This window comes from Dermochelys coriacea, chromosome 24 (genome assembly GCF_009764565.3).
Source record: "Dermochelys coriacea isolate rDerCor1 chromosome 24, rDerCor1.pri.v4, whole genome shotgun sequence".
NCBI lineage: Eukaryota > Metazoa > Chordata > Testudines > Dermochelyidae > Dermochelys > Dermochelys coriacea.
This window is the reverse complement of record NC_050091.1, coordinates 2,812,599-2,921,791: the sequence shown is the minus strand read 5'-3', so window position 1 is coordinate 2,921,791 and position 109,193 is coordinate 2,812,599. Positions and strand designations below refer to the sequence as shown.

The 109,193-nt window shown below is 49.8% G+C and overlaps 4 protein-coding genes across 11 annotated transcripts; 1 reads left to right on the top strand and 3 right to left on the bottom strand.

Moving 5' to 3' along the window:
• Positions 1-19,489: 19,489 nt before the first annotated feature.
• NHLH1 (nescient helix-loop-helix 1) lies at positions 19,490-25,527 on the bottom strand. Of its 2 annotated transcripts, XM_043502067.1 has the most exons (3): positions 25,207-25,527; positions 22,740-22,860; positions 19,490-20,788 (listed from the first exon to the last, which is right to left on the bottom strand). In XM_043502067.1, exon 3 carries the CDS (start codon positions 20,240-20,242, stop codon positions 19,832-19,834), a length of 411 nt encoding a protein of 136 aa, XP_043358002.1. In that variant the 5' UTR covers positions 20,243-20,788; positions 22,740-22,860; positions 25,207-25,527; the 3' UTR covers positions 19,490-19,831. The 2 variants fall into 2 exon arrangements, with proteins under 2 accessions (XP_043358002.1, XP_043358003.1); XM_043502068.1 differs by lacking the exons at positions 22,740-22,860; positions 25,207-25,527 and adding an exon at positions 22,252-22,729.
• Positions 25,528-40,049: 14,522 nt separating this feature from the next.
• NCSTN (nicastrin) lies at positions 40,050-69,770 on the bottom strand. Of its 6 annotated transcripts, none has more exons than XM_043502178.1 (18): positions 69,463-69,666; positions 67,644-67,682; positions 67,267-67,371; positions 64,790-64,913; positions 63,763-63,881; positions 62,474-62,619; positions 61,106-61,256; positions 59,852-59,961; positions 58,209-58,361; positions 56,017-56,121; positions 55,683-55,760; positions 54,574-54,743; positions 52,395-52,497; positions 52,054-52,149; positions 50,748-50,835; positions 50,456-50,610; positions 49,381-49,593; positions 40,050-43,544 (listed from the first exon to the last, which is right to left on the bottom strand). In XM_043502178.1, the coding sequence occupies exons 1-18, from the start codon at positions 69,635-69,637 to the stop codon at positions 43,422-43,424; spliced, it is 2,253 nt and encodes a 750-aa protein (XP_043358113.1). In that variant the 5' UTR covers positions 69,638-69,666; the 3' UTR covers positions 40,050-43,421. The 6 variants fall into 6 exon arrangements, with proteins under 6 accessions (XP_043358113.1, XP_043358115.1, XP_038238659.2 ...); XM_043502180.1 differs by having other exon boundaries at positions 59,852-59,958; XM_038382731.2 differs by lacking the exon at positions 67,644-67,682 and having other exon boundaries at positions 69,463-69,770.
• On the top strand, positions 69,690-102,311 carry COPA (COPI coat complex subunit alpha). The gene is made up of 33 exons (XM_038382718.2): positions 69,690-69,822; positions 70,668-70,781; positions 71,305-71,378; positions 71,757-71,837; positions 72,672-72,748; positions 74,093-74,202; positions 78,900-79,009; positions 79,841-79,940; positions 80,626-80,761; positions 82,729-82,811; positions 84,326-84,476; positions 85,022-85,088; positions 85,439-85,514; positions 87,597-87,679; positions 88,783-88,922; positions 90,087-90,172; positions 90,443-90,581; positions 91,489-91,651; positions 91,753-91,899; positions 92,774-92,963; positions 93,222-93,317; positions 94,138-94,226; positions 94,464-94,587; positions 96,158-96,247; positions 96,343-96,452; positions 97,137-97,214; positions 97,470-97,538; positions 98,088-98,224; positions 98,979-99,165; positions 99,258-99,368; positions 99,767-99,928; positions 100,284-100,478; positions 101,684-102,311. The coding sequence occupies exons 1-33, from the start codon at positions 69,783-69,785 to the stop codon at positions 101,741-101,743; spliced, it is 3,675 nt and encodes a 1,224-aa protein (XP_038238646.1). The 5' UTR covers positions 69,690-69,782; the 3' UTR covers positions 101,744-102,311.
• A 2,279-nt stretch (positions 102,312-104,590) lies between these two features.
• On the bottom strand, positions 104,591-108,720 carry S100A11 (S100 calcium binding protein A11). Of its 2 annotated transcripts, none has more exons than XM_038382890.2 (3): positions 108,557-108,720; positions 105,463-105,618; positions 104,591-104,918 (listed from the first exon to the last, which is right to left on the bottom strand). In XM_038382890.2, exons 1-3 carry the CDS (start codon positions 108,557-108,559, stop codon positions 104,745-104,747), a joined length of 333 nt encoding a protein of 110 aa, XP_038238818.1. In that variant the 5' UTR covers positions 108,560-108,720; the 3' UTR covers positions 104,591-104,744. The 2 variants fall into 2 exon arrangements, with proteins under 2 accessions (XP_038238818.1, XP_043357981.1); XM_043502046.1 differs by lacking the exon at positions 108,557-108,720 and adding an exon at positions 105,846-105,861 and having other exon boundaries at positions 105,463-105,674.
• Between the last annotated feature and the right edge of the window lie 473 nt (positions 108,721-109,193).

The window sequence follows — 109,193 nt, the reverse complement described above, 5'->3', positions numbered from 1 at the left end:
ATGGAGGGGCTTCTCAGCCTGGGCATAGAGTCCGGGTGGATGGGGCTGGGCTTGCAGGACAAATGAGGAGATGCCACAGGCTTCCCCCCTCCTCTCCAGGTGCCTCCTGTCCAACCCCGTCCATATCCATTGCTCTGTGTCATTTGTATCAGACAGTCCTTGATACAAAGAGTGGACAGCGTAACAGACAAGGCAGGATCACTATCCCCAGCCAGGGGGAAACTGAGGCACAAAGAAACAGCGAGCTGGGAGCAGAGTCACAAGAAAGCTCAGTGTGTTGGGTGGGCATAGTGCCTTGGAGGATTGGGCCCTTGCTACCCAACAGCCCTTTGGAGATTGTCTGGGGAGCCGGACGTGGCTTCCCACAACCAGCTGCCCTGTCCCATCCGCTCGCTCGGGAGGCCGAGGTGATTAATGGGCCTGTCAGGAGAACTTCCAGCCAGCTGGGATCCTCAGCAGCGGCTCCGCCATCTGGGAAGGGCTCGTTGTTCCGCCCCATGATTTAGACAGATCCCCCCACGTCTCCCAGCAGCACGGACCCCCCAGGGTCGGGGAGTGCTCCTGCAGGCAGCTGGGCCCAACTCCATCCCCAGGGCATGGGCTCAGCCCCTTCTCCTGAGCAGGGGCAAGGAGCAGGCAGCTGTGCAGGGTCACGGGGAGGCTTATATGTCCTATTCCTCCATCTCCCAGGGACAGAGCGCCAAGGATGAGCTCCTGTCTTCACTTGTTCCTGGGCCCTTGGGCTGGGTGCTGTCGGGGCCACCCCGCTAATTTTCCCTCAAACTGGTGTTTTGACCCTGACATCTCCAGCTTTTCTCCTTCCCCCATCACTTCATCTCCTCTATACATCCAGGGAAACTGAGGCACAGAGCGGGGACGAGAGATCACACAGGAAACCTTCTGCAGAGTAGGGGAAAGAACCCAGGATCCTGCTCACAGTCCCCTGACCGAACCCTTCCCTCAAATAGCCAAGGTTGGAGCCCATGAATCCTGCTCTAAACCATTAGACCTCACAACTTCCCAGACCTGGGAGCAGAACCCAGGAATCCCCCCACTCCCTGTTCCAACCCCATGCCCCTCACAGAGCTGCAAATCTTTTCTCCATTCACAGCTCCTCTCTCTTCTCCAATCAGTCATTAAAAAACCCACAAAAAGAAAAGGAGTACTTGTGGCACCTTAGAGACTAACAAATTTATTAGAGCATAAGCTTTCATGAGCTACAGCTCACTTCATCGGATGCATTTGGTGGAAAAAACAGAGGGGTTAGTGAGCTGTAGCTCACGAAAGCTTATGCTCTAATAAATTTGTTAGTCTCTAAGGTGCCACGGGTACTCCTTTTCTTTTTGCGAATACAGACTAACACAGCTGCTACTCTAAAAAACCCACAATGATTTTCAAAAATGACTTGGGGCAGGGGAGAGGAAAAAGTGAAACTTATAAAGGTCTCAGGGATACATGCTGAAAAAGACTATGGAGAAATGACATCCAAAAATTGACAGTTTTGGGGGAGAAAATGTTTGATTTTGAGCAAAGGCCCTTTTTAAAAAAATGGTGTACTACTAATGATGCAGCAGATCCTCAGAGTTACGAACACCTTAGAGCAGAGGCTGTTCCTAACTCTGGACTGTTCGTAACTCTGAACAAAATGTTCTGGTGGTTTTTTCAAAAGTTTACAGCCGAACATTGACTGAATACAGCTTTGAAACTTTATTGTGCAGAAGAAAAGTGCTGCATTTAATCACCTTAATTTAAATGAAACAAGCACAGAAACAGTTTCCTCACCTTGTCAAATATTTTTTTTTAACTTTCCCTTTTTTTAACACAGTACTGTACGGTATTTGCTTTCTTTTTGTCTCTGCTGCTGCCTGATTGCATCCTTCCGGTTCCAAATGAGGTGTGTGGTTGACTGGTCAGTTCGTAATTCTGAGGTTCTACTATACTTTCCGTCAATCAGTTTCTACCAGCTCCAGTGAGTTGTCATCTCACATCCCCACCTTGAATTCAGCCCAAGTGGCTAACAAGCCCTGGCTCTTCGGTAGTTCTTTCCACCCATACATCTCAACGCGCTTTGCCGAGGAGCTTGGGTGTCATTATCCCCATTTTACTGATGGGGAAACTGAGGCGCAAAGCAGTGACGTGACTTGTCCCAGGTGATTCAGCAGGCTGGGACTAGAACCTAGATCGCCTGAGCCCTTGGTCTACCCACTAGGTCATACTGCTTCCCAAAAGAGATGTGGTGGCCTTTGCCACATGAAACAGCTGGTGGCTCCCAGCCCGGCTCCTGAGTCTCAGCAGAGAGGGGGCAAGTCTTGGCTGAGGCCCAGAGACTGAAGCCCAGATCCTCACAGGTATTTAGGCCCATGGAAATTAGGGGCCTAAGGAACTTTGAGGGTCTGAGTTACTAATGGGGGGTGTCTCTCCAGGGCCAGGTGAGAGCACGGTCAGAGGCCCTGCTTTTGCGGATGGAGACTGGATTCCAGCTGCCAGCCTGGCCCATCCACCCCCGGCGCCATTGAAATATCCCGCCGGCTCCCTCCAGGGCAGCAGAGATCAGTGGGGCCAGCGGGGCGGGAATCCCTCTCGGAAGAGCGAGCTCAGCCCCAGGGTCACAGCTCAGGTTAGAAACAGCAGCAATGGCCGAGCCCTGCCCAGCTTGCAGACCGGGCCGACCCATAGTGCTGGCGACCGGTTCTCTCTTGTGGCCGAGAAGGAGAATTGCTATTCGGGCAGATGTACAGGTGTGGGAGTTTATCCAGGCTGGCCAGAATCTGTCCCTTCAGCCTGTCCGTTAGCACTGCTGCCCGGTTTCCCAGAAGGCTCCTGATAGCGGAAGGACGCAGGAGATCTGGATTCAATTCCTAGCTCTGCGACAGACTCCCCCTGGGAATCATTTAACATCCCTTTGCTTCTCTTCCCAGCCATGGGATCACGGAACCCCCTTCGTCTATTTAGAGAGTAAATATCCCCATCCACTCTGGCGCAGGGACCATGTCTTATCGTGTGTCTGTGCAGCACCCAGTGCAAAGGGGCCCTGATCTGTACTGAGGGCTCTGGGCTCTGCCATGCTAGAAATAATCATAATTTAAAATGGTGGATCATGGAAGGAGCTTTCGGTGGCCAAAGGGCAGTCAGGCTCCGACTGGAATTGGAAACAGAGGGTCTGAGCCAGGAATTGAACTATGAATTCCCCCCACCCAGCACTGAAATTCAAAGGGATCGGGAATAGAATTTTTTGCCCCCTCCCTTCCCCCCCAAATGTCGATTCAGCCACACCAAACTCTTTGCAAAACAGGGTCTGTTTTGATGAATCTCCTGCCTGGAAGTTTTTTGGGGAAAAAAGTTTAGAAATTGTTGAAAGGTCCCGGTTTGTCATTTGGGGAATGAAAAGCTTTGGCTTTTCGAGTCAAAATGACTTCTTATTTTGAAATTTTAGAAAATTTAGACTTAAAAAAAAAAGAAGTCAACACTGAAATGAGATGTTTTGAAATGATCCAAATGAGACGTTTCAATTGTCCAGATGGGAACAATTTTTGGTTTGTCAGTTTGCAGAAATCTGAAGATTTGACTTTTTTTGTCCCAATATGGGATGGGGAAAAATTCTGAAATCTCAAACCTTTTTCATGGGCTGGGAAACTGTTTCTTGCCCAGCCCAGGGCATCAGGCACCTCCAGCAGAGAAGAGCTAAGTCCCTGGATCATCTAGTCTGACCCCGAGGGTTCCTGCCATGGAGGATTAATTCTTTCCTACTGTGCACTTGACACTATAGAGCCCCATAGCTAGTGGCTGAACTAACGTGTTACTATTTAGACCAGGAGTCTCCACTAGGGGCAGGGGGCAGATTTCCGGGGGTCCTGATCACCCCACTTAGCTGTGCAGAGTTTGTAAAGAAAGAGGGACTGGGGGGTTATTTTGCAGAACGTGCCCTCTGCCCCCGTGACCTCACACGCATGGTGGACAGAAGAGGTGCCATAAAAAGAGATGCTTGGGCTAAGCTCCGGCTTACATGGGATGGGGTCACGACATTTAAGCTCAATTTAGAGTCTCTATCACATTTCTTGGGGAGCTGATCCAATGGTTAATTACCCTCCCTGAAGCGGTACGTCTTGGGGGTCCTTTTTTCCTTGTGCTCCCCATGTTGGCTGCAAGCATCTTTTGGTTGTAATCTTGTTGTAAGTTCCTTGAGGAAGAGCCCATCTCTATATTGGTACAACACCTAGCACAGTGCTATATAAGTCATCAGTGGGGCAACGCCAGGGGGCTCAGGACTCCTGGGTTCTTTCCCCGGCTCTGCCGCTGCCCTGCTGTGCGATCCTGGGCAAGTCTCTGTGCAGCTGTCACATAATGATGGTAGGCTGAGCGACCCTCGGAAAATGCTTTGACCTCTAGGGCTGAGAGAGATGGTGAAAGGTGTCCTATCTGTCCTATCTCGGGGGTCTCTCCTTCTGCCCCTCCACCTCCACGAACATGATACAGTTCTGTGGTGACCTAGAATCCTATTTTCGACGTCTCTGACTCAAGAAATATTTCCAACACACCTCTGAACAACATACTAACCCACAGAGACCTTCCTACCAAGACTACAAAAAGAAGGATTCTGGGTGGACTCCTCCTGAAGGTCGAAACAACAGACTGGACTCCTACATAAAGTGCTTCCGCCAATGTGCACGGGCTGAAATTGTGGAAAAGCAGCTTCACTTGCCCCATAACCTCAGCCATGCAGACCACAATGCCATCCACAGCCTCAGAAACAACTCTCAGAGTAGCAGCCGTGTTAGTCTGTATTCGCAAAAAGAAAAGGAGTACTTGTGGCACCTTAGAGACTAACAAATTTATTAGAGCATAAGCTTTCGTGAGCTACAGCTCACTTCATCCGATGAAGTGAGCTGTAGCTCACGAAAGCTTATGCTCTAATAAATTTGTTAGTTTCTAAGGTGCCACAAGAAACAACTCTGACATCATAATCAAAAAGGCTGACAAAGGAGGTGCTGTCGTCATCATGAATAGGTCAGAATATGAACAAGAGGCTGCTAGGCAGCTCTCCAACACCACTTCTACAAGCCATTACCCTCTGATCCCAATGAGGGTTACCAAAAAAACCTATACCATTTGCTCAAGAAACTCCCTGAAAAAGCACAAGAACAAATCCGCACAGACACACCCCTGGAGCCCTGACCTGGGGTATTCTATCTGCTACCCAAGATCCATAAACCTGGAAATCCTGGACGCCCCATCATCTCAGGCATTGGCACCCTGACAGCAGGATTGTTTGGCTATGTAGACTCCCTCCTCAGGCCCTTCGTTACCAGCACTCCCAGCTATCTTCGAGACACCACTGACTTCCTGAGGAAACTACAATCCATCGGTGATCTTCCTAAAAACACCATCCTAGCCACTATGGATGTAGAAGCCTCTACACCAACATTCCACACAAAGATGGACTACAAGCCGTCAGGAACAGTATCCCCGATACTGTCACGGCTAACCTGGTGGCTGAACTTTGTGACTTTGTCCTCACCCATAACTATTTCACATTTGGGGACAATGTATACCTTCAAATCAGCGGCACTGCGATGGGTACCCGCCTGGCCCCACAGAATGCCAACATTTTTATGGCTGACTTAGAACAACCTTCCTCAGCTCTCGTCTCCTAATGCCCCTACTCTACTTGCGCTACATTGATGACATCTTCATCATCTGGACCCATGGAAAAGAAGCCCTTGAGGAATTCCACCAGGATTTCAGCAATTTCCATCCCACCATCAACCTCAGCCTGGACCAGTCCACACAAGAGATCCACTTCCTGGACACTATGGTGCTAATAAGAAATGGTCACATAAACACCACCCTATATCGGAAACCTACTGACCGCTATTCCTACCTACATGCCTCCAGCTTTCACCCAGACCACACCACACGATCCATTGTCTACAGCCAAGCTCTACAATACAACCGCATTTGCTCCAACCCCTCAGACAGAGACAAACACCTACAAGATCTCTATCATGCATTCCTACAACTACAGTACCCACCTGCTGAAGTGAAGAAACAGATTGACAGAGCCAGAAGAATACCCAGAAGTCACCTACTACAGGACAGACCCAACAAAGAAAACAACAGAACGCCACTAGCCATCACCTTCAGCCCCCAACTAAAACCTCTCCAACGCATCATCAAGGATCTGCAACCTATCCTGAAGGACGACCCATCACTCTCACAGATCTTGGGAGACAGGCCAGTCCTTGCTTACAGACAGCCCCCCAATCTGAAGCAAATAGTCACCAGCAACCACACACCACACAACAGCACCACTAACCCAGGAACCTATCCTTGCAACAAAGCCCGTTGCCAACTCTGTCCACATATCTATTCAGGGGACACCATCATAGGGCCTAATCACATCAGCCACACTATCAGAGGCTCGTTCACCTGCGCATCTACCAATGTGATATATGCCATCATGTGCCAGCAATGCCCCTCTGCCATGTACATTGGCCAAACTGGACAGTCTCTACGTAAAAGAATAAATGGACACAAATCAGATGTCAAGAATTATAACATTCAAAAACCAGTCAGAGAACACTTCAATCTCTCTGGTCACTCGATTACAGACCTAAAAGTTGCAATTCTTCAACAAAAAAACTTCAAAAACAGACTCCAACGAGAAACTGCTGAATTGGAATTAATTTGCAAACTGGACACAATTAACTTAGGCTTGAATAGAGACTGGGAGTGGATGGGTCATTACACAAAGTAAAACTATTTCCCCATGTTTATTCCCCCCCACTGTTCCTCAGACGTTCTTGTCCACTGCTGGAAATGGCCCACCTTGATTATCACCACAAAAGGGCCCCCCCCCCGGCTCTCCTGCTGGTAATAGCTCACCTTACCTGATCACTCTCGTTACAGTGTGTATGGTAACACCCATTGTTTCATGTTCTCTGTGTATATAAATCCCCCCACTGTATTTTCCACTGAATGCATCCGATGAAGTGAGCTGTAGCTCACGAAAGCTTATGCTCAAATAAATTTGTTAGTCTCTAAGGTGCCACAAGTCCTCCTTTTCTTTTTGCGAATACAGACTAACAGGGCTGCTACTCTGAAAGGTGTCTGGTCTGCGAGCCCAGCAGAGGGCACTGCAGACTCAGAGCAGAGAGTCAGCCCCCCTAGGAGTACTAGCCACACCTGCTAACCAAGGACACTGGAGAGTCACTGCAGAGGTCCATAGGGATGCAGCAGTGGCTGCTGAGACTCAAGCCAGGGCTGTCAGAAACAGGGAAGATGGGGGGGGGGGGAGGAGGAATGTGCTTTGGGCTAGACTGGAGGAGGGGTCCCCTTCCTCCCCCAAAAAACAAATAGATGAGGTAAGGTCAGATCCTGCCCAAATTGATGCCCCATTGGCCTCAATGGGGTGTGCAGGGGCATGTGTCAGCACAGGATCAGTGCGTGTGTAATTCCATTGTGTGTATGTGTATGTGTCTGTTGCCATCTCCAGCTAATCCTTCTCCCTCCCCTGCAGGGACGGAGGCAGGGAGATGTGCAGACAATGCCGCTCGATGAAGGCATTTGGTTTTCACCAGAATTTCCCCTGAAAATGTATTTTCTTCAAAAAAGTCTTTTTTTTTAAATAAAGAAACCACCTGTTTTTAGTAAAAAAAAAACCAAAAACCCCAAAACAACTGGCTTATAGCAAAACCCCGTTCAGTTTCTGAAAATAAAAAAATAAGGTCCATAAATGTTCTTGTTTTCTGGATTTTAGTAAAAAAAAAAATGCACCCCAAAACCCCTCTGCAAATTTGGTGGGCAAACTTGCATTTTTCTGCAGAACTCTTCTTTGGGGAGAAAAAGTCATTTTGCATAAAACTCACTTTTCACTACAAAACTCTCAGCTGGCTCTCGACAGGAGGGGTCCAGCTCAGCCCTCCCTCATTACCCAATGCGTTAACCAATTTGCACAATCCTTGTCACAAGGGAGCCCAGTCTCGGCCCAGCTCCTCCTGGGGCTGGGGGGGGGGGGGGAAGTGGGGCGTGGCAGCGGGCGAGGGGACTATACCAAGGAAGACACTGATCGTGCTCCCTTCCCACCACCAAGATGGGAAGAGGCACTTTTGCTGTCCACCCTGGCTCTCCTGATTCAGCACAAAGACAAATCTGCTCCGTGCTGGCCCCAGATCCTGGACAGAGTTCCTGGTTGCAGGGAAACTGAGGCAGAGCTTCAGGGTGAAGAGCATGGTCCTGGATGTTTAGTAAGACACACCCCAACTGTTGCCATGCAGCACCCCATGGCCTATGTCAGGCGATAAGCACTGGGGAGATCATAAAGTGGATGTCCTTGGAAGCAGCACACAAAATGCCAAACCTCCATCCCCAGGGCACAGCCCACTGCACCCAGAGCCCAGTGCAGGAGGGTGGAGGAGACAGGGCTTCCTCTCTGAGCTCCTATCCCCTCTTCCCGGTCCTGTCTGTGCTGGGTGGGAACCTGGTCGACTTGCACCTTTCATTCTCGGCTGGGGTGGGGGGGGGCCCGGATCCCGACGGCACTGCGACTGGCTGGGAGGATGAAGTGTGCAAACAATCCTGTGCATGCACCGGCTTCTCCTGGGGAGGCTGCACATTCACACACATGGTGTTCTGAGTCCCCGCACGAGGGGCAAGGGCCTCTTCTAGATGCGGTGGAGGGATATGGAGGGGGAGCAACCACAAGGATGTCCCCTCATCTCAGACTGTGATGTGCCAACCAGCAAGCCAATGCACAGATGCGCACGCTGTTGCAAACACATACGTGTGGGGACACGTGCATGGATGTAAGATAGACCTGCAAGCGCACGCGCACACACACACACTTCAGAATGCTTATGGACTAGGGCTGGGCAGGAATTTTTCCAGCAAATTGCCAGCAAAGAATGCCGCTTTGTCAAATCCGAGACTTTGCGAACACAGAAAAATGTCAGTTTGGTCTCTTGTTTCCTTAGGTCCAGGATGGAATTTCTGGTCAAAATGAGAATGAGAGAGCCCTCTCCCCTCCCCACTCCTGTTCAACGTAGACTAGTCAAGAGCCTAGTGGTCAGGGCATGCTCTTGAGACATCATCAGGTTCAAGTCCCTGCTCTGGCTACTAGGACTCTCCTGTTGGAGGTTGTCCTTCTGCCACCTACTTGGTTTGCTGTTGTCTCGGTTTCCCTTTCTTGGGCTTGCCAGTAACTTCACCATAGGCTTTCACAGGTTGTGTTACAGCCTTTCTTGGATGCTGGGTTATTAACTAAGCTCACTAGGAAACACCAGAACTTCCTCCTAGCTGCACCTGTGCCTGGGGGAGTCTCTCTGTATAGGGCAGCTCGTGCACCCTTCCAGCTCCGTTAAGCCTCTGCCCACTCCCTGTCCAGCAGCAACTCCCAACACATCTTCCTTTGCTCTCCACAGGCCCTGCTTTATCTTCACCCCAGAGGCCTGATTTTAGCCAGGTGTCCAGCCTGTCCTGGGACTTTGCTCATTGTCTCCACCTGGGGAGGTGAGCTAAGTGGGTCACAGGTGGGGCCAGGCCTATTGCTCCCTAAAAGGCTAGTTCCCCTGTGCCAGAGATGTTCCCCTTCATGTAAATAATGAAATATTTGGGTCAGCGAAAGAATGAGAGACTCCATAGCCCAGCGGTTCAAGCATGACTGGGGGAGACCCAGGTTTGAGTCCCGGCTTGGAGCAGAGGCTTGAGCCTGGGTTTCCACATCCCTGCTGATGGCACTACTCACAGCGCTGTCAGCTACCCTGGGGTGCTCTTGTTTTCATGCTTTTACCCAGAAAATGCCAAGAGGTCTCCGCTGTCTGCTCCGTTCTGGACCAACATGAAAACAAACATCAAACATTCAATAAGAAAAGGAGTACTTGTGGCACCTTAGAGACATACAGTGTGTACGGTAATACCCATTGTTTCATGTTCTCTGTGTGTGTATATAAATCTCCCCACTGTATTTTCCACTGAATGCATCTGATGAAGTGAGCTGTAGCTCACAAAAGCTTATGCTCAAATAAATTTGTTAGTCTCTAAGGTGTCACAAGTCCTCCTTTTCTTTTTGCGAAAACAGACTAACATGGCTGCTATTTTCAAACACTCAATGTTTTTCATGAAGCAGAATTCTGGTTTTCCAGCCAGTCCTCAACTAGACACAGAAATATGTGTATGTACACACCCTCCTGCAGACATCCACACGCCCAGAAGCACACTTCCCACCTATATATATATGCAAGTCCAGCCATGCTCTCAAGGATCCACAAGCCATAGGACAAGAGTGTGTGGACTGCAGGGAAAATCCTGTGTGTGATCTGAAAAGGTGACAACATCTCCCATCTCTCCAGCATTGTAGGATACAGCCCAGAGGACCCCCGTTAACGATTCTGGCCCAAGGATCCACACTGCGGTGTGCAAGCAGTGTGAGCTAATGGGTACTGCAGGGGACTCGGCGTCAGGAGCTCTGGGTTTTGCCAGTGACTTACAGGGTGATTTTTGCATAAGTCATTTCCCCCTCCCAGCCCTGGTCTGCCTTGTCTCTTTGGGACAGGGGACTGTTTCTCACTATGTGTATGTATAGCACCTAGTACAATGGGGACCTGGTCTCAGCAGAGGCCTTGGGGTGCTAATGTAATTTGGATAATAATAGCACAGGGCAATCCCGGTTTATGGACAGAATTACCAGCAGATTTTCATTCCATGTGTGAATAGTGGAGAGCCCAGAATTGACCTGCCTTTTGGGTGGTGGAAAACCAAGAGGGGAGCTGACTTTTGGAAGGAGTTGAATTTGTCCGATGTGCTTTATATACTATGAAATGAGCTGGCATCAGGCAATTCTTAGGTACTACAGTGACGGGTGCTAGAGACAACCTTCAATTACACACACTGAGACACTGTCGGTGGGAGGAGAAATGCTACCCAGAGGTAGTCAATAGGTGGACCGTGCTTTTGAATGCTGGACCCCAAAATCTTTTTATTTACTTATTAATTATTACTATTATTATTATTTTCTCTGGAGTCTGGACCTTGACTATACTGTGACCAAGAAATTTTGACCTTGACAAAAAGTAATTGACCACCCCTGTGCTAGACTGACATACTAGAGAGGGGAGGAAGGAGACAGACTGTGGATGGACATATAGATAAAAAACAGATAGGTTATAACAGATAGATAATAACCTTACAAATCAGATAGATACATACTTAGATAACCATTTTAAAGATCAGATAGACAGACAGCCCCTTATGATACTAGATAGATAGATAGATAGATAGATAGAGGGGGTGTATGTAGATAGATAGATAATCCCCGTCTGATATTTGACAGACAGACAGACAATCCTCTTGTGGTGACAGATAGATGGACAGACCCCTCCTTACGATAGTCGAGCAAGAGAAATTGATTTGAGGCCAGTGCAAAACTTTCTAAGTATACTGAAAAGTGAACAAGAAGCAAAATTGTCTTTTTTTCCCATTGGCAAACGAACACTTAAGTGAGGGCCATTGCCCCAGTCTGTGGGAGGAGACATCAAGGCCAGAGCCAATGTCTAAATTAGCATGAAGTGTTTCCATTGTGCGCTGCACAATGCGGACCATATGTCAGGGACTTGGCTGGCAGGGCGGGTAACAATGGGCACCACAGCCGGTTGGGAAATAGCGACAGAATGTTCACACTTTTGTAACGTGATTAATCTGTCGGTTCTCACGTCGGGCTGCCCCAGGAAAGGGCCTGCTCTCTCCTGCGCAGCCCAGGAGGGGTTGGGAACGGAGACAGAACCCGCCGCCCCTTGGCCCAGTTAATTGAGAGGCCTTGGGACAGAGAGACAGAGTTTAAGTCCGGGGCAGGCTCCCAGGGAAAGGCTGGAGGCAGATCGGAGAACCTCGCCTGAGTCTGTGCCAGGATGAGGGAGGTCCGGAGTCGGAGCCAGCGCTGGAACACGGGCTTAGAAAGGGGAAGTGACGTGCCCCAGGTCCCGTGGAGTCAGAGTAGGAATAAAACTCCCATTAGACCCCACTCCCCTCCCAGACCTGATGACAGAACCCAGGAGTCCTGATGCCAAGCCCCCTGCTCTAACTATTAGGCCTTACTCTCCTCCCCCCCAAACTAGGAACGGAACCCAGGAGTCCTGATGCCAAGCCTTATATTCTAACTATAGACCCCTGCGTGGGCTGGAGCTGACGCTGATGAGGGATATGGCAGCACTTGCCCTGAGGGTACGTCTATCCTGCCGCGGGCAGTGAGCCTCTGAGCCCGGGCGCACAGACTGGTGGCAGCAGGGCTCGCGTGAGTGCACTAAGAAGAGCTCTGTGGACACTGCGGCACTGCCAGAGGCTTGGGCTAGTCACTGAGTTCAAGCCCACCTTTCCCCCTGCCTCCCTGACCCTCCGCTGGTGCTGCCACAGCCCCATGGTTATTTTTAGCATGCTAGCACAAGCCCTGCTAACCCAAAGCTGTTCCCCTGAGCTGGGAGACAGATGCTGAGAGTCTGCACACAACCCAGATCTGCGAGCTGCCTTTTTTTCCTTTCCCTTCATTAATGCATGGCCAAGCTTGGCCTATGTCCAATCTCTGCCCCAGGGACCTGGCTGTAACCCTTGGGCAATTGCAGGCTTATAGATGTATAGGGGAGGTCTTGCCAGGACAGAGTCGTCACCGTCTCTCTGTGTTTCCCTCCCCCCGCCAAGCTTTTTATTTCCCCTTTAATATATCCCGTGGAGCCGAGGCCAATCGATTACGTAAAGAAATTTGGAGCAAGTCAGCGAACAGCTGCAACTTGTCCCGCGGGGACCCGTCCGTCAGAGGATAGGGACGAAGGGCGAGGAGCAGCATGCTCTCTTCCCTGCTTTCACCAGAGGGGCCCAGAGGGACAGAGGTGGGCGTTTGTGACCCTGGAGCCCCTCGGTACTAGCTGGCAGTGGCCACCCCATTGTAACGCCTCTCAGGCCTGACACGCTCATCACCCCCAACACACTGCTGTCATAACAGGTACCTAAGAAGTGTCATGTAAGGTGTCATATTAAACTGGTGACGTGCTGGTCCCGAAAACCACTGCATGACGTGTGTGCAGGTTGTGTACCAAGAGATATAGATGTCTGCTGCAAATGTGTTCTTAAGGGTGTATTTGAGGCAGTGCATAAACCCAGCCTGCCCTAGACAAAGGAACATGTATTTACCTGCTTGATTGGCTTGATTACAGACAGAGGACAATGAAAGTACATTTATATATAAGGTAAACAAAGCCATCAAGCTAACAAGCGAAGACAGTCACAACCGGGGGTTGGAATCTGCACTGCAGAAAGATTTCCTGGCTCTTGAGGCAGAGACAATGGACTCTGGGTAATACAAGGGGAGCAAAAAAGCATTTTCATGATAATCACTTAGGGGACAGAGGGGACAGCACCCTCTGAGCCAGGGAAAGTTGTATCCCCTAGTCTGGAGGGTTTTATGGGGCAGTTGCATGTGATGTGGGGGATCACTTTGGCTCAGATTCCCCCTCCCCCGTTGCTTCCATTCCTGCAGCTGTCATGGTGACCCAGACTGGGAGGGGATCGTTCACTGCTGCTGAGCAGGTCTGGGGTACAGAGGGACTGATCCACAGGGCTCTTAGTCCCTTTGCTCCACATGACCTTCCTCCTCCTCTTCTGTCTCCTGCTTCCCAAAGTAGCTGGTCCCTGCTCTGAGCGTGCAGTGTGGAGCCTCCAAGGGGAAGCACCAGGGCTGGGGGTGGTGTTGGGGATATAAGCGATCATGGAGGGGCCACTACATGCCTCATCTCACTCCTCTGGAGGGGCTGGTTCTCCCTTCCCTCTCCCATTGGTTGGACCTTTCCTGTGTCTGTTTCAACTAATTCTTTTGAAGCCTTGAGCTCACTGGGGTTGTTTGGGTTCAAAGGCCCCCGGGAGATTCTAGTGCGGCTGCAGTGCCAGACAGGGATGGGAGTCAGACATGGAGGGAGATAGGGGTGCCAGGTTTTTTGTGTGCATCTGTCCCTGCCCTGCACTCCCCACTCCAAGTTCAGAGTCTCCCTGACGCTCCTGAGCTGTCCCAGCCTTCTGAACCGTGGGGAAGGAAGAGCATGTGGGGCAGAGGGTGAGAATGGGCTGGCCCCATAACCCATCTAGCCCGCTTCCACTAGTGCTTCAGGGCCTGGTGCTGATACGCCCTCCCCACCCCTTTGTCTCCCACTTTGAGGGAGGTGATTTTGTCATATAGGAACATAGGTTTGCTGCACCCAATCAGACCGTCGGTCCAGCAGCACACCCACCCATGGCAGGACTCAACACAGGCGAGAGGAAGGTTGGTCCAGTTGTTAGGATGCTAGCCTTGGGCTTTGGAGACCTGGCTCCAGTTCCCGGCTCTGCTGCAGACTCCTTGTGTAACCCTGGGCCAATCACTTAGCTTCTTTCTCAGTGCCTCAGTTTCCCCATCTGTACAATGCCCAGATGCTACAGATGGGGGAAGGGGCAGTGAAGTACCATAAACAGGTAATGCTTCAGAGGGAGAAAAAATTCCCACAATTATGGTAGAAATAGGCCTGCAACAGAACCCCAGAAACCCTCTGTGAGCCCTCCAGTTCTGATCCAGGTTCAAGGTGTGGGCCCATCTCGACTCATGATGCACCTGGACCCTGTCTGAGCTGGCATCTTGCCACGTTGGATCAGCGCCCTCTGCCAGTTGTGTGTAGCAGGAAGAAAATCCATGCCCCCTGCTGTGATCATTTCATGTATCGGAGCATGAGATTCAATTACCTGCCAGTCTTAACAGGCGTAGCCGCATCCGGCCATTACCGCTCGCAAAATGACCCAGCTGCAAAAGGAAAGAGAAGATGGAGATACTAAAAGAAAGAAAGAAAGAAAGAAAGAAAGAAAGAAAGAAAGAAAGAAAGAAAGAAAGAGGGAAGCGTCTTTTTTCCAAAACTGAGATCTCTCTTTTTCTGTGGCACAGTTTAATTCCATTCCCCATCTCTCCGACTTTCTTAGGCAATAATAAATAATAAATCGTCACACATTCTAAACAGCCAAGACACACACACACACAAGGGCATGTTATTTACAAGGGATTTTTTTCCACTCCACAGTTGCTTTTTGCTTCTTTTTTTTTTAAAAGTGCACAACCCCACAAATAAATAGCAACATTTATCAATAAATTAATTCAATAAATAGCCTTGTGGCACAGAGACGTGACTGATGAGTGAAGGAGGTGGCGGGTCGGCCCCGCTCTCCCCATCCATCGGCTTCCCCTGCTGAACTGCGTGTGGATGGGAAATCCGTCCCTGTCTTCACTGTTCATAATGCCCTGCCATCCAGGGATCTCAAAGCACATGGTGGATGTTCGCTGACGAGTCTGCATGTGGCCGAGGTAGGTAGCATTCTCCCTGTTTATACAGAGGGGGAAACTGAGACAGAGAGGAGGGAAGTGGCTCACCTCAGTGAATCAGCGGCAAAGCTGGGAACAGAGCCCAAAAGGCCTGATTAGAACAGCGTGTTGGGAAAAAACCCTCTTTTCATCAGTTTTGTTCACTGAATTTCATCTGAACCCTCAAATGGAACTGGAAAGATTCAGCTATAGTGGCTGTGGTGAAATGCCTAGAGAGACAGATAGACATAAGATCATAGACAGATCGACACAGAGAAGGAGGGTGGATATGTAGATAAAAAGATATGTATTGTGATAGATCAATAGAGACGGGTGTGTATGAGGACAGACAGACTGACAGACAGATAGATTAGATGGAGGAGTATGGAGATCGATCGATCAATCGATAGATAGATGGGTGTGTATGGAGATAGATAGATGTGTATGGCGATTGACGATAAATAGATGTTCTGACCCTGTAGACCCTTAGCCACAGGAATGATCCCACTGAAGCCAATAGATAGGTGGATTTTTGCAGGCTCAGACCCACGAAGTTCATGCTTGTTTACTGGTCTGCACCAGCTTTTTTCGACTGGCGGCAGGCCCTGGGTTTTGTTTACAGTTTGCTCATGCAGCGATCGGATTGGCCAAACACCATTTCTCTTTGGTCTAATGTCTACCAATCAGATTCTCTTTCTCCGACAATAACCACGGCCTGGCTTTGCCATTGGAAAGGGGGGACGGATTTGCTGAGCTGGGCAGCGAGGGTTGGGTCCTAGGGAAGTGCAGGGCACCGCCTGACACGCAGGGCTGGGGCCAGGACTCCCAGGAGGGGACTAGAGAGAGATCCTGCTCTGTGCAACAGATTCAATGGAGGGCTGGAACCCCCACTGTCTGCGGATGCCTTCACTTGGGGCAACAGCGCCTGCTTCTCTGCTCCTGATTTACAGCAGGGAGCATGAGAAGACAAGCAGCCCCTTAGGTCAACGGCCTGGGTTGAGCTCGTCACAGCTGCCTGTGAGGTTTGGTCACCCAGTTCCCATTCATTTAGCCCCATGGCTGTCATTTGCACCAGTGCAAACTGGGAGCACAGATCCCTCTAAGGTGGAGCTGCCCCAATGCAAACCCATCGCAGATCATAGTTTACACCAGGGAGGCCCTGGATAAACTGCACTGGTGAAAACTGTGTTCTGTTGGGGTAAATTAAGGGGTTAACTAAGGGGTTAAAACCGGAGACTGGAATCCCAGTGGAGACGAGGCCTGAAATCCTGCTTCGAATGGGGGTTAATGACAACACAAGGTGCATGACAAACGAGAGTCGAGGCCTGAAGCCCTAAGAGAGGGTGAATTAACTACTCCCATTCATTGCAACAGGATGTTCACTCTGGAGGCTAATGATGGCAATGTAGAGGTCAGCCTTACTTATTCACTGTGCACTGATCATTACAGCAGACAAATCCAGTCGTCTGAGATTGTTGGTGTAGTTTGGAATTGTATCTGGAGCTTGAGTAGAGAGTCACCACATTTCCCCCAGTTTGACCCCTCTTACTAGGGGTATCTATTTTGGGAAACATGAAACAACCTTAGGGACCAGAGCCTGCTGCCATCACTCACTGGGCTTGATTGCCTGTTGTCCACCTTGTCCAGTCACTTACAGCCGTGCAAAGCAGGTGCAAAACACTCCTGAGTCAGGATGGGCACCATTCACACTCACTTTGCACTAGTATAAACAACAGCAGGACGATGGAGACTGGAGCCTATTAACTACAATGGGAGCAAACTCTGACCTTTGGGATGCTGAAGTGGGAACTGTCTTGGGAGATTGAGATCTGGTCTTTGTGGTAGTTGGAGAAGGGATGGGGTCATGACAGAGGGCAAGGTTTATGCCTTCTGTAGTGGCTCTAAGCAGGGAAATGCCCTCTTTCCCGTCCATCTGTGGGAACTTTCTACCCTTCCTTAGGTTCTGGACCCTGCAGGAAAGCTGCTGCTTTCTCATCTTTGTGGGGCCAGGGCTGGGGGCTGCCCCATGCCTTCCATTTTTGCGGCATGTTTGGTATTTCTTTTCAGGGCAGAAAAAGCGGGGAGTCCTGTGGCTATGCAAGGAATGCCAGAGCTCACAGGGGGTCAAGCTCCCTTCCTTGTCTGCCTAGATCTGGGGGGTGCCGGGGGCGTCAGCTCAGATGGCGCGGCAGCCCCTCGAGACAGGGACTTTTGAGAGCCCAGTGTATGGTGCCAGCTGGGAGAAACGCAGCCAACAGATAAAAGGCCTGAAATGTTTCTGCTATTGGCACTTCACCAATCCAGGCCATGCCTCAGGTAGAAGAAAGAGCAGAGAGACACATGGGCGAGATCCCAGGGCTGTTGGTGCTGCTGTGGCTTGGATGTCCAGCTTGAGGTTCAAGTAAGAGATGGAGCAGACAGGTGGATGGAGGGGTGGACAGACATGGGTTCGGAGGTTCAAGATGTCCCACATGTGATTCAGGTAGCAGCTAGACAGACAGATGGATGTAGGCTTGGTGGCTCAGATGACCAATAGGAGATGTAGCAGAAACACTGACAGATACATAGGCTTGGTGGCTCAGACTCCAGCAAGTAGTCAGGTAGGATATATGGTAAACGCATGGACAGACAGACAGAGATGGGCTTGGTGGCTCACACATCTGGCAGGATATGGAGAGAAATATGGACAGACAGCTGGACAATCATTGGCTCAGACATCCAGCACGTGGTTCAGGTAGGAGATGCAGTGGACAGATGGACGTGGGCTTGGTGGCTCAGATGTCCAGCATGTGGTTCAGGTAGGAGATGTAGCAGACAGATGGACAGACGGACATGTGTTCGGTGGCTCAGACGTCCAGCACGTGGTTCAGGTAGGAGATGTAGCAGACAGATGGACGTGAGCTTGGTGGCTCAGACGTCCAATATGTGGTTCAGGTCGAAGATGTAGCAGACAGATGGACAGACGGAAATGTGTTCAGTGGCTCAGATGTCCAGCACGTGGTTCAGGTTGGAGATGTAGCAGCCAGATGGACGTGGACTTGGTGGCTCAGACGTCCAGCATGTTGTTCATGTAGGAGATGTAGCAGAAAGATGGACAGATGGATGTGGGCTTGGTGGCTCAGACATCTAGCATGTGGTTCAGGTAGGAGATGTAGCAGACAGACAGACAGAGGGATGGGGGCTCGGTGGCTCAGATGTCCAGCACACGGTTCAGGTCAGAGATGTAGCAGACAGATGGATGTGGGCTTGGTGGCTCAGACGTCCAGCATGTGGTTCAGGTAGGAGATGGAGCAGACAGACAGACAGATGGGCATGGGCTTGGTGGCTCAGATGTCCAGAACGTGGTTCAGGTCAGAGATGTAGCAGACAGACGGACAGAGGGACGAGGGCTCGGTGGCTCAGATGTCCAGCACGTGGGTCAAGTCGGAGATGTAGCAGACAGACGGACAGACGGATGTGGGTTCGGTGGCTCAGATGTCCAGCACATGGTTCAGGTAGGAGATGGAGCAGACAGACGGACAGACAGACGGGGGCTCGGTGGCTCAGATGTCCAGCACGTGGTTCAGGTAGGAGATGGAGCAGACAGACAGACAGACAAATGGAGGCTCGGTGGCTCAGATGTCCAGCAGGTGGGTCAAGTTGGAGATGTAGCAGACAGATGGACAGACAGACGGTGGCTCAGTGGCTCAGATGTCCAGCACGTGGTTCAGGTCAGAGATGTAGCAGACAGACGGACAGACGGATGTGGGTTCGGTGGCTCAGACGTCCAGCACGTGGTTCAGGTCAGAGATGTATTAGACAGATGGACAGACGGATGTGGGCTCGGTGGCTCAGATGTCCAGCACGTGGTTCAGGTCAGAGATGTATTAGACAGATGGACAGACGGATGTGGGCTCGGTGGCTCAGCTGTCCAGCACGTGGTTCAGGTAGGAGATGGAGCAGACAGACGGACAGACAGACGGGGGCTCGGTGGCTCAGATGTCCAGCACGTGGTTCAGGTAGGAGATGGAGCAGACAGACAGACAGACAAATGGAGGCTCGGTGGCTCAGATGTCCAGCAGGTGGGTCAAGTTGGAGATGTAGCAGACAGATGGACAGACAGACGGTGGCTCAGTGGCTCAGATGTCCAGCACGTAGTTCAGGTCAGAGATGTAGCAGACAGACGGACAGACGGATGTGGGTTCGGTGGCTCAGACGTCCAGCACGTGGTTCAGGTCAGAGATGTATTAGACAGATGGACAGACGGATGTGGGCTTGGTGGCTCAGACGTCCAGCACGGTGGTTCAGGTCAGAGATGTATTAGACAGATGGACAGACGGATGTGGGCTCGGTGGCTCAGATGTCCAGCACGTGGTTCAGGTCAGAGATGTAGCAGACAGACGGAGAGACAGACAGGGGCTCGGTGGCTCAGATGTCCAGCACGTGGTTCAGGTCAGAGATGTAGCAGACAGACGGACAGACGGATGTGGGCTCGGTGGCTCAGACGTCCAGCACGTGGTTCAGGTAGGAGATGTAGCAGATGGCCAGCCTGAGGATCTCGATCTTGGAGAGCTTCTTGTCAGGGGGCAGGGTGGGCAGCAGCTTGCGCAGCTCAGCGAAGGCCATGTTGAAAGCCTCGACGCGGATGCGCTCCCGCGTGGCATGGGCCGTCCGGTACTTAGCCGTGGCACGCCGCCGCCGCCGCCGCTCCTCTCGGCTCAGGTGCTGCAGGTCCTTTTTCAGAGCCTCGCCCGGCTCAGCTAGCCGGGACTGGGCACACAAGCCGATGCCGCCGGCCTCCTCCACTCCGGCCCCACGGCCACCGCCCCCACCACAGTCGCTAAAGACTGACTCTGTCTCTGAGTGAGACGGGGGCACGTCGATTTCCGTCTGGTCTGAATTGAGCATCATCTTTTCAAAGGATGGATGGATAGATAGACGGATGGGTGTGTATCAGGATAGATGGATAGATAGATAGAGGGGGTGTCTGGAGATAGATAGATAGATAGATAGATAGATAGATAGATAGATAGATAGAGGGGATGTCTGGGGATAGATAGATAGATAGATAGATAGATAGATAGATAGATAGATAGATAGATAGATAGAGGGGATGTCTGGGGATAGATAGATAGGTAGATAGATAGATAGATAGATTTCCAAAATAAAATTGCTCTGCTTCTAAAATTTTGTTCTCTGGTTCACATGATCATCATTAAAAAAAACCAAAAACCTTCGAAGGAAATTTCAAAGCTGATTCCTCTCTCCAGGGAATTAGTCACACGATCAACAATCTTCCAAATAAATAATTTAAATAAATTTCCAATAAATATATAAATTAAATAAATAAATCTCTCCTCTATGTGCGCGTATCGATTCAGGGTCTGTCTTCGGCACGCTGTGCAACGTGGTTTTCCTTCTTCAGATGTCAGTCTCTGCAAATGCTTCCAAAGTGCTCTAGAAAACAAAAACAAAGGAGTTCTCACTAACTTTCTGCTCCCACTTAACAAAGAGAAAGCAAGCAAGCAAGCAAGCAAGCAAGAAAGTGTAATTCTTCTGTCCCTTTAGGACCAGCAAACAGTTCCAGTCACAAGCCAGCAAAGCATCCTGTCCCAGTGCAGAAAACGGACACAGCTCGACCCAGCAATGGCTGCCAGCAATGTGGGCAGGGGGCAGGGACTCAGGGGCTGCAGCAGCCTGTGGCTGCCGGGAAAGGCCCAGAGGGGGAGCCTGTGGAGAGGCTGTGGGACTAGATGGAAGCCGTTTCTCCTGGCTCTCTGGAGAGAGGACAGGTGGTGGATTGGAGCGAGGGGCGAAAAGACAGACTGCAGGGGTGGGGGGGGAGCTTATTGTATATTAAATGAGCCCGTATGTCATGGATTCTGGCACCCCAGACATATGGAACCCAACCCAGCTGCTTTGCTTATCGTGTCCAAATGGAAGTTGGCTCCCTGCTCCCCCCGGGACTCCACATGCAGGCCAGGAACACTGGCTCTCCATCTCCCCTCCCTCCGCTGCCTTCACAACCCTGCTCTGCAGAGCCCAGGTCGCACACAGATGCTTCCAAAGTAGGGACTGTGGGTCTGGGGAAAGGGCAGGCCGGGCCTGACCCACCCCCTCCCAACCAGGATGGGACAGAACCGGGCAAGGGGCAGAGCCGGAGGGGAAAGGGAAACAAAGTTTGGAGTGAGTGGAATGAAGAGGGGTTAGAAAGAAAGAGCTAGAGAGAGCTGTCACTGCTGGCAGAAACTGTAAACTGGATAGACAGATAGATAGATAGAGGGTGTGTGTGGAGATAGATAGATAAATAGATAGATAGATGTGTATAAAATATTATTCTTGTATAACATCTTTCGCACACGGCAAGATGCTTTTGAATTCTAACAAGCCATATGATGATAAGAAACTGAAACAGAATGGGTGAATAAACAGAATGGATAAACAGAGGCAACGAAATGAAAGAAATATTCCGAGTCAGACTTTAAAAGACTGACATGTACAGACACAGCCTCATGAATGTGTAGAAATGCAGCCGGAGAAAGACATATGCAAACACACACAGGGAAACTCACAGGTATATACACAGAAATTCATACACACAAAAATACACTCTGAAATTCACACACAGAGAAATTAACCGACACAAAATCCACAACATATGTACACAGTAATTCACCTACACGTTCACACACACACACACACACACACACAACATCACGCACATGAAAAACATAGATGCAATAATTCATCCAAACAGGCATGTGCACACAACACACACACAAATTCATACACACAAAACCACACATAAATACACACACAATAATTCACCCACACACGTGTGCACACACAGAGAAATACATATACACAGCCAAACTCACACAAATGTACACAGAGATGCACACAGAGACACATACACTTACATTGCAATATGGGGAACACCTGCCAAATATGTTACCTAGAAATCTTGTACCAAATAAAATAAAAATCCAGAAAGCAAATTATTTCGTTCATACTGCACATTTTAATTAAAAACAAATTAAAAGTTATTCTAGTGAAGATCAAGGGTTCGGGGAGTAAAGATGGAACCATTTTCGGGTGGAACTGCTTTTCGGGCACTGCTTGTAGCTGGATCCAATGCCCCCTTCTCCTTCAAAGATCTGAGCTTTGCACCCTGAAGTATGTGTGATAGGGGAGGAATTGGGGGACCCTGGTCTGGGAGGACAGGGAAATAGGGAGCACACAGAACCCCTGCAATGGTGGGAGATTGGGGAGAGTTGCTGGGACTCTCTAGAATAGAGGGGGATGTGAGGGGGACACCCAGAGAGCTTGTGGGTTCGGGATGGAGAGAAGCAGGGAGCCCCTGGGTTGTGCAATGAGCTACAAACTGTGCGACCCACTAGTAACTTACCCTCCTTATGGCAAGGTCCAGTTCAGGTGTCAATCAAGAAGGCCCCGATCCAGCCGAGCGCTTAGGCATGTGTTTAAATTCTGTGTGTGTCTGTCCCGTCACCAGTGTGCGCTGTGTCTGTCTAATTCAACACCCAAAAAACCCCTCTCAATTTGACTTCTCCAAAGTTAAGTGAGTATCCATTCTGTTTTCTCTTCCATTTCCCTACCCCCCCTTCTCTCTCTCTCTCTCTGCTGCTCTCTCATTCCTGTTTTCTCAAGGATGTTCCCACAGAACTAGGATCCCCGATTTCCCACTTCTAAGCCCGAGAGGGGAGACCAGGCCTCCTCCCTCCCAGCTTGGCCTTGGGAGCAGTGTGTTGGGAGAGTGAGTAATAGCTAGGGAAGGTCTGTGTGCAGCGGGGGCAGCCAGGAGCTGCTTTTCCTTCCCGAGCGCTTGGGCACACATGGAGCGAGACACGGTCCCTGCCCCAAAGAGTTCACTATCCTGGCTCACAATTACTGTCCATGGAGAGCTGCAGCATCACCAAGCCATGGGAGCAGGTAGGGCTCCCCTGGATGGCTGTGCTTACATCCCGGGACAGCAGTACCATGCTTAGAAGGAGCTGGCGCTTCACTCTTCTGCCTCGAGCAAGGGCTGCGTTCCTTGCAGCCAGGTCTCTGCAGCCCCTGAGAGCAGCTGCCTGGCTTTGGTGGACTCACGCTGGATTTGCGCCCGTAACACGTGTCTGTCAAACCTATGTCCCCTTCTAACCATGCCCCACGCTCCCCGGGACCATGGACTTTGATGCCCTGGGACTGTCCCACCGCTTGCTTAGGCCAGTTTGACACCAGCATCACTGTGCTGAAGACAACGGGTGGGATTGTCTGTCGCCCTGTGCCTCGCACCCTGCGCAAAGCAGGGGGGCCCAGCGCTCGCTCTGAGCTGGTGTGAGTGACTGTGCAAGGTGCACGGTGATAATGAAGTGCCACTGGTGTCAAATTGGAGTGAGGCTGCAATGAAGCCTGGCTCTGTTGCTCCTGCACCGGGATGGATGGGTGAGGACACAAATATGGATCGGGGGTTCATTTGCTCTGGGGCAAGTGGGGCTTTTGCCCCCTCCCCAGACTTTCCATGAGTCTAGATGCTCCACTGTTTTACCCCCCCCCCCGACATTGCAGGATATAATATAATCACATACAACGTTCCATACTCCCTCCCCTTCCACAATTTTATTTTTGTGACGATGTCCCTGACACAGGCACAATTGCTTTAAACACCCAGCCCCAGCCCCAAACCCCTGGGAGGTGATTAATGAAAAAGGAGTGGCCAATAGGATCTGGGGTGGGGGCAGGGTTCGCCACCTCCACCTCCCTGAGCCCACCCCAGAACAATCACCAGCCACATTTCCTGGAGATCTGGCCCTTTCCTCACTTGCCAGCCGTCTGCTTGGAAGCCGCTAGATAGAATCAAGTTGACCAGGCCAGGTTCTGAGTGAGTGTAAATTGCCGTAGAACCATCCAAGTCAGTGGAATTACGCCCAATTACACCAGCCAAGGGTCTGGCCCTTTGTTATTATAGTGAGATGACTAGCAAGACAGGCCTCTGGGTGTGAACGCCAGGCAGGGACAATGATTTATACCCCCAGGGCTCAACGCAGGAGCCTTAATCAAGTCCTGACTCACGGGACTCCCAGGATCACTCGCATGAGTTCTGGTTGCAGAATTGGGTCTAAACAGCTTCCTTTCCCTACTGCCTGCTTGTCTGAGCTACTCCATCCTGCAAAGCCCTGATGCTTTACGCCAGTGACTTTCCCTCTTGGGAAATTTCAACTTCTTCTCTCTGCAATAAACGCAAACTGAGTGTTCTGGGCAATTTGGCTGCACAAGCCTGGGTTGAGAACCTCTCGCCCTCGGAAGCAGGGCAGGATCCAGCTGTTGCATTCAATGGGCATTAAAATCTAAAACAAAATTCTGAGCCAAAGACCGTTTTTTCCCCTTTCCAGAATCTCCCTGCGTGGCCTTTTCCCTGCCTCCAAGTGCGGTGTCACCAAATGCAGCATGTGACTGCTTGTGAGAGGCACCACGACACTGGACAGCCAAAGCTGTGTATCTGGACTCAGGACCCCCTCCCCCCGACCAGCCTAGGAGTATGGGGTGTTTGGATCTAAGGTTTCTTTTGTAGAGCCCTCACAACACCCAAAAAACCCCTCTCGACTTCTCCAAAGTTAAGTGAGTGTGTGCGTGCCAAAGGTTATATCAAAGGCTAACAGAGGGTGGGTGGGGAAATTCTCTATCTTGAATATTGTCCTTCTAAATTTATATGGAATGATCTATCTATCCCCCATACAGCCCTCTATCTAATCTATCTAATCTATCTATCTATCACCGTAGTATGTCACCACCTGGTACCTCAGCAATGAATCTGATCGCAATCTATCAATGTATCTCTAATGCCCACCTCACCCGGTCCCAAGCAGTTGCCTTACCCCTAACCGGATGACATCCTCAATCCCTGAAGTTCCTCTGGCTTTTCTCTGCTTGCAGGACGAAGCCCGAATAATCCCAGCCCTGAGGATCTGGTTGGCTCGTTCGTTCATTGACGGGGAAGAAAGTTTCCCCTCTGCGTGCTCAGACTCCTGCACTGATGGATGGGCCCGGGGAGGGGAGTGATCCTGTCATTGGGGCCCAGACATGCGGAGGTGCAAACGGGCTGCTACACGTTTATATGGACATACCTTGAAGCATGCGGCCCATACACTATATATACACACACCCAAGCTAGCATGCTGCCTCCCACCCCAGGCTTCCTATTGGCCACTCCAGTGCTCCCCCTCATAAATATTAAAAGAAGCAGAGGGGATCCCATTGGCTGGGAGGGAAGTTAAAGCCCCCCTGGGAGGGGAGGTGGGGTTGGATGTTGTCCTGCAGGAGGGAAGGAGGTAGTGGGGTGGGGAGGGAGAAGGAGACATCTGTTCACCATGCATATTTCATAAAGGAGAAATAGAGAGACTGGGGTGGGGGGGAGCATGACGGGGGAGAGGGAGAGAGAAACAAACAGAGACCTCTCCTCTGCGTGGGGGTGGGACAGAGGGGACAGTGCTTGGAACAGAAACTGAACAGATAATGCTGCGTTCACAGAGACTGGCCACCCTGCAGAGCCTGGCCTGAGGATTCACTCCGACAGTTGGTGTGAAGCACTGAGCGGGCCTTTGTGCATATGTGTGCGTGTACGTTTACGCATGTGTGTTTGTGCATATGCTTGTGTATGCCTGCCTGAGCTTGTGTGTGCGCATGTGAGTTTGTACGTGGTTGTGGTTTTTTGTGCATGGGTGTGCATGCTTATATGTGTGTGTGTGTGTGTGTGTGCGTAAGGCAGGCAAGCACAGGATGTTGATGTGTCTCACACACAACTCAAGGGACCCAGGAAGGCTCCCATTAGCATCTGTGGAGGATTGATTTTAAAGCATGTATATAGATTTTAAAAGTTTGATGGGATAAGAAAGCAAGCCAGCCAGCCAGCCGTTCCTAACATACAAATATCCATACGACATGTTCACAAGCGCTTTAACAACACACTAGAATCTTTTGGTAGTTAGATTAAGCCACGTCCTCCCTGCCAGGCCGCCTGTCCTCTCCTCTTTCAGATCCCCCCTTTAAAATCTCATTTTAAATCCTTCCTACTTTGCTCTCAATACCAATAATCTCTCCACAAATTCCCTTCCCTGGACTATCTACCTAGCTAGCCCCATATCATCTATCTATCTATCTATCTATCTATCTATCTATCTATCTATCTATCTATCTATCTTATGACTGGAAACATTCCTCCTTTCCCAGTCCCATCTCTTATTCCCCCTTCTCCCGCATTAGTGTCTGGGGTTTCCTTTCTACCCCCTGCCCTCCTTTTCAGTCCCCACTCAGTGCACCCCAGGGGCTAGTTTCTCCTTGCTGCAGTGTCAGGAGGTGCCCAGGTGATGGGCGCACACACCTGGGCAAGCTCCAGTCCGGGGCCCCGTCTTAGCAGATGGTCTTGGAGTTTGCAGGGAGAGGAGGGAAGGGGGGGAAGAGGGGGAGGGATCAGGTGGTGGCGAGGAGCTTGCATCACCATTGCTATGGCATTGATTAAAAAACAATATCTGCCTAATGAGCTCGTGGCAATAGCAGCATGCACCTTGAAATTAACCCTCACATAGATACATGTGTGCACATCACAAACACACACACCCTTTCCCAGCTCTCTCTTTCACACACACATGCACTTACACAAACACATCACTCCCCCAAAACCATCACATACACACAAACATCACACCCATAAACATCACAGACATACGTAAATATCACAGATGCTCAACACTACCACACACTACACACATGACACACCCAGTGCTTAAGTTGTGCCAGGGCTTGCCAGGGCTGAGCCCGGCACCTCTAGGCTCGGCAGTTCATAGTCCTGGCACCTCTGGGATTGCTGTATCTGTTATGAATGTAAAAAAATTGCATGAGCCCGGCACCTCTTTTCTTACAAATTAAGCCCTGTCATCACCCCCGCAGGTCCATCACACACACACACACACACACACACACACACTCTTCTCATGACCCACACCCACACCACGTGCCCATCACACCCACACACACTCTCTGCCTGCTGCTGCCCGCACTCCCCTCTCCCCATGAGGTGACTGATGGGCCACATACATATTTATTTATTTGTCTCTCTGCACTCCCTGCCCCTCCTGTTAGTGTCTCTCTTCCACCCCCAGGGGCCAGCGCCTCTCCCCCTGCCAGGATGCCAGCCGGGCCCTACCTATCTCTGCAGCTGATGGTGGGATGGTCTCTGGGCATCTTGCCCGGGCCCTGGGAGGAGGGGACGCAGGCAGCTAGCCTGGGATCTCACGCCTGCTCTGTACTCGGCTTCCTGATAGCCCCAGGCCAGTGTCCGGGTCTCTCTACTTTGTGTTCTCTTCGGTGACTGCTTCCTCCAGGCTTAGACAAATGTCCTGCGTAGCTGAGACCCAGTGCCCCCTCGAATTCTCACCGCCCAGAGCGAGGCACCCTGGGCTACCTAGCCACACTGCCCTGTGTGGCCACCCTTGCAGCACTTTGCTTCTCTCCGAACTGGAAATCCCAGGGGAGGGTGTCAGATAATGGGGGGTGGGGGGAGCGCCAGCCAAAAATTACTTAATGACAGCAGATGCTGAGATCTAGGACGTTAAAGCTCTCTACAGTGGTTAAAAGCCAAACTGTCAACGTCGCATCTCAAAAGATGCAAAGCCAGCTGCCTCAAACGAGACCCACCTAAGTTCTCACGCAGCCTTTTGCTTACTTTGCCTCACTGTAAATCTCAGCCATTATTGATGGAAATACTTTTCCGCCGGTTCGGGCGCGCGGAGCGAAATTGACGTTCACTGACAATTCTCCGATCAAAATCGGAGCCTTCCATGCCGGCTTCTACACCACTCTGCACCCAGGGCAGTGCCAGATCACCGCTCCCATGGGATGCCGGCTCGTTCAGTGCCATGGTTCTGGTACCAGTGAGCTGGGTGAGTTTGGTGCTGGGGTTTGTCACGGGGCAGTAGGCCCCTCTGAGTAGAACCGGGCCCATCCCATCTGGAGCAGAACCGGTGAATCCAGTTCAGCCACTTAAAGGGGCTGGGCTACACTTTGGCCTATAGGCTGCTAGTGGCCAGGGAGGGGGAATTGATTGGGACAGGCTGTTCCTGGGGGGTGTGAGGTGGGAAGCCCCCGTGGTGGGTCCCCCTGGAGCAAGCGGCCAGGTGCTCAGGGCCGTAGCCTAGAGAACTGGTCAGAACTGGGAAGTGGCCAGATGCCCTTCAGGGGCCGGAGATGAAACCAGAACGTTAGGACTGGGTTAAAAGATTGTGTTGCTGTTTGTTGACTGGCTTCTTTACGAAAATAAAGCTCCTTGCAAGAGATGGGGTGTGGCGATGTGTATTTTGGAGCTGGGGAGAAGCTCCATGACGGGGTTTAAACAGTGGTCTGGGACTCCGGAGATCCGTGTTCAGGCCTTAGCTCTGCCCCAGACTGACTCCCTGCGTGACCGTGAGCAAGCCACTTGCTCTTTCCGTGGCTAAGTTTTCCCCTCGGTAGAATGGGGATAAGAACCCTTCCTATGTTTGCCTTGCCTTTAGATTGGAAGCGCTTCAGGGTACAGACTGTTTCTCCAGCTGCGCCGTGTCTGGCACAATGGGGGTAGGGCCGGTAGGCGCTACTCTAATACAATGAGCAATCGTTTTCCAAGCTTAAGATACCCTCTAGATAAAGTCCTTGGTTCAAGAGGAACTCGGCTTAGAGTGTCAGGGCTGAGTGCTACAAACCCACCCGCCTGCAAGGAAGGGGTTTCCACAGGATCAGGCCCTAGCTCTGACAGGGGGAATGAGACGGGGTCACTAAGGGGCACAGGGAAGGCGTTAGATGTCTGAAGTAGAAGCTTGGGGCTTGTTTCTAGGACAGGTAAGAACTGGAGTCAGCTCCCAAGGGAGGCCGTGGGCTCCCCAGCACTGGAGGTTTTTAAGAACAGGTAGGACAGACTCTGGACTAGGGCCTGCCTTTAGGCGGATGACTTCTCCAGGGCCCTTCCTGCCCAACATTGCTGGGATTGTACGGAACAGCTGTGCTGGGCCCAGCTCGTGAGGAACAGTTTAGGCTCCCCTATGCACGTGTGCTCACGCCAGATTCAAAATGAAGAACAACCGGGAAAGGACAGAGAAGGTGCCCAACCCTCTATTGAATCTCAGACGAGGCTGGGCTTGGGCTCCGGATGGCTATAGATCTACAGGGCCCCCTGCTCCTAACGCTGAGTTTGCTTCTCTGGCAACGTTTCCAAGAGGGTGAAACCCTCCAGGACCCTCGGAGAACTGCCCACCTCAAGTGGCGGACATGGGGACCGGGGATCAGCTGCAAAGATGGAGCCGCTTAGGTCAACTCTGGTACCACAAGCTGAGAGTGCTACCCTGGCCACCCCTGGGGCTGTGTGTGTGAGGGGGGCACAGGGAGGTAGGAAAGAGACTAGAAGAGGCAGCATTTGGCAGGAGATGAGGCGACATATTGTACAAACCCACTGGGGACCCAAACTGGCTCGTGCTTGTCAGGGAGAGCAGACGGCTTTAACCCTTCAGGTGCTGGAGCGGATGCAAGCCTGACTTTCGGAGCTTTTTACGCTGAGACGCTGGAAACCTAAATCATTGCCTAGAGGCCTCAACAGAGATCAGGGCTTCTGTTGGGCTGGGTGCTGCACAGAGACAGAGTAAGAGACAGTCCCTGCCACAAAAGGGCTCACTCGCTATACAGGCAAGAAAGATGGACAGGCAGTGGGGGATAGACAGGATTATTATCCCCATTTTACACCAGGGAAAACTGAGGCATACAGCAATGCAGTGACTTGCCCAAGGTCCCCCAGTGTCAGAGCTGCTAAGTCCTGCTCTGATGCTTTAAACAGTAGCCCACCCTTCCTCTCTGGGGGCCCTTGCTTTTGTTTGCAGGTGTTTATGGTGCAGACAAGTTAGCTCCTGCCCATGTAGGGGTGAGAGCCCTCTTAAGGCCCCTTGTCTTGTAGCACCATGGGCAATGGATGATGAGGGGGCGATGGTACCTGGTTAGCCCAGTGAGGACCGCACGGCAGGGATGCGGCGCTTGGCTCTCACATTTCCTTATGCCAGGCGAGTCATCTCCTGCCTGGTGACTCTGACACCACCCCCTTCTCAGGTGCCTGCTAGGCACCGGTGCATGGTGGTATTCCTGGAGCACCTATCCCAGAGTGCTTAGTGCAACTGGGATGGCGGTTATGGCTGGAGCAAGGGGCTGTACAGACTTTGCTAGCAATGCTGCGGTGATCAGCCTGCGCCTCGGAGCATGAGGGCTGCTAGCCCCAACTTTAGCTCCTAGGTGGAGAGAGAATCAGGCCCTGAAGCTACCAACCTCCCAGGTTGCAGGCAGTGGGAAAGCAACAGGCCTGCCTATGAATTCACACCCAAGTTGGGGCTGGATTCACGTCCATGACACTGCTCCGAGATCCATGCAGTTACAGCAGGGGTGAGTTTGCTCTGCCCCTTCCAAGCTGCTCTCCCCCATCATCTTCTTCATCCTACCATCTGCCTCTCCGATTCTGCTCTCGGAGTGACCTGACCTCAGTGGGCTTACACCGGCAGCGCTGATCAGAATCCAGCCCGGCCTCTCGCTCACTAGTACCTGGAGTCTAATTGCTGCTGTCTCCTTCTCCCTTTCACCCTCAAATCTAGTCTGCGGGGTGTCACTGGGTGGTAAAAGCCCAAGGGAGTAGGTGTGAGAGCCTCTTTTTCTTTGCCTGGCCCTAAATCCTGCATGTGTGCATGTGTGTTAACCTCTGGTTGTGCCTATGAGAGTGTGTGTGTTAGTGTCTCCAAATGTGTTGGTCTCGGTGTTTGCAGATGCATATGTTTGTGCACCGGTGGTTTTGGGGGGTTGTGCAATCGCATGCGTGTGTGTGTATATACATGTATGACACACTAATATTTGTGGGGAAGTTGTGTGCAGGGGTGTGTGTGCGCACAGATTTAGGGGGTGTGTGTGTGCAGGTTCAGGGGTGTTTACACGTGTGCACGCCCAGCTCCTGACAGAAGGTCCCTGCTCTGTACGACTCTCTCCATGCCTTGGGCACGCTCGCCTGGCTGGTGACAGAAGGTCTCGGCTCCCGTCACCCCTCTTCCCTCCTTGCCTTTGTCTCCCTGGCTTTTATGGAGTGCAGGTTTTGTTAGCGGCTGGTGACAGACGGCCCCGGTACTCGATAACCAGACAATCTGTCACTGCCGCCGCTGACAGCTTTCCCAAGGAGAAGTCTCCTTTCATCTGCCCCGGCTCCCCTTGTCCCCGCTTGTCCCTTCCCCATGTGCTCCCTGGCTTTGTTCCCCCCCCGCCTGCCTCAAAAAGCCAAATAGCGACAGAAGCTCCTGATCATAATATCGCTCTAATCGAGTCTGTCATAATCGGATCCAATCTAATTATGTTCAGATCCCTCTCTTCTCTTGACTCTAGCTATTGCCTGTCCATCTGTCCCTCTCTCCCATTCCAGTCTTTGTGTCCATGCATCTGTTATCTGCAGGCCTTTTCCCCTCCCCACCATGTCCTCGCACCCCAGCCCCCATCGCAGCGTGGCTGCCCCGGCCCCTTCCTCCAGCAGGTCCCTCTCCAATCAGTCTCTCTTAGAGACCTCTCCATCAATCCATTTAGCAGCAGCTCCCTGCCTCACTTTGCCCATCTGCTTCTCCCTTTCTGCTGTTCTGGATGTGGCACTGCTATTTTGTTTGCAAGTCTATCTTGATTAGCCCCAACAACCTCGCTGTTTAAAGCTCTGCTGGCAGGGATGGGGAGAGATCACCTGCGTGGCACAGAGCCCTGTGCCATACGCAGCATCCTTCCTCGGGGCTACACAGCCTAGGCCTCTCTGCTGCCCTGCACCTCACCTCCTCATTAACATCAGTGCGCAGTGTGAAATGCCACCGTTGGGACTGGGCAGCGCCTTGTACCCACTTTGTGCAGGCGTGAATGATAGCACGAGGCAGAGGGCAATGTAGAATCGGGCTGCAGGCGGTATGCCTATGGAGGTGGGGTAGGAGGGATCCAATTTGAAATAGTAAATGTCAGGAAGTATCAATGTCTCCCTTCTTCCTAAACCCGGTTGGGGAAAATATTCCATCATTAATAGAGTCCTGAGGAATAGAGAGTCTACATACATGAGGGACCAGACCAAACCTGACCTGCCTGCTCCTTTACACTGAATGAAAACACTACGGGAGAAATAGATAGATAGAAGGGTGAGTATTGGAATAGACAGAAAGAAGTGTATGGGGATAGACTGGTGTGTATGGGGAGAAACAGACAGAAAGGGGTGTAGGGCAATAGATAAAAGGGAGTCTATGAGGACAGACAGACAGACAGCTGTGTATGGGGACAGAGAGAGTGCACAAAGCGACACACACCACCATGATCTGGATTTTGTCACATTTTGCACCCACTTTGCATGGCTGTGGCCGATGACACAAGGCATGGGGGCGCTGGAAAACTGGTCCCTTCATTTTCATACACTCCAAGTTTCAGGGGGGAAGAGGCAGGTCAGAGGTAGGGGTTGGTTTGGATGTTGGGGCCATTTGTGGGGTTCTGACATCTTCCTGCAAAGCAGCTGGTTCTGGCCAAAGTCAGAGATAGGATGCTGGGGTAGATGGAGCAGGGACCTTGGTTCCTATTTGTAATCTTCAGAGCCGGATTTCAAACACATGGTGGGAGTTAGATGGAGGCTGGGTGCCAGCCTATGTACTTTGAATCCTGTGATATTCACCCTTTAGCTCCACTGCTTCACCTCGCTCAGTTCAATCTCACTCGCTACTTGATGGATACCACAGAGGATCAGAGCATGGGAGTAGGGCTCAGATTTCTAAAGGTATTTAGGTGATGCTGTGCTCAGCGTCGCAAAGCCTAACTGATTTAGGAGCCTAAATGTCATTTTTCAAAAGGGATTTAGGCACTTTGCACTTCAAATCCTATTGACGGTTGTTGGGATTAGACTCCTAAATGGCTACATCTGTTCTGAAAATGAGATGAGCTAGTTGTGACACTGAGCACAGCGACACAGAAATATCTTTAAAATTTGGGCCGAGAGTGCCAGGAATGAATGGGGTCTAGTGGTTGGAACAGGGGACCTAGATTCTGTGTCCAGCTCTATTAGGGACTCATTGCATGACTTGGACTGGCCAGTTAAGTCTCTCTGTGCCTCAGTTTCCCTCACCTGTAAAAAGGGGATGACCACACTTACCTATCTCTATCAGTCTAGTTTCCTCGTCACCATAGTATCTGAGCATCACATGGGGGTGGGGGAAGGCAGGTGGCTGTGAAATTCAGTCAGTCCATGTCTGTGAAGTGCTTGAAGCACCTCATATGAAAGGCACAAGGGATGTGCAAACTTCTGATCAATACAATAAAAGTAAAGAGCAAACTGGGTCAGGTTTGTATTTTTTCTAGCTGTTTCTTTTCTCTTGATTTCTGCGCATCTCCCTGTTCCAGGTTTATTTACTGTATCTGAGCAGTTCTCTACCCATCACTAGCACTTATTATCCATAGCATGGCTGCAGCTAAGGGTTCCGTTGTGCCGGGTGTTGTACGTACACAATGGGGGACAATCCCCGCACCATCTACATAGACAAAGGCAGGATTATTATCCCCATAGAACAGAGAGGGAATCAAGACTTAGGGAGAGTAAGGCCCAGATTCTCAAAAGTATTTAGGTTCCTAAGTGACTTGCCCAGGGTCACACAGGAAGTCAGTAGCAGAGCTCCGAGTTGCATGCCGATCCCCAGGCCAGTGCTTTAACCATCAGACCAGCCTTCCTCATCAGAAGGAAGCCTGGGGATGTGTGACAATCCCAAGTCCATCTGTGGGGGGATCGAACGCAGGCTACCTGCAAACGCTGTTTGCCAAACGGCAGACACTGGATTCCAGCATTAAAACTAAAGGCAGCAGCATCCCTGCAGATCCATACGACAAGGAGGAAGCTTGGGTGCAATGCATGCTGTTGACAGGGTGCATGTGGGACACTGAGCAGGAGAAATGTGAACACCTGGGGGGAATATTGCCAAGTCCTGTCATGAGGCAATGGTCTAGGATGCACCAGGCTCCAGCCCTGGCTTGAATAATACCCTGGTAACTGGTAAAATATGTCACCCGTTTCTCATGCTAGCAAATTTTTCATTCCTCTGTCAAAGGGCTGTGAGAATAGTTAGTGGGACGGCCAGCCCGTGAAGTCATTTCATGCCTGTGAAGTGCTTGTAAATGGGTGATGTTCTTGTCGTCACTTGCTAAGCTCATGGCCTGGGCTGGGGGAATCAAATACGTACACATAGGCAGCATAGGCTGTGTTCGACCCCGCTGCTATGGTACAATTGCTCCATAATAAAGCCATTGTGGTGAACAGCTGCAGTGTTCCACCCCAGAGGAGGCTGTGTTCACCAGGGAAGATGCTCTGAACAAAGCTGGGGACTTGGAAAGATTTCTGCTGTTTTTACGTCTCTGCTTTTACAAAATCAGAGGACCCAGATCCTCAGCTGGTTTCAATGAAGCTCACACCAACTTTCGTGAGCTACAGCTCACTTCGTCGGATGAAGTGAGCTGTAGCTCACGAAAGCTTATGCTCTAATAAATTTGTTAGTCTCTAAGGTGCCACAAGTCCTCCTTTTCTTTTTGCGAATACAGACTAACACGGCTGCTACTCTGAAACCTGTCACACCAACTATATGTCTCTCCCAGAGATGGAAAAAGACTTGGGGCATTCAGAGATGGCAGTGGGTTAGTTCTTGTCTGGTCCACTACCAGAGGAAGGATGGCTTGGCAGTTAGAGCACCTGACTGGGAGCTAGGTTTAATTCCTTGCTCTGCCACAGACTTCCTGTGGGACTCTGGGCAAATCACATACACCCACCTCCTGAAAGGCATCGAACTAGTTTCTGCGCCTCAGTTTCCCTACCTGTAAAGCAGGGCTGGTAGCAGTGCCCTGCCTTGCTGGGATGTTAACTCCATTAAAGAGATGGGTGCTATGGGTAATAGGGGCTAGGGACGTTCCTTAGAGATGCAGGCAACAGCCTTGCACTGATATATCCTCGAGACTTTCAGGTAACTATGAGTAGCTCTAACCACTGCCCCAGCCCCCGGCATTGCTCGTCTTTGCTGCCCGCTTTCCCCACCCCCCCTTTAGAGCAGGGTGCCTTGGAAATCCAGCTCCAAAGTCCACAGCTCAGCCTTGTCTTCATGTTAGCTGCTTTTAAAATTTAATAAGCTAATAACTTAGAGGCACCAATTTTGATTTTCCCCCCGCCTCCATCTTCCTAAAGTGCTTCCTTATCCGAGCAGCCAAAACAGGCCTGGCTTTGTTCTGGGCATTCATTAACTTCCCCGCCTCTTCATATTCCCAGAGCCAGAAGTTGTAGGGACTGGGAGGTGAGGAAGATGCACATTTCCTATTTGATTCCTCTCTCCTCTTGATTGTCTCTCTCTCTCCCGCCTCCAGGCACCAGGGCAGCTGCAAACCCTACTCTCCAGGCTCAGCCCCACTCCTCTGCCTCCAGGGATGTAGTTGAGGTCAGAGGTCGAGACAGTCAGGGGCATCTTTTTGTGCAGAAGCCCCTCGCAGAGTTAGAAGGGAAAAGGAAATAAACACGTGTGGGGGGGTAGGGGTGGAAAGGGTAGGGGAGCCTGGCAGAGCCGGGGGTTCCTCCTGGGGTATCGGATGCAGCTAGAGGCCAACAACGCTCCATGGAAGGGCCTGCAATCGCCAGCTGTCTCCTTAGCTGCCTTTCTCCCAGGCACCCCAGCCCAAGGATTGCAAACCGGAACTGCTTGTGTGACCCCAAAACAGTGACTATGGAGGGCAGGGGAGGAGGAGTGGCCTCTGGAGAGTCACCCCTTCTTTGCAGCAGGCAGCTGGGGTCACCCAAGTAGAGGGCACCTTCGAAGTAGGGAGGGCATGCAGGGGAGTGAGATGAGTTGGGGCTCCTGGGAGGTCCTAGGGCAGCCTTTGGGTGGGATGTCTGTCAAGTTGTCCCTTTAACCCAGCTCTTGCCAAAGGTGATGCAACCTGAACTCCCTCTTGTTCCTGTGGAGGACGGTTCAGGAGAAGGCAGGGGCAGAGGGGCACAATGGGGGGGGGGAATTTGCCCTGGGGCAGCAAAGCTGGAGGATGCGTGGGGAAGTAGCTAAAGCACAGAGGATGGAGATTCAGGACGCCTGGGTTCTATCCCCAGCACTGCCAGTGGTGAACTTGGCCAAGGGATGGTGCTTTATAGCCGGTGAGCGGGGTATATGGTAGCTGGAGGGGGCAGCCCCTGAGTTACTGCCCTTTCTGGGCATGAGGAGAGCTCAGTCTACAGTCTATGCTATGCTTGTCCCAGAGAGGATAGCCCATACCATACGGGGTATCATCAAACCACCACAACACTCAGTGGGGAGCCCCATCCTGAAATCAACCCCTCTTCTGGCCTTCAAACCCGCCAAGCTCATCATCAAAGCAAGCTCCCCCCAGACCAAGACACACCAACCCAAAGCAGCACCAGATCCTGCTAGAACAACAGATGCAAAACCTAAATGCCCTGATAACCACTGTGTGGCTGACACCAGACAGACAAATCACCCCGCTCTCGAATGAACTCTCACAGGAAAACGATACAAGACAAAACCAGGCTTCACACGCGATCACTCTGTGTCTGACCTCTCAGTCCTCATCCTCAAAGGAAACCTGGGAGCTTAAATTCATAACTCTGGTAGACACTAAAAATCATGGACTGAACAGAGACACTGGATTTATGGCTTATTACAACAATCTGTAACCCACTAACCCCCTCTTCTTGTCCAATGATTGCAGAGGTGGTAACGGGCCACTCTGTGCTGACAGTCCTTTACAATATGTGCTAACTATTTATGCTAAACACCTTGTATTTAGCTGTGATGCTGGGAGTACCTTTGCCAGCCCTGCAGAAGAGCCATATGGGGCTCAAAAGCTTGTCTCTCTCCCTACCAGAAGTTGGTCCAATAAAAGATGTGACCTCCCCGAACTCCTCCCTCTAATATCCTGGGACTGACATGGCTAGAACTACACTGTAAGCTACAGGTTTCAGAGTAGCAGCCGTGTTAGTCTGTATTAGCAAAAAGAAAAGGAGTACTTGTGGCACCTTAGAGACTAACAAATTTATTAGAGCATAAGCTTTCGTGAGCTACAGCTCACTTTATCGGATGCATCCGATGAAGTGAGCTGTAGCTCACGAAAGCTTATGCTCTAATAAATTTGTTAGTCTCTAAGGTGCCACAAGTACTCCTTTTCTTTTTACTGTAAGCTACAATTACACTGTAGGCTCAGCCCTGAGACCCACCCACTCATCATATGGTGGGGGTAATGGACATGTGGGGGGCCATGCATGGAAGGAACAATTGAGCTCCTAGTAGATGGCAGGGAGGGGAATGCACCTCACACCCAACCTCTTCAACCAAGCTCTCAGCAGAGGCAATGCAGCTTGACCTGCCCACCCTTTCCTCCAGGGCAGGGCAGAGGCTGGGAGCCTGCCCTCCCCCAGCTCTGCTTATCCCTTCTCCTGGGCCCTCAGGCCAGCATCTAAAGAACTGGACATGAAGTAGCAGGGCAGCCCTCCCGCTCCCCAGAAGAGGCACATTGCTCAGCAAACAGCAGCACTGTGCACAGACAACCTCCCACCCCAGGGAGCAGCTGCCCCAACGCTCTCAGGCGCCAGTAGCCTGTTTATTTTAAACAGCATCTCAGCAACATTTGCCATAAGTTGCATCATTTCTATTGCCCCAGCAAAGGGCGGGAAGAGTGGTTCGAAATCAAATCCAGAGCCTGATATTCCCCCCCTCTCCCTTCCTTTTGCCACCTTTGCATATCATATAGGCATATTTGCACTGGAGTGTGATGTAAAATCCAAAGGTTTTTATGATACCCACTCTGAAAGCTGTAAGTTTTAAAACGATCAAAGGAAATACTTTTGCACCCAGCGGAAAGTTAGCCTGTGGCACTCAGTGCCACAGGACACCAAGCAAACCAAGAGCTTCGGTAGACTTAAAAAGAGGACCGAACCTTAGTATTGATTGCAAGAACACGCAGAGTTAAAACAGGCTTTATTTTGCCAAGAGTTGTGCGAAGGAGAGAAACCCTCAAGCTTCTGGGTGTGATCCAACCCTCTAACTAATGGGCAGTAACAGGGTCAGGACGGATCATTGCCTAGGGGCAGGTTATCTCATCATTGTGGAGTTCTTGCACCTTCTTCTGAAGCAGCTGGCGCTGGGCACTACCAGAAACAGGATCCTGGACTAAGTGGTTCAGACCAGTGGGTCCAGTCTGGCACTTCCTCTGCTCTTGTTCTTGAGAGGAAGCATGGGCCAGTGGTTAGGGTGAAAGCTTGGGGTTCAGGAGACCTCAGTTCAATTCCATCCTCTGCCACAGACTCTGTGCAACCTTGGGCAAGTCACTTGATCTCTCTCTCTCTCTCTCTCTCCTTCAATTTCCCCAGCTGTACAATGGGGATAAAAGCCCTGCCCTGCTTCCCAGGAGGTTGTGAGGATAAATACATTAAAAATTGTGAAATGCACAGACACTCCAGTGATGGGATCTGTATAAGTACCAGACAGGGAGATGTTCTTAGGGACAGCTGAGCATTCCTGGCCCAACCCTAGATGGACTGAGCCCCCATGCAGACAACATAATCAAAGCTCCACTTTGTGCCTCACTCAGCTAGGCAAAGTCACAGCTGGGGACTAAACTGTGACCAGACAGAACACTCAGCTGCTTCAGAGAAGGCGAGACATTGCCACAGAGCCCGCTGCAGAGAAGTTATTTACTTTCCATGTGCTTTGCATAATTTCCCTTGCCACCTTTCCTAATTATCAAAGCAAACTGGCTTGGAACAAGGGAATTCTCCAGCACGCCTCATCTTCCTGAAGAGAAGGCAAGGCTGGATCTGTGGTGCCAACTAAAGTGAACGCAGCCGGCTGTAACGTAAGATCAAGCAGAAACAAGCTGGACCATGTCCTGAAAAGACTGACACAAAACAGGGGCAGGGAATAGTAGGAAGTGGTATGTCCCACAGTTAAAGCAGAGGACTGGGATTCAGGACTCCTGGGTTCTAGTCCCAGCCCTGCCACTGGTGGACCTAGGCAAGTCAAGTCATGTCACTGCTCTGTGCCTCAGTTTCCCCAACTGGAAATTTGGGAGAGTACTGCACACACGTGATGCCTTTCACCATGTATTTTGATCGTAAACTCTTTTTATTGGGGGGGCAGGGAGAGGAGGCAGGGAGGAATGCCTTTGCAGTGCATGTATACACCCACAACATCCAGCACATCAAGGACTGTGCTACCACACTACACATATTAAACAATCCATAGTCATTCATATTTCTAGCCACTCATATGGCCCTCATTATTGTAGAATCCAATCATCTCATTCATTAATGGACTTTATCCTGCCAACACCTTTCCCCAGAGTCAGACAAGAAGTCAGTAGCAGAACTGCCAACTGATACTGGGTCTCCAGCATCCCAACCTACTAAACCATCCTTTGCACCCCTGATGCTTATCTCCTTTGTAAAGAGCTTTGAAGTCTACTGCTGATAAGAAGTAGGTGGTATTATCATCCAGGCTCTGGGACATCCGTAAATGAAAGACTCTATAGAAGTGCATGAGAAACAGAAGTGCTGACTAGTTTTTCTTCTGGATTTCTACATTATTTTCTCCAGCATGAGACACTGGAAGATTTTTACCTCTCACTACAAATGAATCACCTCTAACTTCAATGCTTTTACGTTTATTGCAAAGGCTAAGAGGAAATCAAAGTCAATGGCAAAAAACTCAAATTATTTTCTACATCCATGTACAGAATAAGCATGGCGGTCAGGTACCAGGAAGGCATTTATTCACCACTGCTTATTAGCATTAGGAATGCTCTAATTAATGTGTATAATCGCTGGAATGATAGAGAAAGTATCAGGGGAGTTATAAACTTTTCCATCCCTGCAGCTGAGGACTGCTGCAGCTAAAGCAAGATGGGCAGTAGAAGCTGGCAACAGAAGCCAGAGCCCCGACCAAGATGCAGCCCTGACAACAGAGCAGCTACTGTGATTTATAAAAGCAGCTAGCAGATCAGCCAGGGGAACGAAACGGGACTGAGCTGGGTAGTTTCAAAGTGAGGACTCTGCCTCCTCTGGAGACATTTGAAATCTAAATGAATGCAAGGAGGGAATGGCTTGGGAACAGGAGAATAAGCTGTTCCAGTGCTAGGTCACGGCCATGAAGCCACACTGAGCGCGTAACAGCTGAAAGCCATTGGGTAGCAAATCTGCTCCCAGTAAGATGAGTCTTTGTATCCCAAAACCGGCATGGCGCCCTGGGTTTTCAGGTCAGAGGTGTGGCCAAAGGACTGGATAAGCCATGGAAACAATTTCACTCCCCTTCCACACCATGACTATGAGTGACGAGGGTTTGCCCTGTGTTGGTCATGGGTAAAAATAGGATTGCATTGGTCACAGCTGACAAGCTAGCACTTTTCACCAGTGATAGCTACATTTTAATCACAAATACTTTGCCTTCTTTAGTACAGTCCCTGCCAGGAGCTCAAAGCAGTTTATAAATGGAAATGAATCAAGTCTCACCATGCTCCTATGCACCAGGACAATATCCTCTCCCGGCTTGCAGATCATGAAACTGAGGCCCAGGGGAAGTGATTCACTCAGGGAACAGAAACCAGGGGCTGCTGCCTCATGTCCTGTCACCCATTAGATCTCACTCCCCTCCCAGAAGTCCTGACTTCTCAATCCTGTTCCTCTTAAAAAAAGAGAGGCACAGGGGTGAACCGAGTCACTCACTGACTACAGAAGGACAGAGAAACATTCAGAGGGCTATTTCCTTGCTTTCACCCTTTTGATTAGTTGAGGCTGCTGGCAACCAGGATTTCTGAGAGACTAAAAAATTCCAAACCCAGAACAAATTTTGGGCTGTCAGTCAAGTGACTTTTGGTGTTTTCCAGCATTGGCAGCAGCGTGGAAAATTTGTCTTTGCTGCTCTGCTTTCCAGCCTGGCCCCTTGCTTCTCCTTTCGCTTTGTCAGCCCGTGATAGGAGGGTTGCTTATTGCACTGTCCACAGGGAGACCTATTGGCCATCTATGGAGTGGCGTAGGCACAGACAACAGAGGCAGCTGTTTGTTAGCCTCGCCAGCAATCGGCTTCAGAACAAAAAGCTTGGAGTGGAGAACGGGGAGAAGGTTTATTTCTCTCTTAATAGAGGAATAAATACTGAGGGGGGGAGGGAGAAAAAAATCAGTGAAGCAGCCTTCTGAAAACAGAATGAGCATTAAATCTGCATGTAAAAGAAGAAAAAAAAACCCCAACAACTTAAAAATATGTCTGAAGCCCTGATAGCAGCAACATGATTTTTGATTAAATACAACAATAATTCCATTCTGGCCTTAAGTAGAACCATTCATCCATAAATCTTACAGCATTTTATAGAGGAGAGCAAGTATCATATACTGAACAACCCAACTCCCTCCTTTAGGAAACTGTTTGTGAGCTCATACCTTTGAGCTCCCCATCACTTAAACAGCTTGATTTGCCGAAACATTCTATCGAGGGCAATTCCAGGCAGATTGGTTTAGTTCTGACAGAGTTGGGGTGGGTCACAAGTTTGGTAGGTGAAGGGTGTCAAAATCGGTTACAATGCAAGGGTAGTTTTTCAGCCTAAGCCGAGACGTGAAGCTTTTCTCCAGCATTACTAGGAACAAGAAGAAAGCAAGCAAAGGAACAGTCTGTCTTGGAGTCTCAGGAATCATGTCCTGACAGCAAGACATATTAGTGAGTGGAGCAGTTTCCCTAAGGGAAGCAGTGGAAATCCATAGAATGCATCACTTCAAGACTCAACTGGAGAACAGATGGAATAACTAACCCTTAAGAAGACTGAAGGTGATGTTTGGGTTGGAGCTGACTAGCTCAATTTTCTTTGATTTGTTCCTTTACACAAATCTGAGCTATTCACTTGGGATATCAACATCATTTTCTTGTTCTTAAATCAAGGATGTTGAAGGATAGGAGGGATTTTTGATACAAAAAGTTAATCCAGGGCCATTGGAATGGCTGGTTCTCCTACCCCAATCAGCCTTTATTGCTATCAAATGCTCAATCCTGAAAGCTGCTGAGGACAGTGCTCATTATGTTTATTTTGAGATAGTGCCTAGGGGCTAATCAAGATTGGGGGCCCATTCTGCTAGGCGCCATATAAACAGAGTAGCAGACAATCCCGGCCCCAAAAGCCTGACATTCTAGAGAGACAAGGGTAACAACTCCCAGCCCAATCTCCAGACATAGCTCTCTCCTCCTTCGGCCTATTATAAAAGGAGAGAAAAGCTTTGTGGTGAGGAAAGTAAATATCCGACAAGTTCCATTTCTCCCAAGAGCAACGGACATGGCAACATCCAATGGACTACATTCCCCAGAGTTCCTTGGTCCTATAAGAAGCAGCAATGGAGAAAGGCAGTGGGAGCAGCAAAGGATTAGTTTGTAAGTAGTGATTTTTTTTTTAATTAAGCCAAGCTATTTATATATGTACAACCCTGCCACTTCCCAAATATTGCACTATTAAACAGGGAGATCTGACATCTAATTATTTGTTCAACACACCTTTCCTTGTCCGCACTGTAATTTACATAGATTCACAGCAGCTGTCAGACAATTCTTCAGCTAATCCAGATAAAAGAGGTACAACCAGAGCTCCGAGACAGCAAAGAAATCTGCCATCCATGTATGTCCCAGAGAGGCCTTCCCTTCATGTGCTCCACACCCACCCCCATTCTGGAAACACATCCATGGTAGTTGGATGCTGGTAGCATTCAGTACTGACCCTCTTCAGAGTTTCCCAAAAGGGAGGATAAAGATTCAAGGCCCTTGGAAACTTTAAAGCAACATGATCTCTTTAGGACTTCGTCAACACAGTTTTTTGGGGGAGTTTCTTCTGTTTCTGGGCTCAGTTTCTTGTGCTCACCCTTGGAAATCATGGAGCGATCCACCTGTGTCCCTATCAAGGCAGAGATATTCCAGTGTCAGCCAACCAGTTTTAGTCAGAACAGTTGTAATCCAAGTGCTGGGGTTTCTGAACCCACGGGAAGCACTCAATAAGCCACGGCCCCAGCATCCCCAGGGCTACTGAAAAGCACGTGCGCTTTGGCGTTGATGAAGTAGGTTGCGAGAAGAGAGAGGATCAGAATGGCGATGCCCACGACCAGTGTGATTATCTAGGTGGGACAAGAAAGGAAACATGTAATGGTGTGGTTACAAATACAGAATGACGGACTCACTTCGTAAAGGCTCCTGGATGCTGAAGCATCTCAGCAGAGACTCAGTATTGTATTGTGGTAACTCCTAGGGGCCTCAAATCAAGGATCCGGACTCCACTGTTCTAGGTGCTAAAGAGTGGGTCTCCGCCCAAGGAGTTTAGAATCTAAAACCAGAGGAACAAAGGAATTGCCAGACTGGACCAGATCCCATGTTCCATCCAGCCTTTTGTACCCTGACACTGACAGTGGCCAGCATTATGCTTCAGAGAAAGGGAGAACAGACCTTGCATTAGGTAGATGTGGGATAAACTGCTCCCCACATTAGCTTTTCTTCTAATTCCTAATTGTTAGAGATTGGTTTAAGCTCTGAGCATGAAGTTTAAAAGCTCTTCCAAAATGTATATTTGCATTCACTATTTTATCCTCAGACACGTCGAATCCCCCTTTGAACCTTGGCCTCAACTACATCCAGTGGCAGAGAGTTACACAGGCTAAGTGTTGTGTGGGGAAAAAAATATTCCTTTTATTGATTCTGAATCTGGTGTATTTTCATTTCATTGAATGTCCCCTTATTCTTGTACCATCATACAGGAAAAGCAGAAGTTCCCTGTCTACCTTATCTTTACTATTTGTTATTTATACACTGATCTCCTTTCTTATTTGATGGCTTTTTAAGAAAGCAGAGAAATTAACTGGTCAGTTTATTAGTTCTTTATTTCAATGGATAAATACATACAACTGAGCATCAATCCTTTGCCCTTGCAGAGCTTATTATCTATTCCTAAGGTCCTATAATGGGCTGCTCTTCCTATACAAACACCTACCAGTGGCAAAGCCAGAGTCACTGCGCCTGGTTCTCATTTAAACCAAGGCACCTTTATACTGTCACAGGGTCATAAAGGAGCCTTCGCGTAACTGAGAACCCAGCTCGTTAGCTCCTATGTCTCTAGCTAGCTCCCTCGCTAGCTTTGCGTGTCTTGTGCTGGATATTGAAGGGTTGAGACATGGCAGGCAGGGAGTTACACTTGCCTGGGGTGGAGTTAAGAGGCACAACACAGACTGAGTAACCACCCGCTGAGTAACAACCCAAGAAGCCCGGCAACTGCCCCGACAGGCATGCCCAGGCCCTGGGTGACTTATTGCTGTAACATACATGACGATGAGACTCAGGTCTGTACATTCACAGGGTTTAGAGACAGGAGTATGACATCACTAACAGCCTACCAGAGAGCTCCAAAGTAGGCCCACAGTTCAAAAGCCACCTCAAAATTAACCCTTATTTGGCTGGTAGCTAAACATCAATGTAGCCACTGGAAGGTTGCTGAAAGAATTAAGTTGACTGATTTTCTGCTTTTAAATGAAACATCTGATAATGTATTGATTTGTATTTGATCCCTGGATTTTCTTATAAAGGCACCTGAGCCATGGCTGGCTATCGTACTCAGCAAAATCAAAATAAATTCCATTTCAGAAATACACCAAACACATTAGGGTTGCAAAATCAAGCACTCGAAAGACAGGTTGAATTCTGGCTTTTCCTTCTTTTTGCACATGCATGATAAGCCTTTACTTATACGATAACATGTAATTAAGGTGGAGTTAATGGTGACATTTAAATTGTCACGAGCAGGATTCAAAGTTAACATCCCATTAGGATGTTTCAGCTTTTCTCCCCCCCCGGCTATCTACAGATCCAAGAGACGGCACTTCATTCACACTTGCGTCATGTCTGGAAGGCTTTCCATCACCATAAGGGCTAGGATTTTTGTTTTTAAAAGGAAGAAGAGCTCATGCAGCACAATTCCACATGGGCAAAATCACTGAGCAATCAGAACCCTGATTATACATGTTTTGGCAAGACAAATGGTTAATATACAGAATATTCTTAAATTTATACAGGGTCCTGTTAGCCCAGAGGATCCCAAAGCATTTTACATGCATAATCCAACACACAATATACAGGATGCACCTTCATTTTAAGTTGGGAGGGAGCTCACAGCAGTTTAAGAGCATGAAGCATCATTATGCAGTTGTTTAGGGGAGAAACTAAAGACTAACACGGTGTCTAGTTAAACTACGTTGGGGAGCTGAATGGAATTATCCTTGTTGGAATTTCGCCAGAAGACTACAGTTAAAGCCTTCAATCTTGCAAAGTGTCCCAAGTTCTTTAGTCATCAAAAATGGTCAAAACCCCTCTCACCATATTAGGCTGTTCGTTCAGAAATGACTTTGGGGAAAAGCATCTATTGCATCACTGATGCCACTTTCTGCAACACCCTGGATTTCTGTATAGGGTCTCCTAAGAGTTGACCAAGCCCAACCCTGCTTAGCTGTTGAGATCTGATAGGAGGATAGCACAAGGTTCTCCACGTGGGCACCAATGATACTGCCAAGAATGACCTTGAGCGGATCACTGCGGACTACGTGGCTCTGGGAAGAAGGATAAAGGAGTTGGAGGCGCAAGTGGTGTTCTCGTCCATCCTCCCCGTGGAAGGAAAAGGCCTGGGTAGGGACCGTCGAATTGTGGAGGTCAACGAATGGCTACGCAGGTGGTGTCGGAGAGAAGGCTTTGGATTCTTTGACCATGGGATGGTGTTCCATGAAGGAGGAGTGCTGGGCAGAGACGGGCTCCATCTTACGAAGAGAGGGAAGAACATCTTTGCCAGCAAGCTGGCTAACCTAGTGAGGAGGGCTTTAAACTAGGTTCACCGGGGGAAGGAGACCAAAGCCCTGAGGTAAGTGGGAAAGCGGGATACCGGGAGGAAGCACAGGCAGGAATGTCTGAGAGGGGAGGGCTCCTGCCTCATACTGGGAATGAGGGGCGATCAACAGGTTATCTCAAGTGCTTATATACAAATGCACAAAGCCTTGGAAACAAGCAGGGAGAACTGGAGGTCCTGGTGATGTCAAGGAATTATGACGTGATTGGAATAACAGAGACTTGGTGGGATAACTCACATGACTGGAGTACAGTCATGGATGGTTATAAACTGTTCAGGAAGGACAGGCAGGGCAGAAAAGGTGGGGGAGTAGCACTGTATGTAAGGGAGCAGTATGACTGCTCAGAGCTCCGGTACGAAACTGTGGAAAAACCTGAGTGTCTCTGGATTAAGTTTAGAAGTGTGTGCAACAAGAGTGATGTCATGGTGGGAGTCTGCTATAGACCACCGGACCAGGGGGATGAGGTGGATGAGGCTTTCTTCCGGCAACTCACGGAAGCTACTAGATCGCATGCCCTGATTCTCATGGGTGACTTTAATTTTCCTGATATCTGCTGGGAGAGCAATACAGCGGTGCATAGACAATCCAGGAAGTTTTTGGAAAGCGTAGGGGACAATTTCCTGGTGCAAGTGCTAGGGGAGCCAACTAGGGGGAGCGCTTTTCTTGACCTGCTGCTCACAAACCGGGTAGAATTAGTGGGGGAAGCAAAAGTGGATGGGAATCTGGGAGGCAGTGACCATGAGTTGGTTGAGTTCAGGATCCTGACGCAGGGAAGAAAGGTAAGCAGCAGGATACGGACCCTGGACTTCAGGAAAGCAGACTTTGACTCCCTCAGGGAACAGATGGCCAGGATCCCCTGGGGGACTAACATGAAAGGGAAGGGAGTCCAGGAGAGCTGGCTGTATTTCAAGGAATCCCTGTTGAGGTTACAGGGACAAACCATCCCGATGAGTCGAAAGAATAGTAAATATGGCAGGCGACCAGCTTGGCTTAATGGTGAAATCCTAGCGGATCTTAAACATAAAAAAGAAGCTTACAAGAAGTGGAAGGTTGGACATATGACCAGGGAAGAGTATAAAAATATTGCTCGGGCATGTAGGAAAGATATCAGGAGGGCCAAATCGCACCTGGAGCTGCAGCTAGCAAGAGATGTCAAGAGTAACAAGAAGGGTTTCTTCAGGTATGTTGGCAACAAGAAGAAAGCCAAGGAAAGTGTGGGCCCCTTACTGAATGAGGGAGGCAAGCTAGTGACAGAGGATGTGGAAAAAGCTAATGTACTCAATGCTTTTTTTGCTTCTGTTTTCACTAACAAGGTCAGCTCCCAGACTGCTGTGCTGGGCAACACAAAATGGGGAAGAGATGGCCAGCCCTCTGTAGAGATAGAGGTGGTTAGGGACTATTTAGAAAAGCTGGACGTGCACAAGTCCATGGGGCCGGACGAATTGCATCCGAGAGTGCTGAAGGAATTGGCGGCTGTGATTGCAGAGCCCTTGGCCATTATCTTTGAAAACTCGTGGCGAACGGGGGAAGTCCCGGATGACTGGAAAAAGGCTAATGTAGTGCCCATCTTTAAAAAAGGGAAGAAGGAGGATCCTGGGAACTACAGGCCAGTCAGCCTCACCTCAGTCCCTGGAAAAATCATGGAGCAGGTCCTCAAAGAATCAATCCTGAAGCACTTAGAGGAGAGGAAAGTGATCAGGAACAGTCAGCATGGATTCACCAAGGGAAGGTCATGCCTGACTAATCTAATCGCCTTTTATGATGAGATTACTGGTTCTGTGGATGAAGGGAAAGCAGAGGATGTATTGTTTCTTGACTTTAGCAAAGCTTTTGACACGGTCTCCCACAGCATTCTTGTCAGCAAGTTAAGGAAGTATGGGCTGGATGAATGCACTATAAGGTGGGTAGAAAGCTGGCTAGATTGTCGGGCTCAACGGGTAGTGATCAATGGCTCCATGTCTAGTTGGCAGCCGGTGTCAAGTGGAGTGCCCCAGGGGTCGGTCCTGGGGCCCGTTTTGTTCAATATCTTCATAAATGATCTGGAGGATGGTGTGGATTGCACTCTCAGCAAATTTGCGGATGATACTAAACTGGGAGGAGTGGTAGATACGCTGGAGGGGAGGGATAGGATACAGAAGGACCTAGACAAATTGGAGGATTGGGCCAAAAGAAATCTAATGAGGTTCAATGAGGATAAGTGCAGGGTCCTGCACTTAGGATGGAAGAATCCAATGCACCGCTACAGACTAGGGACCGAATGGCTCGGCAGCAGTTCTGCGGAAAAGGACCTAGGGGTGACAGTGGACGAGAAGCTGGATATGAGTCAGCAGTGTGCCCTTGCTGCCAAGAAGGCCAATGGCATTTTGGGATGTATAAGTAGGGGCATAGCGAGCAGATCGAGGGACGTGATCGTTCCCCTCTATTCGACACTGGTGAGGCCTCATCTGGAGTACTGTGTCCAGTTTTGGGCCCCACACTACAGGAAGGATGTGGATAAATTGGAAAGAGTACAACGAAGGGCAACGAAAATGATTAGGGGTCTAGAGCACATGACTTATGAGGAGAGGCTGAGGGAGCTGGGATTGTTTAGTCTGCAGAAGAGAAGAATGAGGGGGGATTTGATAGCTGCTTTCAACTACCTGAAAGGGGGTTTCAAAGAGGATGGCTCTAGACTGTTCTCAATGGTAGCAGATGACAGAACGAGGAGTAATGGTCTCAAGTTGCAATGGGGGAGGTTTAGATTGGATATTAGGAAAAACTTTTTCACTAAGAGGGTGGTGAAACACTGGAATGCGTTACCTAGGGAGGTGGTAGAATCTCCTTCCTTAGAGGTTTTTAAGGTCAGGCTTGACAAAGCCCTGGCTGGGATGATTTAACTGGGACTTGGTCCTGCTTTGAGCAGGGGGTTGGACTAGATGACCTTCTGGGGTCCCTTCCAACCCTGATATTCTATGATTCTATGATTCTAAGGTGTCATAAAACCTGGTCACAGCATGTGTTTCAAAGCTTGCCAGGAGACATTAAAATCTATACTCAACATCATCTTCGAGTGTTTGGAGACACACCAACTCACCTCTAACTCCTTGCTGGCTACGAGAAATATGCGGGCGCGGATATCCTTCCAGCGGCTCTCTGTCCACGTGGAGTATTCTGTGGAGCCCCACTGCTTCAGCTCGAAGGCAGGAGAGGCGGCCTTGGTTAGACGGACAGTTGACTGGACGCAGAAGGGAACTCGTGACGTTGAGTTTGGGTCCCTGGAACCCTGCACCCACGTATAAGCGTACATCTGCAAAGAGAACGCCGGGGAGTGAGACCCAACAGGGTACTAGCAAAGAACCATCAGGACCCTTTTTCCTGGAACCTCACTTGCTCTCTGGGATCATAATAGGCTTTACTGATTGTATGAGGTTCGCTTCACCCGTTGCTGAAAAGTGGCTCCCTCTGAGGTGGAGTGCGGGTTCTGTTTAACTACACACAACAGTGTACAACAGCTGAGGACTGGGAGTGACAGTCCTGTGTCCAGCTGAAACTGCAGGGGAATTTATGTTGGCAGAACGTAATTCACAAGCTAGAGTTTATCCAGGACTTCAGGGCTAACGCCCCATCTCTTGTCAAAGACATCATGAGATCTTTGATGCCCAGGAGTGGCCAAGGTCTCGGTTTTATGAGTCTCTGTAGAAGCTAGAGAGACTGGCCAAAGAATGAAAGACCCTGACACCAGGACTGGGTAGAGGCCCACTGGTGGTGGATGCTTGCGCAGCCAATGCCTGTGTTGACATCAGACTCAATTCCAGGGTATGTCAGAATGGCATAATTCATGGGCAGTATATTGGACATTCAAAGCGCCCTCAGACTGATGCATCTGTGACCCACGTTGCCATCCCAGCTGTATTCACTTTAAAGGAGCACTCCCTTCTGAAGCTTCTCCTGCCTCGGGCACTAGGATGCAGCTGGGATGTCTCTATGATGGCAGAGGACTTTCCTCATCTCTCCCATGTCTTGTTCAAGACAGAAGGAAATTTTTCCATCCAGCTTTCTTCAGAGAGGCGAAAGCGAGACCAATTCATCGCAGGGATGTCAGTGAAGTTCACTAGCCCAGCGTTTCTGTTCCTATCCCCCACCCTCATTCTACTCAGATGGAAACTTACTTCCTTCTCGGGGTTGGGTGTTTTTTCAGGGTTCAGGCACTCCTCCTTGGTGAAATTGACAACCGTGCCCGTGAGATTGGCCAGAACGTACTGCACTAGCTGGGTGGTGTTCACCAGTGTGGTAACTGCAATGTAGTGCTGGGGAAGTTCATCACCTGGGAGAGTCAGAGAAAATAGGGATTGGCAGGGAGAAAGCCAGATGCTAAAGAGGTTACCACAGAACTTTAGAAAGTTCTCAGGTGACATATCAAGGTCTAAGCTGGCTCTGAATTCTTCCCCAGACCATGCTTACCCAAAAGTCCTTTCAGGTCCTGTTTAATGATGGACTGGAACCAGGAGTTGTTAGTTTTAATCAGAAACCCATAGAGCATTCTGGAGATCTGAAAGTGAGATAGAAATGGGTTCATCCACATTCAACTTTACAAGACAAATCAGGAAGTACATCAGCATAAGGCTTCAGCTGGAGTACTGTGTCCCATTCTGGGCACCACAATTTGGAAAAGATGTGGACAAATTAGGGAAAGTCCAGAGGAAAACAACAAAAATGATAAAAGGGCTAGAAAACATCACCTATGAGGGAAGGCTGAAAACACTGGGTTTGTTTAGTTTGGAGAAAAGAAGACTGAGGGGGGAACATCATAACAGTGTTCAAGTACATGAAAGATTGTTATAAAAAGGAGAGCAACAAATTGTTCTCCTTAACCACTGAGAACAGGACAAGAAGCAATGAGCTTAAATTGTAGCAAAGTAGATTTAGCTTCGACATTAGGAAAACTTCTTAACTGTCAAGGTAGTTAAGCATTGGAACAAATTTAGGGAGGTTGTGGAATCTCTGTCACTGGGGGTTTTTAAGAACTGGTTAGACAAACACTTGTCAGGGATGGTCTAGAGCAGTGCTTCTCGAACTATCTGATGTGGGGGACTGGTAATTTTTTCCCCCAATGTGTGTGCAGACCGGCAGCCGACGGCTCGCGGACCGAACCACCACTTTGAGTAGCACTGATCTAGATAATACTTAATCCTGCCTCAGCACAGGGGACTGGACAAGATGACCTGTCAAGGTCCCTTCCAGTCCTACATTTCTATGATCTAGCGGCTAAAAGCACAGGGCTGGAAGCCAGGACTTTTGTGTTCCATTCTCAGTTGTGGTAATGTGATCTAATGGCAGAAGCACAAGGCTGGGGACCAGGATACCTGAGTTTCATTTGCAGTTCTCGGAGGGCAGATGATCTAGTACCTAAAGTGAAGGGCTGGGAGTTGAGAGTCCTGGGTTTCATTCCCAGCTTTGCCACCAACTGCTTGCATGACCCATCTGTGCATCAGTTTCCCCCATTCCACCCACGACTCTGAATAACAAGGATAAATATTGTTCTGTTTTGCTGGGGGCTTGTATAAGACACCGGGATCTGATGGGAGACACTAGAGAAGGGTAAAGTGCTAGTCATTCAGCTATGGTGGAGAAAGGGAGAGGGAGGGAGGCAGGCACATCGGGAGACAGACAGGCCAGCATGCCGTGTAAACACACATAAACAGAGACAGAAGGGAAATACGTGAGAGATCAGCATGGATGCCAGGGACTGGCTCCCATCTGCTCGTACCGTTCTTGGATCTGCCTGAATAGCAGAGGTGTTGCCGGTTCCCCCCGCAAGCTGGTAGAGAGCACGGGCGACCACTGTGGCTACTTCTGCCAGGGACTGCAAGGAAAGAGGGCTCTGTGTTAATCAAGACAGGCAGGCCCAGTACAACAGGGAAGGAGAGCCAGCCAGTCCCCACACATCCATCAAAGCATTTATAGCACATTCATATCTAAGCGCCTAATGCCACCAGCCCAGTAGAAAGCACCCCAGCAATGAGCAGAGAACCCATCACTCAGATCCCAGCCACCCCTAAGTCTCCACCCCCCTGTGAACAATGGACAGAGACAGTGTTTTGCAGAAACCTTAGCTGTGTCAGTGACATAGTCCAGGGTCTCCTCGGGGCTAAGCCCCTCAGGATATTTCATCAGAATGTTCTCTGCTGTGTCATACATGCTCTGGTAATATCTGAAAGAGGAAGGGAAACAGGATTGGGGTAGGGGGCGGAAAGAAATCACAGGGCATGGAATTCAATTCGGTCCATGCCTGAAGCAGACATTGGGAGGGGTCCCCAGGGAGTGGAGTCGCAGCTCTGCCAGAGCGCTGGCCTCCCATGCACTCCTTAAACCATTTAATGAGGCTTCATAATTATCTTTGGGCCTTGCACCACTTTTCCCATCTGAGGATCTCAATGCAACTGACGAGCAGTGATTAAACCTCAGTTGGGTAGGCGTTACCCCATCCATTATGTGGATGGAAAAACTGAGGCACAGAGCAGGGAAACTATACATAAGGCCACAAGTTAGCGGTGAAGGTGGGAACAGAACCTAGAAGTGCTGATTCCTAGTTCCTTTCTCCAACCGGACCTATTGACCACCCTGCACTGAAAGGTCCGAGAGATTCCAAGTTAACTTTGTGACAGTCTCGCATCAAGACATCTGCAGCAGCAGTGCACAGCTGAATCGAGGACTGGGCGAAAAGCCCAGCAGAATGGTCTGTGCTTCCAGGTTGGATGAGAACACTGAAAGCAATTTCCCATGAGTGAAGAAGAGTTGGAAGGACGAGATGCACTACCCTTCTCTCCAAAATTCTCCAGCGCTCCCAGAGCTGTGCTGCTCCGGAGTTTGGAGGTGGCTGCTTCCTCTGGCTGTCTGCAGAGACGGCATGACAGATCAGAGAAGGGGGTAGGCATGAGGGGAGAGAGGCAACCTGGAATGACGGGGCTGGGTACGAGTCACAAGCAATTCCCTCCCCACTCCCATCTCTCCATTCTCCAATGCCTCCCAGGAGAGGATGCTCATGGAACATGCCACGAGGGGGTCAGTTTGGGTAAATGGAAGAGCCTCTTCCACTGCCTGGGGCCCCTGCCACCACAAATAGAAAGATATATTAAAAAAAATATAGCAGCTTCTGGAAGAGCAGATGAGGCTCAGACACGCTCAGCTGCCATTTGCTCACCTCTGGCTCCCAGCCAGCTGCGGGGAACGTTTTCTGTACAAAACTGGATTTTTTTCGCTTGTCAGGATAATTATGTTGCGCCTGTTCAATTACATGGCACATGGTTGCTCCCCCCACTCCCCTCTGTCCTCCATCCGCCGCGCTGCTTGTATGGTAGGCAACGCACACCCAAGGTGGGATGCTCTGGGAGGCCGAGCTGCCCTCTGCTGGCTACCACTGGAAACGGAGTCTATGCAGCCTTCCGAGCTGGGCACCTCCCCAGAAACGGTTTTGCATGCGTGTTTGCTAAGCTTTGATAGTGCCCCCAACCCCACACGCTATTGGAGACAGGAGGCTCCAGCCACATGGGGGCAGATGCTGGCTGCGGTCAGAATGCACACACGTGAGTTTCTTTACCATGGACTGCAGAGGGAGTCAGGTGTTTGGGTTTCTATTAGAAAATGCAATGCATCCCGGGAATCCTTACGTTACAAAGGAGCGTGCCAGGCTGCATCCACTGGACTGGGGCTAGGAATCCTGGCTCTGCCATTCTGGGTAAGTCACTTTGGCTACCATCATGAGACCTGGTACTCAAGGGTTCTGAAAGTCAAACCACGTTGTCTACAATTCTCTGGTTTCTAGACACTGGAGAATTTCTGCCCTAATCTGTGTCTCAAACTGCCCCTCCTCTAGCTCACCATGCCAAATTCAGCACAGTCTTGGGATCCAAAGTCCCAGCTGTTTGGGGCCACTTTGACATGAGTCGTGAGGAAGGGAGAGGAAGACACTGAGTCCAGTTCCTAGCAAACAGGTGTCCTCATCACAAGGACCCCCTTCTTGTCAGTTTCAGCACAAAGGCTAAAGAGCAAAGGAGCCTGAACTTCCCCCTCGTACCTGATCCAGGTTTTGGCACATGGGTGGTGTGATGTGGGGGAAGCTTCTGTGGCTAGCAGCCTTTAGTCTGCAGGGCTGTTAAGCAACACCGAGATTTTATTTTGCTCTTAGAGTTTAAACACCAGACAGGAAGACAGTCACATCCCATGTGAAACCAACTGCTCTCCACACACCCCCTCACAGACACAACAGAGATAGCATTGCTCTCCATACCTGTTCTGGAAGGAAGTACGATGATCAGCCAAGACCACCCCAGGGATGCGCCTGGCCTTCAGAAAGCGCTGGAAGGAAGAAGGTGGGAGAGGCTGAGACTGACTGACCTCCTGTAGAGTCATATTCGCACTCATGCTGCTGTGGATCAGAGCTTCCACCAGGGTTTTAACCTGAAAAGGGCGAGAGAGGAGTCAGGAATGCTCTATGCTCAGTGTTTGGTCACAGCTAACATGAATGGCCTGGAGCTGAACCGCTTTGGGCTGGGATCACGTCAGATGTCATGCTAACAGGGTCAGGGCAGGGTAGTACTTGGAGGGGAGACCATCACAAATCCAAGTGCTGCAGAAGCAGCAGTAATTCAGCAGAGGATTCTTCTTGCTGAGTCAATGATGCTGGGGAGTGCAGCAGTACGTGAGGTGCAGTCTAAGTAGAAAGATGGAGCAAGATCCTGACCTCTCGTGATTGTTCAAGATCTCACGGCACTTTCTGCTAGTCAAGGCAGTTGCCCTATGATTTTACCACATTGTGTAATTTCATTCTGTTTCCTTAAATTCCCTCATGGTATCAGCTGGATATAGAATTTTTCACTATGCCATGAGCTATGTTGTGCTGCTCATTCCATCCCAGAGATGGTTGCATATCAGGGGTCAGAGAAGTTAAAAAGGCCCAGTGGGCTCCTCTGGGATGAAAGCTGCTGTTAAATATCTAGGACACTAAAGAGGCTATGGAGAGCGACTCAGAACTAAGAGACCTCCTGCCTCCCTCCCACCACCTCTGACACTATCAACAGGTCATCAGGGGAGTCAGCAAAATCAATGGAAGGAGTCAGACATGCCTATGCCAGTGCCATGCCCTCCTCAAACCACAGTGGGGCGAGGATCTGGCCCTTTGCCCAGCAATGGGGCCCGGTGTCGGTGGAGAGATGCAACTGCAGAGAAGCCTCTCTGTTCTGACAGAGCTGTGCTCTGGGATTTTTCTCCTGCATGGTGTAAGCGGCTTTTCCTTTCCATTGCTTGTACACCACGTCTAGGCATCTCCGTGCAGCTGGAAACACAAAGCAGGCACAGGGACTCAGATTGTCCTCTGTGCAGAAGGAAGAGTTTCATTACCTGTGTTTGAATAGATTCATTCCTCTGAGAGACAGGGTCTGTGTGCACCCAAAGAACAGAGGAGTTCCGTAAAGCCACCTGCAAGAGAACAAGCCGCTTGTCAACACACACTGCTGACCCATCCGGATTTTACAATGCTTGCCTTATTTAGAGTTTGGTGCAGAGGGAAATCATCAAAAACTCCCCCAGAGAGACAAGACAGACCATGGGAGCTAGAGCGACCACCACATGGGTAGTCACAAAGAGACCAAAGGGGAGGAACAAGGGCAAGGGCTGGCTGGGAAAAGCCCAACTGAACTGTCACCAAGAGACAGGCAGAAAACTTGTCTCGCACCTGACTCAGCTCCAGGAAGGAATGAATGTTGTCCAGCCGGATGGGAAACTTGTCATTTTCCATGTCATATACCATTCGCGAGCTGCCAATGTAATCAAAGGTCTCCTGTGACGGAACAAGTTCATGCATGAACCATAGGCATTTGGATGGTTAAGGAGCTCAATCCTAAGCAGCGTTTGAGAGGGGGACATGGAGAAGGAGAGAGAATCTGGAATTAACTCCTCCTCTTGTGTGTTTCTGAAAATTCTGCCATTTGGTGTAGGCTGGGGCATTCCAAACCCTCTCCTCCAAATAAAAAGGCTCTTTGTTGTCACCTTATGAGTCAGGGATACAGGCCCTGATGGCTGGAATGGGCCTATAGCAACATCCAGAGCGCTAATGAATTCCACCAAACCCAAGGAAATCTCCACCCCACATCCCTGTTTCTACATGAGGACTGAAGGACACTGATCCAGCAGCGGCAGAAAGCAGCATAAACTCCGTCTCTCCGTAACATGCGTGAACAGGCTCTATGGGCCAGACTGACAAGGGTATTTAGGCACCTCAAGATGCAGATAGGTGCCTTGAGTCCACAGAGAGCCATGGGAGCTGGGTGCCTAACCAGCTTAGCCATTTATGCAAATCCCACCAGTCTCCTTTCTGTACCTTTTGGTGCCTAAAAGCCTTTGAAAAGGCTTCTCTACCTATGGAGTTACTGCTGACGATCTAGCCTGGATTCACTCCACACGCAGGCGCTCTTATTCCAAAATCAGGGATAACTCTATGTGTTGAGAAGCCCTAACTCTGGCCCCATGTGCCTCATGCTCCATTACAGTTAATGGGAGATGCATGGGCGCAAAGCCCCAACAGCCTCTGCACATCATTGTAGTATCTAAATGCACCTCCATATGGATCCGACAGGCCTGCAATGGCTACGGATAAACCATTGAGTTAGATGTCCTTATTTTCCACTGTTTTGCTCCTCTGAATCACAATGTTAACACTAGTTATTAACCCCAACTATTAGATCATACCATCTCCTGAGAGACTCTGAATACAAGAGTGTGGGCACAAATCAGGGGAGGCGATTCCAACTTCTTTTCATCCCTCTGGGATGGGGAGGAGGCTGCAACAGGAAATCAGGGGATCCTGCCATCTCATAAGGGGAGTGTGCAAGACAGAGATGAGCACCCACTGTGAGAGGCAGAAGATATCCTGGGGTTTTCTGTAGGTAAAGGCATTCCTACCATCTCCCCAGGGAACGGCAGGCAGAAATCAGGCCGTCATTAGACAACCCTTTCCTAAAGCTCCTGTACAGTGGAACCTGACAACTCTCCCCACTTCCTCTACATGGCATACAGAGACTGTCCAATCCACCGCTCCAAGCACAACTCTTAGGGAAGGACTGACTATAGATCCCCAAGCTGGGGGTGTCACATGGCCACTCCACGGGACTGTGGGCGCTAGCTTCACAGAGCTACTCAAAGGAGGCCATCCATTGCTGCACATGCCTGGAGGGGGAACATCAGCTGCTAACTATCACTCTCCTTCCTGCCCCCAAGAGCTTACCCTGCCTTAACACAGCTGCCAGAGCCACTGCTGCGTGCTCGCACTGCACTGTAGACAGCACATATATTTTTAATCTGGTCTCACCTGGTTTCATTTGAAGATTTACACTGGCAAAGTTGTGACTTATCCTGATGGCAGGGTACAGGTCTAAAGAAGCCTGGAAGGTGTGGGTGAGAAATTAGGGATACAAGAGACCCGCTCATTCATTGGGTCCATCACCATGTCAGGATAGGGTACAAGTGCCTTGGGGAGAGATTGCAACGGTTTAAGGGAATATGAATATGAAGAACCAAGGCACCCAGGCTCGAGGTTTGCAAAGAAACTGTTTTGCTACAGGATGAAGAGAGAGACTCTTTTGCTCCCTCAACTAATTGCAACAGTTTAGAGGGGATGCTCCTAGAAAGTGCAGGCCCCATTTGTTAGTAGCTTTTATGCAGTTCCCTCAACAGGAACTCCATATTCTCTGAACCTCTTCCCTTTGCGGGATAGGGCTTGGTGTTGGAGGAGGGATCTCTTGGCTTGGCACAAGGCAGGTGCAGATGCATAGAGGTATACCTGCATCTGTGGAGCTGCTATTGAAAGGGCAGAGTGGAGAGGGAGCTGATTGCTTGTCCAAGACAAGCTGGAGGGGATGAAGATCTTACCCCTTGGAAGAAGGTGAACATGATGTTCCTTGGTAGCGTCTGAACATCTGGCACTTTATGGAGGGCTTCAGCAGCCGCCAAGTGGGTCACGAAGGAGGCGACAGCACTCTCTGCCCCTGGGGCTATGTTCCAGAAGAACGAATGGCTGTCAATCTGTGAGTACAAGTGGGAGGAATGAGGAACTCATGTACACAGTCAGAAACTAATACAGGGTGACTGGTAGACTGACGAATGGGCAAATCTGACTCGATAAGACACAGCCAGAACCCTCTCCCCCAAACTGAATCCACCCTTGAAGCACAAAAGCAACTTGCTCTGCCAGTGAATCTTAACTTACTGCTCCCATAGCTCTACCAGTCCTGGAGCCTCACGGGCAGCTGTGCCAATGCATCTCACTCCTAGCCTGCAGCACATACTCGTGTTCCAGGCCTGGATCTCTTGTAAGCAGCACACGCCAACTATGATGTGCTATTAATGTTTCAGCTGATGTTCACTATAGGTTAGACTGGCTATTAAACCTGATGACCCAGCGAGTTCTACTCTCTCATCTGCAGGGGTGGAAAAACAGGGTATTCACCAACTGCATCGCAGTCCAGCGGATAAGGCAGCAGACTGGGAACAAGGAGACCTATCACCTACATGACTCAGCCCCCCTCCCCACAACACCTGTCAAAATGGGCTAATCATACTCATCCCATTTTAGTAAAGTGCTTTGAGCCAATGGATGAAAACCATCATAGGAGTGCCAGGTATTCACTAATCTGGCCTCCCCCATTATTCAGTTATGAAGATCCATATAACAATATCCATTCTTTAAAGAACAGAGAGTTGATTGTTTTTTTTGGACATCACAGTATAACTTGATGATGATTAGATTCGAGTGTATAAATGCCTTGATGGGGAGAAAAGCCTGGGTACTAAAGGGCTCTTTAAACTAGCATCAAAAGGCAGAACAAGAACCAACAGCTGGATGCTAAAGCCAGACAAATTACCATTAGAAATAAGGCTCAGATTTTTAACAGTGAGGGTGATTAACCACTGGAACAAACTACCAAGGGAAGTGGTGGGTTCTTCATCTTCAAATCCAGACTGGATGCCTTTCTGGAAGATATTCTTTAGCAAAGCAAGGTATTGGCCTCAAGCCAGGAGAAATGGGTGAAATTTAACTGCTTGTCTTATACAGGAGGCCAGAGTAGATGATCTGGTGGTTCCTTCTCGCCTTAGACTCTATGAATCGATGAGTAAGAAGGCCTGGAGTACACTAGACCCTTGCATCTCAAAGCATTTTGGAAACAATTCAGCCTTCACAATATCTGTGTGAGGTAGGTACATTTATCATCATTTTATGAGAGGAAAACTGAGTGAGTAGCTTGCCCAGAATCATGAAGCAAGTCAGAGGCAGATCCAGAAATAAAACCCAGGAGTTCCAATGTTCTCAGCCCCTACATTAACCAGTAGACTCCGCTGGCACCTGCCTGCAGAATGATACCAACCACAGCTAGTCAGCAAGATTTAAGGCAGGAGATCTGGATTACAAGAAGGAGGACTTGATGCATCTAAGATGGGCAGTCCATAAAGGCACAACTCCCCTAGAAAACCTTCCCTTGCACCCCAGCCCAGAGAAATTAGGCATCACCACCTACTCGAGTAGCAACAATGATGACTTCATCCATAGGGTCTATTTTGCTGGTGGTATTGATGGCTTTCAGTGTGCTCCACACATTATAATCAGACAGAGCATCGCAGACTTCTTCTAGGAAGCAGAAACAATATGGTTTAAGAGCAGGAACTCAGAGTAGAAAGAGCAAGGAACTGAAGCTATTGTTTGGCCATTTTGGGAGGTTCATAGCTCACCAACTGATCCAACAGGATCAGGCCCCTTTCTAGTGATCAGGGGTGAAATTCTGACCCCACTGAAATCAATGACAAAATTCCCATAGATTTCATTTTGACCCCAATGTCACTCTGTGCGTTTACTGCTCCTCTACCACTTCATCTATTCACCCCACCATCCCCAAACAAGTCAATCCAAGTAATATACTTAGCAGCATTAGGTCCCTTCTCACCCCTTATCTCCCTTTCTCATGGATGTCCTGTGTTGTAGACTATTGACTTCTGGACCCCAGGGTGTCTCATTGCTTTAACTGAAAACTATTTACATTACAGGGAGGAAACTGATGTCACTTAAGGAAATTAACCGCATATTGTTCTCGTGTTTTGTATATTTAAGTCTCAATAGTCTGGCAGGTTCTTGGGCTATGCACTGGGATGGAGGCCAGTGCCATCACTCCAAACCCATAGCCAAGAAGGAATTTGAGAAACCTTAATTCAGCAAAAAGAAAAGGAGTACTTGTGGCACCTTAGAGACTAACAAATTTATTAGAGCATAAGCTTTCGTGAGCTACAGCTCACTTCATCGGATGCATCCGATGAAGTGAGCTGTAGCTCACGAAAGCTTATGCTCCAATAAATTTGTTAGTCTCTAAGGTGCCACAAGTACTCCTTTTCTTTTTGCGAATACAGACTAACACGGCTGCTACTCTGAAACCTTAATTCAGCAGAACCACTTTCCTCAACCAAGGGCCAAACGGGCTATTTGCTAGGACCACATGTCCTCTCAATAAAGACTCAGACTGCAGCAACAGTCCCCTTTAGCACAGAGGCATGGTCTGTGGTGACTACAGGTCCCAGCAGGCAGTACTTTGGCTTGGATGCTGCCTTCATTACAGAACCTGTTGTGACCACAGACCACTCCTCGGATGTTAAAGATCAGAGTGGTTCTGGGCTGTATTATATAAAGCTATGGGTTGAGTTTCCTCTTTCTAATGCACACAAACCATGTCCCACTTGAATTCCCACCACCAGTCCCCACCCCATCCTGCTAGGAGTGCACTCACCTGGGTTGAGACTGAAGGCGGTCTGGAGGGAGCTCCGTCTCATGCAGGTAACCGTGTTGGTGACAGCATGCATGTGGGCGAAAAGCTGCATCGCACACAAAGGGTACTCCGGGACAGAGCCATTCTGCGGGAGGTTATGGTCTTGGTAGCACTGAGACAGAAATATAAATAAATACCTCACTCTTATACAGCCGAGTGGTCTAGCGGATAGGACACAGGACTGGGATTCAGGAGACCTGGGTTTTAGTCCCCGTTCTGTAACTGACTAGCTGTGAGACCTTGGGCAAATCATTTCACTTCCCCTACCTGTGCCTGCTTCCCCTCCCACCCTTTGTCTATCTTGTCTGTTTAGATTGTAAGCTCCTTGGGGCAGGGACTGCCACTTACCGTATGTACAATGCCTAGCACAATGGGGCCCTGGTCTCAGGTAGGGCGTACTACCACAATATAAATAATAAAATCAGAGAAATAGGTCGTTTCACGTAATACTTTCCCCCTTACACAGCATCTTTTACTTGAAGATCTCAAAGCACTTTACACAGGTGGGTAAGTATCAGACCCCTACTCTCCCCTTTACAGATGGGTACACAAGCACAGAATAGATTTTAAACCAAGACTCCCCTATCAGATGAAGACTCTTAACTGGTTCCAAATTTTAACCTTACATGCAAATGGCCTGTTTCCCCTAACCTACCTGCAAAATTTTACTAATTTGGGAAGTTGGCAGCTCAGATGAGCATAAGTTAGTGTGGAAGGAAGTATTTCCCTACCGAAGTGGCAAGACTCCCCTCTGCATGTGTTAAGGCAGGGGTGGGCAAACTACGGCCCGGGGGCCACATCCGGCCCTTCAGATGTATTAATCCAGCCCTTGAGCTCCCATCGAGGAGTGGGGTCCAGGGCTTGCCCCACTCCGCACGTGCCATTGCTCTGCGCGACTCCCAGAAGCAGCAGCATGTCCCCCCTCTGGCTCCTATGCAGCCCCTGCCCCATGCACTGCCCCTACAGCCCAGCCAGTGGGAGCTGCAGGGGTGGCGCCTGTGGACAGGGCAGTGCACAGAGCTGCCTGGCCGCACAGGAGCCAGAGCGGGGACATGCCGTTGCTTCCAGGAGCTGCTTGAGGTAATCACTGCCCGGAGTCTGCACCCCTAGCCCTGATCCCCCTCCTGCCCTCTGAGCCCTTTGGTCCCAGCCCAGAGCACCCTCCTGCACCCCCAAACCCTCATCCCCAGCCCTACCTCAGAGCCCTCACCCCCTCCCACACCCCAACCCCCAATTTGGAGAGCATTCAGGGCCCGCCATACAATTTCCATACCCAGATGTGGCCCTTGGGCCAAAAAGTTTGCCCACCCCTGTGTTAAGGTATAGTACCTGCTTAATAACTTGAGTCTCGTTGGCGTCTTCAAGTAGAAAGATGGGGAAATTGAAATCCTCGTAAGCAAGCCCATTCCCGAGAGGATTCCACATAGTCCAGTTGCAATGAGCATACTGAGGGCCGTAATCATTGGAATAGACACCTGTGGGCATGGAGAAACGGGCAGGTCAAATCATTGAGGGAACAGCGCAAAGCGTTGGAAAGGCAGGGCCCGCTGAGCAAACTGCAGCAGGAACAGAGAGACCACCACCACAGGCTAAGAAACCAGACGTAAAACCAACAGAGAGATGGATTCAGTTGCCACATGTAGGGAAAACAGAAGAGAGAGAGCACTGCCACGTGAAGAGAATGAGAGATAGGCACATGCAAAGCCATCATGTGCCAAGAGGTTGGCAGAAGCACATAATGAGCATTTATCACATGCTGAGAGAGTGGGAGATGCATATAGAGAAATATTGTTCTTTGAAAGAGAGATACTCACACCATTTTCTGGGCTCTATCATGTGCTGGAAGCACCTCGAAGCATTTATAAAGTGCCAGTCATTGTAACACCTACGTGCTGTGTGAACAGCGGAAGGTGATGGTATGACAAATGCCAACAGACCAAACTCACCTTGTGTGTTTCTACAGCACCTTTCATTGCAAGCCATCCCAAAGTTGCTGTACAATCTATACATAGTATAGCAATCACTTCACCCACCACCAACCTGCAGCCACCTCTGAGGTGGAACACAGCAGTGGGTTAGCAGCACACAGTGGTGGGTTAGAGCAGACAGTGAATACCCATTGAAGTGAATACCCAAATGAGCCTGCAGGGGGAACATAGGGAGGTAGAATGGAATTAAAAGGGCTGGAATTTGGCCAGGACACTGGGATTGAACGTGCAATACTACAAAGAGAGCCACAAGACCTTTTAATGACCATAGGTGGTCAAAATGAGTTTTATACCTCATCTGAAAGAGGAACTTGCAGAGAGACCAGGTCAGTCTGCCTGACACAAGGAAGAAACCCCTTAGTGAATCTCTAAGATTACCTTCTAGAGCACCTCATATGTTCCTTTGAAGGTCTCCCATTTGCATACTGACCCCAACCCTTGTGAAATCTGACAAGATTCCAGCACAAACTGGTTACACCTACAGAATGTTAATGAGCCTAAATTATAAAGCAATAATTCACACACAATCCCAGAGCAAGCGTAAAGCTACAGGTTGTCAGTCTTTTGCAAAACACTTCCTACTCTGATCACCCGCTCCTGAGCCAAACTAAGGGTTTAATGTTTCCTTACCAAACCCATCATTTGGGCATTTTAAGCCAGGGGAGAATCCTTGTGCAGGGCTGGGTTTGGAGATAGCCACAGCCAGCCCAGAAATTCGTGAGGATCCCTTCAGCTGCAGCATCAGCTCCCTGGAACAAAGAGAGAATGTGGATGAAACAGCCCCCCAGATTCCCTGGCAATCTTACAACAGGGAAAGATTTAGGCCAGGGGTTCTCAAACTTTATTGCACTGAGACCCTCTTCTGACGAAAAAAAATTACTACACGACTCCAGGAGGGGGGACCGAAGCCTGAGCCCCACCACCCCAAGTGCTTCAGCCCCAGGAGGGGGGCCTGTAACCTGAGCCTCGCCACCCAGGGCTGATGCCCTCAGGCTTCAGCTTTGGCCCCGGGCAGTGGGGCTTGGGCTTTGACTTCAACCCCGGGCTCCAGCAAGTCTAATGCCAGCCCTGGTGACCCCATTAAAAAGGGGTCACGACTCACTTTGGGGTCCCAACCTACAGTTTGAGAACCACTGATTTAGGCCAAGCAGCAGTAAAAGTGTCACAAACCAAAAAACCATTCCATAAGCTGTACCACACCCCTGTGAGATAGTTATTTGCATTTTATAGATAGGGAAACAGACACAGTCATTAGGAGAGCCAGGAGAGAACCCAGGAATCCTGCTCCAACTACTAAGCCGTCTGTTGAGACACTGACGGGTACAGGTACCAGTGTACATAAAGAACACTCATTCTAGTTTTCCAATTTACTTTTCTAAAAGAAGGCACAAGGGTCTGGTTTTCAGTGGTGTTCTGCAGCTTACAAAGGGTGCTTCAGAGGCACAGCACTGCCAAAAAAACAGGCCTTTGGGGACCAATTCCCAAGCACCCATCTCAAGTGAATTCAGAATTCCAGATTTGGCTGCTCAAACAGGCACAGGCGCTTGTCTTGAGTGCCCAAATGGCAAATGTGGTCACTGAATGTAGGGCCCTTGCGTTTGCAATTTGGGCTCACGCTGCCTCGGCAGAGAAGAGGTGATTAACAGTAGCTCCTTACCTGGTGAAAAGCGCCCCCTCTAGCAGTACCATGTACGGGGGATGAGGTCCATCAGTGAGCACCCATTTCAGGTCCTGGTCCTTCTCCACCACATGGATTACTCCTGTGTCTCCATTCATGGAAGCTGCAGAGAGAAAGACAGAATGCTCCATGGTTCACCAAAATCCATTTCCCTCACAGCTGTACACTTTCTGGGCACTTCAGTGAAAGAAAGATCAACATATGGGATTAGACGGAAGGAGCGACTGACTTGCACAGTTCAACTAAGAGATGACAACAACTAAAAAACACAGCCGTCTTTTAGATGAATCAGGCTGAAAGAGTTGTTTAAGAGAATCATAATAATCACCTGCCCTTTTAAAACAGATTTTATCTAAAGATTTTGAAGTACTTTAGGTATATCAATGAATTAAACATCACCTGCCTCTTGGGGGAAGAGGGAGGATGTTAAGTGTGAACCTTACTGTATACAGGGGAAATGAGGCACAGAGATGGAAGTACAAGGAGGAAACAGGAGATGCCAGCCACCAGCAAATAGGGAATGTCCAGAAGAGAAGGAAAGAAGGGAAGCATGTGCAGTGAGACAGGAAGGGTCCTAGCAGCAGAGAAGCCATGTGCAGGGGGAGAGCGGAGCAGGACAGATAGGGGAAGAAATCAAACGAGAAGCAAAAGAAAACAGCGGGCTTAACATTTACCAAAAGCACGTATTGCATCAGAGACAGCTAAAGATATATAGATGTGTCACAGGAGTATTATGGGATTGGGAAGGAGGTGCCCGTAAAACAATCTGTATTAAGAGGTGGCTCACATCGTTATATGAGAAAGTTGGAGCACCTGCTACACTAGAGTAGAAAGCCATATGCAGTTGTTCTGGCCTTTAACTGCTGCTGACAGGGTCCACGTTGGAACGTGGTTCACTCTGAGGACACATAATGAGACTGAACAAAATGCTGACTCACAGGAAACCCTTTCTGCACAGCATCTATAGCAGCGAAGGAACTTTATTAGATCTGTGCTCCTTCTCTGTCATCCCAACAACCTCAGTAGTGCAACAAACCAACAAAATTAAAAACAAACTAAAACCACAGCCCATGGAGAGTTTTACAATAATACTCTAAACAGAGGAAAGCACGTGAAAGGGAGGATGCCTAACTGATTACATACACCCTGGAACCAAAGACACGTGACTGGCCAACAGCATGTTAGCCATGTCGCCTTACTGAAGTAACTAAACATGCTGTGGTGTATCAGTAACTGTACAAAAATCAAGGAAATTGACACAAAAACTACATTACAGAAAACAATACAAAGAAATTTCACAATGAGAGGCCTACATTATAGAGGGACAGGTCAGTGCACACGGCTCCTTGGTTTTGGGAGGATATTAAGGAAACTTTTGAGCCCTGGTGAAATCTAACTATTTAAATAAGAGGAAATCTCCTACTATCCTCTCATGGATATTAAGTTAATTACATATGAATGCGATAGGACTTGGCACCAAGAAAGATCAAAGCAATTTTGGGCAGTGTTGCCAACTCTCACCATTTTATTGCAAGCCTTAATTTCATGATTTTAAGGCAACCTCAGGATTTCTGAAGTGCATGGGGTTGGGAATACCAGGGAGCAGTGAAGTGACAGCACATCTTGTATGGCTCTAGTGCAGGGGTGGGCAAACTTTTTGGCCCAAGGACACATCGCGGTTGCAAAACTGGATGGAGGGCCGGGTAGGGAAGGCTGCGTCTCCCCAAACAGCCTGGCCCCCACCCCCTATCCGCCCCTTCCCACTTCCCACCCCCTCAGAACCTCCAACCCCCCCCGTTCCTTGTCCCCTGACCACCCCCTCCTGGGACCCCCTGCCCCTAAATGCCCCCCGGGACCCCACTCTCTATCCAACACCCCCAGTCCCTGTCCCCTGACCCCTATACACACCCCCTGACAGCCCACCACGCCCGGGACTCCCACACCTATCCAACGCTCCCATTCCCCGTCCCCTGATCGCCCCCCCCCACATAACTTCCACCTGATCCAACCGCCTCCCGAGGGCCCCTGCCCCTTATCCAATCTCCCCACTCCCTGCCCCCTTACCATGATGCTCAGAGCGGCAGGAGCTTGCAGCCCTGCTGCCCAGCAGAAGTGGCGGGCCAAAGCACTGGCAGTGTAGCGAGGTGAGGCTGCGGGGATGGGGGGACAGCAGGGAAGGGGCCACAGACTAGTCTCCCTGCCGTGAGCTCAAGGGCTGGGCAGGATGGTCCCAAGGGCCAGATGTGGCCCGCGTGCCATAGTTTGCCCACCTCTGCTCTAGTGCGATCATACCTGGAATATACAGCTTCCATTTTTCGGCACTACATTACCGGAAAGACATTGATAAACTAAAAGTAGTTCAAGAAGCCACAAAAATGATGCGTGTTCTCTCAGTTAGAGAAAGAGAGGTGATTGCCTCTTCAACTTAAAGTAAAATAACAGTTCACAATACTTACACTGACAGCCTATTTGATGAGTGGCATTCAAAAGACGAACACACGGGGCAGTCTTGTTTAAGGGGATATAGATTTTCCTCTCTACAGAATTGCCCCAACAGAAACCTGAAGAGAAAGAAACAAAATTCAGGATAAATAAGAGGTCGCACTTGATTCTGTAACAGGAACAAATTCAATTTCATCTAGGTCTTGTTGCCTTCTGGGTGAAAATTAAAGGCACTTGACTAAAGTAATTCCTAGACTCTCTGCTAAATACCAACTGAATAATTCACTTCCCTGTAAATTCCCTTGCAGTTTTAACGGAAGTATTCTTCATTTCTTATCACTCCCACCGAGGCATAGCGTTGATATGCGCTGTTTAAAAAGCTATCACATACCTAAGGTAAAGAGGCTGCTTTTCAGCTGTGGGTGGAGTTCTGTAAAGTTTGGATGAAAGATGCTATATGCAACATGAACCAATTTAGAAACGCAGCAGAATAAAGAAGTCAATTCTCAGTTCTGTGGTCCAACAATCATCCCTGAACCAACAGTTAAAATGAGGGCAGACTGATCTTCGTGGTCCATACACAGGATCAGGAATGTGTGGGTTCTAATCCCAGCTCTGATACACACTCAATAAGAGACCTCATGCAAGGCCACATCACTTCTGCATGCCTCGGTCTCCCTGTCTGAAAAACACGTGCAATAGTAACTTTTCTTACAGGAGGGCTGTGAGGATCAATGTTTGCATAACATTTTCGAAGATACTAAGCGCTAAGTATGGACTGTGATTTTTATTATAGCAACAACAATCCTTAGCTCTTACATAGCACTTTCCAAAGGTCAATATCATTATTCCCATTTTCCTGATGGGGAAACTGAGGTGAGAGGGGCAAAGTGACCTGCTCCAGGCCACCTGCAGGCAAGGGCAGAACCGGGAATAGAATCCCAGTCCAGTACTCTATCCAGTAAGCATCTCAACACATCTATGCGGCTTTGCTATTTACTCAGTCTTTTACCTGGGTATTCCTAATTCTGGGTAAGGGACAGAACTGATGATCAGCATCACTTTTAGTGGATACAGAAATGGTGTATTGTCTTTGCAATTTGCACAAACATTAGAGATTTGGTAATAATGCCACACATAAGCATAAGATACCCTATTTCATTATTTTCTATTTACTGCCATATTTCAGAGTGAAATTTAATACAAAACATGCTATCCAAAAAATCCCCAAAGTCTCCCCAATTAAACGATTAGGATTATTTCCACAACACTGGAATCTAGCATTTCAAAATAGAATTGATCGACTTTAACGTGCACGCTAAGCGAATGCAGTGAGGCAGAAGGCCGCGCGTGGAAGGAAGGATGATATCTGATAGAAGCTCCCACAGTCGCTGTTCTTTTTACCCAAACAAAAAGCCAGCCACAAAACGCTAGTGTGGGTTCAGCATCGTCGTACCAGCAAACAGCTCAGTAATGCCCGTCACCGCACACAGGGTGCCCACCCCGCACCTTTTAGCGCCAGGCCTCGGGGAGCTCTCAGCCAGTGGGAAGAAATGCCAGCACAACTAAGCTGTGCAGCAACACATTCCCAGTCTGCCAGGACAGGAGCATCACCAGCCTGCTGCTGACTTAACCTTCCCCCATCAAGAGAGAAACTTGTTTAGCCGCAGTCCTTCTACAGATGCTATCTGCACCCCCGCGGCCCCCCATCAGGCCAAGCCCTGCCAGCCCTGGACAGACCCTACCACGGGCTTGAGGGCCTCCGGCCTCGACCGAGCCGCCACCATCCCCTACGAGGGCTGTATCAATCCTGCGCTCCTCTGCCCCCCGTCCAGCCACCGCCCCCCCCGGCTCCCGGGGAGGGACCTCCCCAGCCGCCGCCGCCGCCCCCCCCGGCTCCCGGGGAGGAACCTCCCCAGCCGCCGCCGCCCCCCCCCCGGCTCCCGGCGAGGAACCTCCCCAGCCGCCGCCGCCCCCCCCCCGGCTCCCGGCGAGGAACCTCCCCAGCCGCCGCCGCCCCCCCCCCCGGCTCCCGGCGAGGAACCTCCCCAGCCGCCGCCGCCCCCCCCCCGGCTCCCGGGGAGGAACCTCCCCAGCCGCCGCCGCCCCCCCCCCGGCTCCCGGCGAGGAACCTCCCCAGCCGCCGCCGCCCCCCCCCCGGCTCCCGGGGAGGGGCCCCGCCGCCGCCCCCCAGGGAGAGCGAGTCTCACCGCAGCCCAGCACGCAGAAGAGGAGCCCACGGCACAGGGTCTCCACTCCCCGGCCCCCTCGCTCCGCGGCTCCCATGCTCCAGCCGGCCCCGGCCGCCATCTTCTCCGCGGCTTCCGCTTCCTGCTCGGGGCCCGGTGGGCGGGGGGGGGTCCCTCGGCGCGTGCGCGCGCACATCCGGAAGCGCCTCTCTGGCCTGAGGCGGCCTCCCGCTCTATGGTCCCGGGCGGAAGCGGAAGCGGAAGCGGGGCGGTTCCGGGGCCGACGTGGAGGCTCGCGGCTGAGGGGCGAGTCCGGGCGGCGGGTCGGAGCCGGCGGCGCGATGCTGACTAAGTTCGAGACCAAGTCGGCCCGGGTGAAAGGTACCGGGGCCCTCCGGCCCAGCCGCCCCCCCATCACCGCCCCTCCCCCACCCCCTTTCCTGCCTCTTGCTCTGCCCCCCCCCCGTGCCCCAGTCTCACCCTTGGCACCTCCCCTCCCCCCGGCCCAGCGTCTAACCCGGGGTTATGGGGCTGTAGTCACTGGACCCCCCCCAAGTAAATAATTGCTCCCCCCCCCCCCGTGTTGGGTTGGGAAGAGCCCTCCTTTAAATGCTGGCCTGAGTTATTCTTCTAGTTTGCTAGAGACGCTCCTATTGTAGCCTCTGGCTTTGTGGCTGTTGTCAAAAAGTCTTAATTACACCCCCCCCCCGCCCCCCGCCCCCCGCGGCCAAAGACAGAAGTTGCCACGCTGTGGTCAATTTATTCATCCAGGGTTAGACGCTACCGAACGTTTGTTTTCTTAAAAAAAAGCCGTTCGTTGCGTCTGAGCCTAGAGCAGCCTGCACGGCCCTTGGGGACCCGGGCTAAGGTTTCTGAAATGGCTAGTAGTTTTGTGCCTCGCATGGGGCCGAGTATCAGAGGGGCAGCCGTGTCAGTCTGTATCCGCAAAACCACGAGGAATCCGATGGCACCTTGAAGAGTTCAGATGCAACTGAAGAAGTGGGGGTTTTTTTTGTTTTTGTTTTTTGTTTTTAACCCACGAAAGCGTATGCCCAAATAAATCTGTTAGTCTTTAAGGTGCTAATAGTTTCGGGTATCCAACTTCTGGCATCTTAAAAAGGCCTTCTTTTTGGAAAATGCTGACCTCTTTCACTTCTTCTGTGTCTTCAGGGATTGAATTTAGCTGAAAACTTGACCGCTGTGCTTCTCTGCGTCTCTCTGTTTAGGGCTCAGCTTTCACCCGAAGCGACCCTGGATCCTAACGAGTTTGCACAATGGAGTGATCCAACTGTGGGATTACCGGATGTGCACCCTTATTGACAAATTTGATGAGCATGATGGTGAGTAAGTTTGGAGTCTGAAAGAGTCAAAAGCAGAGGGCTCGTTGCAGAAAATGGCATATCCTTGAGTGGAGGAAGGATGGGATTTTGGCTGAAGCACTGGATTGAGCCGCAAGAGGTCTGACTTCAGGTCCTAACAGTGCCACAGACTCCATGTGTGATCATGGGCAAACGGCTTACTTCTTGAACATGCTTTTCCAGCTGTAAAATAGGGGAAATACTTCACAGAGCTGTTATTATCATAACTTCATTATTGTGAAAGAGGCGTCCGATGTTATGGTGCTGTAGCTTTATAACCTCACAGAAGAGAACTTTTTGTGCATTGGCCTGGGGGGAATGTTGTCTCAGAAAGTTGTATTTAACCTCCAAGTGTCACGTTGAGACAATTTATCAGTTTAAAATGGCATGTGACCTGATAGAATTGTTCTGCTGTGAATGGAGCGGCCTGTTCTGGCTGTCAGTTTGGCTTCATATACAGCTATTAGCTGGCTCCCTGTGTTTCACTTGCCTTTTCCCCCTGCAGGACCGGTCCGAGGTATTGATTTCCACAAACAGCAGCCACTCTTTGTCTCTGGAGGTGATGACTACAAAATAAAGGTAGATCAACTCTTCCTTCCACCTTCCATCCCCCCAAAAAGCGTTGGTGGGCAAAGGAAGATGGGGAATTTGACAAAGATGTATAAGGAATGTGTGTTAATTTAGTTTTCTGTGGAGGGTGCGGAAACAGTGAGTGGATAGAGATGGAAAAGGGAAATGTAGAATTCAGGAGTTTTCTCTTTCTGAGGGCGGTAGGAGTAATTAAATGCAGCCTGACAATTTCTGATGAGATCTATGGCTGGCCTCACCCAGATTTGTAATGTAAATGGGAGAGACCAGCTTGGGGATGAGTAAAAACCTCATGTGCTAAATGAGATGGCAGAAGAGAGCTGGACAGAGTTTGGCAGGTCCCTCTCACTGGCCTTCTGTCTCATTCAGGTCTGGAATTACAAGCTGCGCCGCTGTCTTTTCACGCTACTCGGGCACCTGGATTACATTCGCACCACCTTCTTCCACCATGTGAGTCTCCCCGCTGTGAAACTTCACTGATATACACCTCACCGCATTGCTTTATAGGAATCTCTGTGGCTTCCCTGTGTAGGACTCTTTCCTGCAGACATACAGTGGACAAAATGGGCTGGGTGCTATACAAATCTAGGAACGCCTGATTTCTGCCCCAAAGATCTTATAATATGAAATCATTCATGGAGACATTTGGTACCTCCAATTGCAGAGCTCACTGGAAGCTTCTTTTCTCCCTCCATTGGCGTTTGGAGCACAGATGGGGCTATGTGTCTCGTTCTTTCTGCTGGCTAACTTCTCGCTCTTGCTGTCTTAAATAGTATAAGTGATTCTTACCCAGAACAATCAGAATACGTTTTTCAGTGGAAGAGCAGCAGCAACATGCACAAGCACACATCAGTCCTGTAGATGCTAGTACACATCTTGACACCCTCAGGAAAACAGTCTTTGAAGGCAGTTTAGTCCATCAACTTTCTTCTCTGTGAGTGATGGGTTATGATCTTTTCCCTGGTAATCCCCTCTGTTGCCCATCTATGCTGAAGCTCTGTATGTGTGCAAAGCAAGGTGTGGCAGAGCCCTGCAGGACACTAGCAGAAATAATCAGTGCTGTATCGAGTGCACTACGTAGGACCAAATATACCATCACTTTCTGTACCCTCTTTTTTCTTATGTGGGAAATGATTGATTCTACAGTAGAGCTGTAATTCTGGGACATCTGATCCAATGAACTAGAAATCCTATGGTTATCTCTGGCTGTGTGCAAACCATTTGGAGGGAAACATGAGGGTTGAGAATGTTGTTTCAGATATTAATTATTAAATGTTTTTTTAGGAATACCCCTGGATCCTGAGTGCTTCTGATGATCAGACGATCCGGGTTTGGAACTGGCAGTCCAGAACCTGTGTTTGGTAAAAACTACTGGTGCTATAGAAATAATAACTAGGGAAACATGAGTTTTATTGAACCTTAGACATGAACAGAGGATTAAAATATTCTGAACTCTGTATCTTTCAATAAAACATGTTAAAATTTCAAAGAAAAATTTAAAAATTCTTTTTCCAACAATTTTAGAAAAAAATTATTCTTTTTTATTAAACTGGCTCTAGAAATGAGGTAGAAATAACTTCTGAAGTCCCATCTACTTCATTCTTCTTGCCAGTGCAGGGTTATATCCTCCTCTGTAGTTTCCAATTATGAAATAACCCTAGCAATAGAGTTTTTCTCCATTCCTTCCTTAGAGAGAGCTCTAGGTAATCTCTAGCAAATGGTGTTAAAGTGCTGTTTTTAAAAAGCTTAGGTTTCTCTGTTCCCTTTTTATCTGCTTCGTTTCAGGAGCTGGGCTATTTTTAAGTAGCATTCCCAAGTAAACAAAAGTTATTTTAGGATTAAATGCGCTAGATTGCGGAGCCACGCATGCAAAATCTGAGATAAACAGTTAAGTATCCCATGAAAACTCCACTCAAGAGTTTCTCTTAAGACTCCTCCTCCAAAGGCACCTTTGAACTTTGGTTGTGCTTACTGCTTATGTGTTCCAAGAATTAATGTAGGGTTGGTGTGGCTTTCATAAATTGCATTGTACCTGGTTATGTGTCAGAGATATGTGGGCTGTGTGCAGTGGAAGGGATGAGTTTTGACAAGAAGAATTTGAGGAGGGTTTTTGAAATGGCTTCTCTGCTCGTTTTCTTCCTTTTGTTGGTTCACTTTGGTGGGCTGTGCAATCTGGCAAACTAAACTATCTTCAAAAGATTTAGTGTCGGGATTTCCCAGGTTTTTTAGTAACTGTGTATCAGTTTTCAGAGTAGCAGCCGTGTTAGTCTGTATTCGCAAAAAGAAAAGGAGTACTTGTGGCACCTTAGAGACTAACAAATTTATTAGAGCATAAGCTTTCGTGAGCTGTAGCTCACGAAAGCTTATGCTCTAATAAATTTGTTAGTCTCTAAGGTGCCACAAGTACTCCTTTTCTTTTTGTGTATCAGTGTTGATAGTTATTCATTTGGATAGCTATTGACATCAATATATATTATCCCTTGTATGCTCCCCTACAAAGTGATGTTTCCTATTTATTCCTCCCTCTCTGTCCTGCTGAGTTGCCTTCCTTCTCCATACTCCCCAATATTCTCCTCTCATGGCTTTGCTCCTTACCAACCTCCCCAACTTCCCTACTAGATTCAGCTGTGAAATGTTGGTACAGATCAGACTGTGCATTGCTGCCTGCTTGATTGAAATGGTGTCTTCTGTCCTCTTTCTTGCAGCGTGCTGACAGGACACAACCACTATGTGATGTGCTCCCAGTTCCATCCCTCTGAGGACCTGGTGGTGTCTGCCAGCTTGGATCAGACTGTGCGCGTTTGGGATATTTCTGGTGAGCTGCCCAAGTCGAGGGGGTATCTAGCAACAAAGCCCAGTTCAAAACTGCAGTCGTTGAAAGCAAAGTGGGGAAAGAACTAGCCAGTTCAGATTGGGGGATGAAAAAAGGCAGCTGTTGAGTCTGAGCCACCCACAAAGAAAAGCCATCAGAGCATAACAGTTGTGTCCACTGATGGTGATTTATATCCCGCAGTCTCCCTTGGATGTCCCATTCGGATTCTCTAGGCTGTGCGGGAGATGAGTACTGCTACTGAGGAAGGAACACAACGCTGTCACTAGATCGGCTTTTTCTTTGTCATCAGGAAAGAGAAGCGGCAGGCTCAGTTTTGGGTTCTAAGGGACACCTTCATCCCTTGATAAAAATTGTTCCCAGAGTCAGCAATGTCCCGGAGATAAAGTGATGAATCATTCTCTCTCGGACAGCCCTGAAATGGCTTCTGTGTTGACTAAGGAGCAGAGGTGATTTTTTGCTGCCCCAGCTGTTGTTAAACAGCAAATGGAAGAAGAGATCATTAAGTACAGTGGCTACTACTCCACCAATAACCCTTTCACAAAGATGGGAATGTGGTCTAGAGGCAAGAGTAGGGAACTGGAAGTCAAGACTCCTGGTTACTATCCCTGGCTCCGCTGCTGACTCACCGTGGTCTGCACCTACAGTTATATCTGTTCTGCAGGGTGTATTGGGAGGGTTAATTAAGGACTGTTGGTAAAACACTGTAAGGCCCCCTAAGGAAAGGCTACGCTACATACAGAAGTTGAAGCGAATGCTAGAGATACAGATAAGTGACAAAAGGAGGGAAGGGAGGGTCTGGCCCTGTAACAGCACCAGCAGTGTTACTGCATTGTAAGGTGTTCTAGAACTCGAGTTGTGGCCCTTTACCCCACCTGCCACTTCCACCATTGTGGTTTTGACTGGGTGAGTTGCTCTGTTTGTAGTACACGCTCAGACGTGACCAGCTGTGTCGTCAATAGGAGCTGGGGACAGGCTCTCCGAATATTTAAAACCTGTCCCTCTTCTCTATTGCCAGCATGGGGAGCTTAACATCCATTCTCCCTGTAACCTCACTGCTGCATTCAGCCCACACACGCTCTCAGCAGAGTTCCTATAGCCAAATGGTTTTGGAGAGAGTACAGTTTTTTCCAGCTGATCTGTGATGAGGGGGTTTTAGAGACTCTGCTATAGATGCTGAATTATTGATTTAGTTGCCACTACATTTAATCATCACCTGGCTTAAATGCTAGTGGGAGAACAAACTGAGTGTGGGTGGGATTTTTGCAAGGTCACCCCTAATCTGAGTTATGTTCTTGGTTTAAGTAAAATGAATTGGTGGGTCTTGTTTCCTCTCCTAGTGGCAAATTGTCCAGAGACCTAATCACCGCACAGTTTTCACCCTTCTTAGCAGTTTCAGCAAAGAGGCCAAGGAATGTGTGGGCCATGAGACTGAACTCTCTCACTCCAGGGCAGTGTGGGGGATGCATTGCTTCTTGTTACCGATGATGTATTTATTCTGTGGATAGAGGCCTTCTGTCTCCATGGGTGTCAATTTAGCATCTTTCTCCAACACAGATTCACAAGTTAAAAATTGCGGGGTCCTTGTTCTGCCAATCTCCTGAGAGCGAGTGTCAATGTAGCCAGCGTGAGCTGGCTTCTAGTTGCTGTATCAAAATGCATGAAAAGCTGTGACATGACATAATGCAATTGCCATATATTGTGGAGTGAAGTCTCTTGCTCGTGACACTAACATTATTACAAAATAACCTCCTGTCTGTTCTGCTTCCCTGTTACCATTAACCCTGATGGAAGATTCTTCTCATTAACCTGCATGGGAAGATGCTTTTTTTTTTTGTCCTGTAAAATAAAACAGCTTTCCTTTAACCTCTCTTTCCCATCTCAAGAGCTAATGTCTGTTGCTTCTTGTGCTTTCAGGGCTTTGTTCAGTAGAGCTGGGTGATTAGTTTCCAAGCAGGGAGAGTCAGCCTGAGAGGTTTGGCTGGTAATCCAGCATCCTGCTATTGAGGAGATCTGGAACACAGGTTGTTGGGGGCTGGGAACATCAGAGGTGATGCTAAGAGTCCCAGATGGGGGCGCTGTGGGGCAGACTACGTTACTGCAAGGCCCCCTAGTGAGTATGTAGTGACAGCTGACAGACACTGCCCCATCACCCCCAGTACTGCACTATTTCAGCCACAGAGCTAATGCTGTGAGTGCTGATGGATTATAAGGGGAGGAAGGCTCATGAGACCAGAATGAAGAGGTTGGTCAAAACCCAAGAACCCTTCCTTGGTTTCTCCCTTGGGTAGGTGGCAGCCCCTTGATATGCAGCCTTGATTGGGAGAGTGGAGGAGATCACAGCCTAGGTGCCCCGGGCTCTTGCAGCTAACATGGGTCCATAGTTTGAGCTTCTAGTTGGCTACAATGCCTCTGTGTGGCTCTGGCCATTGCATTCTGGAAAGGGGATCCTAGAAACCTCCTGATGCTGCAGGAATTTCCTCTTCCTTTGCCCTTCTCCCACAAGCTGTCAGGTTGTAGTCAGGATCCGGTCCTTTTCAGTAGATCTCTTTCCTGAACTGTCAGTGACCCCTCTTAACATCTGCTCTTTTATTTGAATGCTCTTGGGTATGCTGAGCACAGGCTCCTTTCCCACGCTCTTTCGTAACAGCTATCCTCGGCATATCTAATATCTATCACGCTGCTCCCAACCCCTCTCCTCTCCTTCGCCCCCTCCCCAGAGCCGCACAGGAAGCTGGTACATTCTGCAAGTGTCCTGCCTTCCCTCTGGATTTGTGCAGTCAACCCAGAAATTTTTCACCTGTCGTTACAGTCCATTCCACTGGCCTGTTGAAGGCTCAAGTATCTGTTCTTTGAAGATTCCTCTGTTTCCACTTTCCACAGTTTCTCTGAATTATGCATCTATCACCCCCCTTCTCTTGGTCTGGCTCCCCGTTGTCATTTGGACCCTCTGTGTGTGCATCTGAGATTCAGTATGTGTAATGTTCACACCTACTCGTGATTCACTGTTTAACAGGCCACTCTCGTTAGACAAATCTTACAGATCTTATCAAAGGGGCACTGTTAAGATCCCCTTATTTTAAATCTCCCCTGTGTTATTAACACCTGAGAAGATCAAAACTGAGAATTTAAAAAAAAAAAAACCCAAAACTTGTCAAACCCAATGTTGTCTGATCCTCTCTTGCAGGTCATCCACCTTGGCCAATGACCTTGCCAACTCAGTCAGTTTCACTTTGTTCCTGGTCAATTTCAAGTCTGGCTCCCACATTCAAGTATTTTTTGTTTAAAAGTCTGGTATAAAGTTTTGTTTCTAACTCCTTTGTTTAAAAGTCTCAAGCCTTTTTTCTCCTAAGCTTAGGCTTTCATTTGGCAATGCTCATTTCAATTTCTCCCTGGTGCAGGTATTTCAGTTTCTGGTGAAGGAGCAGTTAATGTTGTTCTGTTTTGTTTGGCATACTGTATAAATGGAAAGTTGTAACGTTCCCTGTGATGGTCACTGTGCCCCTGGAAGGAAAGGTTATACCACTGCACAACACAAAGTACTGTGAGTTTTATATATACAGGTGGTTGTTTCTAAGGCGCCAGTCCCTATAATTGTCACTGCAGAGATTTAGAAATACACTGATTCCCTTAAGGAACTGGGAAAAAGTTATACACCCCATTCACAACCCTTCAGGAATCAGTCTAAATTCCACTCTGTTTCCTAGAGTGCACTGCTGGGGCCATGTCTGTTTGGTTCTTCAACAAAAACTTACCAGAAGAGTTCCACTTTGAGTCATATCCTTAAAGCGTCTTAGCCTGGTCTCTGGCAGAAACAAATTCCACAGCATAGCCCCTTCCCGGACAGTATCCTATCTGCAACCCCCAACAAGTTAAAGGTTCTGTCAGTCTGGTTTTAGCATGTTGTGGTGGACTATTTTAAAGCTATCTAGAATCTAGGGGCTATTCCCTCATCACATTGAAACCATTTTAAGGTGGGGTTGATCGAATGTTGGGACTGAATTTACTGGAGTATGTTCAGTAACAACAATCGGAGAAGTTGCCAAAGAATTCTGGGCTGACATTTGGAGTTACTGAACTTCCACTGAACACTTGTTAGAGTTGTGGGTTGTCACCACTTCCTAAAAAAATCAAGCTATTCCTCTTTACCTGTGTCCTTCAGATGAGCTGTATTTCTCCCCAATTCCTGGTGCCTTGGAGAATTTGCAGATCCCTGGTCACCTTAAAGACTACTCAAGAGGCGGTATATCAGTTGCAACTGACTCAGATGTCCACACAAATGGCCCAAGTCAACAAGCAAAAGCTGACAGCAAGAGCACCTATCAAACTGGCATAGATGAAAGCCCCCTAAAGGTGCAAGCTCAAACTGGGAGCTTGAGAGAGAGGAATTCGCGTGACAGTGTCCCTCCAATGCAGCCGCTCTGCTTATCAATCCCAGCTAGCTGAGAAATGGCTGCTTGTTTGGAGCATTTTATTGCCAAGTTTGATCTTTGTGCACCTTGTCTGAGCTTGTGCTTTTGGGGAAAGGGGAAGGGAATCCTTGATATTTCTCTCATTTCTCCTCCTTTTCTCCACCTGTGAACGGCACAGGAGGGCGCTGACTTACATGTCTCTGAGTTAGTACACTGTCTGGTAACCTTGTGTTTGCTTCCTCCACTCCTGCTTCTGCTTCCCTCTTGAAGGCCTAAGGAAGAAGAATCTGTCTCCTGGAGCTGTGGAGTCGGATGTCAGGGGAATTACTGGGGTGGATTTGTTCGGGACGACAGATGCGGTGGTGAAACATGTTCTTGAGGTACTGTGTGTGTGTGTGTGTGTGTGTGTAGCATAGCTTATTCAGCTCTATTTAAGATAGCTTCCTTCTCCCTTTGTTTCTCAAACCTGTTTTAGGATCATTTGTACAATGGGGCTAAGAGACTTGATACGGCTCTATGAATTCATGTGTTCCTTTGGGGATAAGGAATGCCTTATTCTAAAGAGCTTAAAATCTAAAAGGTAAAGTCAACGGTGATCCATGACTGGGGACCCAGACTTGTCTGCAGTACAAATGGCAATGTTGTTATCAGGTCCATTGTGGGTTTTTACCAAGGAGAGCAATTCTGAACAGAATGGAAAGCCAGTCAAGTTGTGTGAAGATGGGATAATGAGATTCCATTGTTGCTACTGGGCCACATTTGTCCTAGCAGATGTTGCTGTAATTGATCACAGTTGCAGTCCCACTGGGGGAAGCGATAAGAGGAGTGGTGGTATGCTTGGAGCTTGTGCGTCACTTCCTCTGTGTCATCTTGCTACCCCTCGGGGTAGATAACACACTCGTAAAGCCACCTGAATCCTATCTTCCGCTTTCACCATTGCCAGGATGGGTGGGAAAGTCTATCTGCAGAGTTTAATAGTACAGGGGCAGCCTTGGTCTGTGAGCATCTAGTATGAGTATCATGGCACATCCATGAAGTTCAGTCCACCAGAATGAAAACCACAGGAGCTAGCTGCAGACCCTCATGAGTCATTCTGAAGTCTGCAGGTTGTATCCTATTTGCTGGAGCAGTTTTTCTGGTTCCTCCATCTCTGTGTGCTGACCCCATGGAGCCCCAGGCTTGGTGTGAGACCCTTTTCTCCCATCCCACAGGGACACGATCGTGGGGTGAACTGGGCTGCCTTCCACCCCACAATGCCTCTCATTGTGTCTGGTGCTGATGATCGGCAGGTGAAGATCTGGAGGATGAATGGTGAGAAGCAGCCCCCAAAGGAACCTCTTTGGGAGAGAAGAGAGGGAACAGGTTGGGGAGAGTGGGATGGGAGCCTGGTTTATTTATAAACGTGCCTGTGACATGAATCTGAGTGTGAATGTGTACGCTTGGAAAGTGCTTGGAAACAGGCAACATTGAAGTATAAATCCTCTGCCACCAGACCCAAAGATTGCACTGGAGGAACAACCTGGGGAAAGCCCAACTCTCCAGCCAAGCCCCATAAGGCTTCTCTTGTAGCTCATCTACCGTCAAGCAAAGGCTAGAGTAAAGAGATGAGCCTAGCTTTGTGCCCTGAGGTCTGTCAAACTCAGGCTGAGGGACCAACGAAGGAATTTCATTCCGTTGCCAAAGGTGCTTCTTCCAGAACGAAGTGCCTGCATGCTCAAATCTGGGGACTGTCAGCAGAGTTGCCTCAGCTGATCTTTCTTATCCGAGAGATTCAGATGTAACTAAAGTTTAGCAACTTTTGAGTGTTTTAGTTTGTGTCAGTTAGTTGTGCTTTTTCAGTTGCAGTACAGGTCAGAAGCTACAATAGAGAGATTGGGCTGGAGAAAACGCATAAGTCAGAGAAGGATATGGAACATTTGATATCACTGCTCATAGCTCAGGAACAGCAAGAGCTTTTAAATGTGACCCTGTCTCATTTTCTTCCACTCCTGGTTAGAATCAAAGGCCTGGGAGGTTGACACCTGCCGTGGACACTACAACAATGTCTCCTGTGCCGTCTTTCACCCACGGCAGGAGCTGATCCTCAGCAATTCAGAAGATAAGAGCATCCGTGTCTGGGATATGTCTAAACGGTGAGTGCTCTGCCACTTGCTAGGCTTCTGACGGGCCTGTTATTTCTGTTAAATGTCCTCATTTTATAGTAAAAACCAAAAAAACCCAAAACCAAATGCAGTCTTTAAACAACATCAGTTGCTGTGTTTGCAAAGATCGTCTCAAACACGAATGAACCCACCCTTTCCCTGTGAGACAGCTGTTAAGTATAAGGAGGAAAACTAGGTTTGTAAATGATTGGAAACAGTCGTGAGAGGAGCCAGCTTGTTTAGTGACCTCTCTGATGGAAATGATTTGAATGTATGTAATATATTTATTGGTTTCATATTTGGATGAGTATCACTCTCTTGAGAGAGCTACTGAGTGGGCCAAAGCAGTGGTTTATATGTACAATGGGCATACTTAAAAAGTTAATTCTGGTTTTAGAGCTGTTACCAACGAAGCAATATTCCCTGTGTTTAAAATAGGGAATGCTGTTGGAAGCAGAAGTATCTCTAAAACTGGAGTGGACTTCTTGGGGTGCTACATCTGTGGTCAGTGAATCTTGATAATCACTTGGACAAACGTCAATCCTTGACTCTGCTCGTTTACCCTGAAACCTTGACTCCGCTCTGACAGCCTAAAGAGGCTTTAGTGTAAATGAGAATCGGGGCCCATGTCTGCTGTGTCTGTGAGTCAGTGGTAGAGGTGAGAATGGTACCTGTGAGTCCTGATTCCCCACTTCCCAGAATAATTCCTAGAACATCCTTCCTTCCTGAGCAAAGCAGAGAACTCAGAAGTCCTAACACTCAGTCCCCTGCTCTAACTACCGGACACTACTGCCTCCCTGTAATACTGCTGGGGATACCCAGAGCTGAGTGCCATTGTTCCCTCTTGCTGAGGCAGACAGGTAGTTTTGCTAGAGATTGGACTGTGTCAGGTCCCTTCCACACGAGTCTGTCTTCCTCACCCTCAAGGCTCTCCTGGCCCAAACCTTGCCTAGCAGGTAACAATCAATGAATTCCAGCCTCCGAGCTCTTCAGAGATGTTTCTCTGCAATTCATGGTGCCTATCACTAATAATCACAGAAGGTTTTAAGTTTGCTGCTCTGTTAAAGAGTGAGTACATTACAGCTTATTACTTGAACTGGACGAAATACACCTTTCCCTTCAAACACTGCGCTGAGTTGGCTTATAGTGAAAATAAAACAAGTTCATTAACAGAAGAACACTGATTAAGTGATGCCAAGTGAAAGGAATAAAGGCTGAGATACTTACAAGCAAGTAAAAGTGAAAACATTCATCAAAAAGACTAAAACTTTAGCGTAGGAAGATACAGTCTTTGAACAACATCCAGTTGTCTTTTCAGCTTCTTACTGGCCGACCTGACCAGGACCCATCACGGAGATCCAATTGCTTGGTTTGTTTGTCTCTTAGGGTGGAGGCTAAAGATGGAGGTTTTTTTCTATTACTTTACCCCCAAGGGATGTGTCTTTGTCTTACAAGTCAGGAAGGCGTCCTGGGGATTGTCCCCTGTGTCTCTCTAGGATTCAGGAACAATGTTAATTCTTTGTGTCTCAGGATCAGGATAAGCCCGGATGGTTTAGCTCCATGGCTTTGTTTAATGCTAATATGTAAAGCGAGGTAAACCCATATTCCTTTGTCCAGGACAGACTGGTTTACCACTTTTCCCTAGGCTAGCCTCTTGGTCTTAAACATTTTCTAGTAATGTCATCCAGAGGGAATTCATAACTTCACAGGTACTGTTAACACATGCATTTTGCAATGATATTGATGACCAGCATGTTGTTAGGTTTCAGATGCTATCTCACAAGGCATAGTTTGTACAGATATTACTGCTGTAGGGTGTGAATACAGGGCTGCCTAGTGTCACACTCCCCCAGGGAGTGCTACGTACATTCTGGACCTTTAGGCTCCATATCTTCTTTTGCAAACTGGTGTTTACTGCAAGGCTTTTGCTTCATTTTGCTTCTCGTTCCCCCACCCAGCACGGGCGTCCAGACCTTCCGCCGAGATCATGATCGCTTTTGGGTGTTGGCTGCTCACCCCAATCTCAATCTCTTTGCTGCAGGTAAAAGTAATCCTTCCAAGTTCTGGCAGGTTGTGATGAGGGGAAGGGATTATGGGGTCTGTTAGGACATATCAGAGCCCTGTTCGTGGGTTAGATGCTCTTTTATAAGGTCTGGTTTACCCTAGAGAAAAAGTACTGGAGGGGCTAAAATGCTTCTGATTGATACTCCCATAGTGCAGTGGTTCTCAACCTGTGGCCCAATCAGCACACAGCTGCCGCCCATGTGACATCTTCAGGGCCATATAGGTAGTATATATATTGTGTGGATGCAGCTCACACAACACAGAGAGAGCTGCATATGCGGCCCACAATGGTAAATAGGTTGAGATATTGCCATACTGCCTCCCATACTGTCTAGGTGCCCCAGTCATGGAGCAGGACCCCAGGGTGCTAGGTGGTATGCACAGAGCAAAGAAAGTCCCTGCCTCAAAGAGCTTACAGTGTAAGACAGGAGATGACAAATGGGTACAGACAGATGGTGGAGTACATGGAAATAATATTGGTCGGCATGACAGGCAGTGGTCTCAAAAACCAGCGGACTAACCAATGTTTTTTTTAGGTGTCAGGTAAAGGAGAGTTTTAAGGAGGGATTTGAAGGTGTGTAATGAGGGAGTTTTGCAGGTGTTTACAGTAAGCTCCTCTCAAGGGCAGGCACGAGAGAGAGCATGAAGGTGCTTGTTTGAAAACTTAACAAGTGGGTGATGGAGGCGGGCAGCATGAGCTGATCGGAGGCAGGAGTCAACATTTCAATAGCATATGAGAGATGATAGTCGGATTGGGGATAAGCCATGAAGGGCCTCAAAAGCAAAGACATGTAGCTTATATTCCTAGTAGAGAAGGGGGAGACAGCAGAGGGCTGTGGAGAGAGGGATGATGTGGTCAAAGTGAGGGGCTGGGGAAATGATCTTTGCAGTGACATTCTGAATGGATGTAACTGGGGATATGATTCTAGGCAGAAACCAAGGTTATAAGCTCCTTGGGGTGGAGCTTGTCTCTTACTCTGTGAATGTGATTAGCCCTTAGAAAAATGGGGCCCTGATCTCTTACTGAGCCCTCGAGGGACTACTGTAATACAAATAAAATCCACCAGTCTTACCATGCCCCAACCCTTATAGCCACAGGAGATGGAGTCACCTAAATGCCTGTGTCTGGGATCCTGTGTTGGAGGCATGCCCTGTGCTGAATAGTCCCCAGGAAGGAGGCCAAGGGCCTGGCTTGACTGGTTAACGTAAAGGAAGAAAGATGGGGCCAACCATCTCTTCAAATAGGGGCAGCTGCTAATGGGGTAGGGAATGGCATTCACCCTTTCGATCAAGGTGAAGTGACTGTTGAATGCTGTCTGTCAGCCAGTCGTGCAGTGTGTGCGTTCAGCCCCCTTGAGTTCCCTTGGGAATACTCTTTCCCCATCCAGAGTAACCCTTCTGTTATGGAGGCAGAATGGAAAGACAGCTAGTCCCTGCCCTGTTGGATTGAATCGTGATGGCCGGCGGTGATTCCTGTCTTTCCTTTCCCAGGCCATGATGGTGGCATGATCGTATTCAAGCTGGAGCGTGAGCGGCCTGCCTATGCGGTGCACGGGAACATGCTGTATTACGTGAAGGACCGTTTCCTGCGCCAGCTTGACTTCAACAGCTCCAAAGATGTTGCTGTCATGCAGCTGAGAAGGTGAGGGGGCCCGGGTGGTGGGGCAGTTCTGGCACACAGATAAACGCCGCTGCCCTGAGCTCCCGGTTAATCCGTTGCAGATATGCAAGCTGCGCTGTGTTCCTCCTTCCCCTCAGGTTGATTTCAAATCGATGGTTCAGTCAAATGCAAACGTAACCTTTGATAGGGGGCTTGGGGAGTAGATAACAGGCTCTAGAGCCTTGAACTTCTAGACTGTTCCAAAATGGGTAATGGCCATTCGGTGACCTCTGTGACAAGAGTGATAGGTCTCAGTCCAGGTCCTTGTGGGGTAAGGTGTCCTTCACGTAAATCACTGTCACCATTAATGCTAATTGTCCCTATTGTCAGCAGAGGCCAATGACTGAGAACTGTGCCATGAGTGTTGGGGGGCTGGGAAACTGGCAGGAATTGACTTGTCTTGGGCCCTTCAGGCATCCGTGCTATCCCAGGAAGATGCATTCTGGGACATTAGCAACAAACCAAGCACCATCCCACAGGGGCGTGAGCCTTGTTTGCTTTCTCTTCTCTTTGTGTCTCTCCTTCAGTGGTTCCAAGTTCCCAGTGTTCAACATGTCGTACAACCCAGCTGAGAATGCTGTCCTGCTCTGCACGGTAAGCCAGCCCCGAAAAGGAAGCTGGACAGGTGGGGGCGTGAATGATGTCTTCAGGGTTTGGTTAGAACTAACACTAGTTAGCCTCCGTCTTACAGAACAGTCCCATCACTGAGAATCTGGGCAGGATGTGCTGCCAGACTGGAGACCGGTTTGTGTGGAGTTTTCCAGCTAAGGGTCTCCTCACTGTCTCCCATAAACACAAAAGGGTGCCCATCACCTTGGTATCCTGGATAACATTCAAGGGTGATGACTTCGTCCCACTATTCTTTGCAACTAAATTCTCTCTGTAGAGGGAAGAATGAGTAGACTGTGCGCATATATGTGTGTGTATATTTCTTTTTCCCTAAGAGAGCCAGTAACCTGGAGAACAGCACCTATGACCTGTACACCATCCCAAAGGATGCAGATTCCCAGAACCCTGATGGTAGGCGTTTAATGTGTTGCATTTTTCTTTGTTAGTCTCCTTTTCTTCAGTCATGCCCCCACCTCCTCTATCCCATTGTAAAAAAGCTGCTGTTCTCCAAGTCTTTGTTGCACTCTCTCCCTACGTTTTCTGTAGCTCATGTAGTGTGCGTCATTTGGCAGGCCTTCCTGCTTACTATATCACGTGGTACATTGACCTGAAAAATTCATGTTCATCCCAAACTTTACAGCTGCAAATATATATTTTATAATTCAATTATTAGGACATTTCCATTTTCTCTTTCGACACAGCAGGCAGCTTCCCTGCCTTGTCAGTGGAGATGGATTTCACCCAGATACGTTATATTCAAAGTGGGTTTATAGTCTGAAAAGCGGCTGTAAAAGTGACACTGCTGGGGCCCAATATTCATATTCTCTCTCTGCAAATTCCAGATCAGATTTGCTCAATTTACAAGTCAAAACATAATTCATTTTTTTTCTTCCACTTGGGATCTGAAATTCCAGCTGGATTCTTCCTGCCTCTGTCGTCACGGCAGTAAAGATTCTAGGTTGAGTACTTAGCTGGCAGCATTGGGGGTGATATATGAGGCAGACTAGAATCCAGCTCACTCATTAGTAACTTTACTGGTTTATGCAGGTCTAATGGAGAGAACTGTCTTTGGCACGAAAGTCAGCTGGTATATCTTAGAGATGGGAAGCAAAGAGGGGCTTTTTTAGTCCCTTAATATATGTTAACTATATTGAACAGTACTGATTGTACTTCACACATTTCAGTTGAAAGTTTCAAAATTGACTAGTGGGCTTGGGCATGTGACGTTGAGACCCCTTTAAAGAACTTAATTTTTCAGAGGGCAAATGCTCAGTGCTTTCTGAAAACGAAGCCCTTTTAAAGGTGTCTCCAATTGGGCACCCAAAATCTGGAGAAAAGCCAAGTCAATAAATCTGGGCTTTTGGGCCAAGGAAGAAAATGAACAGCCACAAAGGAGATCATTACACAACCTTCTATCGTAAAGAAAATATGTAGGGTAACAGGAATGTTTCAAGCACTTTCTATCTGAGCATCTCTATATGATGAATATTAATGAGGGAAGTTCCTCGGACGTGAACCAATCAGAGAGGCCAGTAATAATTTGGCTTTAAAGATGCGTAAACTCAGGGAAAGCCATATGACCATCATTCAAATAGAAAAACCTTGTCTGAGCTGGACATAGAATCCAGGTCTCCAGCCTTGTGTTGTTAACTACAAGAACTTACCGTATGGAGTACATGAGACTTGATCCCCTTTTCCCCTCATTGGGGCACTGATCTGTCACAAGCAGAATTGGTAAGGTCTCATTGACAATTGTGACTGTCTGGATCTCCGATATCCTTAGCGTATCTCCCTTAACACGCAACTATCATGAATAGTGGGGTGGTGACGAGGAAAGAGTCTGGGAGCCCAAGAGTAGGACAATCACTTTGTTTTACTGTAACTGCAGCAGGTCTCTCCCGGGGTTATCTATTCCCCCACCCCTTAGCACACGCCACCTGTATTACTGCTGCGGAAGCCTTCGCTACATCTGCAATGGGTCCTGCAGTACAGTTCTCTCCATTCCCGTGTGACACACGCAGCACTGTGTTCATATTAGCATTTTAAAAACGAGGGAGCAGCTGCACGCTAGGGAAAGTGCATTCATTCTCCTCCAGCTCGTTATGCCGGGTAGCCCCGGCAGGGGGGCTTACATTGAAGCCGGGACCCTCGCTGCTCTCAGTTTGTTTGGCCAGTGAGGCTTTGCTCGTTAGTTTGATCGAATGCGCTGTCACCCAGGATGGCCTGCTTCTCCCCCAGGCAGTGGTGTTGGCTGTGAAGGCACCCACTTATCTTGGGCCTTGGCTAGAGAGAAGGGCTGGCGCTGGCCATGCTGAGATCTGAAAGGGTGGTGGGGGAGGAAATGAATCTTGTGAATAGCCTCAGGTTAAATTTGAGTTAGTAGGAAGCAGCTGATCCAACTCAGCCAAGATGGAATCAAACAAGACTGACTAATGTGTTGCCATACGAGCCTGCCAGAGGTTTTATTCGCTGCCTGTGTTTTGCTCTTCCCAGCCCCGGAAGGGAAGCGTTCCTCTGGGCTGACAGCTGTGTGGGTAGCTCGCAACCGCTTTGCAGTCCTGGATCGCATGCATTCGGTAAGGGCCACGCGCATCAGGGTCCTCTGTTTAACTGTGTTTTGTCATTTGAAAGTGTGTGTGCATGGAGCGGGAGAGACAGAAACGGCTAATCAAATTGTTGTCAGTTCAAGTGTATTGGTGGGGTGCTGTCGGGAAGATCTGAAGTTGGGTAAAAAAGGAAGCTTAATATAGAAATGAAATTTAAACTAATGAAAATAGTTTTTGTCCTTTCTTGTTTTTAATGTTCACCAACACCAGCTAGCCATGGTGAAAAATACTTTTGCTGTCATGCACGTCTCTTGCAATTTAAATAAAATAGTTTTTATACTATTTAGTTTCTGTTGTATTTAGTTGTATCGTTAGGCTACTTTTGGTGAGTAGACATTGAAAGCTTGCTACATCTCTTAGTTTTGTTCTTCCTTCCTTCCTTCCTGGCTTCATTCTCCGATTTCTTTCCTTGGATTGGCCTCTTCAGTGTCTACTGCTTCCTCTCTTCCTCCAACCCTTAATTTCTGTTTCTTTCCCTACACTGAGCTCTCTACTTTTTCTCCACTGTATCTTCTCTACCCATACACCCTCTCATGGACAGTGCTTGGAAATCTTACCAGAAGGTTGAACTTCACTAGCCAAAGAGATATGGAGGTGTGATGTTTTCTCCCTCCTCCTGGTACGGCACCATGAGAACAGAAAAAACAGCTCCTCTCCACCCTGTCAAAGTGGAGGTTGGGTAGGATCCCAACCAGCATATGGACCATTGATCATGATTTGTGGGCTCCATTTTTCATTGGGCCTCTAGATATTAAGTGTCGATACATTTGAACACTTCCTTTCCCCATTCAACAAACAAACCCCTTTGCTGTTGTAACGAAGAAGGATCTCCATTTTTCCCCCCCTGCTCCCACTTCAGACCCTCCTGGCTTCTTCTAGGGGAAGAGAAATCTCCCCTGGCCCTCTTCCAGACTTCTGCTGCAAGTGCTAGACAACTCTTCCCCAAATATTCTCTTTTAATACAGTGAAGAGAGAAATCTGGTGTTTAGATTTGATTTTCATTCTGGCAGGGAAATCTTTTGGTTCTTCCTATCTAACTCTCTCTCTTGATTTTCCCCCTCCCTGCACGACAGATCTTAATCAAGAACCTGAAGAATGAGATTACCAAGAAAGTGCAGGTCCCGAACTGTGATGAGATTTTCTATGCTGGCACTGGGAACCTGTTACTGAGGGATGCAGACTCGATCACCCTCTTTGATGTGCAACAGAAACGGTAAGGTCCCACCTGCTGGGAGAGATTTCATGTTGTTCCTGCCAATGTGTGCCTTTTGGGGACAGACCATGGCTATTAATACGCTCCAAAACCTAGTGTCAGCTGCAAGCTGTGTCAGATTGATCCAAATCACAGGTAACAGCTGTTACAAGGAGCGAAGTATAAACGTAGCAATGGTGCAATTTGTTCTGCAGGCATTGTCACCTTTCACAGGGGAAAATGGGCATGTCCCCCCGGTCCATCACTACAACTACAAAATCATAGAGACTGGCAAAGGGAAAGACTCGTTGGTGTAGGTCAGGGCCCTGACTCTCTGTTGCCTTGCACCTTGTGACATCATTACACTAGTTCACCGTGAGTGTGAAATGTTGCCACCTCGGAATGTGGTAGCGCTTTGCACTGATCAGACGAGGTAGAGGATAATAGAGAATGAGGCCCTGCATCTGGCCAAATCCCTAATCCAGTGCAGGATTGATCACTACAATATATTTGTCAGTGCTGCTGCGTCTGGTTCAGTTTTTAAAGGACCCTGCTGATATACAAACTATGCCTTTTAGACATCCTTGCATGCTACCAGTGACTTTAGAATCCCAGATTAATAATACTGAAGCATTTACATATAGATTTACTTTGCATTTCACTCAGTGTTGTGCGTTAAAACTAGCTTGGTTCGTTTCACTTCCTGGTTCTCATACACTGTCCCAAGACTGGTGCCTCTGGGTTTCTAGCACTGCGAGATGGCTTGCATCAAGTTGTATTGAAACAAAAGTTGCATGGGAAACTTTCCTGTGTTCTGTAAAATCTGCCTCTGAAAATAAAACCTGAATTTTGGACTTAAAGTAAGTTGTCATTTTACATATCTCAGACTGTGTTGCTTTCGGAGGACTTCTCCTGGGCTAGGATAAACTCCAGAGGACCCAATTCTCAGATACGCTATGGCCCCTTCACACTAGTCTGGCAGTGTAAATTTCATTTAGGCTCACTTTAATGCCACTTTACAGAGCCAGAATGGTGTAAAGGGGCCTTAGCGTATCTGACAGTCAAGCCCCAGAGTTCTTGGGAGTGGGAGTCAATAGAGATAACATAGCTCTTTTAGTTGGTGAGGAATATGGTGACACTCTCCCTGCAAGAGGCCCTTATGGTATTCCCGTCTCCCCCCTACAGAACCCAGGCTTCCGTGAAGATCTCCAAAGTGAAGTATGTCATCTGGTCAGCTGACATGTCCCATGTGGCTCTGCTGGCTAAGCATGGTAAGGTACCTTTTTCCTACTTATGCCCATTTAGGGTTCTCAGCAGCTCTGCCTGTCTCCACTGTGTGCTCTTTAGTACACCAAGCTGCACGCCGGGGCCTAGTGTGCTTAGCAGTGCCCATGTGGGAGGTTATGGCACAGCCAGCTGGTGTGCGGTAGATTCACACCCTGCTTTGCCGTGCAGCGATTTGCTGTCTAAGGCAGACACAATGAGCAGGTATTCTGTAACCCTTACGGTTTTCTGGATTTCCTCCTCTTCCTCCTCTCCAGCCATCATGATCTGCAACCGGAAGCTAGAGTCCCTGTGTAACATCCATGAGAATATCCGTGTCAAGAGTGGCGCCTGGGATGAGAGCGGTGTCTTCATCTACACCACCAGCAACCACATCAAATACGCTGTCACCACAGGGTGAGTCTGCTGCCTGCAAGGCTCAGGAGTCAAGGGGGAGTGTCTTGAATCCGCTCTCTGAAGGACCTGTCCTTGGCACGACCCCCTCGCCAAATGTGGCTGGGCTTGATTTGATATTGGGCTGCACCTCAGCTGCTGAGTTTCTGATCCTTGGCAATTCCTGCTCACTCTGGATATGCGAGCCTTCTCCTCTGCACCTCCTGCTGTCAGGAACAACCCTGGGGGACCCTCCCTCTGTTCTTCCATGCAGCTCCCCAGGGTGGATGCAAGAGCCTGGTCTGCAACCCCCACCATCTAGAACAAGCTCCTGGAACCTGGCTCTGCTCACTTCGGGCACCAACAGCTTTCTGTTGGGAACAGCCTCTCCCTCCCGCAGCATCAGCTCTCCCTCTCTCAAAACCACTGCTAAAAACCTCTCCTCAATCTCCCCTCTTGTGCTTTTATGGAGGTGGAATTTATTGAAGCCACCATGCAAAGTTCAGTTGCCTCTATCATATCAGCTCACATCCGAGCAGTTGGAACTATCAAATAAAGGCTAGCTCGCCACTTTATTAGCTTGCAGGAGCCTAAATAGCTTTTCAGGCAGAAAAGGAATTTGCTCGGTATATTTACTCCCCAACACTGGATTCAAAGTCAGTTCTGCGATCTGTAGAGTGAGGCAGTCCTGCAGCGTAGCCTGTGGGTGCTCAGCTGTACCTTTTGATTCTTTCTTGTTGACACCGTCCTTGTGGTGGCCTGTTTACTAGGCTAGGGCTTGCTGTTATATAACCCATGCTAGTGGCAAGACCATATACAGAGGTATGTGAGTCTGTAGCTTCTCCCAAGCTAATGGACCTGGTCAGAGAGGCGCATGATGTTAGAATGAGTCACACTAGGTAACATACAAATATGTCGTCTTCTGGTTTAGGGATCACGGAATCATCCGCACTCTGGACCTGCCTATCTATGTCACCCGTGTGAAGGGGAACAACGTGTACTGTCTAGACAGGGAATGCCGACCTAGGGTCCTCACCATCGACCCCACGGAGTTCAAGTTCAAGCTGGCGCTGATCAATAGGAAGTATGATGAGGTGAGGGGCCAGGGCATGGCATCTTTCCATGACCTGGTGCCATAGGATAATGCCTTCCATATGGTATTCTCAATTCCTCTGCCTGGCTGCCTCCCTTCTAGGTGTTGCACATGGTGAGGAACGCCAAGCTGGTGGGCCAGTCCATCATCGCCTACCTGCAGAAGAAGGGCTACCCCGAGGTGGCACTGCATTTCGTAAAGGACGAGAAGACCCGGTTCAGCCTGGCACTGGAGTGCGGCAATATTGAGGTGAGAGGCCAGCCTGCACTGGCGCAGGGAAGGGGGTATCTGCATGGGTACCTCTCTCTGAAATACTGCCTGTGCAGGTGGCATGTTCTATGGTATGGTCTCGGGGAAAGGCTCATCTGCATTCTGGATAACTTGTGGTGGTGCAGTAAAGATCCTGCGGTCCAGGCACAACCTCAGAAATTCTACCCTGAGGCCTCTGCTGGCCATCATCATTAAGACTTAGATACCAGCCCACAGGGTCTACAGCTCCCTGCGGGCGATGGCCCATCTTAATCTGAACAGAAGGTTGCTTGGAGCAGTGCATGATGGGCCCTGTCGTTTCCCCAAGCTGCACCTCTGTACTAAAGAGGAGTGTTAGAAATCCATTTAATGTGAAATAACTGGAGGGCCCCACTCTTGGGCACAAGGTTTGGTGGGCCTGTGGATCCGCAGTGGACTTGGCTAGACGAGGATGTGATTGGAGGCACAGACCATGTGGAGTTCCTGAAAAGGAATCAAGATCAGATTGCAACTTGTTTGGAGCTGTGGTTGAGAGTGATGGTAAAGTCCACGTGTGGGGAGTGGGCCAGGACAGAGATGTCTCTGCTTTATTTCCTTATAATGCAGCTGGATCAGAGCTGTAGGGAACAGCTGTCACAGATATCCGACAGTCTCAAGAGTGTGTCCTTAATGTATCCTCATAACATGTTTGTGAGGTAGGGCAGTGCTGTTATCCCCATTGTACAGATGGGAACTGAGGCACAGAGAGACTTGCCCAAGGTCACACAGAACATCTTAGGTGGAGCAGGGAGCTGAGCCCAGGTCTCCAGAGTCCCAGGCCAGCATCTGCTGGACCCTCCTTCCATCTGTGCCCATGTCTGCTGCGTTCTGTTAGATCGCTCTGGAGGCAGCCAAGGCTCTGGATGACAAGAATTGCTGGGAGAAGCTGGGGGAGGTGGCCTTGCTGCAGGGAAACCATCAGATTGTGGAGATGTGCTACCAGCGCACCAAGAACTTCGACAGGCTCTCCTTCCTGTACCTCATCACAGGCAACCTGGAGAAGCTCCGCAAGATGATGAAGATAGGTGAGTCCCGGGAGGGGGGTTAGAACGTTAGCCCCTCAAGGCAGCGGCGGTCTTTTTGTTGTGTCCGTACAGCGCCTAGCACAGTGGGATCCTGGTTCGTGATGGGGGGGTTCCTAGATGTTGTTGCAATACAAATAAAGAATAATAATTAATAATGGAGCCAAGTTACACCTGAGAGAGGGGAGCAGGGACAGCTCGTAGAGGAGGCTGAGAACTACAGAGGAGTGGTGACTGTTTCTGTCTCGTCCTCTGGTTTAGCTGAGATCCGTAAAGACATGAGTGGCCACTATCAGAATGCCCTGTACCTCGGAGATGTAGCAGAGAGGGTGAGGATCCTGAAGAACTGCGGACAGAGTGAGTATCGCAGCGCCAGCATCTTATGCTGCTGCCCTGTGGGTTGTGGGACAGCGGGAAAGATTCAGTAAATGTCAATTCCTGCATCTGTGCTTTACCTCCCACTTAATTGTCCAGAACCACAGCTAAAGGGGGGCCAGGAAGAGCATCGCGGCTGGTTGTGACCCCACTGTATGGGTGCACTTCACCTGTTCATTTGGGATTGTTGGATCACGCTTTCCCTAAGTGTTTTCCAAATGTTAACCCTCGCAGTGCCCCTGGAGGCAGCTCAGCATTATCACCCCCACTTTTCAGATAGAGAAACTGAGGCACAGAGCCGGAAACAATTAGTGACAGAGCTACCAATAGTCCTGGGACTCCTGATCGCCTGCTTTGACCACTAGAAAACAGTCCATCCTCCTTCCTTGACCCCACAACCCCCTCCCGTGCTGCCTGTGGGGGCTGATGGGCCCCTGTATATGCTGCCAGTCTTACTTTCATCTCAGCAAGGCCTAGAGACCTGGTACAGGAAGTCCCCGGTCCTTCCAAGCAGTGCATGTGTATGGTATATGGAGAGTCTGAAACATTTTGAGTGTCTTGAGTGAATCATGATTTCAGAGGCACAGAATCTGTGGCCATGCCCCCAAACCGTGGTCTTCTAAAGATGTTTTCCTTGAAATTGACTGAACTTCCTTGTAAAATTCATTCCATGCAAACTCCGTGAAATTCAATACTTTACATTTACACTGTCGTGACATTTCTAAAAAAAAGGAAAAAAGATGATTTACGCAGGGCCCTACAGATGATGGATCCATCATTGGATGGATGTGTGCCTTTTCAGAGTCCCTGGCCTATCTCACCGCTGCAACCCATGGCTTGGATGAAGAAGCCGAGAGTCTGAAGGAGACGTTTGACCCAGAAAAGGAAACGGTTAGTTGATCAGCCATTGCTTCCTGCCTGGTCACAGGCTCCACCCGGAAGAGGAGAGGATAGCGGTGGGAGTTAGCACTGGGGCTGATGAGGTCAAGGCATTAGTTGACACCCTCCCTGAAGGAAGAGCCCCCTCTCCAGCCAGGGCTGAGACCAGCACCTTGCATTACATGGAGGGGAGGCTGAGCCAAGAGTTTTCTTTCCATGGTCTGTAGTTATGGATTTCTCTCTTTTCAGATTCCAGACATTGACCCCAATGCAAAGCTGCTCCAGCCCCCTGCTGCAATCATGCCTCTGGACACTAACTGGCCATTGCTCACTGTCTCCAAGGGATTCTTTGAAGGAACAATTGCTAGCAAAGGTAGCATTGCGTACTTGGGAACTGTTGTATTAATGTAGATGGAATGGGCCCAAATAGTCAAAGATGTGAACAGGACACGGTCACTGTCCAATAGTAAACGGGGTTAAACAAAGTCTGGGGTTTGCTATACAGACCTCAGCCTGCTTAGTGCCATGGCAGGCACGTTATTACAAATTCTTTTAACTTTGTATTAAAGATTCAGAAAAGAAGCAAATGAGTTGAAGCCTTGGAAATGAACGGGATTCATTTTAACATTCCTTGTTCCCTTTCCCCTTAGCTGGAGAGAGGTTTTAGACAGAAACCCCGTTTGACAGTCTCTGAGATGGTGTTAAAGATGGTAATAACTGTCCTTTTGGGGAAAAGAGAAGTTGTCATTGTTGCTGCTGTTAAAGTCTGATCCTGGTTCCTAAAAGACAAGACAAAAACACACACACGAGGGGAGAGAAAAGAACAGCAAAGATAGATGCTGCATTTTCTATCTCTAGTATTGACTTTGACTTGCAACCTCACTGCTGGAAGAACATAGGAATAGCACAGGGTCTTATTAGTCACTCTGAGATCTAGCAAACTTGTATCAGCATGGGGCTGTTTAGGCATTGCTTTTAGCTGCTTCTCTGGTTGCAAGCTTACAGCAGTGCTGCAAAATATGCAGTCTTGGCCAGCTAAGCCAGATTCTTATCAGACAGAAAGAAAAAGGAGAGAGATGGAAAAGAGAAGAAATAAGGTAGGAAAAGGATGTATTCATGGAGGGGAAGAGAGAGTTTCCCATCCCAGATGGTCTTTGGGATTTAGAGGGTGGCAGTGTCATCGGGCTTGCTCTTTGGCCTGGTCTGGTCAAGACGTCTCTCAGGATTAGGACAGAGAAGGTCCGGGTCCCTCCTTCACCTTCTCTCATTTTTCAGCCAGCCAGCACTGTGGTAGCAGCTTTCCTCCCAAAGTCTTCTTTTGTCAGGGCCCCAGAAGGGAGCAATGGTGGAATAGCCCGTCCCTTCATTATTTTGTCCACCCTTTAGGCCTCGTTTCCGACACACCAATTTTGATTGATTAATTTCGGGTCTCACGCTGTTCTTGTTTATCAGGCGTGATCTTAACACAGTCCAGGAATTCTATTAGGATGCCTTTTTTGTTTGGCCTTCTTCAGTCTGTCTGTCTGGCTATTGAACCGTTTCCCATCAACATTTGCTGTGATATGTTATTGTGAGATCTTACTAACTTTCATCATCAGGGTAAATTTGTAGGCCCAATTAATCGCAACAGAACTGACTCTAATTGTGCTGGGCTAGACATGCTTTAATCCCCTCTCGTGACTCCTGCAGCCCAGCTGTTAAACATCTAGCTTCTCACGGGTTTCTGGTGCAGGCTGGTATCCTGTTAAAGATGACATTTAAACCATTCCCAGGAAATCCCCTGGATGCAATTCACCTATGCTTCAAATGTCTTTGGCCTTTAACGTGGCACAGATCTGTGACAACAGGAGCTGGGCTGTGATGGGCCAGCCTAATGTCTGTTCTTCCTGATATCTGACCCTGTTGAAGGGGGGTGAATGAGTGAATCATGTCCCTTTCCCTAGGCAAAGGAGGGGCGTTGGCTGCTGATATTGATATCGACACGGTTGGCACCGAAGGCTGGGGAGAGGATGCTGAGCTGCAGCTGGATGAAGGTGAGAACACGTGAGCAGCCCTTAATGCAGGGGAGTGTGTGGGTCTCTCTCTCCTCTCCAGCAAGTTGTGACTCTAGTTCTGTTGTAACGTGCAGATGGCTTTGTGGATGCCGGGGAAGGCTTTGGGGACGAAGCCCTTGGTAAAGGACAGGAGGAAGGAAGCGGATGGGAAGTTGAAGAGGATTTGGACCTTCCCCCTGAACTGGTAGGGAGCTGTGGGATCAGGAGGTGATCTTGGGAGGAGTCGGGAGCCTTAAGTAGCCGAGTTGCAGCAGCCCTTAAGAAAGAGGGATGGGCGCTGGGAAAGTAAGAAGAATTGGAGGCCGTGCTAGATCCTGGCGGGATGTTTCTGCTGAAGTGATTAGCAGTGAAAGGGTTAATGTCAATGGTTCAATTGTTGTCATTGGCTCTGAAATCCAATGCCCCACTGTGATGTATGGGGCAGTTCACACTCTTGAGCTACTGTGTCAGGTTGCCTGTAGCATCACCACATGGCTTCCCGCTTTGTTCAGGCTGAGGTCCCTCCTGCCCCCCTTCCCCCGCCCTAGAAATCCATCTGTTTTAGGTGAAAGCCAAGATTCGGTGGCACTGGGCTCTGGTGATTGCGTCCTGATGGCTGTTTGGCCTATGAAATGCGTGGAGGGGTGTGTCAGACTAGCCCATGCCTCAGCTGTCCCCTTCTTGGCAGTTTCAGCTGAGGCCAAAGATTGAATGGGCCATGGAGGCTAAACTCCCCTCTCTCCTTTCAGAAGTGATTCTTGAGGCTAAGGCTGAAGTACATTGACAGGGCAGCCCAGGGGTGAGCTTTCACCGTGCGGTGCCAGGCTGCAGAGCTCTCTGTCACCAGCACGGCATTGACTAGCTAATAAGTGCCCCATTTGCTCCCTAGGATGTCCCTGCTGGCCTGGCAGGAGGAGCCGAGGATGGATTCTTTGTGCCACCCACCAAGGGCACCAGCCCAGCTCAGGTAACAGGAAAAACCCGCTGTGCCTGCCTCTGAAACCTTCTGTCTCGGGCACCTGCCTTTCCTGGTCTGGTCCCTCCTGCTCACCGTCCTGCACTGGTTAATTATCAGCATCAGGAACTGGTGGTGCCTTGTTGGGAGAAGTGGCTGGAGCCCTGCTGCTGGTGTTGAATGGGATGAGTGTGTGCTGGGTAGCATTGGGCAGGCATGAACCCCCAGCAGTTCCTCTTGAAATGCGTTTTTCCTCCTCTCCCTTAGGTCTGGTGTAACAATTCCCAGCTGCCTGTTGATCACATCCTGGGTGGTTCCTTTGAGACAGCCATGCGGGTAAGTTACTCCGGAGAGTCCTGGAGATCCCCTCTCCCCCTCCTGTTTGTGACCCCTTCCAGCAAGGGGTAGTCGGGCAGAGGGGTGTCAGCTGATAAGGGGTGCTCAAGGCCGATTATGCAATAGTCTCATGCCCCATGCTGTTCAGTTTGAAGGACAGCGTTAGAGGTCCCTTCTCGGGGTGAGATGTTAATGGGGAGATGGGGCCAAATCCCTCCCCAGTGCTCTGGGAGCTCCACCCCATTGTCTTCCTGTGACTGCCTAGCAATACTAAATTAACCGCACTAAGGAAGAGGAGAGTTTCTTGGCTAAAGCTCAGGGCACCTGGGTTCTCTTTCACTCTCTGTCGCAGACTCATTGTGTTTTCTTGGATAAGTCACTTCTCCTTCCTGTGCTTCAAGTTCCCCAGGTACAAAGGAGAAGTTCTAATAGGCTGGGGGGCTAATGTCTGGGCAGGATGAGATCCCAGTCTAGGCTGTGGGTGGGGCTGGAACTGCTCTTATGCAGTGACCAGCCAATAAGTGTGGTGCTTCCCTTCTTTCTTTTCAGCTCCTCCACGACCAGGTGGGAGTGACTAATTTTGGTCCCTACAAGCAGCTGTTCCTGCAGACCTATGCCCGGGGCCGCACCACTTACCAAGCACTGCCCTGCCTCCCCGCCATGTATGGATACCCACATCGCAACTGGTGAGCAGCAGGGCAGAATCCGGCCTCTCCCTTCAGGCCTCTTTGCCATTTCCCCTGACTTTTCCCTGGATGCTGCTTGTTGGAGGGGTGGTGGTTCTAGTTACCTGCAGATTAGCACTCCCAATGGGCGAGTCATGTGCAAACACAAAACAGGCCCCGCCCACTTCCTGCCTGGTATCGCCTTCCCGTTCCCCTGACATAAACAAGCAAATTTTGAATCGTTTTTTAAACAGCTCAGTGTTAATCAATGTATCTTGAGTGGATGTGGACCGACCTCTCTGTTGATAGCACAAGTTCTAGGGAGAATTCCGTCCCGGGGCAGTCTTCCGATGACGGGAAGGACTTTGTCACCCAGCTCCCCTTGTTAGAGTTTAAACAGGGTGAGGCAGGTGGGGTTAGTGCTCCCCTGCCACCTGCTGCTGGTTTCTTCCAGCCGAGCTAGATCTGGAAGTACGTCCTCTGCAGGGGTAGCTGAGGCATTATGGGATAGCGACCCAGATTTTCCCAGCATGCACCAGTCAGGCAGCAGGGGAGGTTTGGAGACCCCTCTGTGGTTGCCAAGCAGCTGTGATGGTCAAGGAGCTGCAGTGTGGATCTAGTTCAGCCAGGCCAATGTGTCACTGACTGGTTGTAGTGCAGATGGCCCATCAGGGTAACCTTGTCCGCCCACCCCCCCCCCCCCCCCCCGTGGCCCGGCTGGCCTCCTGGTTCTCAGTTTCTCACTGAAGCTTCCCACCTCTTCCCACGTCTCCAGGAAGGATGCCGGGTTGAAGAATGCCCTCCCGGTCGTCGGCCTGAAGCTCAACGACCTGATCCAGCGCCTGCAAGTCTGCTACCAGCTCACCACGGCTGGCAAGTTCGAGGAGGCGGTGGAGAAGTTCCGCTCCATCCTGCTGAGCGTGCCGCTGCTGGTGGTGGATAACAAGCAGGAGATCGCTGAGGTGAGGGGCACCTCTTCCCGGTTCCCATTCCCCTCCCTCTCAGGAGCCGCGGGCAAATGGTGCCTGACTCTCTCTCTCCCTCCGCGTCACAGGCCCAGCAGCTGATTGCCATCTGCCGAGAGTACATCGTGGGGCTGTCGATGGAGATAGAGAGGAAGAAGCTCCCCAAAGAGACCCTGGAGCAGCAGAAACGCACCTGCGAGGTACAGATGCTGCACTGCACTCCAGTTATCATGGCCAGGACTCCTAGGCTCTGTTCCTGGCTCTGGGAGGGAATGGGCTAGTGGTGATAGGAGACTGGGAATCCTGAATTCAATGCCCAGTCCCTCTCGCAGATTCCCCGGGTGGCCTTGGGCAAGTCACTGGGCCTCAGTTTCCCCATCTGTGAAGCAGGCCTTATGCTAACCCACCTCCCATACCATCAACAGCACTGATTGTCAACCTGTCCCTCTGCAGCTCCACCCCGCTGGGTTTGTCCGGCTCCCTCTAGCAGCCAGTGTGCATTGTGCTAGGGTGGGGTCACCTCCCACGATGCAACTCCATCTTTGCCCCAAAGCCCCCTCGTGACGGTGTTCTCTCCCCTCGGCTTTTCCCAATGCAGATGGCAGCCTACTTCACCCACTCCAACCTGCAGCCTGTCCACATGATCCTTGTGCTGCGCACTGCCCTCAATCTCTTCTTTAAGCTCAAAAACTTCAAGACAGCTGCCACCTTCGCTCGCCGGCTCCTGGAGCTGGGCCCCAAGCCTGAAGTGTCGCAGCAGGTAAGTGTGCAGGGCACAGCGAGGGGGGACTGGGTCTTGGTGTGCTGAGCTTCCTTCACTCCCCATGGGACCAGGCTGGGCAGGGGAGGCCGTGGAGTGGGAAGCGATGAGCTTGGGGTTGGGGCAGGAGTCTCCGCTGGGGAGGGGGGGAATGTATGTCTCAGGCAGGGAGGCTGTGCTGGGAGGGAAGGATGTTTCTCTGCCCCAAAGGCTGTGTGGGGTTTCCTGATGTGTAAAGCAGAGAGATGTGGTCAGGTTGGAGCCGTTCCATCTACGGTGTGCTCCACAGCTCCTGCCCTGCATGCTCTGCAGTGGGCTCTCCATTCCCCGCTAATGCTTCCTCTTCCCTCCCTAGACGCGCAAGATCCTGTCCGCCTGCGAAAAGAACCCCACCGACACCTACCAGCTCAACTACGACATGCACAACCCCTTCGACATCTGCGCCGCCTCCTACCGGCCTATCTACCGTGGCAAGCCGGTGGAGAAGTGCCCTCTCAGCGGTGCCTGCTACTGCCCTGAGTTCCGGGGACAGATCTGCCGAGTCACCACGGTAAGGGCACCGATTGTGGTGGCAGCTCCTCCTCCCCCACCTCTGGTCCTTGGCTCCTCCTGACAAATTCTCCCTGCCTGTTGCTCTCTGTAAATGTTTCCCTTGAGTCTGGGCAGGAGGGTGGGCTCATAAGCAGGAGGGAACGTCTGAGTGGTCCAGGCCTCAGGGTTGAAATATCGAGAGTCCCTGGAACTCCAGGTTCTAATCCTAGCAGGTTCAACTCAGCCCTTCATCCTTCCCAGGGCGGGTGGATCTGAGTTGAGTGGGGGCTTGGTGTCACCTTTATCACCCAGCACCCGTTTGCTCTGCAAGGGTTGTAATGACTGCCTGGCACTTTAAGAGCCGGTGTTTTCCCTGGTGTCTGTCCCAAAAACGCCATCCCCCTGCTACTTATACTCCATGCTGCTGGCCCCCTCCATGTTGGAATGGTGCGGTGTGTATAAAGTTGGGGAGCACTGACAGCTTGGGGATGAGGACTGCACAGTGGCTGGTGCTGCTGTGAAATCCCCTCGCTAAGTGTGAGCCTCCCCTGATTATGAGGCAAAGACCTGCAGTGTGTCCCTGCCATTCGCAGTCTGTGGCTCCTTCAGATCAGGGACAGACACTAAGGATGGGCTGAGCTTGGTCTAGGGGCGCCATAGGAGTGTGTGAACACAAGTTCCTGGAGCCGCTGGTGGGAGAGTGCCCGTTTGTCTCTGCGGAGTGACTGGAGCAGCCCAGGGTGTGCATGCCCCTGCCTCAACTCCCAGCTGGGCAGTTCGTCTTTCTTTTCATTGAGACACCTTTCAGAATAGCAGTGGCAGCAGCATGTCCTACAAATCAAAGCACAACTGGGTCTGGCCTTCCTCAAGCCCTGCGGGTCGCTCTAGACTGAGCCTCCTGCTCAAGACTTCATTTTAAAACACAGGTTCTTATTCTAATGCAGCCATTGTGTGGGGTCAGGCCAGGAGAACTGTGCTAGCAGTTCTTTGTAATGCACTTAGGGCTGGGTCCTGGTCCCGCTGATGCCATTTGGACTAGGATTCTGGGCTATAGGAGGAGGCTTGGTGTCACAAAGCTGTATGTGGTTGAGATGAGGTTCTCAAGCTGTCTCGGTCCATCCCAGCAGTCAGTCCCTGCAGTGTGTACTGGTAGAAGCTATCTGTGCCAGGAACCCCAAGCTTGTGTTGCTCTTAACCATTAACCGCCTCCCTTTTATTCTCCAGGTGACAGAGATCGGCAAAGACGTCATTGGGCTGCGAATCAGCCCACTCCAGTTCCGCTAAGGTCCTGCCCCAAGCTGGAGAGACGGGAACTTCTGCTTCCCTCTGGCTAGACCTTCAGACCTGTGACCCTGAAACCTTCATCTTGCTTCTGCTTCTCCCTTCCTTCATTCCAGCTCCTAATCGAACCGCTGGATCCTTTGCACCAGTGCTGTGAACTGTGAGATCTGCTCTTCCCTCCCACGCCACAGTTGGCAAGCCCTGGTGAAAGTCCTGCCCCCTCCCCTGAGCGTGACAAATAATAACATGGGATCCTGGCACAAGGTGCCGTTCATGTGGCATACACCCCGTTAACTGGAGGCAGCATCGCCCTCATCAGAAGAGAACATTCCCTCTGCCCAAGAGCAAGAAAAGCAGCATGGCCCTGTGTAGAATCAGGGTCACTGGAGGTGAGTTTGTCCTACGGGCAGTCGAGTCCTGATCCAAGGTGGCTCATGGCTGTGTGTGCCTTCCCTGATGGGAGCAGGAAAGTGGCTCAGAATCCCAGTGCTTTGGTTGACTTTTTTTGTCCTTAGCAGGTTTTCTCAACATTGTCTCCTTTTCATGTTAATAAAGTGAATTAACCAACCAGCCTCCCCCTTTCACTAAGGCAGCTGTTCCGATAGAGACTACAATGAGCTGGTTGTTCCAGCTCCCTTTGTGGAGTGATGTAAGCTGGTGGCGCTGCACTTCTCTTTAGGAGTTCTGCTCTTGAGGCTTTAAAGGGACAGTCACACTCATAAAGCATTGAGGCTTTGCTTTAGAGAGAGCAGGACTCCTGATTCACTGGGAAATATGGAAGATTTTTCCCACAAGAAATAGCCCCTTGCCTAGTTGCTCTTGGTTTTTGTCCTGAACAGGGTCTAATGACCTGGAGGGATGGGGTAGGGAATACGGCTCAATGGTGGCCTTGCAGCTTGAAGGCCAAGAGGGGAAAGCATCTGTTAAGTGCCAAGTAGGGTTTATTTAATGTGTGCGGAATGAGGCATGGAAAACTTGAGAGGTTCTAGGTCAGACAAGTTCTGAGCTGGACCCACTGGGTGAGGTTCTCTGTGCTGTGCCGGAGCTCCCATGGTCAGAATGGTGCCTTTCCCATTTGGTTTTTAATATAGATTTTTGGGTGTGTCTATACTGGAAAATTAATCCACAATAAGGTAGGGTGAATTCAAAGCTGATTATTCCTGACGAACTCCAGGTGTGGGTGCTCTTGTTCCAGAACGTATCAGGAATAGCTATTTTGGAATAACTCCCTTTAAGGCCAGAAAGGGAGTGTTATGATAATCTAATGTGACCTCTTCCCAACCTGCCCTGAGAGGCTGCTAACCATGGCCTGGTGCTAAATAATATTTACATCTCTTCAGAGACAGCAGCTGCTCCCTGCCCCAGCCACTGGTGCCCTTGAGAGAGGATGGGCAAAGCACTATATGGCATGTCCTAGTTATAGTGATAGACTCAAGGAACTCAATCTACTTAGTTTAACAAAGAGGAGGTGAAGGAGTGCCATGATCACAATCTAGAGGTACCCTCAGGGGGAGCAAATATTTAATAACAGGCTCTTCAGTCTAGAGAGAAAAGGTCTAACATGATCCAGTGGCTGGAAGTGGAATCAAGACACATTCAGACTGGAAAAAAGGCTTAAATTATTAAGTTTGAGTAATTAACCCGTGGAACAATTTACCAAGGGTCGTGGGAGAGTCGCTATTACTGACCATTTTTAAATCAGGGTTGGACATTTTTCTAAAAGATCTGCCCTATGGATTATTTGGGGGGAAGTTCTCTGGCCTGTGGTCACACACTAGGCGATCACAGTGATCGCATCTGGCCTCAAAATATATTATGTCTGCGTGGCCTTGTTCCCAAAACCAAGCTGTGAAATGGGCCAGCCCATGCGTGTGGAGCAGGTTAAGTTTCCAGCTTCTGAGCTGTTGTAATCTCTCTTCAGGACTGTTTGAACCAGAAGCGTCAGGTTGCTGGTGTCACTCCAGAGTCAAGCCTGGAGCATTTCTACCAGTGGGGGACAGTCTCACTCGGGACAATCCCAGCTGATGCCCTAACCAATTTCTATGTGCTCAAGGACACATGACTCCAGTACCATTCACTTCACTCCTGTAGGGAAAGGTGCCTTGAGTTTGTGACTTTACAGCTATGGGGGGGGATCTCCAGGCTGTTGTGGGACTCTCTCTCTCTCCACTCTTTCTCTAATCACAGGCATTTCCCATGCCTGAGAAGGCCCTGTATTGTTCAGAGCCTTACCTTTGCTTTTCAGCTTTTCCTCCCCTTTTAGGGTCCCTGCTCTGTTAACAGCTGTTCTCCCAGCTCAGGCCTGGAGACAGCCCAAGTCTCAATGTTGCTGATCTGATTTACAGCACCACCAGGGAGCGCTTCACTGATCCAATCTCAAGAATTTAACCTTATGAGTAGGCAAATTGTCCCCAAACTCTTTGCAACCCTAAATGTTAGTTTCCTGACCCTGTAGCAGCTGCATTTTGCACTGATCTATCTCACCCTTTAAAATTACACAATTGCCCTCCCCCCAGACCTGCGTATTCCTTTCTTTAAAGAAGTCAGATGCAATGGTCATAAAATCCCTAAAAGAATTCTTATAATTTGGATTTTTATGGTGCTCATTCATCTAGAGAGTTCACAGCACTTGACAAAAAGTGGATAATTAGCATTATCCCCCTGCTTTACAGGTGGGGAAACTGAGGCAGAGAGGGGCAACATCACACCCCAAAGAGCAGTGGCACAGCAAGGATAAGACCTAGGAATCCTGGCTCCCAGTTTGGTGCTCAAACTACTGGAGCTATACTGGTCCCTTATGCCCCCTTCCCCCACCGCCCCCCAACTTTTTGCAATTAAAAAGAATTACTGAATAGGAATTTTTTATACCATTCTTTTACTGATACAAAAGCAAAGAGAGCCCCCCCAAGACACGCAGGCTGGGGGCAGGTCTGCAGCTGACGGTTGGTCTTGCACAGGGTACATCGGGAATGTTTGCTGGGCTGTAGGTGTGGGTTGGGCGGGGTCATAGTTTCTTGGTCTGGTGGTGGCCAGGGGGGGCCTGCACACAGAGTGCAACATGGCAAGCCTGTGCAATGCCCCCAATGAGGTTCAGGAACTCCTGGAAGTCCAGCTGCCCGTCGCAATTCAAGTCAAGCTTCTTCATCATCCGGTCCAGGACTCCTGGGTCCTTCTGGTTCTGCGGAAGGCCAAGGAGGGTTTTTACCAGTATCCCTACTTGCAGTTACGAGGAGACCCATATGGTCATATCTAGGCACCCTTCATGGAATCGTGGATCGAGATCGTACAACAAAATAGAGGAGGCGAACTCCACAACCCCCTGCAGTCAGCGATGCTGGTTCCCTGCACAGGTCAGTACCAGGGAGGTTAATTGCCAAAGGGAGGCTGAGCCTAGACAGAGACGCATTTTGCATCTTGATCTGGTGGCAGTGAGTTCCAAAGGCCACAGCTCTTTCCTCTGCCCCCCTGTGGGCTCTGCCTGGGCAAGTGACAGCTGGAGACGTGTGCTGTAACCGGGGAAAGGAAGCTGCACTTGGGGAAGGCACCAAAGGACAGCCGGTTTCCAAGCCATGTCTGCAGGCAAGAACCTCTTTGGAAGCACTTTTCCCACCCACCTGTGTCCCCGCCAGCAACTCAGCAGAGCTGCTGGGTTCTGACAGTGGCAGTAGCTGGAATCCCCCGCCCCGCCCAGGCTGGCTGTCCTGAAGGAGGGTGCAGCTCACCTTTGTGAAGGAAGCCAGCTCGGTGTTCATGAAATTGAGGAACTCCTTCTTGGAGAGCGTGCAGTTGTCGCCTTCGCGCCCGGCGTAGCGCTGGAAGACAGCCAGCAGGGACTCAATGCAGCACTCCGTTTCCGTCGGGGACACAGGAACCTTTGACTGCAGGGACAAAACCACATCACTGATGACACCACCCCACCCACACACTCCCAGCACTACCGGCTAGTTGCCCCACCCTGCACAAACCCCTCCTGGCGCTTGCTTTGAATGCCTTTAAAGGGAGGGGAGAGGAGTCCAGGGGTTAGTCAAGGACAGAGCCAGGATGCCTGAGTTCTGATCCCACTTCTGGTAGCATGGTCTAATGGTTAAAGCAGGAGCCAGGGAGCTTCTTTCCCAAGCTGTGGGCAGGGACTATGGTCTAGGGGTTAGGCAATCTGGACTCCTGGCTTCTATTCCCTGGGCCCAGAGAAAGGGTGGGGTCTGAGGTTAGAAATAAGTGCTGCTGCTCAGGCTGTGTTAGCTACAGCTGCATTATTTCCCCAAGCCCTACGGTGCAATCCCTTCCACTGCATTCATTCCTAGGCACGGATGTTGCAAGACAGACCACAGAGGAGATGCAGCTGCCAGCTCAGTCCAGCGACTAACTGCCCACTGGACACAAGTGAACTGCTGCAAGTGCCTCCCTGCTGGGGACAGGAACCTCCCGGCCGTGGCGGAAAGAGCCCAGCGCAGGGATGGGGTCGAATCATGGGTGGGGTCTAGGTACAGGCCCAGCGAGCCAGGCTTCTCCAAGCCACAGTACAACTGTGAACTGCCGTGTTGCCTTGCAGGGCAGGAGGAGCCGGGTGTGTCTGCGTTGAGATTGTGCAAGAGAGATTCTTCAGGGTAGACTGTGGTTTTTTTCCACTGTCCTCATTAATATTAGTTGGCTTCGGCTACCAAGCAGGGGGAGAGTTGGGGAGAGAAAAATGCATTCTCCCCCCCTCAACCCTTGTTTGCCATGGGAGAAATTCTGAGGGGAGAAAGAAATGGGAATAGGCTGGGATCCTTCAGAGATCTCCTCCCTGCTCCAAACACTGCGGACAGAGGATACATGTGAGACACGACAGGAAGAGGGTGAAATGCAGGCCTGGCTCGCTTGTGTGGGGGGAAGGTGGTGAGTGGGTGATGGGGCCTCATCCCAGGGCAGCGGGCAGCACGGCTGGTTCAGGGGACCAGCGAAGGGTATGTGCTGCCTTTCCTCTGGAAGAGATGCTGATTCTAGCCTGGCCCCAGAGCAGAGGCCTGGGCTGGGGAATGGGATATGGGGCCTTTCCCAGGGAGGAGCGCTGGTTCTAAGCCAGCCCTAGCTCAGGGAGGAATAGCTGGCTCAGGAGGGCAAGGGGAAAGGGATATGTGGGTTCGTGTCCAGGGGGCCTCACTTCCAATCAAGCCCCGGGCAGGGGGCCGGCTGGCTGGCTCAGGGGCATCAGAGGGGAAAGAGGCCCCAGCTGCTATTCTAAGGCACCAGTTCCAGTCGGACTTTGGTTACGGTGGCAGCAACGGGGAAATGGGACTGGGGCTCCCAGGAGACGACGCCTCCTGCCCTCCCCTCCCCTCGTGAGCCTGGCTGGGGTCCCTCCAGAGCAGGGCTGGCACCCATCGAAGAAGGCTGCAGCCGCGGGAAGGGGCAGGGCTGCGCCAGCACCGATCCTGTGCTCGGGCAGAGGAGGGAGCCGCGCTGGCTGCCCCCTTCTGGCCTCGCCCAGGACTCAGTCACGGCCAGCCCCTCTCTGCGGGCGAGCAGGAGCCGGTTCTGCCTCCAGCCTCGCTGGCTGGCGCAGGGTTTGTGCTGGTCCCCAGAGGCCAGGGTGCGAAGGCGAGGGAGGGAAGGGGAGAGCCGGGATCCGGAGTGACAGGGAAGCCGGGACAATCAAAGGCAGCTGGGTGACTCAGGGACAGGAAAGCATTAAGCAGTGTCTGAGCTGTGTGGGAGGAGCCTGGGGGGTTTGGAGGGGGAGATCTGCCCCCCTGGGGAAGCACTAGCCCTATCCTCCCTGCTGCTGTATTTACCCTTTTTTGGTTATGTGGGATAGAAACACATCCCACCCCTGCAGGCCCCAGCTTCTTTAACCCAAATGCCGTCTGCGTAATATCCTCCTGTGTGGGGCCAGCTCTGCCCGCAGGCCACAGGGAGCTGGGTCAGGAGGGCAGGGGCTGGCCCCCAGGGCTATGGGGACGGGAGCAGCTGAGAAACAAGGGCTGGAGAGATGAGAAGGGGAAGAGAAGAAGCTGGGTAGAGGGGTGCGTCCAGGGATCGGGAGGGAGGCAGGAGGGGAAGAGAATGAGATCATAGCGTGGGCACGGATCAGCTCCTCCTCCTCCCACCGGGCCTGCCACGAGAAGTCTGGAGCCCGGATCCATCATGTTAGCTGGGGCCCCACCCCGAGGTGCTGGACTAGGGGTGCTGCACCCTCTGGCTTGAAGTGGTTTCCATTCTATCCAGGCTTTACAGTTTGGTTCAATGGCTCTCAGCACCCCTGCCCCCACCCTCTCCCCTTTCACCCCGTACGGGCCTTTGGGGGGGGCTGAGCCCCCACCCTCTCCCCTTTCACCCCGTACGGGCCTTTGGGGGGGGGCTGAGCCCCCACCCTCTCCCCTTTCACCCCGTATGGGCCTTGGGGGGGCTGAGCCCCCACCCTCTCCCCTTTCACCCCGTACGGGCCTTTGGGGGGGGGGCTGAGCCCCCACCCTCTCCCCTTTCAGCCCGTACGGGCCTTGGGGGGGCTGAGCCCCCACCCTCTCCCCTTTCACCCCGTACGGGCCTTGGGGGGGGGGGCTGAGCTCAGCCCCCCCCATCTCCCTCCTTTGCCAGTCCTGTGTGCAACTGACATGCTAAAAAACTCCAGGGGCGCTTCTGTCCCTGACTCCCCTGGGACCCGGCCCCCCCCCCGCCCTTCCCAGGGAGAGTTTCTAACTCCGCCGGGAGCTGCTCCCCCCGTGCCAAAGGGGGGGGGGTTCCCCTGCCTGGGCGGCAAACGCCGCCCTGCTTTTCCCCAGCGGTCCCTGTGCTGGGTCACAACCGAGCCCCCCGGGGGGGGACCCGCCCCACACTCACCATGGCTGCAGCAGAGGGAGAGGACCGCGGAGCGCTGCGAGGAACAGACTCTGGGGCCCCTCCGAGCCTCGCCCTTGGCCGCCCCCTGGCCCGGCCCCTCTCGCCTGGTTGGGCGAAGGGCGGGTCCGGACTTGCCCGGCGCAGCCCTCGGGCTTTGGGCTGGCGCTTTCCTCTCCTTCCTTCGGCCCCCGCCCCCTTCCCTTCCCTTCCCTTCTCTCCTTCGGCTTCTTTTCCTCTTTCTTCCCCTCCCGACCGTCTCTTTCCTCCGAGTTTTCCCTTGGCCGCCGCCGAGACGCTGTGGGGGGGACCCTTTGCTAAGCTGCTGAACGGGGGGGTGCCTCTGTGTGGCAATACGGTAAACAAGCCCATAGCCCCTGGGGCCCAGATCCTGAAAGGGGTTTAGGCGTCAAACTGCCATGAATTACAATCCATAACGATAGCTAGGCTCCTAACTCCCATGAACTTGAATCCACACAGGTATTTGGGCTCCTAACTCCCATGAACTTGAATCCACGGAAGCATTTCGGCTCCTAACTCCCATGAATTTCAATCCCTAAGATATCTAGGCTCCTATCTCCCCTGAACTTGGATCCACACAGGTATTTGGGCTCCTAACTCCCATGAATTTCAATCCACA

Excerpts from the sequence above, each read along its gene's own strand:
- NHLH1 (XM_043502067.1), bottom strand. The coding sequence starts at position 20,242 with ATGATGCTCAATTCAGACCAGACGGAAATCGACGTGCCCCCGTCTCAC.
- NCSTN (XM_043502178.1), bottom strand. The coding sequence starts at position 69,637 with ATGTGCGCGCGCACGCGCCGAGGGACCCCCCCCCGCCCACCGGGCCCC. Across the intron at positions 63,882-64,789 it reads GAGGGGGCGCTTTTCACCAG|GGAGCTGATGCTGCAGCTGA; the intron begins GTAAGGAGCTAC and ends TCTTTGTTCCAG. Across the intron at positions 62,620-63,762 it reads ATGCCCAAATGATGGGTTTG|GTGTCTATTCCAATGATTAC; the intron begins GTAAGGAAACAT and ends CCATGCCCACAG.
- COPA (XM_038382718.2), top strand. The coding sequence starts at position 69,783 with ATGCTGACTAAGTTCGAGACCAAGTCGGCCCGGGTGAAAG. Across the intron at positions 80,762-82,728 it reads GTCTGGGATATGTCTAAACG|CACGGGCGTCCAGACCTTCC; the intron begins GTGAGTGCTCTG and ends TCCCCCACCCAG. Across the intron at positions 99,929-100,283 it reads AGCCTGAAGTGTCGCAGCAG|ACGCGCAAGATCCTGTCCGC; the intron begins GTAAGTGTGCAG and ends TTCCCTCCCTAG.
- S100A11 (XM_043502046.1), bottom strand. Across the intron at positions 104,919-105,462 it reads AGCTGGCTTCCTTCACAAAG|AACCAGAAGGACCCAGGAGT; the intron begins GTGAGCTGCACC and ends GGCCTTCCGCAG.